This window comes from Bubalus bubalis, chromosome 12, assembly GCF_019923935.1.
Source record: "Bubalus bubalis isolate 160015118507 breed Murrah chromosome 12, NDDB_SH_1, whole genome shotgun sequence".
Lineage (NCBI taxonomy): Eukaryota > Metazoa > Chordata > Mammalia > Artiodactyla > Bovidae > Bubalus > Bubalus bubalis.
The window spans coordinates 43,213,728-43,353,096 of NC_059168.1; the positions used below are offsets into that span (position 1 = coordinate 43,213,728).

At 38.1% G+C, this 139,369-nt stretch overlaps 2 protein-coding genes, 1 long non-coding RNA gene and 1 pseudogene across 8 annotated transcripts; 2 read left to right on the forward strand and 2 right to left on the reverse strand.

The window, feature by feature from the left end:
* Window positions 1–2,060: 2,060 nt before the first annotated feature.
* PUS10 (pseudouridine synthase 10) lies at window positions 2,061–86,750 on the reverse strand. Of its 5 annotated transcripts, none has more exons than XM_025261079.3 (18): window positions 86,477–86,750; window positions 81,995–82,135; window positions 79,210–79,473; window positions 78,402–78,488; window positions 28,764–28,798; window positions 25,447–25,558; window positions 23,234–23,295; window positions 22,894–22,939; window positions 20,770–20,834; window positions 19,161–19,246; window positions 17,982–18,107; window positions 13,938–13,994; window positions 13,006–13,082; window positions 12,858–12,913; window positions 11,716–11,833; window positions 6,960–7,102; window positions 4,273–4,372; window positions 2,061–2,193 (listed from the first exon to the last, which is right to left on the reverse strand). In XM_025261079.3, the coding sequence occupies exons 2-18, from the start codon at window positions 82,118–82,120 to the stop codon at window positions 2,155–2,157; spliced, it is 1,599 nt and encodes a 532-aa protein (XP_025116864.2). In that variant the 5' UTR covers window positions 82,121–82,135; window positions 86,477–86,750; the 3' UTR covers window positions 2,061–2,154. The 5 variants fall into 5 exon arrangements, with proteins under 5 accessions (XP_025116864.2, XP_025116863.2, XP_006073931.1 ...); XM_025261078.2 differs by having other exon boundaries at window positions 86,398–86,490; XM_006073869.3 differs by lacking the exon at window positions 86,477–86,750 and adding an exon at window positions 86,378–86,463.
* Window positions 7,098–21,240, forward strand: LOC112578064. Of its 2 annotated transcripts, XR_006543373.1 has the most exons (3): window positions 7,098–8,114; window positions 9,938–9,990; window positions 20,021–21,240. It is a non-coding gene; the product is annotated as an uncharacterized LOC112578064 (long non-coding RNA). The 2 variants fall into 2 exon arrangements; XR_003102271.2 differs by lacking the exon at window positions 20,021–21,240 and adding an exon at window positions 12,761–13,754 and having other exon boundaries at window positions 7,098–9,990.
* LOC102397280 lies at window positions 38,987–40,120 on the reverse strand (annotated as a pseudogene).
* A 121-nt stretch (window positions 86,751–86,871) lies between the features above and the next one.
* PEX13 (peroxisomal biogenesis factor 13) lies at window positions 86,872–120,037 on the forward strand. The gene is made up of 4 exons (XM_006073868.4): window positions 86,872–87,093; window positions 110,148–110,842; window positions 114,768–114,893; window positions 117,275–120,037. Exons 1-4 carry the CDS (start codon window positions 87,002–87,004, stop codon window positions 117,571–117,573), a joined length of 1,212 nt encoding a protein of 403 aa, XP_006073930.1. The 5' UTR covers window positions 86,872–87,001; the 3' UTR covers window positions 117,574–120,037.
* Window positions 120,038–139,369: the final 19,332 nt, after the last annotated feature.

The window sequence follows — 139,369 nt, forward strand, 5'->3', positions numbered from 1 at the left end:
GTATATACAGCTGTTTCCTCTTGAAATTTTATATAATCCCAGTATAGTAAGTATAATAAGTCTTCTAATAATTGCTAAGGAGGTTCTTAATTCTTTCATTTGCAGATCTACTAAATGCAAAACTGAGCCAAGAAGAAACCTACAAAAGACTATTTCTCAAATTATTTAAATCTCTCTTGTAACAAAATTTCCCAAGAAATTAAGAAACATTGACACAATTACGTTTTTACCACAAGTTTATTTCTATTATCCCTTTCTCATTTTCTGGCACTGAGAACAATGAAAAAGTTATTTGCTGTTACCAGGTGGCTCAGTGGTAAAGAATCTGCCTGCCAAGCAGGGGACTTGGATTCAATCCCTGGGTTGTGAAGATCCCCTGGAGAAGGGACCGGCTACCCATTCCAGTATTCTGGCCTGGAGAATTCCATGGACAGTCCATGGGGTCGCAAAGAGTCGGACATGACTGAGTGACTTTCATTCACATATGAAATTTTTTCATGTCAGTTAAAGCATTTTCCTGATTCCTAAGGTTAATGATACAACTCAGTATCTCTGAAGCATGTTTTTCTGTTTTTTTTATTTGTCTTTGTTGCTGTGAGTGGTCCTTCTCTAGTTGCAGTGAGCAGGGGCTACTGTTCATTGCAGTGCATGGGCTTCTCATAGCGGTGCCATCTCTTGTTGCAGAGCACAGGTTCTAGGCTCTCGGGCTTCAGTAGTTGTGGCTTACAGGCTCAGCAGTTGTGGCATATGGGCTAGTTGTTCCATGACATGTGGGATCTTCCCGGACCAGGGGTTGAACCCATGTCTCCTGCATTGGCAAGAGGATTCTTATCCACTGTACCACCAGAGTAGTTCTAAAGCATGTTTAATGGAGAGATGGGAAACTGAGTATTCCATACTATCCAGGTCACATGTGTTCCAAAATAAGTTCAGAAAGTTGAAATATGGTGATGGAAATTGCACTTATATCTGAAATTTTAACGAGACTCCTTTCTGAAACTTTTCTCTTAATGATCCATCCATTTTCTTTAGGTTGTGCTTATTTAATGATTTTCCTTTTCAGAGTACCAACTGATGATTAATTAACAAATGGTAATCATATGAGCTCACATGAAATTTACTTGGGCTATTTTTTTGTAAGCTTGATTTGGTATCTAAATTCCAAAAGTCAGTTCTCATGGTTATGTGCATTAAAATGACATTCTAGGTGCATGCTTCATGTAGGAGGTGCTCAATAATAAGGTTTTTTAGAAAGGACCCTAGAGACCAGGAAACTTCAGTCTTAGTCCCAGAAATGGAACTTTAGATGAATTTTAGATAAATCAATTAACTTCTATTCTTTGGTTTTCATATTTATAAAGTGGAGATGATAATACTCTTATCTACCTGATGAAGATGTTTGCAATTAGATAATATATTGAAGCACTCTGGAATAATATCAGCTTACTTTTGTTTAGCAAGTCAGTTTTTCAGAATCTTATCCCTGGGATTAAAGTCATTGAAGGCACTTGTGTCTCCTCATTTAAAAGTCTCTTACCATGGTATGCCTCAATTCCTAAGGTGTTACTTCCTCTCCCCCAGGAAACATACTGACAATTCTAGATTGTCAGAATAGTAACTTGGAGTCATTAAGATTTTGACAAATCATACCAAAACAGTACTTCTATTGGTAATCACTTGCTTGAAGCTTACTGGGAAAAATACGAATGATGTCAGATTTTCATTTGATATCCTAGAATATTATAAGGATACTGTGCTGCATAAATCTAGAGGTAACTTTTATCAAGATCATTTAAAAAATTTAAAATATGATTTTAACTATCTTATGGAGGGAAATTTTGCTGAAAGAAATTAGAGCTTCTCAGATTATCAGAGAATGTATCCTGTTTTTGTAACTCTGAATGGTTTCATTATTCATAATTTTTTGGGGATTGGAGAAAAATCATAAGACATACTTAGAATAATTCAACACAAATTATACACATAGATAGATCCTGAGATGTTACAACAAATTTAAAAATATACAGATCAACATGATCCAAATGATTTCCAAGACACCGTTGTGGTGGGTAAAAACAACCATTTTACAGTGTATGCTGGATGGACGTCCATGCTGAGCTGGAAAAGCCTACTCTTTGTTTCCAAATCTGAAAGCTAGTCATTCAGAGCAGGGGGCCAGTCAACATCTACAGACTAGAAGGAAGAAAACAAGTCATTAACACATTATTGTTCTAGTAAGCATTTACTGGTAATGCTATATATATTTAATAGTTTTAATATAATGCAACAGAGGAAACTGCATTGGAAGAAAACAGCCATAGAACATCTCAATTTAACACTCTAAAATCCACTCAAGGACTTGGGGTTCTTGGACCTGAGGTCTCTTCCTGAATTCACTGAGTATTTGGTTACTCAGCCAGTTATTTAATTGTACTTTTTGATCAAAACAAGTTTAGACTATATTTATAAACAAGTCAAGAGTATATTTAAATTTTTTAAATGTTATTTATGGGAAAATGAATGAATGCAGGGGGCAATACCAACTTTCCCTCAAAAGTCTCAGCAACTTTTAGTCTTCATTTTCCCATCCTGCATTTAACAGTACTACATTTAAAGTAGTCTTTATACTTAAAATGTTAAACAATGTTAAATAAATGTTAATAAAGTAGTACATTTAAAGTAGTCTTTATACTTACAATGTTGTTTGTAACTTAGCAACTAAATGTGAAATAAATCATTATGAAAGATCACCTGAAACTAGAAAAGGATTAGAAATTTTTGCATTCACATTAATATAATTTTTGTTGCTTTTAAAATTGAATTTATCTATCTCTACTCATCCTGGTTTGGCTCTTCTGGAACAAAACCTTTATCTTTAAGTTATAATGGAATTACAGTAGCAGACTATTGGTCTCCACATAAAACATCATGTCCCAGGCATTAGAAGTATGAAATTGCACTTTGCCTTAACTACCTAGAGGGCCTAATTTAGAAGTTAAAACAAACAAAAACAAACTACAAAAAGCAAACAACAAAACTACCAGGCCCACATTGTTTTTTAATACCTAAAGTGTAAAACCTGAAATGACTTACAAAAATCATTTTTTTAAGTTAATCTATGAGTCAATACAAGACTTGGGAATTTTTATTAGAAAAGCCCAAATAAGTATTGTGTGTATCTGTATCTTTTACAAATGCCAAGAAATACTTTGGTTTCATTTCAGAGAATAGCCATAAACCAAACACCTATATATAAATTTATGGGTGGTTTTGCAAGCCTGAAAACCAAAATTACTGACCACAGTATCTAGTATGCGTTGAGGGCAGGGGAAAGTAGGCATATTTATTGGGTTTTTAAAGTTGTACAGGTGATTGTAGTGGACAGTCAAGGCTGAGAAGCTCTGGCCTTTGGCTGTTCGACACTCCTAAGCTATCCTAAGAATTAAGGTCAAAGAAGATGAATGCATTTGGAATTTTATTTAGGAGAAGATTGTCTTCCTGAAAATGACAGTCTTACTAAGAAGATTCCCTACAACCCTAAAGGTGCTATCACTGGTTGTCCCGCAGGAGGTGTATAAAGTCTAACCCAAAAGAACTCAAGGGAAGTGCTGGTAAGCTAATAATGCTCTAGTGATCATTTGATTACCATGGCTGTTTTCACACCAGGTAATTATACCCACTTCTTTTCATTTATACTGAGATGATTCCCAAGTGCAAAAATTCACCACCCACCTTTTTTTGTGGGCTGGGGGGCTGTTTTTAATCAGATATTTACCAAAGTGTACAACTTGTGACTCAATACCTATTGGTGCTCAAATGAGGAAAATATTTATGGAGCATTTCCTGAAAGATCCATTCATTCCATCCTTCTAATTAAGAATGTAATCTGATTTCTATTCATACGATATGAATGGAGAATTTCTTTTATACTGTATCATAGAAGCCTTATGGGACTGCTTTTATTTATAAACATTGACTCATCCCATTTTCTATCCCTACTTGTTTCTGAGTAGGCTGTCTTGAATTCTCTACAAAAGAGTCCAAAGGATATGTGAGGGGCACTTAAAACTTTCTTTCCTTGCATGGTTCAAGGGTCTCATGTCATATGTTAAGCACAGTTAGTCAATTAGCTATATATTTGTAAGAATCATAAACAAGACCAATTTCAAATATCTATTAAAGTGAACAGTACTATTTGGCTTAGTGCTGCAAGAGCATAATGTTGGCTGAATTCAGTGTGTAAACAGGCATTTCCACAATAAAATGGTTTACCTCAACATCCAGCTCAAGAATGTCTGCAGTCACATCCATCAGAGAGCCAATGTTTGGCTTGGTTCTTCCAAAGTCTCCATGTACAAACTCTTTAATGTAGCTGAGGTTTGTTTAAGGATAAAATGAAGATAGTCATGTAATACCAACTGTTAGGTGAGATTTGACAGGTTGGAGGGGAAATGACAAAAGCAGAAATGCAACAGAAGGGAGTTTATTTCTGAGCCGTGATTGGGACGTATATCTTAGAAAATATAGCTATGGCAATAAATAAGCTATGGCAAACTGATTCCTACCAGTCTGGGAGCCAACACTGGGGCCTAGAGCCTATGTTTACACCAAACTTAACCAAGAGTCATGACTTTTCTTTTGGCTCATCTCCAAGCGCCAAAGTTTGAATATGGATTTTTAAAATTAACTGTAGTTCAATGCTTTTTAAAAAAGAACTTCAGCTGTTTTCTTTTTTGTCACAAATTCTATTTTGCCATCTTTTTGGTCTCATCATTTTTTAGTAATGACAGCAGATACCTGCCAAATGGTAGGTTTTCACAGGGTCACTCATGGTGACATTATTGATGGCTTCTCTTGTAACATGACGCAGTGACACAATAACAATAGGATGGGAGACAATGTACATATTTAGACTTAATGAAGGTCCTTCAGAAGGATTCTAAATTCTAGTTGTTTGCAATTCTTGCATGGTTAGCAATAGAACTAATTCTTTTGTGTGTGTATTTTTCTTATAGATTTTCAAATTTCAAAGTCAATGATTAATCCTAGAATTATTCAGATTACCTTAATACTCCTTACACAGAACTCTACTACAATCTTAACTGTATTTTACCTGAGAGATATGTTTTTGCCAGCATTCAGTAAACACTCATTTAGCCTATGTTATCTATAAACCAGTACTTAGTATAAAAATGTAATATAATTTGAATATAAAAGTTTATTCTGAGATGATAAATATAAAGTTAAAACCATAATGATGATATTAAGTCTTCCTCACTTTCTGATAATTTGTTCACTGTACTTTCACCAAATATTTTGACTCAAACATAAGGTATATAGTTATCTAGTTAACTGTCTTCTTTGCTGAACTCATAATTGCTCAACCATCCCTTTTCCCTCACCTCTTTAGAGAGTGCTACTTCTGAATAGCAATGATGAGGGAGCATGAGAAAAAGTCCCAGAATAACCAATTAAAAGGTCCATAATGGTTTTTATTCATAGCCAGAGGGATGAAGTATAAGTCAAATGAACTAGTTCGGTATACTGAGCAATATATGAGAAAAATTCACATAATTCTGTGAATTATGGACTCTAAAGTTTTACGATGTAATAGTCTTCCTTGGTTAATGCCTTAGACTTGTTCTAAAAGTATGTTAGTGAGATTGAAAAGACATTGGCTTCTCCATAAGACCACTGCATTCTTCTTAGCACATCAAAACAAATGCTAAAATTAGATGAAAATGTATGTCTTTTATATCTGTGATTTCTCTGAAATTCCACCCACTGTCCATCTACAATAAGCAAATGTGCTCCATGTCCCCTGGTCTAAATAGGTCATCACTTGATTGAAACTACAAAAATTTAGGAGATTTTCAGAGTAAATAACCTGTACCTATTTTAGCTTGGTCAGTCCTGGGGTGGAGTAGGTAAAGAGAAGAGGAGAGAAGATTGATGGAAAGGAGAGGCAGACTAGTAACAGAAAGACAGTAAGAATGCTATTTGGTAATTAAAACTTGACTTATTTCTCCCCTGTTATTATATCCAATAAGTTGTCATGAGTTTTATACCAATTAGAAGGTTTCATACTTCATATTATTCAATCACAAAATAGCATCAAACCAAGAAACAAATAAAAACTTGGGGGCACTTTTGAAAAATAAACTAAAACTAAGACAAAGGCAGTTCCCTGATATATTTTAACCCAGCAACTAAGATCTGATACAAGGATTTCCCTGGTGGCTCAGATGGTAAAGTGTCTGCCTATAATGCGGGAGACCTGGGTTCAATCCCTGGGTTGGGAAGATCCCCTGAAGAAGGCAATGGCACCCCACTCCAGTACTCCTGCCTGGAAAATCCCATGGATGGAGGAGCCTGGCAGGCTACATCCATGGGGTTGCAAAGAGACACGACTGAGCAACTTCACTCACTCACTCACTCAAGATCTGATACAAAACCACACAAAGCAGGGTAGGTTACAAACAAATGATTTAAACTGGGACCATTCTTTTGTTCTGGGCCAGTGGCCGGATAACGTGAAGGTCTGCATGTGAAGTGGGGCCACTCCCATCCATCACCCCTGTTTAATCATCTGGGGCAGAATGCTGAAAGGACCTAAATGTGGTTGTCAGTATGTGGCCTGCAAAATGTGTTAAGGCATGAATCAATCAAATGTGTTCCCTGAGCCCTTACTATGCCCTCAGTACCTCAGCATTGTGTAAGACACTACATATTTTAAGGCTCACATTGAATTGGCTGCTGCCTCGTGATTTACAATGTCATTTTGAAAAACACAAATTTAATAGGTCAAAATACCTCAGATAGAAAAAAAAAATTCTTCTACAACCCAAACCTTTCCTGAACAGTTTCTCAAGATAAGGTTGAACCTCTTTCTCAGGGTGGCATGAATTCTCCCAATAGGATTCTGGAAGACTTAGTGCTACACAAGGGTGAAAGGATACGTTCCAGCTTGAGTCTTCAGGTAGAGGCGGAAATGGTGCTCGTCCACATAGCGTGTCTCCATGGAGTGAATGATGCGAGTTCTCACAGCCAGGGGCCTCCGGTGAAGGACCCGTAAAGGTGTTTTCTGGTCAATCTTTAAGTCCTAGAGAAGGATATGAAACCATGTTTCAGCTTTCCTGCCCAGTGAAGCCTGTCTTAGCATCTCCTTTGTCATCCATGGCTCACTATAGATGTTTTCTTAAGGATCCCATCTATTACTATCAGGATAAAAACTAATACTATAATAAATTGTATTCTCTAAGGTTCAAACTTTGTGGGACTTCCTATAATCTAGTCCACAATTACTTATCTTCTGGGCCCCAGTACACCATATAAAAACAAACAAAGTATCATTGATTTGAAGTAAATGATACCCAAGGTCTCTTTTGCTCTAGCACTGACAAATTGATTGGACCCTGGAGTGTTATCCTGCCCATTAAACAAAGATCTTCTAGAAGATAATGTTCTTACTTTTTTTCCCCCTAACCCAGCAGAGTGACCTAATAGTGAGGAATTCATACTGAGGTGAAAAATGGTGTTTATAGAAGATGGACATCAGTATCACTTGTGTGCCTGGGCAGTGTCCATGTTGTAGGGATAATAATATACCTATTCACAGGGTTATTTCTTTTTGTTCTACAAAAGGAAATATCTGGGAAATTAAGAGCTGCATCATTGTCTAGGGTGGTATTTCAGAATAACAATTACAAGTAAACCAGAACCTCTCAATATTTGTCAGCCCAGTTCAAGTTACTTGAGAATTACATTGCATGTTTTTTTTTTACAGCTCAGCTTTTTAGGGACAAAGGCTTGGTTTTCTCACAATTAGAGATGTCCTTTTATGTCACAAGATATAAAGAAATACAGGTTAATATTGTAAAAGGCCAACTAATTCCCAGTTTTAAGAATAGATACTGGGTATAACCAGCAATGTAGGTTCACAAGAACTTTGAATCCTTTGCAATTTCTTGTTGGAACAACTCCTTCCTGATTTATGTGATTAGTAAGTGCCTGAAGCCATGCTGAGAAAAGAAGGATTTCTGTCTGGGCTCTCCTCTATCAAGTTCTCCACCAAGAAAGAAGAGCAGGTTCTGACAAAGACTACACTTGAAATGGTATGACTGCTTTCTTTTATCAGAGCAGTGAGTCAATGGCTCCTCCTAACTTGTGGGTTTTACGATTCTATAATTCTTTGATTTTAGAAGCACTTTGTTCGGATGAGATAACTTGTCTCTATAAGGTCTAACATTACTCTGGTCAAAAAGACCAAAAAGAAAAAAAGGACAAGGCTGAATTATTATAGAATCTATAAAGATATGGTCTCCACTTTAGGGCATAGAAGCAGCTGGGCTTTAACAGTGTGACTAGGTGCAGGGCGCCCTTCCCCTGTTTCCAGAGTCATTCCTGGGACTCTGACCCAGGAGCAGGCAATGGAGTTAAAGCTGAGCCATAAGACACACCACCGCTTCTGACACAACACTCAGACGGACACACACTCGTCTGTCTTTTTGGTCTCTTGGTTTTTTAGTAAACAAAATGAAACCACTTCATTTACTCCAACACTGCTTTGCTTTCCCACACTGCTGAATTTTTCAGAAACACATATAAAGATACACAGTGATTTCTTCCTTACAACTAGGTTGCCCTGGACTTCCCTGGTGGTCCAGTGGTTGAGAATCTGCCTGCCAGTGCAGGGGACATGGGTTTGATACCTGGTCTGGGAAGATTCCACATGCCACGGGGCAGCTGGGCCTGTGACACAACTACTGAGCCCAAGCTCTAGAGCCTGTGCTCCACAACAGAAGCAGCCACCACAATGAGAAACCTGTGTAGCGCAACTAGAGAGAGAGCCCGTTTTCATCATGAAGGTCCAGCACGGCCAACACACACACACACACAAACTAGATTGCCCTTCAAAAAAGAGGAGACAAAGAGTAAATCTGACTTTTTTTCAGAATGGGGCAGTAATCCGTTTTTATACTTTTGATGCCAATAGGAATATCTGAAAAACGTTTTAACCCTAGCACTTTAAGAAAATGATTAGATGTCAGTTATCATCAGTCCACTTGGGCTGTGGTCCATTAAAACAGACCTGTTCACTACTTAGGGTATACCTATAACAATCATCTCAGCATTATTTCTGAATTAGCTCTATGGCTACTCCCAAACCGTCAATCTATTGTTAAAGTGGGTTTCTATTTTCCCCACAGCATTCTAAATGATATGTACGCATGTCATGGGGTAGAGGCTTAGAAATTTGTTTCACAATCTTAAAGAAATTTGTCTTAGTATAACTATCATTCTAAAGACTCTCAACAATAGAGCCAAAAGCCAAAGGGCCTTAGATATGGAATCACAGAAGCCAAGAAGTGGAGGGCCCACTGGGGATCATCTAGTCCACCCGTCATTTTATAGATGAACTTCTCTCAGTAGGTGACATGTATGTTTTCACCAAAATACTCATTATTAAAATGAACACTATCTTGCACCTTGCTTCCCCCGCCCACCCCCCCAACCCCACCAATGTTATGGATGTTCCTACAAGTCACAGATGTAGACCTACCTCTATCTTTTTTCCCCAACAGTTTTAGACATATATACATACAGCAACACAAATGGGATCACATGTTTTAGTTTTTTCAAAACAGCTGCATAATATTCCAACATGTTCTACCATTTCCTTATCAAAGGAAATTTACTTTGTTTACAGTTTTGTTGATTTTCTCACTCTGAACAATAAGTCAACAAACATCTTTGTGCACATATCCTTATACACTGAAGTTTTATTTCTTCAGGACAGATTGCCAACAGGGGAAGTACTGGGTAGACCATTAAATTTTTATTTTCACAGTCACCGCCACATTGTTTTCCAAAAGGCTAAAACACTTATATTTCTATTGAAAATATAGCTAACTAGCCTTCTCCCTCCAACCAACAGGCATTCTTAGCCTCAGAAGAATAAAGTGATGTCATTGTTACTTCAGTCTAGAGGTAAAGTATCTTTTCAAATGATTCTTGGCCATTTGGAGTTGCCATTTTTTCAGCAGTCTGTTCAAATAATTTGTCCAATTTTCTCTATTGGGTATTTATGTTTTTCATAAGTATAAATCCTATTTATGGTATTTCTTTTGCCATACATTTTTTTTGTCCAGTCATACATATGTGTATATATAACCACACACTGTATCATCCTCTATATATTCTTTTATTATTATTATTGTTATTTCTTTTTGGCTGTGCTGGGTTTCGTTGCCACACACGGGCTTTCTCTAGTTGTGGCGAGCAGGGGCTACTCTCTAGTTGTGGTGTGCAGGCTTCTCTTTACTGTGGCTCCTCTTGTTTTAGACCACGGCTGTAGAGTGCATGGGCTCAGTAGTTGTAGCACATAGGCATAGTTGCCCGTGGCATATGGGAACTTCCCAGGCCAGGGATCAAACCCGTGCCCATGCATTGACAGGCAGATTCCCAACCACTGGACCACCACAGAAGTCCTTTATAGTCTTATAGCTTGTTTTTTTTCCCCCACCTTTAGTATTCATCAGGAACATTTCCCTTTGTCAATGAATATTCATCTTCCATAAAATTTCTAACATCTGGCTAGTAACAGTCCATCATACCAGATAAGCCATAAGACTAAACCAGTCCCCTCTAGATTTTTACAAAATATTGCCCATTTAAACAATGTTATGATAACTACATATTTGTGCCCATTTTTGCTCATTCCTTGCATGTGAAAATGAGTTATCTTTACAGGAAAAGGTGGGGACAGGTGGAAAGAAATACTCAAATGATTGTGTAGATCCTCAAGAGCAATGTCCTCATGTGAAGGAAAATCTAGCATGTGCCAAAACATTTGTGCCCTACATATATCACCCTGACATATTGATTTACAATATGTTTTATCTGTGCGGTTAATCTGAGCACCAATTCTATTAGATAAATTCTGTTTTCTATTTCCTTTCTACAGATGGTCAAATATAATAATAGCATTGTTGAGTGTTTTCTATATGCCAGATCCTATCATAAGGGCTTTATATGACTAAACCTGTTTAATTCTTCTAACTAATTTTATCGATGAAGAAACTGAAAAACAAGGAAGCTAAGCAACTCATCCAAAGTCATACAACCAAGAAATGCAGAACCAAGATTTGTACCCAGGTTATCTGTTCTTGGAAAAGGAAATGGCAACCCACTCCAGTATCCTTACCTGGAAAATCTCATGGACAGAGGAGCCTGGTGGGCTGTAGTCCATGGGGTCGCAGAGTCGGACACGACCGAGCGACTAATGCTAATGCTATCTGTTCTTGGAGTCAGACTCCTAATCAATAGCAACACTGCCTCTCAGACAGGTTAGATGGATTACTCACTCATTTAAGGAGTAAATGGCAGAGCCAGAATTTAGAACCAGGTTTCACAGCCCCTGGTGGCTCAGTGGTAAAGAACCCGCCTGCCAATCCATCCCTGGGTTGGGAAGATCCCCTGGAGAAGGAAACAGCAACCCTCTCCAGTATTCTTGCCTGGGAAATGCAATGGACAGAGGAGCCTGGCAGGCTACAGTTCAAGGGGTTGCAAAAGAGTTGGACATGATTTAGCAACTAAACAACAGCAACAATTCAAGAGTCCCCAAAGCCAGTGTGCCATGACTTGGTAATAAATGAGAAGACAAAAGACTTTCATAGTCAGTAGAAAAATAAAAGAATTAGAGCACTGAAGTACCTTTATGTCATCTAGGAATTCAATGTCCTTCCTCTGTATTGCTTTATTTGTCCATATTAAGGCACTGTAGGTCTTGGTCTTCTCTTCTTCACCTTCTTTCATATGTCCTATTGCCTCTCTAAACAAAAACAATAAAAGTCTGTCTGAGTTTATAAAATACAGATAAGCCTTGCCCCAAACTTCTCTTTCTTTAAAAATAGCTTTAGTGAGATATAATTTACATACAATTCCTCTGTTTAACTGAACGATTCAGTGATTTTTAGTACGTTTACAGAGCTGTGCAGCAACTACCTCAATCTAGTTTTAGAACGCTTTAATCACCCCAAAAGAGAAACTCCACACCCAATTGCAGTCACTTCTCATTCCCCATTTCCCCCAGCCGTTGGCAACCACTAGTTGACTTTATATCTCTATAGACATCTCTACTCTGAACATTTTACATAAATATGAATACTGTAAAATGTACAATATGTGGTATTTGATGTCTGGATTCTTCATAATGTTTTTAAGGTTCATCCACGTTGCCACATGTATCAGTATTTCAAAGTAAAGTACTGATATTTTACCACTGATTTTCCATTGTATGGATATACCATTTTGTTTATCCATAGACATTTTGGTGGTTTCTACTTTTTGCTATTGTGAGTAATGTGACTAAAAGCATTCATGCAGAAGTCTCTGTGTGGATGTACATTTTCACTTCTCGTTGGTATATAGCTAGAAGTGGAACTACTGGGTCAGATGGTTACTATATATTTAACCCTTTGAGAAACTGCCAAATTGTTTTCCCAAGTGGTACTAGTTACAATCCCACAGGAATGTATAAGGGATCCAATTTCTCCACATTTTGCCAATACTTGCTGTTTTCTGTCTTTTTTGTTAAGTGGGATCTCGCCGTGGTTTTGATGTGCATTTTCCTAATGACTAATGATGCTGAACACTTTTTCATGTATTCACTGGCTATTTGTATATCCTCTTTGGAGAAATGTGCACTTAACATTCTCTCCATTTTTAATCAAGTTGTTTTCTTATTATTGAGTTGCAGGAGTTCTTTATATATTCTGGATACAAATCCCTTATCAGATAAATGATCTGCAACCAAAACTCCCCTCTTGAGACATCACCAGTGAGCCTACCCTTACCTTGTGACAAGCTGCAAGTCACGGACTTGGATTTTGTTAGATGAGTTATTAATTTTCTGTAGTATTAGAAAAAGAAAAACAATTAGCAACTCTAGTTCAGTCACAGAGTTGCAGAAACATGACAATTTTCATGTCATGAGTGGTTTACCTGCTGAAGTTCCTTAATTTCTTGTGAAGTGAAATGTACTCTATGAGGATTCACCAGCTCAATTGCAAAGGGCCTTCCTGGCAGCACACACCCCGTCATGAAACAGAAACGTGTTGATGGAGTTAACATTTGGGCTAATGCAAGAGGGTTGGGAGGTGTGAAAAAACGAGTTGAGCTCTACAGGACGGAAAGTTCAGTGACATGACTACATCTGGTGGAGGGAAGAATGTGTGAAAAGAATCAAGGGGCTTTTGGGGGGCTGCTAAACCCCAGTACAGGCAATATGTGAAAATGACTGCTTTCCCAAAAGTCCATGAACAAGCCTGTATTAATTTACAAAATCATGTCCAAACAGCCACTAATTGACTTGGTTACACTAATGTAACGTTGTCACGTGCAGCAATGCCCAGGTATACCAAGTTGAAATACATTCTCCTAGCCTAGTGAAATGAAAAGCTGAGATTCCATGAGAAGAAGGGACTATAAATCTAGAATAGTTCAGGATTACTCTCATCATCTTTCTTGTAATGCAATAATATAAAATGAGAAAAATGAAGGCTAAGAGAGCAGGAACATCTTTTCAGTGAAGATGTGCACTTTGAAAACTGTACTGGTACTGAAATGTTATTAAAAGGAACAATGAATAATCAGACTTTTGGAAAAAATCAAGTACCTGTTTGTTAATGCACAACTGTAAAAGTCCCTTATAACCTATAGGTATGCAATAAAGATGGCTTCTGAAGAAATGATCCCTGTTAAAATATAATCATATAATTTACAAGTGTAGCTCCAAAATCTACAAGGCTTCCTCTCATGGAGAATCTCTGGGCTCTGCCAACTTTGATTCTGATTAAGTGACTACAGAAAACCTACTGCCTGAAAAGGGTGATAATCTGAAAGTTAGTTCTAGTCAAGTGATGTCGCAATCTTACCATTTCCTAATGTTCTCACATCTACATCTTCTCTTCCAGAGGAAGAAAAATTAAAGCCTTTGGAAAGCAGATAAAGAAAAAAAAAAAATCAGCAACGTAATAGTCCTAGACTTACATTCCCACCCTGGGTAGAAACCCAATTTGTCTTAATCTACAGGAGAATCCAAAGGAATAGTCATCATCACGACTCTAGTCCTAATGTCTACTGAAAATAACAATGATAATAATAAATACTATTTATTGAGTACTTATTACATGTTAGACACTGAGCTAAAATTCTGCATACATTATTTCATTTATTCCTTACTGTAACCTTATGAGGTAAGTATTAAATGAAAGAACACTAAGCTTCTGAAAGGTTAAGTACTTTCCCCAAGGTAACACAATTAAAGGGCAGAGGTAAAAGCCAGATCTTTCTTATCATCCCATGCCACCAATCCCATGGGAAAGCCAAAGGCAGAGCACTGTTTGGAGAAAAGCCCTGCTACCAAACTGGCTACAAACTTATGGTGAAAAATCTTTCTTCTTTTTCTTAAAATAAAATCCAAACAGTATTTGAGAATTAAACTCCATGAAAGGAAGGGACAAGAAAAAGTTTGACTCTAAAAGCAAATTCATTATATAAGCAAACTTAAGCTGGGGCCACAATAAAACTAGTATATATTTTAAGATAGATGGATCATCACAGACTAAAAGCTACAAATCCTGGGGTGGGAAAGTGGAAATATGGAGTGGAGCAGAGGGTGGGGGAGTGGTTCCATGACAACTTTCTTAGATACAGAACCAACGGATGATTTTACCAGAGCCAACATTACCACGAGCAGGCTGTAGTTTGTCTTACACGTGCGCACCTCCATCCCCAATCCAACCACAGGGAACTAGGGCCCTACAGTGACTGAGCCATAACCTGTGGCTGATGGGGTGGAGGGAATGAACAGGACACAAAGAGGAAGATCTCCCTGTGACTCTTCAATCAGATCAGAAACCTCAAATGCATAAATTAGCCCATAAAGCTTCCCCAAAATTCCAGCCCCTCAACAAGAAAGTACAGAAAAATAGGCTCTTGAGAAGCCCAAAGGAACAATAAATCCAGACTAAGGGATAAAGGGTATTTATTACATCTTTTAGAAAAAATGTTGCAAGTTTGGACCCTACACTGAGAAATACTTTGGGGGGCAAACTTTAGAACTTTATTTGTATGCAATTATGAATAACAGAAATTTAGGGGGGTTCACGGAGAGGGCAATGGCACCCCTCTCCAGTACTCTTGCCTAGAAAATCCCATGGATGGAGGAGCTTGGTAGGCTGCAGTCCATGGGATTGCTAAGAGTCGGACATGACTGAGTGACTTCACTTTCACTTTTCACTTTCATGCATTGGAGAAGGAAATGGCAACCCACTCCAGTGTATCTTGCCTGGAGAATCCCAGGGATGGGGGAGCCTGGTGGGCTGCCATCTATGGGGTCGCACAGAGTTGGACATGACTGAAGCGACTTAGCAGCAGCAGCAGGGGAGTTCAGGATGGGGAACACGTGTACCCATGGCTGATTCATGTCAATGTATGGCAAAACCCACTACAATATTGTAAAATAACTAGCCTCCAATTTAAATAAATTTAAAAAAATATTCATATTATGTCTTGCCTTATCCCCCAAATCCTGTGAGTTCTACAAACTTCTCAATGGAACAGATATTTCAAACAACAACAAAACCAAGAACAAGAATGATCAGGAACAATGATCAGGAAAAACAGGGTCAAGAAAGATAAGGGGTTCAGTAGTCTGTAGTGACCCTTATACTTGGGGACAGACAGCCAATGGGACTGAAGGAAGGGCAGAGGTCAGATGATGGATGGCCTCAGAATATCAAGTTATATAGTTTGGACTTTACCCTGTAGCTGAAACATTGACCAGTTTTCAGCAGGCAACTGACATGACAAATATTTATTCAATAAGTGAAGTAATAAATGTATTGGGAAAACATTTCTTAGACACATTGGTTTTGAGAGTGTGTCAAAGTTTCACTTGTTAACTAGAGAACTGGCAAGTAGAGACTATGACGTGCCAGTTTGAAGTGACTGAAAAACAAGTCTGTATCTCCCACTGAGGGGAAGGACCCTTTATAGAAGTAGTTAAGCTGCTTCATGCAATACTGGTTTATTTTCATAGAGCTGTAAAGTGTAGAGGTACAACAGTCAGAACCATCTTCCCAGAGCTGTCAGATGTGAATCACAGAAGTGACAAGTAATATATCTGAGAAGCACAAGTTTAGCAAACTGATGCTACTAATCAGGGATTTCAGACAACAAGGTTTTATTTCATGACAGGCAATTAGCACAGAGGCCCAGAGGTCTGCTTTTTCTCAAGTGGCTCTTTATAAATTTCCTAAACATACAATTACAGTTTGCTTTCTTTTCAGTTTGGGGACGATTTTTTTTCCTTCTCAAGTGGACTATAACAAGGAATTACCTCATGAAAGATTGCAAGGGGGAAATATACAGGTGTTCCAGAACCCCTCTATAGCCCTCTTGGTAATGGGGGATTCCTTGGAACCCAAAAAATCAGAACTAAATCTTGTATCTTCTGGGAAATAAGGTGGCCCCAAAAAAGAGTTTGAAAGAGACTTTTCATGATAATGCTTTATTTTCACTTCTTTGTAACCTGAATAAGTCTTATGAGATAACCAGTGTGTAAATATTAAATTAAGTAGGTAAAAGTTCATGGCAATAGCCCTGAGTCTTTACTGTTAAGATTTTGGAAAATGTTAGGTTGCTAGGTTACTTTCTTTTCCATTCAGTAAACAGTTCCTAAAGGCCTTTTTAAAAAGGGCCCACCTACCTGACAGGCAACAAATTATAAAAGGGATACGGCTTTGAAGTGCTTCTCTTTCCTTCTGACAAGCAGAGAGCTGGAAGGGACAGGGCATCTCATTTCGATCACTTGTCTGCCTTTACTGAAGCACGTTTGTCTAAGGTTTGCCAGAGAGAAAGAAGGATGTCTAGCTGGTCTTTCAAAAAAGATGTTCTAATTATGCTAGGAGACCTACTCCAAAGAGTATGATATACTTGCTGCTGCTGCTGCTAAGTCGTTTCAGTCGTGTCTGACTCTGTGCGACCCCATAGACGGCAGCCCACCAGGCTTCCCCGTCCCTGGGATTCTCCAGGCAAGAACACTGTAGTGGGTTGCCATTTCCTTCTCCAATGCATGAAAGTGAAAAGTGAAAGTGAAGTTGCTCAGTCCTATCTGACTCTAGTGACCCCATGGACTGCAGCCTACCAGGCTCCTCTGTCCATGGGATTTTCTAGGCAAGAGTACTGGAGTGGGGTGCCATCGCCTTCTCTGATGATATACTTACTCATTGACTATGTTTTTTCCTGATATACAACATGATTTCCTCTGATTGAAATCTTAGTCCCTTTCCTCTAAGTCTAATCCTGGGTGAAATCACAAGGTTTTTTGCTCCTTTGACCTGACAGGCCTACTGAGACAAAGAAAGCATATTCCTGACAGGGTCTGACTCAGCTCACAAACCTGGGCTTGTTAATACCTAAGAAATTAAAACAACAACACTACTATTAACTCTTTGTGAAATGGTTGCTGTTGATCTATCTTCTCTAGGTCTGAACTCTATTCTAGGACATTTTAGCTGTTAAGATGGAAGCCAGTCATTTGCCAGTGGTTACTCTTGAATAAGCAATGGATATGGAAGCTGTGTTTTAATTTCCTCATATTCCCAATAAGAGGCTGAAGCTAAGGTGTCCCAAGGTCAGAACTTAAGTGCATTCATTTAAAGTAGTTTCAGTTGTTTTGAATTTGCCCAGGAAAAGCCAGTTGTCTTGAGAAAACAGAGAAATCTTAGGGCAGCTTGGCTCAAATCCAGCCCTGGGCAGACGCGCTCAGGACATGGCAATCCCTGTTCACAGGAAGCTGCTAGGCAAGGGGCCCAGACTTGGTGGTGGTTTACAAAATACAGAAATCTTTCCTGCCACCTCCAAGAAGTCTATTTGTGAACAAGTATTTAAAATATGAATATTATAACACTTACTTTCTGCTTTGAACACTTTCAAAAGATGGTCTGAAATTAATTCTTCTACTGAAGATTCCAGCTTCCTTTCTCCATCAATTATCCAAGGAGTTTGTGGTAGATTCCTGGAGTATTTATTGTATCTCCCTGGCAAAGAAATATAAAGGTTACCTGGCTGGGATGGTGTGATTAACACAGCAGAATAAAAAGGAAAGTAACAACTATCCACTAAGTGCCAATATTCTAGGGGCTATGATACAAAACAAGGCTTAGCCTTTGACTAATTTATAATGTAATTTAGTGACTTAGCACGTACACATAATTCAGTGAAAAAATTTAAGGTAGCAATAGAAGAGATGGCTAAAGACACGGTATGAATCATCAGTGAGTTCTAAAGGAATGCTCAGTATACTTATTAACCTGACTGACTGACTGAACAAGTTACAATATTATGGAACACACCAAGGATCACTTAAAAAAAGAGCAACTAACTGCTTTTATGCCTGATTGATAATACTCTCAGTGTAAGAGTCATTGGTATTCCAAAGAGTTCAAATACAGGAAATTTTGAAGTTTTTATAAGTTAAAAAAAAAAGAAAACACCCTAACAGAATATGACTCACTGTTTTATGAATAAAGCTATGCTGAGGCAGGTAGGTTTTATTACCCCAGGGCAGGGTATTATAGTCAAGACTAAAGAGCGATTTCATTTCAGCTATTACTATGAAACAGCTATAGCTTTCAAAACAAAAACTGTCTAACCAGATTTACCTCTTAGGAAAGTCAATGCAACAATTTCTTTTTCGAATCAGAAGCAAAGTGTTTAGCCACTTTGCAGATAAAAAAATTTTTTTTCCCCTGGATTGACTTCATGTTGTAAAACATCCTCTCTGTTCTCTTGATTAGTTTTTGGTCTGTACATCTACCCATATTTCTACTTGGCCATCTCTGATGAAAACTGTTAAAATCTGGGCTGTATCATTTCCTTTTGGCATGGCATTTTAAATATCAAATCTCTTTAGTGATCCATAAGAATACTTATAAAACCTAAATAAACTTGACTATCAGGTCTAGTGCTTAAAAGAGTTAACTAATCAGAAACTAATAACAATAAGAAGGAAACAGAGAAGAAGTCAATTGAGTTTTTCAGAAAGGAGAGACAATTGACAGTGTAAGTATATTCTAGACTAAGTATTTTACCAGCCACAAAAACAGCACCATGAGCACATTCAATTTCAAGAACAGTGCATACAGCCTTTGGTGAGTTTGGAGGACAAGGAAACTGCCTGCAAAACAAAATAAATTTTACAGCTACTATTTTCCAGACATGATATTGAATCACATAACTAAGATGAATCAGCACTGCCTGAGATGCACAGAGCCTGCGTTTCTCAAGGACTAAGCCTCCCCCGAATTTTAAATTTGGGAACTGTTAGGGTCTTCTGGGACTCTGGAGGACCACTTTTAATACATGAGAACTGCACTAAGTAAATCAGGGCTCTGCTAATAACATTCAGACTCAGGAGGCCTCATGTTCCCAGATGATAGTTTTCAACATCAGCCTTGAGATTTGCGGGGAAAAAATCCACACATATGTAGTAGAAGCCTCTCTGGGCTCATTTTAGTATCCATGAACACTTGCTGCTGCTTACAAAATCCTCAATCATTTGGGTAAAGCTGGTGTGCAGTCAGAGATTGGTCATGTGAGTATGGCACACCTGTGGGGAGGGTAGTCCACCATTTTTCTCTCTTCATTTCAACTATGATCTTGGAAATCAGACCAGAGCCAGAATAAGTGAAATGTGGCTGACTTTAGCTAAGAAACTTCAATCCAGCTGAGGACAGACAGGAGAAAGCAATGTATGACTTTATTCTCTGTCCATCATCTGGGAACTTCCAAGAACTGGAGTCTCTCTATAAATGACTAAATGTGGATTTAATCCAAAATGCTTGTGTTGAAATTTTCAGTTTCCCAAGATGTCTTAACAAAGAAATCACTTAGAAACTCAGGCACTACTGCTTGTAGAGAGTAACTGTCTTTTGTTTCTAAAATTTAACAGGGACTTCCTTGGCGGTGCAGTGGTGAGGGCTCCACACTTCAACTGCAAGGGGCACAAGTTCGATTCCTGGTGGGGGAACTAAGATCCCACACAGCATGGTCAAAACAACAACAACAAAAACTTAATAAAAATATTTCTATTCTGAGATATGTTTAGTCAGCAAAATATATGAAACCTTCCTCATAACTTCCTTGTTTGAAATTTATTCAAGGCTATTCTGGAAGGATAACTATGATAATATCTTATCTTAAATGAAACGAACACACTGAGTATTAAAATGTAAGATTTATTGTAGTTCAGCATACTTTAGCAAGAAAGGAAACTCATGAGCCTTTTCCTCTCTCTTCTGGAGATGTACAATAACAGGAAATCCAGGATGAGGGATGTAATGGGGCTAGTACTAGCCTGGAGAATCAGGAAACCTGGCTCAACATCCAACACTCAATCTTAGGCAAGTCAACCTCCACTTTGGACCTCAGTGTTGTTGTAAAGTCGCTAAGTCATCCTCTTCTAAAAGATAAACAAGTTGGACATGATTCATAAATCTAAATATTAATTTGAGAAACACTTATTGAACACCACTACATGCCAGATACTGAGCCAGGAAGTAGGGATATAATGGAGATTAAGACACAATGCTGGTCCCAAAAATACATCCAGTCTAGTTTCAGAGATAATCCAGATTATTTCTAACATTCCCTTTATTCTAAAATTCCATGATTATTTCTTGTTTCTATACTTCTACTTACTTGCAGAAGTCCTCTTCTTTTATCTTATTCAAAGCTTTCATAACTGCCATTCTAGTGAATACTGACTACATAGGGTAAAATGAAAAGAAAAAAAAAATACATATTATCACCTATATAAGAAAACATCAGAGTTGAAACAGAACATGGTTGGAGAAATTATAATCATTTTAAACCATACTTAAAAGGGAGAAATACTTAATAGCTTCAAGAAAATAAAGAAAATACAGCACAAGTGTCCATACTGTCAGTTCTGTGACTGGATGCTTCTCTTCAATTTAGGCTATGTCTATAATATCAGGTGGATCTAGCGGAATATGTCTTCTTCACTGCACTATCCCACTCCCCTCAAAATATGGTATTTTTCAAATACAAAAAAATGATGACATGGCAGGAAATGTGCTTCAAATATTTTTTCTGAGACCTCAAAAGAAATTTAGATGGACCCATCTCTCTTTTCTTCTCTACATCCCTTCAGGGGTCACAGTACATAATTTAGGAGTTGGCTGCCAGGATAAGGGGTAAAACAGAGCCAACTAGCATGTCTTGACAACCAGTAATTCAGTATCACTCACTAACCACAGACAAAGTAAACAAAATCCACTATACTGAATAGAAGGGCTACTACAAATGTCCCACTTTGGGTTTTTTAAAACAAGAAAAGCCAAACTTCATGGTAGACATACTAGAACTAATTAGTGCATACTCATGTGGTCACTATGATAAGTTACAATTATTTCTTCTGTTATGAAAAACTACACTTGACTGAAAATAGGAACAATGTAGATATCTAAATAGTTCAGCAACAAAAGAAATGATTTTCTAAACCATACTATGTCATAGGATTAGAATTAAAAATTAAGTGCCTCTTTGTTAAGATACGAAACCTTAACCCTGAAAGAATCTCAAAAGGTCATTCAACTTATTCCCAGCCATAATGCAGGAAAACTACACTTAAGACTAAACAACACCTACTGGCCAAATGGCATGATGTCTGTGATGGTTTGACAAAAATTTCCTTACTCTATTATTTGATGCTGGCACTTACATACTTGCTCAAAGATGACAAAAAATAAAACTAGACCTTTATATAAACATGGCTCACAGGTCATTTGGGCAGAACTTCCCAGTTGGTATGGCAAAGCAGTGAACTACAGCTGTACCCGGGTCCTTCTAGGTCCTGAGGGTTGAGGGGAAGGGCCTGGAACAACGAGAACCCCTAGGCCTACTGCTCACAACTTAGAGCAACTTCACCTGTTAACCTCAGGGTGCTGGCCAAACATGGAAATGTTCTAGATGTACCATGATGTGAGAAAAGGAGGGAAGCAGGGTTTTAGGCTTGATCTGCATTTCTGATTACTTCTGTACAAGGCATTTGGCAAATGTTACACACTCCCCAAGCCTCCAATCTCCCCCAGGTACTAAAAGATCCAGCAATTAGTCAAAGTAAGAGCAAAGACCAAAAGATGTATTTTTGGCAATAAACTTATATTCTTTTTAGCAACCACAACAGCAAAACATCAGTTATGTTTAACAACCACAACATCGGTCAGTAACACTAGAATGTCTGAGCCTGTACAAAACCAGCTAAGTAACTGGGCTGTGAAAACCTGTCAGTAACATGCCAGACATTCCACCTTGGCATGACAGAAACTAAAAATACAAGCTAACTATTTTTTCTCATTAACATGAAGGCCAGCTCACATCAGACAGTAAAGGAGAGTTTAAATAAAAAACCCTTTTTCAAATGTAGCCTGAAATAGGTTCTATTAATTCAGGACTGTCCTAAATAAAACAATTTATTTGGATTATATTTTCAAAATACCAATTTCTAGAAAACAAATATTAGACAGAAGTTTGGAATTGTGATGATACTGAAAACATACTTTCCCAGATGATGTAGTTTTGGGGAAACAATTCATGATGTTTGTGTGTCACGACTTCTGAGTCACACACAAAGGTGTTGAGAGTTTAAAAAAAAAATGAATGTAGCAAATGGAAATAGTTTGAAATTGATTCTTAGTATAATAGATTGCCAATATTTCTAACGCATATCCTTTTTGTTGTTAATTTGAATATTCAGCTCAGAAAAAAACTCAATAAAGAATAAGAAGCAGGAATCCTTACCTGTTTGTTTTTGGCTGGCTTGAAACAATCTGGGCATATTGCACGTCTAAGCAAAATTCAAGTTAATATAAAAGATTAATGAGTTTATTTGAGGGTGGATAAAATTCAAATATTTTATACAACATAGAGCTGCTAAACTCAGGATATCAGAAGCGGACAAAATGAATCCCTATATGAGCCACATGGGTTTGTCTAGACTCATATCAGAGAGCACACTTTAAATCTTCAGAGACATGACAAGTTCTGATAGGTCCCTTAGAAAGAAGAACAAAACTATTTTCATGAAAATCAAAAGGTATTAACAATGTTGCACAATTGGCAATGTTAAGTTGTAACTTACAGGAAGTGGCAATCCTCAACTGTTTCTGGGTGAGCAAAGACCACACTCACTTCAAATAAGCTCTAAAAATTATAAAGACAGTTTAAAAATGAGCAAAAAGAAACTAACATCTAACAACTTATCAATGGAAACAGAATTAACTCTCAAAGATTGGCTCAGAAAAAGTGACAAGGAAAACTGGAAATACTACTGTTTTCAAATCAGCTTGGTCACAGGGCAGCTGTAAAGGAAATAGTCTTTTTTCTTTTTAACTCCTAGAACTCATCACTAGTGATCCTACAAAAAACAAGTTTAAAACAAATTAAAGTTGTATGACTTTTTTGTAAAGTATATAAATTAGATACGAAGATAAATGAGAACTCAGGGAATTGGAAAGGGGTAACTGAAACAAACGAAGATATACTCCTGTCAGTACTATGACTAGAATTAGCAACTATAATTTACGCACATGCCTAACAACTCTGTATGAGGTTTCTTAATATTAAGTTCTCCAAGTTTTTAATAGATGTGACTTTTAAAAGAAAGATCTTAATTTTTTGTTTCATTAAAAATATAATACATAATAATATTATAAAATAATGGGTTTTCAATCCCACTCCACTGAGGTAGAACTAGTAACAGTTTGACATGGTCCCTTCCAGCCATTTTCATGAATATAAACATAAATATATGTACTTCTTGGTATATTAGATAGACATTTAGAAAACTGCTTAATTCAGTTAATATTACGTCATGAACATCTTTTCAACTCTAAGGACTGCTGGACATTTAAGCTGTAGTTAAGTTTTACCATTTTTAAAAAATGGTACAGTGTTGCTATATGGCAAACCAATACAACATTGTAGAGCAATTATCCTTCAATTAAAAATAAATTTTAAAAAACATTTTTTAAAATGCTAAAATAAATATCCTTGTACACACAAAGAAACACAATTTCATACTCTATATACATTTACCTCCATGGAGATTATACAAAATTTCACACTGAAAAAAAGATATATCATATAATAATTCTTCCTTTTTATTGAATTTTATATTTATCGATTGCATTGGATCGTCAGCAGGCCTATTAGCAACTCTTAATCACAATAGTGAAGGACTAATTTTTTTTTGTTTTACTCAAATCAACAAAATAAAATTAAAATTACAACATATTCCTTTTACTTAAGAAAACTTCATTCATGCTGAACCTATTAGAACATTACTGCATCTTTTGTTTTCTATTTTCTGTTCTCACTGATTCAACATGTAAAATTATCTGTGCTTCAAACTGAAATCTGAGGTAAAAATATTTTGCATCAATGACTTCTCTAATTTCCAAAGTACTTTCATCACCTCATTTCCTCTTCATACTATCTGTGAAGTGGTTTTATTCTCTATTCTTTCAGTATTCAGTTTAAAGGACAGAGTTTATTCTTACTAACAGAGGGAAACAGAGCTATATAATGTCAGAATGAGGAAAATTTTTTAATTGTTTAGCTTTGAAAGATGGTTTTGTGATTTTATTTGAATAGGGGTGTGTCTGATACCCAGGGAATTTCCTTCAAGCAAAATGATGAAGCAATGAGGCCATACTATTAAAATCTAATTTAAGATGAGCTAGGAATATGTCCTGTTTCCACGTCTGGAAATCTACTGAGCTCTTCCCTAAAATTCAATCCATTTCAAAGGCTGAAGCAAGGTCTACCCTGGAATAGAGGGGATGGGAAGTGTACTGGTTTCAAAGGCAGTCTGCTTTAAATTAAAGGGATCTGAGATACCACAAGGTGGGATAGGTTGAGCCCATGCTCCCTATAGTTGAACAGGTTCTGTCTACATATTCGAAAACAAGACTAGCCACAGACAACCAAAATTAAATAGTCTAGAGTTGACTCCACACTTGTTCATAGTTATTTATGTATAGCTTTATATCAGTAAATCTGTCTAATTAAACTATAAATATACTTCAAGGCACGAATTCATTTCTAACCTTTTAAGGTCAATTAGGGTACACTGCACCTGTTATAAGTGTCTTGATTACAAAGAAATTTAAAAAAGAAAAAGAAAAACTTTAATCTCAATTTTAACCTCAATTTAAAAACTGTAAAAGCTTAAAAACCTTTTATTGGATTATTGAAAGAGAAGATTCTTTTGGGTAACCAAAAATCTGCCATATAATGAAGTAAAACTAGTAAAACCAGAGAATAAAATTAACAATGCTGATGACCCAATACCTTTCCATCAATGGGAACACCCAGTTCCTCTGAAAACAGGGGGTGAGTTATCCATTTGTAGGCTTCTTTTAGCTGAACTATATCATTTCTTCCCAGCGACAGACTCTGCTTTCTGAATAACATAAAAATTAATTCACTGATATGAAAAACATCATTTTTATGAAGGCAAGAATTTATGCTATTATTAAAATGTAGAGTGCCTACTATGTGAAGGCACTATTTTACACATTAGATAGAAAGCAGAGACCAAAGCAGACAGTTTCCTCAGTTCATGGACCTATATTCTAGTAGAATCAAGAAACTACTTTTTTTTTTTTAAGTGGCGTATAGGACAAATTTTGAAGTTTCAAAGACAAAGGCATACAAATGAGTTTTTCTGAGATAGAATTGCCAGATTCCAGGATTATATATATCAGAAGATGGAAAGATGGAATAGAGAAGATTGTTTATTGCTCAGAAATTACAAACTGTCTATTACAATAATTTCACCCAGACCAAAAATGTTTACATCTACTTTCTTCCTGATAATGGGGACTTACTTTTGGGAAATCAATGTAAAAGCTGTACTTCTCTTTACTGGTAAAGAAGATTAAATCCTAAAGCATCAGTGCTCTAAAATGTTCATTAATTTAACAACATATACATGTCTTAATAAACATTTTACATTCCCCCAAATCTACTCATAGCCAATAAATAGGTTTGGGGAAGTCCCAATTATGATTTCTAGCTTTTAGTTTGTAACCTAAAATTGAGATAGAAAGGAACTGAAGTGAAAGAAAAGAAAAACATGATATGGTAATATTTAAACAGCTCTACTCTGAAATATCACTAATAAACAGGCCCATGTCATTCAAATAATTAAAATTTTAAATCAGTTACAGCTATTTATAGGACTGCTTTTTAACAAAAGAGGTGTTTAGGCCAACTTGTGAATCATTTCTTCTAATATCCAATTTTCACTAAAAAAAAAAAGACAATATAGTCAATATCCACTGTATTTAATTCTTCAACACCAAAAGACACTATGAACTATGAGTAGAAAATAAAAATAATTTAGTTAATTGCTATATTTAATTGATCTAAAAATATAATTATATACACACAATATAAAGACCACTGTTACTCTAAAAATGTAAATTAAGAAATAGCTGACCTACCCATTTTAATCCAGCTGAGATAACTGGTTAAACTGAATGCTTTCATATGCTTTGGGTTTGTGGTTTAACAATGAAGGACTCTGATAAGCCCTACATCTGACAAAAAATTAGATTACTTCTCTACACACTATGTTTAAGCTGCATAAACTGTTCCTAGTTCTCTGAGTATCAGAAACATCTTAGGAATTTTCAAAGACTATCTTGACATTGCATCAAACTGTTTAACTAATGATATCTGCATAAAACAGCATCACAGTTGAAAGTAAATAATTAAGGTATGACCACACATTTTAAAGAATAAAAAGGTGAAAACAGAAAACACAAGAATGGAAAACCCTTTAAAACTGTTTAGACTCTAGAGAGTCTAAAGTACAAAGGATTGTAGCCAAAGCCAATCCTAAAAACAGATTAAAACATTACTCATTATGTGTTTAAGAAAATTGATATTTTAGGTCCTTCATGGTTTTTGAAATACATTTCAATTTAAAGCACCTTACTCCAGTTTAAAAACTTCAACTACAGGTATTTTTTTCCTTCCAGATTAATGAACTATAGGAAAGGGTTAACAGACATTTTGGAAACCTTAGCCTCACCTTTAAGGCAAAAATACAGTACTTAAAATGCCAGATTTTCAATCCTGCAAGCTGAATGTGGCTAATAGCTTTTCTAATATAATTTAGGGTGAATGTTTTCACAGAGGTCCTTAGCTTATGACTGATGGTCCTTTAGAGGAATCAGTAGTCATTAAGGTAAATTCAGTACCAATTTAATACTTAGAAACTGCATTTCCCTCTCCTCTGTTAGATAACTAATGATGAGGATATCAATTACAATCACTTTTTCTATACATACAACAGAATAACCATTCTTAAGCAAAGATGAACCAAAATATCCAGTACACTTTTTTCCTAAATTCCTTGAATCAATTCTTTAATGGCAATCCCTCTACAGCCTATTGACATTATTATTATAGAATGAACTAGGGATATTAAGAGAAAAGAGTAGCATTCTGCCTTTTTTTCCTGTTTTAGTATCCCTATATTGATCAGGATCTTTTGGAAGAGCTAACCTTGGTTTAAAATCATTCAATAAGAAATAACCACAATAAGCAAGGAGGATGGAAACATTTGAAAAATAGCATGCTCTGACTATGCTATTAATAAGAAACTTCTCAAACACAGGATCAAATTTTATTATGCCAGAATCGCAAGCATTTGAGACTAATTTAACATAACCTAACAGAACCCCCAAACCTTTGATAAATATGTGGTTACTACCCTTTTAAAAATGCAGATGTGAAATACAACACACACAAAAATGCCAGATGAATTAATTTTCTATAAAATACCAAGTATGAGATTCTGATACAGAAATTTGTACTTCTCTCTGTGGTTTTCTTTCAGGAGTACACAGGAACCTCCAAGAGTCACATGGCCCTTTTCATACTGGTATAAAATTTTTAGTTTCAAAATCCAGAAAGCTCTGGGAAATTAAAGAGCTTTTTCCTTAACTCAGTTGGCAACCAAACTCTGACTTGAACAGGTAAGCCTTTGTTTATCAAATCGGTGTGAATATTGGTATGCTTCACTGCAGAAATATTAATGCTTGATAATACAGTACTACCCCAGAGGAGAGAGGTATATCATATATGGTATTTACGCTGTATTACATTGCCAAAGTCTAAAAAATTCTAAATTCCAAGACACATTTGCCACCAAGGGTTTCAGATAAAGGACTGTGAACCTATGTTTTCTGTGTCTTATCTATATATAAACTTACTGTTGTTCTGCCTTAACTAGAACTTTACTACATATCCTTTACAGCATAATTAGGTTTATAATTTTGCTTCTAAGACCAGCATAAAATGTGTTCCTTTAAAATAAGCTGCCAAACTACATTATATAAATGCATAATGATTCTAAAATATACATTTATGTTCATGATAAATCTACCAAAAAAGTGAGAGTACTAATATGCTGTGCAATAAACCAGTTAAACAAGGTTAACACCTAAATATATAAAATAAAAATTTTTCTTTGTGCCAATTTCTCTAGTAGCTAGTGAACTCACTCTTAAAAAAAGAGTAATAGTAAAAGTACTTTAAGAATCAAGTAGCTTAAATTTAAACGGTAGTAAAAATTCCCTATGTAAATTACTTACCCCATTTCCTGTTTTACCAGCAACCAAGCAGCATGCTGTAGGCAATTTAGTCACACCCAGAAAGAAGAGAAAAGGGAAAAATGTTCATTGAAATTTGGTTCCAATATCATTACTAAGGTGCTTAAGTAATTTGCTAATCAAACTCTCCCCTGTAGAAGAGGACTTACTGTTCAGAAATGTGGCAATGACCTCAATCTCATTTAAAATCAGAAATGAGGTAAGATGCCTCATTTGCAGTGCTGGCTTGCTGTGGCCTAGGAATTCAACAGGGGTATCCCCCTCCTCCCCACAGATTTCTATTTCTCATTAATAAGTTACAAGTGTTTTTTAATATGGGTGGCTCACATTTTTCTCTTAAAATATCTTACTGTTTCATGGGGGAAAGCCCAAACTGAATGAGTATATTCTATGTCCCCAAAACATAGATTTGAAGGACTCAGTTTTTTGTTTTTGTTTTTTTAATAGGACTAACATTTTTAACTCAAATTAATGATATCCACGTATAAGTGTTTAGGAGTATTATGTACTAATGTCTATAACTCACTTTGAAATATAATAAAAACTAAGATAAATGTATAGGTGTATTAAAAAAAGCAAATATACAAAAATAAGTGTAGAATCTAAGTGGGTATATGAGTGTTCACTGTACAATTCTTTCAATTTAATATAGGTTTGAAATTTTTCATAATAAAATGCTAGGGGAAATGTTCTGGGAAGGATTAAAAAAACTGAAAAAGTTGCCTAAACAAAAACAATAACATTTACAATCACAATTGTTATGAGGATTTAGTGAAATTCATGTAAAATGCTTTGTATACTAAGTGTGTGACACCAAGATTTCTCAGTTTGCCATTAGACTTCCATAGTTTTCACCTTAAAGAAAGATAATATATGGCCTGCCTCATATATACGGCATTTGGTGAACGTGACAGAAGCATAAATGTGTAAGTCAATAAAATACCACATGTAGTCTCTGCTTCTACATGTCGCAAAAATGGCCAGTCACACCCATTTTAAGACCTGGAGAGACAGCTTTTGTTGTTCATATGTCCTTTTAAACTTCAAATGGCTGGTAGGGCACCAGAGACATCTAAAGACTTAGTATCATTTAGAAACATTAGGTGCATCAATTTGATCAGATATTAGCTAAGCAGAATAAATTAATCACTAATTAGGTAAGAATTATAACTGTTCGAAGTGCCTAAATGTCTCATCAGTACCTTCCAATCTATTAGTTTGTTTACTTCGCTACCTCAAACTAATATCATTTATAGTGCTGCAAGACCCCTTCCCTCCTGCCTTCCATTTACTCAAGCCTTTTTTGAAAGTGTATGGTCATGGTGGAATACACAAATTAAGGAGTTGGAAGACCTGGCTTTAGGGTTTACCAGATGTCTGGCACTCAATTTCCTAGTGTGTAAAATAAGAGAGTTAGACAAAGATGCCAACAAATTTGGAAAACTCAGCAGTGGCCACAGGACTGAAAAGGTAAGTTTTCACTGCAATTCCAAAGAAGGGCAATTCCAAAGAACGCTCAAATTACTGCACAATTGCACTCATTTCACATGCCAGCAAGGTCATGCTCAAAATCCTCCAAGCGAGGCTTTAACAATACATGAACTGAGAACTTACAGATGTACAAACTGGATTTAGAAAAGGTAGAGGAACCAAAGATCAAATCACCAACATCTGCTGGATCATAGACAAAGCAAGAGAATTCCAGAAAAACATCTACTTCTGCCTCATTGACTACACTAAAGCCTTTGACTGTGTGGATCACAACAAACTATGGAAAATTCTTCAAGAGATGGAAATACCAGACCACCTTACCTGCCTCCCACGAAACTTGTATGCAGGTCCATACAATTAGAACCAAACATGGAACAACAGACTGGTTCAAAGTTGGGAAAGGAGGGCATTAAGGCTATATATTGTCACCCTGTTTATTTAACTTCTATGCAGGGCTGGATGAATCACAGGCTGGAATCAAGGAATCAAGATTGCCAGGAGAAATATCAACAACCTCAGATATGCAGATGACACCATCCTTATGGTAAAAAGCGAAGAGGAACTAAAGAGCTTTTTGATGAAGGTGAAAGAGGAGAGTGAAAAAGCTGGGTTAGAACTCAACATTCAAAAAACTAATCCAGTCCCATCACTTCATGGCATATAGATGGGGAAACAACGGCAACAGTGAGAGACTTTATTTTCTCGGGCTCCAAAATCACTGCAGACAATGTCTGTAGCCATGAAATTAAAAGACACTTGCTCCTTGGAAGAAAAGCTATGACAAACCTAGACAGCATATTAAAAAGCAGAGACATTACTTTGCTGACAAATGTTCATCTAGTCAAAGCTATGGTTTTTCCAGTAGTCATGTACAGATGTGAGAGCTGGACCATAAAGAAGACTGAGCACCAAAGATGAGTTTGAACCTGTGGTGTTGGAGAAGACTCTTGAGAACCCCTTGAACTGCAAGCAGATAATACCAGTCAATCCTAAAGGAAATAAATCCTGAATATTCATTGGAAGGACTGAAGCTAAAGCTCCAATACTTTGGCCACCCGATGTGAAGAACCGACTCATTGGAAAAGAACCTGATGCTGGAGAGATAGAAGGTGGGAGAAGGGGATGCCAGAGGATGAAATGGTTGGATGGCAGACTCAACAGACATGAGTTTGAGCAAGCTCCGGGACATGGTGAAGGATAGGGAAGCCTGGCGTGCTGCAGTCCATGGGGTTGCAAAGAGTTGGACATGACTAAGCAACTGAACAACAACAAGACTAAAGATGACTGTAATTTAAACTTTTCTGGATGGCTAAAGGTCACCATTAATGGACATTAGTGGATATACTGCTCTGTAACAGGGGCTATTAAGACTTCTAGGACTCTAAGATCATAGAAAAAATAAATAATGGTCTCCTAAAGTTGAAACCTTGGAGTCAATGTTACCCCACCTTTCTTCAGTCTCCATACTTTAAGAGATCAATAAATACTTGTTTCTTCATCTATAAAGGGATATTAATATTCCCCTTGCAGAGATATGATAAGGATTTAATGAAATTATGTATACAACGAACCAAGTAAGATTTCTGGCATGTACTTAATAAATGGTACCTATTATTGTCATTTTTAAATTAAAACCTTATCTATAATTCACAAATAATAAAATTATTATCCCTTTAATGTGTTGTTGGATTCTGATTGCTAGAATTTTGTTAAGGATTTTTGCATCTATGTTCATCAGTGATATTGGCCTGTAGTTTTCTTTTTTTGTGGGATCTTTGTCAGGTTTTGGTATTAGGGTGAAGATTTACGAGATTTGATCCCTTTCCTTCACATCTCAGACTACTCTGCTGTAGGCAGTCCTGGAGTCTCCCTCATCAATGAAACCCTCCTGGGTACCTGCACTATAGAGAACTATCTGTCCTTTTTGTCAGAGGACTCAGACTCTTCTGTCCTCTTTTAGTGACCTTTTCATTTCCTCTTTTGACATCTGTTCTCTATGGTCCATTCCAGATGATGCCATCTAGTCTGTAATTTACCCTGCCATCCTCTGATTATAAAGTAGTGTAGGGTAGAGGTTGCCAAGGGAAACCAGATTACCATGTGTAACATGTTAAATTAAATCAAATGTCTTTAGTACCTGAGATTTGTTAAAGGGTTTTCCCTTTCTAATCCCCTGCAGGCTCCCTGCTCAAGCATGCCAGCAGGGTTGGACTGAACTAATCACACAGCAGGGGCTGGAAGGCTGAATCCCAAAGTAGTCAGTGTTGCTCAATTATTCAATTTTACCATGTGCTAATAATGCCATGGACTGACTTCTGCTGAGGTAAAAGAAGTACATTCCTCTCCTTCAGGTCACCAAGATACTTTTAATAAACGTTCCATTCCTTAGTCAGTGGAAAAAATTCTTTCTCTGGAGTAAGAAATTTAATTCTTCCTCCCCAATAGAACCACTTAAAGTTATCAAGTTTAATCAAATTTGATACCAAAGGTAGCATGTCACCTCCTGAAAACTCAGGACCCACAGAATTTAATCCTGGACTCAGCGTTGCTAAATGGAGTAGTTGAATAACGTGCTTACTAAAGTGCTTGTGCACTTTGGCAACACAGAGACACACAGACAGACACACACATACATAAGCATATACCCATATACATATCACGGAAACTCTATGCCTGGGAATGGCTTTTAATCTTAGAGTTCTGAGCTGGGGGCTCATTCACCAGCAAACAATGAAAGTGGGTTATAGTAAGGCCAGGAATTGAGGCTGTTCAAGCAGAGGAGGCAGGAAGGAAGGAAGGAGAGATGGGCGGAAGCATTAAAAATGGCACTTGTCACATGCAGATTAATGGAGAGCCCAGAATAAAAGCCCACACACCTACAGTCAATTAATCTTCAACAAAGGAAGAAAGAATATAAACTGGGAAAAAGCCTCTTCAACAAGTGTTGCTGGGAAAGTTGGACTGCTGCATGTAAATCAATGAAGTTAGAACACATCCTCACATCATGCATAAAAATAAACTCAAAATGGCTTAAAGACTTCAACATAAGACATCACAATATAAAATTCCAAGAAGAAAGAATAGGCAAAACGTGCTCTGACATAAATTATTCAATGTTTTCTTAGGTCAGTCTCCCAAAGCAATAGAAATAAAAACAAAAATAAACAAATGGAACCCAATCAAACCTATAAGCTTTCACACAGAAAAGGAAACCATAAACAAAATGAAAAGACTGGTAGAAAATATTTGCAAATAATGCAACCAATGAGAGCTTAATCTCCAAAATATACAAACACCTCATACAACTCAACAACAACAAAAAACCCAAACAACTCAATTAAAAAATGGGCAATAGGCCTTAACAGACATTTCTCCAAAGAAAACATACAGATGGCCAGTAGGCACATGAAAAGGTGCTCAACACCACTAATTATAAGAGAAATGCAAGTCAAAACTACGATGAGGTACCACCTCACACTGGTTAGAATGGCCATCATTAAAAAGGAAATTCATTTTTTGAGACAAACTCAAACTTGTTTGTCTACAAGTAACAAACACTGGGAGAGGATGTGGAGAAAAAGGAACTCTCCTACACTGTTGATGGAAATGTAAATTAAGTATAGTCACTATGGAGAATAGAATAGAGGTTCCTCAGAAAACTAAAAATAGAATTACCATGTGATCCAGCAATCCCACTTTTGGGCATATATCTGGACAAAACTATCATTCAAAAGGGTACATGCATCCCTATGTTCATAGCATCACTATTCACAATAGCCAACTCTTTGGGGTTGGCAAAGTGTTGGACATGACTGAGCAACTTTCTTTACCAAATGAGCTATCAGGGAAGCCCCAAAATGGTAATGTAACAATAATAATGATTAATAAGATTAATAAAAATAGAAACACAGAGTGGTAGGGGCTGTGACAGGGAAATATTTTGAGGGGACATTTAAGGCATCCTCAGTTCAGTCTTGTTATTAAAACTATCAAGAAGTAACATCTAATCTGAATTCTGAAGAATCAGTTATTGAGAATTACCTGGGTGAAGAGTGGAGAAAATACAATCCAAACAGGGAAAAACTGTTGTGCAAAGGCCACAGAGCATCAGGAAGCTCCTTGGAACTATAGGTTATTGGTCCCTAAAGAGCTGAGGATGTGTGGCTGCAAAGTACAAAGGAGGAAACAGGATTAAAATGATAGAACTAGTGAACCCATGGTAAGGGGTTTAGATTTTACACTTAAGGCAAAATGGAGCCACAGAAGGATTTTAAGCAAGGGAGTAGCATGATCATATTTGTCTTCAGGAATTCTCACTCAGGTTGCAGTGTGAGTTAGAGGAAGAAGATGGTAACTAAGGGAAATGAAGACATTTGGTAAACTAAAGCAGAATTCAAGTGAGAAATCATATATATGGCAGTGGTAGTAGGCCTGGAGAGGAGGAGGCAGCTTTAAGAGATAATGAAGACACAGACCAGCAGGACTTGGTGATCAACACCGATGTCGGGGTTTCTAAATTACCACCAATGCCCTTAAAACTCTAAGGTCTTTTGAATTCTACATATCTCTTGGGCTCATTTGTGACAGCAAGGATAATGCAAATATAGACTTGTACCTACAGGGAAATGACAATAGCAGTGTGGGCAGCTAGAGGCATGACCCTCTGCTCTTCTCCACCCAGCACACACACACATGCCTCTCTCTCTCTCCCACTTACCTACTTCCAAGTCTCCTCACCACCATCACCTCCCTGCCACTCTTTTGTTCCCCCAGAATCTCTGATGTCAGACCTGTGATGTAATGACTAACACAGAGTCTGACTGTCTCTTTTGATAAATAAAAGATTTGTCTTTAGCCATGTTTGAAATCCCACCCCAATCCTCTACATTATCTTTCTCTACAGGGTTGAGAAAAAAGAAAATGAAGCCAGACATATGACCTTCTCAATCCAAATTTTCCTACTATTGTTGGCAAAAAAAAAAAAAAAAAAAAAAAAACCAAAAAACTTTAGATAACATTAAAAACGTTGAACATTCTATTTGTGACAAAGCAAGAGGAAAAAAGCAAGGACAAATCAGCAAAGATAGACTGAATCTACAGAGTCAAATTAGATACAGCTCTGTGCTCTGTGCTGTGCTTAGTCTCTCAGTCGTATCTGACTCTGCAACCCCATGGATTGTAGCCCTCCAGGCTCCTCTTCCATGGGGATTCTCCAGGCAAGAATGCTAGAGAGGGTTGCCATGCCCTCCTCCAGGGGATCTTCCCAACCCAGGGACTGAATCCAGGTCTCCTGCATTGCAGGCAGATTCTTTACCATCTGAGCCACCAGGGTACAGCTCGACTGATAGTTTCCAAGAGCATTAATACTTCTGTTTTGTGAGTTTTAAGGAAAATCTGAGGGGAACTGGGGAAGAAAAAGGAGAATTTCCATTGCTTTTTCCAATACTCTAGATAATTTTTGCCTACCTCTGAAGGATTTGATTGGAAATAATTACAAGAAAAAATTCTATAGAGGTGGGAAGGTGGAATAGAAGTAGAGGAGGAGAGAAGGAACCGGAAAACAGAGCAGCTGCAATGAATGAAGGCTCTGGGACAGATATAAATAAAAACAGGGTTCAGTCTTGTCCTTTGGTGTCATATGCTAATGACAAGATAACCTGGCAACTGAATTTCAGGTAACTCTAGAGTTAAAGACATCAGTCAAATGGAGATAACGACAAATATCTGTTAGTAATTGGCTGAGGCTGAGGGTGTAAAGGTGTTTCCTCTTAAAATTTGATTTTAGAGAATTAGCATCCACTGCCACCCAGTTAGCATATGACACTGAAGGACACGGCTGAACCTTATTTGCCTTTATTTTTATCTGTCCCCAAGCCTTCATTCATTGCAGCTGCTCTGTCTTTTCGGTTCCTTCTCTCCACCTCTACTTAGGCTGGTTAATGTGAGGTGAACCTGCGGATTCAAGAGGCTTCATCAACTAGCTCAATTTCAATAGCCATAAATACAATTTTACTTCAAAACAACTACCAAGAAAAACAGCTTTTTAAAAGTAAGTTTTAAGTTTTGGAATATTAAGGACTAAACTAACTTGCTGATAACCTATTAATTGTTGAAAAAGGTCTTCAATAAATAACTCAAGAACTCTATAAAGAGAATTATTTTAAAATTATTCCAGGGTCTTCCCTGGTGGTCTAGTGGTTGGGAGTGTGGGCTTTCACTTCGAAGGGCCTAGGTTCAATCCCTGGTCTGAGAACTAAGATCCTACAAGTCGAGCAGTACATCTAAAAAAAAAAAAAAAATTTTAAATTAGGAAAATTATAAGACTGGAATCATTCCATATTTTGAACTTGATTTGCACTAAATGTATTAGTATTCTTAGGGATAAAGATTTCTTTACTGCATTTTAAAAATTAACTTTTAGATATTACTTTTTAAATGAAAAGAATATTATCAAAATAATCAGACTTCTGGCTTCAAGATAGTGGAAAAAGGCCCTTTCTGCTCACTTCTCTGGAAAATCACTGTAAAATAAGAGAATGAGAAACAGAAAAAGACACTCCATCTACAATGAGACAAGAAGATTCATCACCACAACTCTCAATGTACAAAAGAAAAGGAATGCAGGAGTGGAAAGCAGCAGAGCCCAGGAAGCTGATCCCTCAGTCCTGGCAAAGAGAGATACTAGCTCCTCCAAGCCAAGCAAAGCTGAGGACTGGAAACCTAAGACAATAGAGGGTGAAACATGGGCTAAAAAGAAGAGGAATCGTTGAAGGCCTGTATAAAGAACAAACGGACCCCCACGTCCCTCCCTGACACCAAGCAATAGGAGACTTATACTCTGGGAAACCAAACTAGAGGTGTCTACACTAAGGAGCCTCTGGCAAGAGAACAGCTGGAGTGAAGCCCTGCAAGGAAAATAGGAGGGGTCCATAAGAGCTTACAGTCTGAACAGAGAGAACGGAAGACCCCTTTCCTACCCTGCTCTGGCACTCAGGCTGCTGAGCTTATACCTTTCTTGACGGGAGACTAGAGGATTCTTCTCTGGACAAACTGGATGGTTTTTGAGGGAAATTTTTCAGATAATGTGATTGGTCCTTTCATATAAAAAGTCAATTTACTACCTGTTCTCTTCTAATAAAACTCAGTCAACAGGCACCACCATCCCACACATAACTTTCAATTACCTTTTAATGTTCTGTACTTAAATGAATGCACAGAGACCATAAGTCATTTGAAGAAAATCTTTAACATGAAAGGAAGAAACCAAAACACAAACACAAGTGGAAAGAATAGTGACAAATTTCCATGTGCCCTTCAAGCCAGCCTCAAGTTATCAACATTTTGCTGAACATATTTTACCTATCTCTATTACCTTTTTCATTTAAGAGGGAGGTGGGCTGGAGTTACCATAAGAAAATCTCAAATAATTTCACCTGTGAACAATTCCGAATGGAAACATTTTTAAAAGCAATATTCTTTGTTATTTAAACTTACATTGAAACATTTCTGATGTCAATTTAAACATACTTCATGGGAAATAGATGGGGGAACAGTGGAAACAGTGTCAGACTTTATTTTGGGGGGCTCCAAAATCACTGCAGATGGTGATTGCAGCCATGAAATTAAAAGACGCTTACTCCTTGGAAGGAAAGTTATGACCAACCTAGCTGCTAAGCTGCTAAGTCACTTCAGTCGTGTCTGACTCTGTGTGACTCCACAGACGGCAGCCCACCAGGCTCCCCCGTCCCTGGGATTCTCCAGGCAAGAACACTGGAGTGGGTTGCCGTTTCCTTCTCCAATCCATGAAAGTGAAAAGTGAAAGGGAAGTTGCTCAGGCATGTCCAACTCTTCGCGACCCCATGGACTGCAGCCCACGAGGCTCCTCCATCCATGGGATTTTCCAGGCAAGAGTACTGGAGTGGGGTGCCATCGCCTTCTCCTGAGCAACCTAGATAGCATATTAAAAAGCAGAGACATTGCTTTGCCAACAAAGGTCCGTCTAGTCAAGGCTATGGTTTTTCCTGTGGTCATGTATGGATGTGAGAGTTGGACTGTGAAGAAAGCTGAGAGCCAAAGAATTGATGCTTTTGAACTGTGGTGTTGGAGAAGACTCTTGAGAGTCCCTTGGACTGTAAGGAGGTCCAACCAGTCCATCCTAAAGGAGATCAGTCCTGGGTGTTCATTGGAAGGACTGATGCTAAAAGCTGAAACTCCAATACTTTGGCCACCTCATGCAAAGAATTGACTCATTGGAAAAGACCCTGATGCTGGGAGGGGTTGGGGGCAGGAGGAGAAGGAGATGACAGAGGATGAGATGGCTGGATGGCATCACCAACTCGATGGATGTGAGTCTGAGTGAACTCCGGGAGTTGGTGATGGACAGGGAGGCCTGGCGTGCTGTGATTCATGGGGTCACAAAGAGTTGGACATGACTGAGTGAATGAACTGAACTGAACTGAAGGGAGCACATGGTTTCTGAAACTTCTTTTGGGGCTGGAGAAGGGTACATAAGTAAAAATGTTTGAAAAGCATTTACTGAACCTTAGCATAGACAAAAATCATTTGAAATGAAAAAGGGACACATAGAATCACGTACATGGAGAAGGGTTTTATTTTTTTTTTTCTCATTTTTTGTTTTTCCTCTCAGATAACATGTAAAACGCACAGAATATACTGGTTTTATTTATTTATTTTTTCATTTTAACAGTTTCTAATGAAAGCTGTAGACAAGATGACTTTATTCTTGCATCTTCTCAATTGTTTCTTCCTTATATTTGCCCTTTTCCTTTCCTACTTGGCGAGATTTGGCTTTACGTTTGAGGATCTTTTTGCGGTCTTTGTCCAGTTTTAGTCTGGTGATAACCACCTTGCTGGGGTGAATGCCCACATGGACAGTTGTGCCATTAGCCTTCTCCCGCTGCACTCGTTCAATGTAGACGACATATTTCTTCCTGTAAACCTGGACTACTTTGCCAATTTGCTGCCTTTTGTAGTGCCCTCGTACAACCTGAATTTCATCATCCTTTCAGATGGGCATGGATCGAACGTTGTACTTCTGTTTTAGCTCTTTAGAAAGAGGAGAAGACATAATTTTCCTGCGAATGTGGGAAGGCACATTGAAATGCCTTTTTCGATTCTTGCTTCGGTCAGAAGTCACAAAGGGATTGAACTTCATTTTGGCTGCTAGCGCTTCAGCGATGGCCACAGAAGGGAAGAGCAATATACTGGTTTTAAAAAATATTTATTTATTTGACTGCTTTGGGTCTTAGTTGCCCTGTGGCATGTCGGAGCTTAGTTCCAGAACCAGGGATCAAACCTGTGTCCCCTGAATTGGAAGGTAGATTCTTAACCACTGGACCACCAGGGAAGTCCCTGGAATACACTGTTATTTATTGTGGAACATAATTTTCTCTCTCACTTTCTCTGTGTATATTATCTCAACCTCAAAGGTTTTTTGTTTTTCAGCAAAGAAAAGAAGTATGAGGACCCCTGGGGAGTGGAGGAGAAAGAAAGACCTCCTTCCTCCCTTTCCCCATTTCTTCCTCTTACTCTGATCACTGAATAGACATGAATTTCCGTGGCTTCTGCTGGGAACCTGGGTAAGATATGCTGGATACGGTCCAGAGTGGCCATAGTCAATGACAAATGTCTTGTGTCCAAGTGTGGTAGGCATATATTAGTAGACAAAATAGATACAAATCCTGACCTTGTGAAATTTATAGTCAAGAAACAGATAACAAGCAAAATAAATAAATGAATCACATGCTATTTCATGTGATAAATGCAATGAGAAACGATCCATTTATTGGTTCAGTTCAGTTCAGCCACTCAGTAAGGTCCGATTTTTTGCAACCCATGGACTGTGTCATGCCAGGTCTCCCTGTCCATCACCAACTCTCAGAGCTTGCTCAAACTTATGTCTATCGAGTTGGTGATGCCATCCAATCCTCTCATCCTCTGTCATCCCCTTTTCCTCCTGCCTTCAATCTTTCCCAGCATCTGGGTCTTTTCCAATTAGTCAGTTCTTTGCATCAGGTGGCCAAAGTATTGGAGCTTCAGCTTCAGCATCAGTCCTTCTAATGAATATTCAGGACTGCTTTCCTTTAGGATTGACTGGTTTCCTTTAGGATAGACTGGTTTGATCTCCTTGTAGTCCAAGGGACTCTCAAGAGTCTTCTCCAACACCACAGTTCAAAAGCATAAATTCTTCAGTGCTCAGCTTTCTTTATGGTCCAACTCTCACATCCACACATGACTACTGGAGAAACCATAGCTTTGACTAGATGGACTTTTGTCAGCAAAATAATGTCTCTGCTTTTTAATATGCTGTCTAGGTTGGTCATAGCTTTTCTTCCAAGGAGCAAGTATCTTTTCATTTCATGGGTCCAGTGACCGTGTGCAGTGATTTTGGAGCCGAAGAAAATAAAGCCTGTCAGTTTCCATTGTTTCCCCATCTATTTGCCATGAAGTGATGGAACTGGATTCCATGATCTTAGTTTTTTGAATGTTGAGTTCTAAGCCAGCTTTTCTACTCTTTTACTTTCATCAAGAGGCTCTATAATTCCTCTTCACTTTCTGCCATAAGGGTGGTATAATCTGCATATCTGAGGTTGAAATTTATCAGTTACTGTGGAGAAAACTAAAACAAGAGGAATGGAAGAAGAACAATTTGCAAGTTTAAAAAGGGTAGTAAGGGAAGGCAATTGAAGAAGGTGAGGGAATAAGCCATACATATATCTGAGGGAGAAGTATTTCAGGCAGAGAGAACAGCAATGCAAAGACCTGGAGGCAGAAGTGCACCTGTTGTGTTCAATGTGGCTAGACCAGTCCGGGAAGAGAGCAAGTATCTAGTGATGAAGTCAAAGAACTAAGGTGCAGTGGTAGGGCAGGGCCAGTGTAGGCCCTTGCAGGCAATTAGAGGACTCTTGTTTCGCTCTGAGCCAGATGGGGAGCAATGGAGGGTAAACTAAGGAAGGACATGAACTGATTTACTTTTTAAAGTGGTAAGGGACAAGCATGGAAGCAGGGACAGTTTTTAGGAGGCCACTATAAAAATCCAAGCAATTGCTTAACCTGCCTCTGGATAAGGGAAATTATCTTGACAGGTACAGCAAGGAGAAAGACTAGGGTTGTTTCTAGGATCTCAATGCCTTCAAATTAACCAGTTTGTTAATGGGTCAACAGTCCGTGGCCCATTTGCTGGAAGTGTAAGTTGGGGCTTTACCAGCTAAAACTCTGTCCTAGGTCTTGGCCTGTAATCCTCTGCTTCACACTGTGCTGGATTATTCTCTTCCAAGAAGGAGCTCCCCATGCATAGTGGGCAGGCAGGAGGTACCAGACCCAGGCATCTCACCTGTGCCCTGCAGTATGTCTCCACAGGCACTAGCCTTCAGAGCCAGAGACTTCTGGTCATCATGGATAAGAAGATGAAATAGTCCAGCTTGGTGGAAGTTGGGGAGAGGGTACACTCAGGACAGTTGACATGCATAGACTGCAGACCCCAGAAAACTACTGACCATGGGATTCATAGTGGCCAAGACACTGTACATAGCAGCCTCAATCTAGGGGCTTTTCTGAATCCCTACCTTGGACACAAGATGGGTTTCAAGAAGTCCAATGCAACCGTCAGAGGATGGGGCTGACCTATGATAGCAACTTCCCTGGGGGAGCCTCCCATTCTCCCTGCTATGGCCCGGAACTCTATGCCTTTCATCCAGGCCTAATCAGAAGTTGGCCACTTCATGTACCTAAATCAATTCTGTAAACTTGGCCTGTGGACCAAATCAGCCACAAAAAAGACCCAAAATATCAAGGGGGCCAGTTCTTCCATCTACATTGGGGTTCTGCTCACAAGCACACATAAATACACAATGAATACATAAAAAACAAAGATGCATGCACATACATATGTGTACTTACAGATGCAAACATATATACAAACTCACACACACACATCTATACAGCAGAATATTCTATTCAAAGAAGATGTCAAGAAAGAGTTGATGAGTATGTGTATTTTCAAAAAAAATTGTTAAATCTAGATCAGTGACTCTCAAATAGTTTGGTTTCAGAGCTTTTTACAGTTTAAAAATTCTTTGAGAACCCAATATAGCTGCTTTTGTTTATGCTGGTTATATCTATGAATATTTATCATATTAGCAATTAACTATAGTTAAAATGTATACATTTTAAAAATATTAATCCCACAAAGAGTCAGACACGACTGAGTGACTGAACTGAACTGATTGAATTCATCTAAAATTGATAAGAAAGTGATAAATCTACTACGTGCTAACACAAATAACACTTTAAAAATACTATATTGTTCAAACAAAATAATTCAGTGAGAATAGTGGCAATGCAGTACATGTTTGCAATTTCTTTAGTATACATCTTAAAAAAGACATCTGGATTTTCATATCTGCTTTTATGTTCAATTTGCTACAATAGTATGTATCATGTAGCCTCTGGAAAACTCCACTGTATACTTTTGAGAGGATGAGAATGAAAATGGCAAAAAATAATATATTACTATGAAAATACTTTTGACTTCATGAACCTCTTACAAGGACCCTGAGTAGTCCCTACACCACACTCTGAGAACTATTGATGTGACTGAAACGGACAATTTTGAAGGAACATACAAATAATTAAAATCTGACTCAAGATGAATGAACAAAATCATATAGACCAATAACCTTTAACAGAATAAATTGAAAAAGTAATAAAGCTATCCCCTTAGTACTCCCTAAAATAGTTTGTTAAGTATAGTCTATCAGAACTTCAAGAAACAGAAACAAATTACTTTTTTTGCTAAAATTTTCCAAACACAAAAGAAAGCCTGATAATTAAAACCACAAGGATTACACAATCTAATATCCAAACCATAATCTAATATGTAATATATTTGCATAATTTAATACCCAAACCAAAGATAGCATTAAAATAGTAGATAAGAGGCTATTTTATTTACATACATATACATACAGACTTCCCAGGTGGCGCTAGGGGTAAAGAACCCACCTGCCAATGCAGGAGACTTGGGTTTGATCCCTAGGTTGGGAAGATTCCTGGAGGAAGGATCCTACTCTAATATTCTTGCCTGGAGAATCCCACGGACTGAGGAGTCTCTTGGGCTAGAGTCCATAGCATCACAAAGAGTCAGACATGACTGATGTGACTGAGCATGCAATTGCACATATTATAAAAATCCTAAATAAAATATTAATAAGTCAAATTTTTACTTAAATAAAATCAGGCTAAAAAATGTTATTTAGGAAAACAACAAAAGTTCAACATAAGAAAACCAATTCATTTACTTGACTACAATAATAGTTAAAAAGAAAAATATAATGACTGTAAATACTCATTTTTCATTAAAACACTTACTAAACTTGAAATAGAAGCAAATTGCCTTAAATAGAGAAAGAATATGTATAAGAAAAGAGTTAACGATGCAATTACTACTAAAACTTCAGAAACATTCCTATTACTGAAGAGCAAGACAAGAGTCACTACTAGTATTACCATTATGTAACATGTTTTGGAGGTCCGAATCAAGTCTATGAGATATGTACATACACAAACATATATATCATATATATATGTATATAGTGAAAAAGAGTAGAAAAGTGATCACTATTTGCAAATAAAGTAATGGTATATTTAGATAATCAACCAAAAAAAAAAAACCACTAGAATTTTTAATCAGTCAGTTCAGTTCAGTTGCAGAGTCGTGTCGGACTCTTTGCGACCCCATGAATCGCAGCACGCCAGGCCTCCCTGTCCATCACCAACTCCCGGAGTTCACTCAGACTCACATCCATCGAGTCGGTGATGCCATCCAGTCATCTCATCCTCTGTCGTCCCCTTCTCCTCCTGCCCCCAACCCCTCCCAGCATCAGGGTCTTTTCTAATGAGTCAACTCTTTGCATGAGGTGACCAAAGTATTGGAGTTTCAGCTTTTAGCATCAGTCCTTCCAATGAACACCCAGGACTTATCTCCTTTAGGATGGACTGGTTGGATCTCCTTGCAGTCCAAGGGACTCTCAAGAGTCTTCTCCAACACCACAGTTCAAAAGCATCAATTCTTTGGCTCTCAGCTTTCTTCACAGTCCAACTCTCACATCCATACATGACCACAGGAAAAACCATAGCCTTGACTAGATGGACCTTTGTTGGCAAAGTAATGTCTGCTTTTCAGTAAGCTATCTAGGTTGGTCATAACTTTCCTTCCAAGGAGTAAGTGTCTTTTAATTTCATGGCTGCAGTCACCATCTGCAGTGATTTTGGAGCCCCCCAAAATAAAGTCTGACACTGTTTCCCCATCTATTTCCCATGAAATGATGGGACCAGATGCCATGATCTTAGTTTTCTGAATGTTGAGCTTTAAGCCAAATTTTTCACTCTCCTCTTTCACTGTCATCAAGAGGATTTTAATAGAGACTAGAAAATTGGGCAATTACAAGATAAATATCAAGACATACAAACATACACATATTGCTTTCCTAGTAACCAAACAGAAAATCTTATGAAAAAAAGAAACCCTACTCAGATTGCCTTTAAATAAAAAATGAAAACATGTTTAAAAAAACCAAAACACATAGGAATAAATTTATGAAATGTGAGATGAAAATGATAAAATAATTGTAAGCCCAAATGAAGAGCTGAAACACTGTAGAGACATTTGCTCCTCGTTGAAAAGTTCCATAAAAACTAGAAACTTAAGTTTTCTGAATGACTATACACAAAGGTAAATAATAAATGACAGACTGGAAGAAAAACTGTATAAAGGATCAATACCCATATGTCCAAAGAGATCTCCCAAATCAGTTTTAAACAGCCAAATAACCAGATAAAAAGGAACCCCAATGATTAACATACATGCAAAAGAATTGTGAAACCGCACTTTAAAATCAAATAAGCGTAAATTAAAACAAGATAATTTTTGCATATAGTTTAGAATGTGAAAGAATATGATATACCCAGTTTGGGTGAGGGTACAAGGGTGGAAGACACTGTTGTAAACTGGTAACATCTTGAGGGAGGGCAACTTAGAAATACTTATCAAAATTTCAATTAATTCAGCGACAAGAGCTGCCTATTTTGAATGTAAACCTCATTTCCCATAAATATAATAGCTCATTTTAGAGGTGCTGTGATGACAGGATGAATGATTTGTAAACTGTAAAATGTACACATGACACATGCACCCCCTCCCACCCCATATACCATGATCCTGTTTTTGTTAATGAATTTTATTATAATTTGGAAAATAGATTATCTGTCAAGGTATTAACATTGAAGGTTTTCTAAATGTGTTAAAGCAATGTATCAAAAACTTCAAACAAAATCTTTTCAAATACATGATAAACTCCTCTGATCTGGTAAGGTTTAGTGTGCCTACCACTTTTTCTCCCCAGGGACTTGCCTAAGTAGTATCAGAAGCAGGATAGGAAAGAGGTCAAAAAGTATCCTACAAGATGGGACTGACATACATACACTACTGTGCATAAAACATAATTAGTGAGAACCTACTGTGCAGCACAGAGAACTCTACTCAGTGATCTGTGGTGACCTAAATGGGAAGGAAATCTAAAAGAACAGATAGACGTATATGTATAACTGATTCACTCTGCTGTACAGCAGAAACTAACACAACATTGTAAAGCAACTATACTCCAATAAAAAAATTTTTTTAAGTATCCTAGAAAAAGCATGGGATTCTGAAATAGAACTAGGTTCAAGTTCTCTTTCTACTTAGCAGCAAGTCATTTGGGGCAATTATATGCTCTTTAGTTGCTTGTTTCCTCATCTGTAAAACAGTCAGAATGCTGTTTCTCGTATAAATGAAAATTTAAATGAGATATTCTACCAAAATGTTAATTGTTGTTTTTATAATGCAGGTCTCCTAATTCAGTTTAGTAGTGCACATTAAACAAAAAAGGGGATTTCCTCAAGCCTTGCCCCTTCCAAACTTTCAGTTCTAGTCTAAAAGTTTAAGGAAGGTCATTTGTTGTGAATTTGAGTATAGAACGGCATCTGCACTGGGCCAGTTTCTAGCTCTGAATGCTGGTTAACAGGTATGCAAACCATAAAGGCAAATGACCAAGGCAGATCAAATCATACACCCAAAAACAAAATGCAGTAAGTCCCTGGGGAAAGGAGAAAGGCAGGGGCCCTGGGACCTTAAATCCTGTCCAGTTTAAATCCTGTCAAAATCTTTATTAGGTGACCTTGTGTAGTATTTTGAAGGAGAGGGAGGGAGGCAGTGAGGGAGGGGAGGAGAGTAAGAGAGACAGAAAGGGGGAGAAAGATGGAGACGATGAGAGAAAAAAGAGGGAAAAGGAACCACAGATTCCTAAGAATAATTTGGGGAAGCCTATCTAATGGCAAGATCTAATGCTAAAGCTTTGGCATTTTGGCTGGGAAATTTCAAGTGCATTTCTAGAATATGGCAGAGTGATGAGCTATTCATCAGTTCAGTTCAGTTCAGTCGCTCACTCGTGTCCGACTCTTTGTAACCCCATGAATCGCAGCACACCAGGCCTCCCTGTCCATCACCAACTCCTGGAGTTCACCCAAACTCATGTGCCTAGAGTTGGTGATGCCATCCAGCCACCTCATCCTCTGTTGTCCCTTTCTCCTCCTGCCCCCAATCCCTCCCAGCATCAGGGTCTTTTCCAATGAGTCAACTCTTCGCATCAGGTGGCCAAAGTATTGGAGTTTCAGCTTTAGCATCAGTCCTTCCAATGAACACCCAGGACTGATCTCCTTTACAATGGACTGGCTGGATCTCCTTGCAGTCCAAGGGACTCTCAAGAGTCTTCTCCAACACCACAGTTCAAAAGCATCAATTCTTCAGTGATATAAAAATAGAAGCTACAATAACTGAAAAATTAAAAAGGCATAAGTTCATGAGCTGTCAAAAATGATTATTAAATACACTCATGAGTCTAACTGGTAATGAATTTTCTTCTACCCTTTACTTCCATCTACCACTCCTCCATTATAGAAACTTAAAATATGCAAACATTGTAAGGATCACTATTGGGTATGAGTCCTACTATTAACTCTCAAAAAAGAATATAAACTCTACCACAAATAATTTTTTTTGTGTATTTCTCTAAACTTAATTGATAGATTTTCATTAGGGTTGTTATTGTATAAAAAAAAGTAATTCTAACCTCACAGATGAAACAAACAGGACAGTATGCTCTGATCTTAGTGATTTGTTTAATGTTATAAATAAAAATAATGTGCGCAGGCGCAGGAGGGCCTAGAGGAGCTAACCCATGTTGAAGGTCAGGAAGGGCAGTGGTGAGGAGATACCCCTAGTCCAAGGTAAGGAGCAGTGGCTGCGCTTTGCTGGAGCAGCCGTGAAGAGATACCCCACGCCCAAGGTAAGAGAAACCCAAGTAAGATGGTAGGTGTTGAAAGAGGGCATCATAGGGCAGACACACTGAAACCATACTCACAGAAAACTAGTCAATCTAATCACACTAAGACCACAGCCTTGTCTAACTCAATGAAACTAAGCCATAACCATGGGGCAACCCAATGGGCGGGTCATGGTGGAGAGGTCTGACAGAATGTGCTCCACTGGAGAAGGGAATGGCAAACCACTTCAGTATTCTTGCCTTGAGAACCCCATGAACAGTATGAAAAGGCAAAATGATAGGATACTGAAAGAGAAACTCCCCAGGTCAGTAGGTGCCCAATATGCTACTGGAGATCAGTGGAGAAATAACTCCAGAAAGAATGAAGGCATGGAGCCAAAGCAAAAAGAATACCCAGCTGTGGATGTGACTGGTGGTAGAAGCAAGGTCCGATGCTGTAAAGAGCAATATTGCATAGGAACCTGGAATGTCAGGTCCATGAATCAAGGCAAATTGGAAGTGGTCAAACAAGAGATGGCAAGAGTGAATGTAGACATTCTAGGAATCAGCGAACTGAAATGGACTGGAATGGGTGAATTTAACTCAGATGACCATTATATCTGCTACTGCGGGCAGGAATCCCTCAGAAGAAATGGAGTAGCCATCATGGTCAACAAAAGAGTCCAAAATGCAGTACTTGGATGCAATCTCAAAAATGACAGAATGATCTCTGTTCGTTTCCAAGGCAAACCATTCAATATCACAGTAATCCAAGTCTATGCCCCAACCAGTAATGCTGAAGAAGCTGAAGTTGAACCGTTCTATGAAGACCTACAAGACCTTTTAGAACTAACACCCAAAAAAGATGTCCTTTTCATTATAGGGGACTGGAATGCAAAAGGAGGAAGTCAAGAAACACCTGGAGTAACAGGTAAATTTGGCCTTGGATTACGGAATGAAGTAGGGCAAAGACTATGGAGTTTTGCCAAGAAAATGCACTGGTCATAGCAAACACCCTCTTCCAACAACACAAGAGAAGACTCTACACATGGACATCACCAAATGGTCAACACTGAAATCAGATTGATTATATTCTTTGCAGCCAAAGATGGAGAAGCTCTATACAGTCAACCAAAACAAGACCAGGAGCTGACTGTGGCTCAGATCATGAACTCCTTATTGCCAAATTCAGACTTAAACTGAAGGAAGTAGGGAAAGCCACTAGACCATTCAGGTATGACCAAAATCAAATCCCTTATGATTATACAGTGGAAGTGAGAAATAGATTTAAGGGACTAGATCTGAGGATAGAATGCCTGATGAACTATGGAATGAGGTCCGTGACACTGTACAGGAGAAAGGGATCAAGACAATCCCCATGGAAAAGAAATGCAAAAAAGCAAAATGGCTGTCTCGGGAGGCCTTACAAATAGCTGTGAAAAGAAGAGAAGTGAAAAGCAAAGGAGAAAAGGAAAGATATAAGCATCTGAATGCAGAGTTCCAAAGAATAGCAAGAAGAGATAAGAAAGCCTTCTTCAGTGATCAATGCAAAGAAATAGAGGAAAACAACAGAATGGGAAAGACTAGAGATCACTTCAAGAAAATTAGAGATACCATGGGAACATTTCATGCAAAGATGGGCTCGATAAAGGACAGAAATGGTATGGGCCTAACAGAAGCAGAAGATATTAAGAAGAGGTGGCAAGAATACACAGAAGAACTGTACAAAAAAGATCTTCACGACCCAGATAATCACGATGGTGTGATCACTCATCTAGAGCCAGACATCCTGGAATGTGAAGTCAAGTGGGCCTTAGAAAGCATCACTACGAATAAAGCTAGTGGAGGTGATGGAATTCCAGTTGAGCTATTTCAGATCCTGAAAGATGATGCTGTGAAAGTGCTGCACTCAATATGCCAGCAAATTTGGAACACTCAGCAGTGGCCACAGGACTGGAAAAGGTCAGTTTTCATTCCAATCCCAAAGAAAGGCAATGCCAAAGAATGCTCAAACTACCGCACAATTGCACTCATCTCACACACTAGTAAAGTAATGCTCAAAATTCTCCAAGCCAGGCTTCAGCAATACATGAACTGTGAACTTCCTGATATTCAAGCTGGTTTTAGAAAAGGCAGAGGAACTAGAGATCAAATTGCCAACATCCACTGGATCATGGAAAAAGCAAGAGAGTTCCAGAAAAACATCTATTTCTGCTTTACTGACTATGCCAAAGCCTTTGACTGTGTGAATCACAATAAACTGTGGAAAATTCTGAAAGAGATGGGAATACCAGACCTGATCTGCCTCTTGAGAAATCTGTATGCAGGTCAGGAAGCAACAGTTAGAACTGGACGTGGAACAACAGACCGGTTCCAAATAGGAAAAGGAGTACATCAAGGCTGTATATTGTCACCCTGGTTATTTAACTTATATGCAGAGTACATCATGAGAAATGCTGGGCTGGAAGAAACACAAACTGGAATCAAGATTGCTGGGAGAAATATCAATAACCTCAGATATGCAGATGATACCACCCTTATGGCAGAAAGGGAAGAGGAACTAAAAAGCCTCTTGATGAAGGTGAGTGTGGAGAGTGAAAAAGTTGGCTTAAAGCTCAACATTCAGAAAACGAAGATCATGGCATCCAGTCCCATCACTTCATGGGAAATAGATAGGGAAAGAGTGGAAACAGTGTCAGACTTTATTTTTTGGGGCTCCAGAATCACTGCAGATGGTGACTGCAGCCATGAAATTAAAAGACGCTTACTCCTTGGAAGGAAAGTTATGATCAACCTAGATAGCATATTCAAAAGCAGAGACATTACTTTGCCAACAAAGATCCATCTAGTCAAGGCTATGGTTTTTCCTGTGGTCATGTATGGATGTGAGAGTTGGACTATGAAGAAGGCTGAGCGCCGAAGAATTGATGCTTTTGAACTGTGGTGTTGGAGAAGACTCTTGAGAGTCCCTTGGACTGCAAGGAGATCCAACCAGTCCATTCTGAAGGAGATCAGCCCTGGGATTTCTTTGGAGGGAATGATGCTGAAGCTGAAACTCCAGTCCTTTGGCCACCTCATGCAAAGAGTTGACTTATTGGAAAAGACTCTGATGCTGGGAGGGATTGAGGGCAGGAGGAGAAGGGGACGACAGAAGATGAGATGGCTGGATGGCATCTCTGACTTGATGGACGTGTGTCTCAGTCAACTCCGGGAGTTTGTGATGGACAGGGAGGCCTGGTGTGTTGTGATTCATGAGGTCGCGAAGAGTCGGACACGACTGAGCGACTGATCTGACTGAACATAATAATAATTAAAATGAAACAAATGCAAAAATTACATTTTAAAAGTAAGCAAAAATATTTGTATTTCTCAGTAAAGAAGAACAAATTCAGGTATATATTTTTGCTAATTCTATAAAACAACAAGTAATGAGATTTGTACCCAGAATGGGGACAGTGGCATGTAGTTGGAAATCTGGAAGTTGGAAAGCAGAGGAGTGGTAAAGGACAAACACACATATACACACAAAAAAAGCTAAATCCTAAACTGAAAGAATGGGAAGCTGATACTCTGTGACTAACAGAAGTTTTAGGAGTAAATACCACCACGGAATTCTTGAAGTTGGGATAGAAGGAAGAAAAAGGAAGATTGACTAAAAATCTGTTTGAAAAAGACGTAGGCTCTCAAATCTCCCATACCACTCCATTCAGTCAGGTGAATGACCCTCAAAAGGCTAGTCATTTTTCCTGTAGAAGGTAAAATGAAGATCTTTTCAAGGTGGGTTATGAGTCAAATGAAGGGAAATGACACCAGATGGCAACTTGGATCTCCAGGGAATGAGGAGCACTAGAAACGGTAAATTTGTGGTAAATACAATAGGTAGGTGTCAGGCTTCCCAGGTGGCTCTGTGGTAAAGAATCTACCTGCTAATGCAGAAGACGCAAGCTGGATCCCTGGGTTGGGAAGATCCCTGGAGGAGGAAATGGCAACCCACTCCAGTATTCTTGCCTGAGAAATTCCATGGACAGAGGAGCCTGGGAGGCTACAGTCCATGGGGTCACAAAGAGTCAGACACGACTGAGCCACGGAGCACATTGTTTTCATCTCTTTTAAAGACACATTTTCAGGGCAAAAATTATAACACAGTATTGTAGGGTTAAAACGTATATGGACATAACAAATATACAATAATAGCACTAAGAACAGTAAATAGAAATATAATGTTGTAAGATTACAATATTTACCTGGTAGAACTAGGATAAAGATGCTTATTACAGTCCCTAGAGCAAAGGCTGGAAAATTTTTACATAAAAGAGCAGAAAGCATATATCTCAGGCTTTGCAAAACATAGCATCTAGCCCTAATCAACTCTGCTGTTTTTTAGTTACTCTGCTGTTTTTTAGTTGCTCAGTCGTGTCTGACTCTTTGCAACCTCTTGGACTATCGCCCACCAGACTCCTCTGTCCATGGGATTTCCCAGGCAAGAATGCTAAAGTGGGTTGCCATTTCCTTCTTCAGGGGATCTTCCCCACCCAGGGATAGAACCTGCATCTCCTGTATTCGCAGGTAGTTTCTTTACCCCTAAGCCACCAGGGAAGCCCACAATCAACTCTGCTATTATAGCACAAAAGAAGATAATAGCAAATGAAGGAACTGACAAACAACTAATCTCGAGAATATACAAGCAACTCCTACAGCTCAACTCCAGAAAAATAAATGACCCAATCAAAAAATGGGCCAAAGAACTAAATAGACATTTCTCCAAAGAAGACATACAGATGGCTAACAAACACATGAAAAGATGCTCAACATCACTCATTATCAGAGAAATGCAAATCAAAACCACTATGAGGTACCATTTCACACCAGTCAGAATGGCTGCAATCCAAAAGTCTACGAGTAATAAATGCTGGAGAGGGTGTGGAGAAAAGGGAACCCTCTTACACTGTTGGTGGGAATGCAAACTAGTACAGCCACTATGGAGAACAGTGTGTAGATTCCTTAAAAAACTGGAAATAGAACTGCTTTATGATCCAGCAATCCCACTGCTGGGCATACACACTGAGGAAACCAGAAGGGAAAGAGACACGTGTACCCCAATGTTCATCGCAGCACTGTTTATAATAGCCAGGCCATGGAAGCAACCTAGATGTCCATCAGCAGATGAATGGATAAGAAAGCTGTGGTACATATACACAATGGAGTATTACTCAGCCATTAAAAAGAACACATTTGAATCAGTTCTAATGAGGTGGATGAAACTGGAGCCTATTATACAGAGTGAAGTAAGCCAGAAAGAAAAACACCAATACAGTATACTAACGCATATATATGGAATTTAGAAAGATGGTAACAATAACCCTGTGTACAAGACAGCAAAAGAGACACTGATGTATAGAACAGTCTTATGGACTCTGAGAGAGAGGGAGAGGGTGGGAAGATTTGGGAGAATGGCATTGAAACATGTAAAATATCATGTATGAAACGAGCTGCCAGTCCAGGTTCGATGCACGATACTGGATGCTTGGGGCTGGTGCACTGGGACGACCCAGAGGGATGGAATGGGGAAGGAGGAGGGAGGGGGGTTCAGGATGGGGAACACATGTATACCTGTGGCGGATTCATTTTGATATTTGGCAAAACTAATACAATTATGTAAAGTTTAAAAAATAAAATAAAATAAAATAAAAAAAAAGCCTAAAATAAATTATCTAAGCTCCCAATTTTAGGAAACAGAAAATGAAGAACAATTAAAGGCAAAATAAGTAGAAGGAAGAAAACAATAGAGAACAGAAATCAATGAAATATAAACATATATAGAGTATATCAATGAAATCAAATGCTGGTTCTTTGAACAAATCTATCACATTCATTGGTAAATCTCCAGCTTAACAGATCACAGAGGAAAAAAAGGGAAGACACAAATTACACTGTCATGGAATAAAACATTAAGTGATAAGAAGAGAATATTATGAAAAACTTTGACAGTAAATCTGACACTTTTGATGAAACGAATTCCTCAAAAGATACAAATAAACAAAATTGACACATGATGCAATAGGAAATTTGAATAACCCAATATCAACTAAAGAAACTGAATTTGTAATTTAAAAAAAGGGTCAAATATCCTAAGGAATCTACAACATAACTATTAGAGCTATTTTTAAAAGTTTAGCAAGATTCCAAGTTACAAGTCTGCAAAAACCAATTATATTTCTACAGATCAGCAATGAAAAATTGGAAAATGCAATAAAACTCTAATTCCACTTATAAGAGCACCCAAAACAATGAAATTCTTAGGGACAAGTTATTTAAAATATATGTGAAATCTGCACAACTAAAAACTATATACCATTGTTGAAAGAAATTAAAGATCAAAATACATGAAAAAATACACTACATTTATGGATTAAAAAAATTCAATATTGTTAAGAAGTCAGTTCTTGTCAAATTTATCTATGCTGCTGCTGCTGCTGCTAAGTCGCTTCAGTCGTGTCCGACTCTGTGCGACCCCTGAGATGGCAGCCTACCAGGCTCCCCTGTCCCTGGGATTCTCCAGGCAAGAACACTGGAGTGGGTTGCCATTTCCTTCTCCAATGCATGAAAGTGAAAAGTGAAAGTGAAGTCACTCAGTCGTGTCCGACTCTGAGCGAGCCCATAGACTGCAGCCTACCAGGCTCCTCCATCCATGGGATTTTTCCAGGCAAGAGTACTGGAGTGGGGTGCCATTGCCTTCTCCAAAATTTATCTATAAATTCAAGCAATTCCAGTGAAAATTTAAGCAAGCTTTTTTTTTTTTAAAGAAATTAACAAGCTGATTCTAAAATTAGTATGGAAATGGAAAGTACCTAGAATAGTCAAAGCAAAGCAAATGTTAAAATGGACAAAGTTCAAAGACTTATGCTATATGTTTTTAAGACATACTAACAGACTGGTTCCAAATAGGAAAAGGAGTACATCAAGGCTGTATATTGTTACCCTGCTTATTTAACTTATATGCAGAGTACATCATGAGAAACGCTGGGCTGGAAGAAACACAAGCTGGAATCAAGATTGCCGGGAGAAATATCAATAACCTCAGATATGCAGATGACACCACCCTTATGGCAGAAAGGGAAGAGGAACTAAAAAGCCTCTTGATGAAGGTGAAAGAGGAGAGTGAAAAAGTTGGCTTAAAACTCAACATTCAGAAAACGAAGATCATGGCATCTGGTCCCATCACTTCATGGCAAATAGATGGGGAAACAGTGGAAACAGTGTCAGAGTTCATTTTGGGGGCTCCAAAATCACTGCAGATGGTGACTGCAGCCATGAAATTAAAAGACGCTTGCTCCTTGGAAGGAAAGTTATGACCAACCTAGATAGCATATTCAAAAGCAGAGACATTACTTTGCCAACAAAGGTCCATCTAGTCAAGGCTATGGTTTTTCCTGTGGTCATGTATGGATGTGAGAGTTGGACTGTGAAGAAAGCTGAGTGCCAAAGAATTGATGCTTTTGAACTATGGTGTTGGAGAAGACTCTTGAGAGTTCCCTTGGACTGCAAGGAGATCCAACCAGTCCATTCTGAAGGAGATCAGCCCTGGGATTTCTCTGGAAGGAATGATGCTAAAGCTGAAACTCCAGTACTTTGGCCACCTCGTGCGAAGAGTTGACTCATTGGAAAAGATTCTGATGCTGGGAGGGATTGGGGGCAGGAGGAGAAGGGGATAACAGAGGATGAGATGGCTGGATGGCATCACTGACTCGATAGACATGAGTTTGGGTCAACTTCAGGAGTTGGTGATGGACAGGGAGGCCTGGCGTGCTGCGATTCATGGGGTCGCAAAGAGTCGAACACAACTGAGCAACTGAACTGAACTCAACTGACAATGCCACAGTAATCAAGACAGTGTAGAACTGACATAAGAATGGGCCAATGTCAATGGAAGAGAATAGGGAACAAATACATTTATATACACATTTAAGCACACTGTCAGTTTATTTTTGACAAAGGTAGGAACAAAATCAATAAGAAAAGAAACATGAGCTGGTACTGGGGGAAAAAAACTCATCAACCTTTACCTCACAATACAATAAAATTTAATTTGGAATGGATCATACATCTAAATATAAAAGCTAAATGTAACAAACTTTTAGATAAAACACAGGAGAAAAATCTTTGCAACCTTACAGCATACAAAGATTTGTTAGCCAAGACACACATAACATGAACCAGAAAAATGAAAAGCTGGTGAACTGGACTTCATCAAAAGTAAAAACTTCTCCTCTTTGACAGATACCATTAAGAAAACTAAAGAGCAAGCCACAATATGGGAGAAAATATTGGCAACATATTTATAATACAAATTTGTACATGAAACATATTAAGAACTCTTACAATTCAATGAAAAGAAGAAAACCCATCTTTTTTAGATGCACAAAATATCTGTCAAGAAAGCCAAATATGAAGAGTCTTTACAAAGATATATGATTGGCAAGTAAGCACATGAAAAGATGCCCAATATAATTCAGTTCAGTTCAGTTCAGTCACTCAGTTGTGTTTGCCTCTTTGCGACCCTGTGAATCGCAGCACGCCAGGCCTCCCTGTCCATCACCAACTCCCAGAGTTTACCCAAACTCATGTCCATCGAGTCGGTGATGCCATCCAGCCATCTCATCCTCTGTCGTCCCCTTCTCTTCCTGCCTCCAATCCCTCCCAGCATCAGGGTCTTTTCCAATGAGTCAACTCTTCGCATAAGGTGGCCAAAGTCATTAGTCATTATGAAAACAAATACACAACCTCTACACAATCACTAGAATGACTCAAATGAAAGGGAAGGACAGCAACAAGTATGGACAAGGATGTGAAGCAAGTGGAATGCTTATACACTGATAGTGGAATATAAACTTAAACTGATAAATCCATTTAGAAAAATCATTCAGCAGTTTCTCATTAGGTTAAGCACAAAGCCACCCTATGATCCAGATATTTCACTTCAAGGTAGAAACATGAAGACATATAGCCACACAAAGAATTGTCCATAAAAGTCATAATAGCATTATTCAAAATAACCAAATACTGGGACAACTGATATATCTGTCAAATGGTGAATAGATAAACAAATGGTATTATATTCATACAATGGAACCATGCTAAGCAGGGAAAAGGAATTAATTAATTAAAAAAAAAAACACAGATGGGTCTCAAAATCATTATGCTATACCAAAGAAGCCAGATGGAAAAGAATAATGTATTATTCCATTTACATGAAATTCTAAAAAAACACAAAGCAAACTAAATCTATAAGATCTGAAAGTAGATCAGTAGTTGGCTACAGTTGGGAGTGGAAGCACTGTAACAGGCACAAGAAAACTTTCCATGGGTTGGAAATGTTTTATATCTTGATTTTGGTGATGGTTACTTGGATATATGCATTGATCAAAATGCAGTAAACTATTTTTTAACTAGGTACGGTTTACTGTTCATAGTTATAACTCATAAGTTGAAACACATACATGCAAGGAGATACCATTAACACTCACTGAAATACCAAAATTAAAAAAACTCAATTCTGGGACTTCCATGGTGGTGGTCCAGTGCCTAACACTCTGTGCTGTCAATGCAGAGGGCCTGGGGTTGATCCCGGGGCTCAGGGAAATAGATCCCACATGCCACAACAAAGATCAAAGATTTTAGGTACGACAACTGAGACATGGTGCAACCAAATAAATAAATACTTTTTAAAAAGACGCAATACTAAGAGTCAATGATGATACAACATAACCGCAACTCTCATTCACCGTTGATGGGAATGGAAACAAGTAGAACCTCTTTGAAAATTGTTTGGCATAATATGGTAAGCTCAAAGAAATGCATTCCTTATGACTTAGCAACTTTAGTCACAGGCATATATCATAGATGAACTCCTGCATGTGTGTAAGATAAGCTATGAGAATGCTGATGGTTTCACTGTTGAAAGTAGCAAGAAACTAGAAATGCCCTCAATATCCATTAATAGTAGTATGAATAAACTGTAGTATATACATGCAACTGAATACTGTACAGCCATGAAAACACAGTACAGTTTCACATAGCAGTATGAATGAATCTCTTCAAAAATAACATCAAATGAAAGAAGCCAGACAAAAGATTTATCATGTTATGATTCCATTTTATATAAAGTTCAAGATCACACCCATTTCAATTCTAGCTTGAGGTGTAAAGACAATGGTTACCTGTGAGAAGAAGGAAGGGGTTAAATGCTGATGAGTACAAAAACAATAAATTACTAAAAAGAAAATGAAAATATTTAACCTCTGTGTTTTCTATGAGGCAATTACTTAAAATGTGAGAAATATGAAAGATAAACTAGAAAAAGACTATCTAAGATATCCAACAAGCTATCCAATATACCTACTATATCACAAGCTCAGGGAAAGAAATCTCTATGCTAATTGATATTATTTATCTGAACACTCACTCTGACTCATTACACTATACCTGTAGTGAGTGTGATTAAAAGCTCTTCAGAAGACATGTGTGGTGCATCTTAATCTTATTTACAAAATAACTCAGGTTGCATCATGAATAAACATGTGATCCAACAGAAGTGCCCTGATTATATGTCTGCATTTTAAAAAATCTTTTGAAATACCAATTTAGCATTCATTCCTAGTTACTGATTTACTCATTAGGACTTGAGTGTACATGCCCACTTTCTTCATCAGGAAAGAATTTCACCTTGATAGGCAATGCTTTCAGAAATATGATCCAAAGTCTCCCTAAAATCACTCTCCCATGGTTTCTAATAGAAATTTATAGTGATAATACCAAATGAATATTATATTATTAAAACACATAACACCAGCTTCACAGAAAGTTTAAATCCTAAATGGGAACTGAAATCTAAATGGAAACTATTTTATGATTCTTTTTTAATTGCAATAAATTGGTATATAACATTATATAAGTTTCAGGTGTACAACATTATAATTTGACATCTGTATATACCAGAATGATCACTACCGAAAGCCTAGTCACCATCCATCACCACAGTTTGGCCCCTTCACTCATTTCACCCGCCCTGCAACCCTCTTTGCCTCTGATAACAACCTATCTGTTCTCTGTATCTGTGAATGTGTTTTTGTTTCGCTTTATTTGTTCATTTGTTTTTCTTAAGTTCCACAAAAGTGAAATCATACAGTTTTATCTTTCTCTTATTTATCATAATATCCTCAAGGTTTGTTCAGTTGTTGTAAGTGGCAATACTTCCTTCTTTTTATGGCTGAGTAATATTCCATTGTGTATTTATACCACATCTTCTTTATCCATTCATCCTTTAGTGAACATCTTAGTTGTTTCCATATCTTGGTTATTGTGAATAATACTGAATGAATATAGTCAATAGTGAAGCTGGATTTTTCTGACTTCAGGGGCCACCAGGTCCCTCTTCTTGGACATTTGGATATACACATGACAAAAGAACATCATTGAAAAGCCTAACTGACATGTCCAATTAATAACTCTAATTATTAAGGGAATAACATGATAATTCACTATCACACAGGCTGAACAACTGTCGTAAGATCAAAGGAAAATCAGAAGTAGCTCCTCACAAAAATGACTGGAAATTCCTCTATTTTAAAGATATCTGCTGTGATAAAACATTTTATTCAAAACCTCTTATGTACAGTCATCTGATAAGAAAACTTGAATACAAGCATGGTGAGGAAGTGCTAAAAATATATAATGTTAATTTTACTTTCAAAGTTGTAGTCTTAGAGAATCACCAAATAAACTGTTGGTTTATCATCATGCTTGTTAAATTATATATATATATATTTTTTTTTTTTAAATCAAGAATCCTTTCCCTAAGTTTGAAGATAATGGCCCTCTTGAGTGTGAAGATCAAAACCTAGACTAGGTCTCTCCTGTAAACATAGATATACAATAACCCACTTCTGATATCTAACTGACCAAATCACATTATAGGCCGTAAGTAGGGCATAGAGTATGCATGCTCAGTCGTGTCCAACTCTTGGCAATCCCATGGACTGTAGCTCACCAGGCTCCTCTGTCCATGGAATTTTCCAGGCAAGAAATACTGAAATGGGTTGCCATTTCCTTTTCCAGCAGATCTTCCTGACCCAGGGATCAAACCAGAGTCTCTCGAGTCTCCTGCATCAGCAGGTGGATTCTTTACCACTTGTACCACCAGGCATAGCAATAATCAAAAGCATATACCTTGGAGTTGGATACATGAGTATTAAATCCTAGCTCTGTTATTTATTAGCAGTGTAACCTTGAGTTTCAATTTCATCATCTATAAAATAGAGATAATAACCCCACCTACTTCAAGGGGCTATTACAATTAAATGAGAGAGCACAGGCAGCACGCCATCCTACAAATACGAAATGGTGGCAGCTACTGCCCCCTGTGTGCCCAAGAAAGGGGTGGTATCTTGCTGCTCCTAAAACATCAGCACACGTTGTGGTGTGGCTGTTTCACAAATAAACTATCACTGTATATACATATATATTATACATATAAATTATTATGAATGATTTTTCAGGAATAATAATTTAATAGCTGAGAAGTACTAAGTCTAAAACATGGAGCTCATCTCAGCAAAAAGAGTAACTGAGGTGACTTCTCTATGTAACAAGAGAAACTCCAATCTGAAAAAGGCAGAGTCTAATTTAGAAGTTCCCTTTTTTCTGAAACTTAGTCCATTCAGCCACACAGTCCTAAAACTGAATGAAAAGAAAATGTTTGACAAGGAAATAGTTGGTATGCAGCAATGTGCTAAGTAGCAACAGCATTCGATGGGGAAATAGAAAAAAGATTTGCTTTATATCTTGTATTCCTATTAATTCTTTTATATAACCATTTCTCACTATAAAATTTAAAGATGCAAAATGTGACAATTCATGAGAATAAGACCATACAAATTAGAACAATAAATTTCAAAATTTCAAGGCTGCCTAATGCTCTTAACACCCTCCACTCCCTCTCAACCACCCAAACTGGTGGATTGTCCACAGCAACCTTTTCTTTCCGATTGCCTCCTCTACCAGTGCTTAGCTGGGTCAGGCCAAGAAAAAAGCAAAGCTTAGAAGTAACCATATGCATCTTCAAGTATTTAAACATACATCTGAATACTCTGCCAATGGCATTCCTGAATCCAATATGCATTCTATTTTTGTGGTGGTTTTTAGAATTAGTCTTGCTCCTAGTTCTATTTCACCATGCCATCTCATAGCCGGGAATGTGATTTGTTCTTCCTTGCTACAAGCCTCAGTGACCTTAGGAAAGGGTTTTTGCTTTATTTGTTGGCCTCCCTACACCTTACCCTCCAACTGGGAGTTATTAAACCATTCAATACCTACTCTGACTCCCTGACAGCTAGACTCCTGACTGCTCACCCTAACCAGAACTTGGGTTCTGTACAAACCTTGACTAACCACATGTCACTCATCCTTCCTCCCTGGGAACACACGTCCCACTTGTAGATCAAGTAACAGAATCCTAAACCTGCTCCCATGTCCAGTCCCATGGCCCTCAATGCAACACCTCTGCCTGGATTGTATCATTCTTGTGTCCCCTGACCTTTTTTGAGTGCATGATTTAACAAGGGCAGTAGTTAGGAAAAGGCAATGCCCATAAAGCCAAGGTAGTTAAGTAAATACAACACACCTAAATATAAAAGATGGAGAGACAACATAGATTAAAAACAAAAAAGAGCATGAATCAGGGAGACACATCCAACTTCCAATAAATGTGACACATTGGGCAAGCTTTGGTTTTTCCCTCTTCACATGAGATGAGATGATTAGTGAGGTAATCCCAATCACCCAAACATATCCTCTTTCCAATTCACAGACACTGGGGATCTGTTAAACTTTCAGATTGAAAAGTTAGGAACTGCTGGCTCTCCATTAGAGATTTTCCACTACAGATTTTAATGCATTTACACCTGGGGTGGTGGCATAACCAGACTTTCATATACTGATGTGCTCACAGAGGCATGCTATTGGGGTTACCTTTTATAAGGAAGATGGGTTTCAGTTGCTGCCAGTCCTCTAAATGGTTTAAAATGCTGCAACCTATGTATGCAAAACATTACCAAGGTTACTTCCCCCCAACCCATCCATAAAGAGTACTGAAAAATCTTTAAGAGGCAGAGACAGTGATTGCTATAATTTTGCATGTTTTTCAGTGCCTCAATCAGCAACCTTGTAAAAATGCGTTGCATGGATAAATGGATCATATAGAGATCGCAGCATGTCCTACCTAACTATTCTAACCAAATAATAAAGCTACAAATTCTGGAAACTCCTTAGTAAACCTAGAAAATTTGTCAATTGAAATGAACCTTAAATTGGTGTTATACTAAATGGCAGTAAGAAAGAACAAAAAGTGATTTAGGCATTGTGTTTGTCATACAAATAAAAATTAAGAAGTCATGAAAAATGAACAAAAAGTAGAAAATATGCATGTTAAATTAGAGAGTTGGGTTGATGAATGGAGAGAGCCAGCTTAGGCCTGTACATACAACATGAACTTGAAAGTGTATCTCTCTGTACTTGAAGTCAAAGAGATATCATTAAATTCTGTTCTATGAGCTTAACATAATTAGAAAAAGCACTGCCCTTTAGAAAAAGTAAGCTCACGAGTCAATCATAGAGGGTAAAATTACTGGAGTGTCTAGTTAAGAAAGATCCTAGGTTAATGATTGGGAGTTTAAGAAGCTTAAAGCTCAACATTCAGAAAACTAAGATCATGGCATCTGGACCCATCACTAAATGGCAAATAGATGGGGAAACAGTGGAAACAGTGTCAGACTTTATTTTTTGGGGCTCCAAAATCACTGCAGATGGTGATTGCAGCCATGAAATTAAAAGACACTTACTCCTTGGAAGCAAAGTTATGACCAACCTAGATAGCATATTCAAAAGCAGAGACATTACTTTGCCAACAAAGGTTCGTCAGGTCAAGGCTGTGGTTTTTCCAGTGGTCATGTATGGATGTGAAAGTTGGACTATGAAGAAAGCTGAGCACCGAAGAATTGATGCTTTTGAACTGTGGTGTTGGAGAAGACTCTTGAACGTCCCTTAGATTGCAAGGAGACCCAACCAGTCCATTCTAAAGGAGATCAGTCCTGGGTGTTCATTGGAAGGACTGATGCTAAAGCTGAAACTCCAATACTTTGGCCACCTCATGCAAAGAGTTGACTCATTGGGAAAGACCCTGATGCTGGGAGGGATTGGGGGCAGGAGGAGAAGGGGATGACAGAGGATGAGATGGCTGGATGGCATCACCAACCTGATGCACATGAGTTTGGGTGAACTCCGGGAATTGGTGATGGACAGGGAGGCCTGGCGTGCTGTGATTCATGGGGTCGCAGAGAGTCAGACACGACTGAGTGACTGAACTGAACTGAACTGATAAATACACCCAAATTTTTGAATATGTGCAGTTTTAGGACAAGGAAGTCATTACTTTCTTTAGATTCTTAATGAGATAACATTACAAAATGGTTAAGAACCCACAAGTTTAAAATTCAAAGTCTTTTGCATACCCATTTGTCAGAATTTAAGGGAAAAAAAAAAAAACAATTTTGTACTGCTTTTAATTTTGGCTAATTTCCCAGGGCTATGTATAATATACAGTACTTAGTGCAAAGCCTGGGGCTATTACAAAGTATAACAAATGAAAGGGAAGGGAAAAGGTTTTGATTTGACAAATAAAATCCAAACTATATCAAGTTGCGTATAGAGAAGTAGCTGTTTCGTACAACCAAAGTAACATTTAAGGGACACTAAATCCATTCAAAGTCAACAGTAATAAGGACCTACTGTATAGCATAGCACAGGGAACTCTACTCAACACTCTGTAATGACCTGTGTGAGAAAAGCATCTAAAAAAGAGTGGATATATGTGTATGTATAACTGACTCATTTGGCTGCACAGCAGCAACTAACACAATACTGTAAATCAACTCTACACCAATAAAAATGAAAAACAAAGCAAAGTCAATAGTAAACAACTGTTTCCCACATGCCGCTCCTCTGATGGGGCCACTGTGCCAAAATGATAGTACCATATTGCCCCCTACTGGACTAGACTGGGAAAGATAAACCTAAACAGGACTTTTATATTAAAGCAGTTACTTTTTTTTTTTAAGTGTTTACTTTTAAAAGGACTCAATTGGCATGCTCTTTTCCTACGATTCAAGTTTAGTCTAATATTAGCATAAGTCTAGGTTATTCATTCTATTGTAATTTTATTGGCAATAATTAAATGTGATGGAGACGTTTAGAGGAATCAATCACTAACATAAGGTAACACTTAACCGGCGCGCTAAGCGCAGGCGGCTGCGACCTGCGCGCTAAGCGCGGCCGGGAGGAGCCACCACACGTCGGAGGTCAGCGGCAGAAGCCAGGAGGACCCCCATGCCAGAGGGCGGCGGCCAAGAGGAGTTACCCAGCGTCGGAGGCCAGGGGCGGTGGCCCAGAGGACCAACACCACGTCCAAGCAGCCGTGGCTGCACAGGCACAGGAGGGCCTAGAGGAGCTATCCCACTTTGAATCAGGAAGGGCGGTGGTGAGGAGATACCCCTCGTCCAAGGTAAGGAGCAATGGCTGAGCTTTGCTGGAGCAGCCCTGAAGAGATACCCCACGCCCAAGGTAAGAGAAACCCAAGTAAGACGGTAGGTGTTGAAAGAGGGCATCAGAGGGCAAACACACTGAAACCATACTCACAGAAAACTAGTCAATCTAATCACACTAGGACCACAGCCTTGTCTAACTCAATGAAACTAAGCCATGCCCGTGGGGCAACCCAAGACGGGCGGGTCATGGTGGAGAGGTCTGACAGAATGTGGTCCACTGGAGAAGGGAATGGCAAACCACTTCAGTATTCTTGCCTTGAGAACCCCATTAACAGTATGAAAAGGCAAAATGATAGGATACTGAAAGAGAAACTCCCCAGGTCAGTAGGTGCCCAATATGCTACTGGAGATCAGTAGAGAAATAACTCCAGAAAGAATGAAGGCATGGAGCCAAAGCAAAAAGAATACCCAGCTGTGGATGTGACTGGTGGTAGAAGCAAGGTCTGATGCTGTAAAGAGCAATATTACATAGGAACCTGGAATGTCAGGTCCATGAATCAAGGCAAATTAGAAGTGGTCAAACAAGAGATGGCAAGAGTGAATGTAGACATTCTAGGAATCAGCGAACTGAAATGGACTGGAATGGGTGAATTTAACTCAGATGACCATTATATCTACTACTGCGGGCAGGAATCCCTCAGAAGAAATGGAGTAGCCATCATGGTCAACAAAAGAGTCCAAAATGCAGTACTTGGATGCAATCTCAAAAATGACAGAATGATCTCTGTTCGTTTCCAAGGCAAACCATTCAATATCACAGTAATCCAAGTCTATGCCCCAACCAGTAACGCTGAAGAAGCTGAAGTTGAACCGTTCTATGAAGACCTACAAGACCTTTTAGAACTAACACCCAAAAAAGATGTCCTTTTCATTATAGGGGACTGGAATGCAAAAGTAAGAAGTCAAGACACACCAGGAGTAACAGGCAAATTTGGCCTTAGAATACGGAATGAAGCAGGGCAAAGACTAAGAGAGTTTTGCCTAGAAAATGCACTGGTCATAACAAACACTCTTCCAACAACACAAGAGAAGACTCTACACATGGACATCACCAGATGGTCAACATCAAAATCAGATTGATTATATTCTTTGCAGCCAAAGATGGAGAAGCTCTATACAGTCAGCAAAAACAAGACCAGGAGCTGACTGTGGCTCAGACCATGAACTCCTTATTGCCAAATTCGGACTGAAATTGAAGAAAGTGGGGAAAACCACTAGACCATTCAGGTATGACCTAAATCAAATCCCTTATGATTATACAGTGGAAGTGAGAAATAGATTTAAGGGACTAGATCTGATAGAATGCCTGATGAACTATGGAATGAGGTCCGTGACATTGTACAGGAGACAGGGATCAAGACCATCCCCATGGAAAAGAAATGCAAAAAAGCAAAATGGCTGTCTGGGGAGGCCTTACAAATAGCTGTGAAAAGAAGAGAAGTGAAAAGCAAAGGAGAAAAGGAAAGATATAAACATCTGAATGCAGAGTTCCAAAGAATAGCAAGAAGAAATAAGAAAGCCTTCTTCAGTGATCAATGCAAAGAAATAGAGGAAAACAACAGAATGGGAAAGACTAGAGATCTCTTCAAGAAAATCAGAGATACCAAAGGAACATTTCATGCAAAGATGGGCTCGATAAAGGACAGAAATGGTATGGCCTTAACAGAAGCAGAAGATATTAAGAAGAGATGGCAAGAATACACAAAAGAACTGTACAAAAAAGATCTTCACGACCCAGATAATCACGATGGTGTGATCACTGACCTAGAGCCAGACATTCTGGAATGTGAAGTCAAGTGGGCCTTAGAAAGCATCACTATGAACAAAGCTAGTGGAGGTGATGGCATTCCAGTTGAACTATTCCAAATCCTGAAAGATGATGCTGTGAAAGTGCTGCACTCAATATGCCAGCAAATTTGGAAAACTCAGCAGTGGCCACAGGACTGGAAAAGGTCAGTTTTCATTCCAATCCCAAAGAAAGGCAATGCCAAAGAATGCTCAAACTACCACACAATTGCACTCATCTCACACGCTAGTAAAGTAATGCTCAAAATTCTCCAAGCCAGGCTTCAGCAATATGTGAACCGTGAACTTCCTGATGCTCAAGCTGGTTTTAGAAAAGGCAGAGGAACCAGAGATCAAATTGCCAACATCCGCTGGATCATGGAAAAAGCAAGAGAGTTCCAGAAAAACGTCTATTTCTGCTTTACTGACTATGCCAAAGCCTTTGACTGTGTGGATCACAATAAACTGTGGAAAATTCTGAAAGAGATGGGAATACCAGACCACCTGATCTGCCTCTTGAAAAATTCGTATGCAGGTCAGGAAGCAACAGTTAGAACTGGACATGGAAAAACAGACTGGTTCCAAATAGGAAAAGGAGTATGTCAAGGCTGTATATTGTCACCCTCGTTATTTAACTTATATGCAGAGTACATCATGAGAAACGCTGGGCTGAAAGAAACAAGCTGGAATCAAGATTGCTGGGAGAAATATCAATAACCTCAGATATGCAGATGACACCACCCTTATGGCAGAAAGTGAAGAGGAACTAAAAAGCCTCTTGATGAAAGTGAAAGTGGAGAATGAAAAAGTTGGCTTAAAGCTCAACATTCAGAAAATGAAGATCATGGCATCCGGTCCCATCACTTCATGGGAAATAGATGGGGAAACAGTGGAAACGATGTCAGACTTTATTTTTCTGGGCTCCAAAATCACTGCAGATGGTGACTGCAGCCATGAAATTAAAAGACGCTTACTCCTTGGAAGGAAAGTTATGACCAACCTAGATAGCATATTCAAAAGCAGAGACATTACTTTGCCAACAAAGGTCCATCTAGTCAAGGCTATGGTTTTTCCTGTGGTCATGAATGGATGTGAGAGTTGGACTGTGAAGAAGGCTGAGCGCCGAAGAATTGATGCTTTTGAACTGTGGTGTTGGAGAAGATTCTTGCGAGTCCCTTGGACTGCAAGGAGATCCAACCAGTCCATTCTGAAAGAGATCAGCCCTGGGATTTCTTTGGAAGGACTGATGCTAAAGCTGAAACTCCAGTACTTTGGCCACCTCATGCGAAGAGTTGACTCATTGGAAAAGACTCTGATGCTGGGAGGGATTGGGGGCAAGAGGAGAAGGGGATGACAGAGGATGAGATGGCTTGATGGCATCACTGACTCGATGGACGTGAGTCTCAGTGAACTCCGGGAGTTGGTGATGGACAGGGAGGCCTGGCATGCTGCGATTCATGGGGTCACAAAGAGTCGGACACAACTGAGCGACTGATCTGATCTGATCTGATATTTTTCTAAAAACTATATAGGATCTTATTGTTTAAAAAGGCTGAACAAAGTCTCTAGTCTAACCAACTATATGGTGCACATCTCTGCCAAATAGTTGCCCAGCGTTGGTTTACACATTCTGGTGACAGAAAACTCACCGTACCTGAAAATAGGATAATCCCACTTAGGGCTGAAAATTACTCTCTCTCTCCAGGAGAAAACCCCTCAAATATTCAAGCAGAGCAAATTCATCCCCCTAATCATCTATTCTCCAAACTAATTAACGCAAGTTCCTTTGGCAGCAGATCCTGGAACCAGGGGTCAGATGTCTCCACCATTCCAAATACACTCATCTAAATGTGTTTTTGTTTCCACTGCTGCTATTATAACAAATTCCTGCAAATTTCGTGATTTAAAACCTACATTTAGTATCTTAGTGTTCTTTAGGTCAGAATCCTGACACTGGTCTCACTGTGTCAACAGGGCCACATTCTTTTCTGGAGGCTTTAGGCTAGGAGGACCTGTTTTCTTTCCTTTTCTAGCTTGTAGAAACCACTCATTTTCTTTGGCTCATGACTCCCTCTCACTATCTTTAAAGGGAGCAACAGTGCATCTCTCTGACCATTCTTCCACAATCACCTTTTCCTCTTACCACCATCTCAGCCAGGAAGGGTACTTTTAAGGACTCACATGATTAGGTTGAGCCCCACTAGACAATTCCTGGATGGCTCAGCAGTAAAGAATCTGTTTGCCAATACAGGAGACTGTGGTTGAATCCCTGGGTTGGGAATATCCTCCGGAGGAGGAAATGGCAACCCATTCCAGCATTCTTGCCTGGATAAGACCATGGGCAGAGGAGCCTGGTGGGCTATAGTCCAAAGGGTGGCAAGGAGTTGGACACAACTGAATGAGCACACTCAGTCGTGTCCGACTCTTTGTGATTCAAGAGTCAATCCAAGAATTCTCCAAGCCAGAACACTGGAGTGGGTAGCCTTTCTCTTCTCCAGGGGATCTTCCCAACCCAAGGATCGAACCCAGGACTCCCGCATTGCAGGCACATTCTTTACCAGGTGAGCCACAAGGGAAGCCCATAATTAAGGATAATTTCTGTTATCTCTGCATCCTTAATCTTAATGACATCTGCCAAGTCCCTTCTTTTAAGGTATGGATACATATTCACAAGTTTGGGGGGATTAGTATATGGACTACTACAAAATGCATTCCCATCTGTATTTGTTCCTCATAAAGTAGAACATTCCATCTGAATGCGGGACTCCAGGAATGACCAGCACTGAGTGAAAAAAGGACTGTCATTTTAACCTTTGCAAATTCACTTAGTTCAGTCACTAAGTCATGTCCAACTCTTTTCAACCCATGGACTGTAGACTGCCAGGCTCCTCTGTTCTCCACTATCTCCCAGAGTTTGCTCAAATTCACATACATTGAGTCAATGATGCTACCAAACCATGTCATCCTCTGCCACCCCCTTCTCCTTTTTCCTTCAGTCTTCCCCAGCATCACGGTCTTTTCCAGTGAGTCAGCCCTTCTCATCAGGTGACCAAAGTATTAGAGCTTCAGCTTTAGCAAGTCTTTCCAATGAATATTCAGGATTGATTTCCTCTAGGATTGACTGGTTTGTTTGCCTTGCAGTCCAAGGGACTCTCAAGAGTCTTCTCCAACACTACAATTCAAAAGCATCAGTTCTTCAGCATTCAGTCTTCTTTAGGGTTCAACTCTCATATCCATTACTCGAAAAAAAACACAGCTTTGACCATACTGTCCTTCGTTGGCAAAGTAATGACTCTGCTTTTTAATATACTGTTGAGGTGTGTCATAGCTTTCCTTCCAAAGAGCATCTTTTAATTTTATGGCTGCAGTCACCATTTGCAATGATTTTGGAGCCCAAGAAAATAAAGTCTGTCACTGTTTCCACTTTTCCCCCTTCTATTTGCCATGAAGTGATGGGACCAGATGCCATGATCTTAGTTTTTTGAATGCTGAGTTTCAACCCAGCTTTTCACTCTCTTTCACTTTCATCAAGAGGCTCTTTAGTTTCCTCTTCACTTTCTACCATTAGAGTGGTATCATCTGCATATCTGAGGTTGTTGCTATTTTTCCTGGCAATTTTGATTCCTGCTTATGATTTATCCAGTCCAGCATCTCACATGATGTACTCTGAATATAAGTTAACATGACAATATACAGCCTTGCCATACTCCTTTCCCAATTTGGAAGAAGTCAGTTGTTACAAATCCGGTTCTGTTGCTTCTTGACCCACATATAGATTGCTCAGGAGACAGGTAAGGTGGTCTGGTATTCCCTTCTCTTTAAGAATTTCCCACAGTTTGTTGTGATCCACACAGTCAAAGGCTTTAGCATAGTCAATGAAGGAGAAGTAGATGTTTTTCTGGAACTCCCTTTCTCCATGATTCAGTGAATGTTGGCAATTTGATTTTGGTTCCTCCACCTTTTCTAAATCAGCTGTACATCTGGAAGTTCTCAGTTCACGTACTGTTGAAATCTGGTTGAAGGAATTTCAGCATAACATTGATAGCATGTGAAATGAGTACAACTGTGCAGTAGTTTGAACATTCTTTGGCACTGGCCTTCTTTACAATTAGAACGAAAAGTGACCTTTTCCAGTCCTGTGGCCACTGCTGGGTTTTCCAAATTTGCTGACATATTGTGTACAGCACTTTAACAGCATCATCTTTTAGGATTTGAATAGCTCAACTAGAATTCTGTAGATTTGTTAGTAGTAATGCTTCTTAAGGCCCACTGGACTTCACACTCCAGGATGTCTGGCTCTAGGTAAGTGACCACACCATCACAATTATCTGGGTCATTAACCCCTTTTTTTGTAGAGGTCTTTTGTGTATTCTTGCCACCTTTTCTTAATCCCTTCTGCTTCTGTTAGGTCCTTACCATTTTCTGTCCTTTATCATGCCCATCCTTGTATGAAATCTTCCCTTGATAGCTCTAATTTTCTTAAAGAAATCTCTAGTCTTTCCCATTCTGTTGTTTTCCTCTATTTCTTTCCATTTTTCATTTAAGAAGTCTTTCTTATTTCTCTTTGCTATACTGCTAATATCTGGACTGAAATCCAAAGAGCTTACCTAATCACATCCATAATTCACATTGGGCTACTAACTAAAACCCCTAAGCCTTGCTATAAACAGAGCTCTGAAGCTACTCCTGCCTCATCCTTTACTTGGCAGTTATTTTTCTAAACACAAGTATAAAAATATATGTTTAATTCTATTAAATTTTATCTTGTTAGATTTTCCCTATTCTTGAGATCTTTTTGAATCTCAGTTCTAACAGTTAACCTGTCTGTTATACTCTCAAGTCTCTGTCATGCACAACTACAGTAAGTGTTCCTATCATCACATGTTCCATCATCACTGATAGAAATCATGAACAGGACAAGGTATGAAAAGAGTCTTACAGCACACCATAAATCTCCCTGAAGTTTGGTGATTCTTGAATTCTAACATGTACCTAACTTGTGGAGGGGTTTCTCTGACCCCACTCTAGAGATCATGATTTAGGAGGTCTGAGACAAGGCCTACAATGTTTTGAAATCTTTCCTAAAGTGAGTTTCAAGTGGTTGATCTGCAGAGCACCTTTGGAAAAACATCATCCAGTCTGATACCAGTCGTTAATCAGCTCCTTCTGGGTATGACCAAAATCCACCCAACTGTTTTCACATCCTGGTCACATATCCTGTCACTTTTTAGGAAGTTACCATGGGAAAGAAACCTGATCAAATGACTAGCTGAGTCCCAGTCATACAGGTGCTACTGCATTTCCCTGTTCTACCAGTCCTGGTTCGGGAAGATCCCCTGGAGAAGGAAATGGCAACCCATTCCAATATTCTTGTCTGGGAAATCCCATGGACAGAGAACCCTGGCAGGCTACAGCCCAGGGGGTTGCAAAGAGTTGGACGCGACTGAGCACACACAGACAAACCAGTCCTACTAGACTGTAAGTGCAAGAAATAATGCAGATGTGATTCGACTTTAATGAATTTCTTCAACTAAGTTTTCCTTATCCTCACTGTCCACAATTTACTCTTTAGTTTCTGATCTAGAATCTTGCCAGGCTTTTAGATTCAAGGTCACCAGTTGGTAGGTAACAAAACCAACTTTCCTCAGCTTTGGAAAGTTACAACTGCCTTCATCTGTCTCTAGATGTTTGGAAAATCTGCTTTTAAAACCTCTCAATGATCATGGAGGCTGCAAGTTTCTTCTCAATCTATTCTGGAATGTAATTCACCCAGATCTGAACACCTGAACCCATTTGGAAATGCTTAACAATCTGGACTGGGGACTGGGGAAACAGACTCTTGGAAGGCAAAAACAAAACTCTGTGCACACCAGGAGCCAGGAGAAACGAGCAGAGTCCCCACAAGAGACTGAGCCAGACTTGCCTATGAGTGTCCAGGAGTCTCTGACAGAGGTGTGGGTCAACAGTGGCCTGCTGAGGGGTCAGGGGAACTGAAAACAGCAGTGCGTGCACAAGTCCTTTTGAAGGAGGCCGCCATTACAATTCTCACAGCTACCATAGTTTGGCCTGGGCCAAATTAACAGGGAGGGAACATAGCCCTGCCCATCAACAGAAAATTGGATTAAGATTTACTGAGCATGGCCCCGCCCAGTTTCCCGCACAGTCAGTCTCTCCCATCAGGAAGCTTTCATAAATCTCTTATCCTTATCTATCAGAGGGAAGAGAGAAACTAATCAAACTGATCACATGGACCACAGACTTGTCCAACTCAATGAAACTATGAGACATGCCCTGTAGGGCCAACCAAGACAGATGTCATGGTAGAGAGGTCTAACAAAATGAGGTCCACTGGAGAAGGGAATGGCAAACCATTTCAGTATTCTTGCCTTGAGAACCCCCAAAACACTATGAAAGGCAAAAAGATAAGATACTGAAAGATGAACTCTAGGTGTCCAATATGCTACTGTAGAAGAGTGGAGAAATAACTCCAGAAAGAATGAAGAGGCAGAGCCAAAGTGAAAACAATGCCCAGTTGTAGATGTGACTGGTGATGGAAATAAAATCCAATACTATAAAAAACAATATTGCATAGGAACCTGGAATGTTAGGTCCATGAAGCAAGGCAAATTGGAAGTGGTCAAACAGGAGATGAAAAGAGTGAATGTAGACATTTTAGAAATCACTGAACTAAAATGGACTGGAATGGGTGAATTTAATTCAGATGACCATTATATCTACTACGGTGGGCAAGAATCCCTTAGAAGCAATGAAGTAGCCATCATAGTCAACAGAAGAGTCTGAAATGCAGTACTTTGGTGCAATCTCAAAAATGACAGAATGATCTCTGTTTGTTTCCAAGGTAAACCATTCAATATCACAGTAATCCAAGTCTATGCCCCAACCAGTAATGCCAAAGAAGCTCAAGTTGAATAGTGCTATGATGACCTACAAGACCTTCTAGAACTAACACCCATCATGGGGGGCTGGAATGCAAAAGTAGGAAGTCAAGAAACACTTGGAGTAACAGGCAAGTTTGGCCTTGGAGTACAAAATGAAGTAAGGCAGTCTAACAGAGTTTTGCCAAGGGAACACACAGGTCACAGCAAACACCCTCTTTCAACAGCACAAGAGACAACTCTATACATGGACATCACCAGATGGTCAATACCAAAATCAGACTGATTATATTCTTTGCGGCCAAAGATGGAGAAGCTCTATACAGTCAGCAAAAACAAGACCAGGAGCTGACTGTGGCTCAGATCATGTACTCCTTATTGCAAAATTCACACTGAAATTGAAGAAAGTAGGGAAAAACCACATAACCATTCAGGTATGACCTAAATCAAATCCCTTATGATTATACAGTGGAAGTTACAAATAGATTCAAGGGATTAGACCTGATAGAGTGCCTGAAGAACTATGGACGGAGGTTCATGACATTGTACAGGAGGCAGTGATCAAGACCATCCCCAAGAAAAAGAAATGCAAAAAGGCAAAAATGGTTGTCTGAGGAGGCCTTACAAATAGCTGAGAAAAGAAGAGAAGTGAAAGGCAAAGGAGAAAAGGAAAGGTATACCCATCTGAATGCAGAGTTCCAAAGAATAGCAAGGAGAGATAAGAAAGACTTCCTCGGTAATCAATGCAAAGAAATAGAAGAAAACAACAGAATGGGAAAGACTAGAGATCTCTTCAACAAAATTAGAGACACCAAGGGAACATTTCATGCAAAGATGGGCACAATAAAGGACAGAAATGGTATGAACCTAACAGAAGCAGAAGATATTAAGAAGAGATGGCAAAAATACACAGAAGAACTATATATACAAAAAAGATCTTCATGACCCAAATAAGCACAATGGTGTGATCATTCACCTATAGCCAGACATCCTGGAGTGAGAAGTCAAATGGACCTTAGAAAGCATCACTATGAACAAAGCTAGTGGAGGTGATGGAATTCCAGTTGAGCTATTTCAAATCCTAAAAGATGATGCTGTGAAAGTGCTGCACTGAATATGCCAGCAAATTTGGAAAACTCGGCAGTGGCCACAGGACTGGAAAAGGTCAGTTTTCATCCCTAGGAAAGGCAATGCCAAAGAATGTTCAAACTACTGCACAACTGCACTCATCTCACACACTGGCAAAGTATTGCTCAAAATTCTCCAACTTAGGCTTCAACAGTACATGAACTGAGAACTTCCAGATGTTCAAGCTGGATTTAGAAAAGGCAGAGGAACCACAGATAAAATTGCCAACATCCGCTGGATCATTGAAAAAGCAAGCGAGTTACAGAAAAACATCTATTTCTGCTTTATTGACTATTATGTCAAAGCCTTTGACTGTGTGGATCACACAAACTGTGGAAAGTTCCTCAGGAGATGGGAATACCAGACCACCTTATCTGCCTCCTGAGAAATCTGTATGCAGGTCAAGAAGCAACAGTTAGAACTGGACTTGGAACAACGGACTGGTTCCAAACTGGGAAAGGAGTACATCAAGGCTGTATATTGTCACCCTGCTTGTTTAACTTATATGCAGGTCGAGTCATGTGAAATGCTGGGCTTGATGAAGCACAGGTCAGAACCAAGATTGCTGGGAGAAATATCAATAACCTCAGATATGCAGATGACACCACCTTTATGGCAGAAAGTGAAGAAGAACTAAAGAGCCTCTTGATGAAAGTGAAAGAGGAGAGTGAAAATCTGGCTTAAAACTCAGCATTCAAAAAACTAAGATCATGGCATCCAGTCCCATCACTTCATGGCAAATAGATGGGGAATCAATGTAAACAGTGAGAGACTTTATTTTCTTGGGCTCTAACATCACCTCAGATGGTGACTGCAGCCATGAAATAAAGAGACACTTATCCTTGGAAGAAAAGCTATGACCAACCTAGACAGCATATTAAAAAGCAGAGATATTACTTTGCCAACAAAGGTCTGTCTAGTCAAAGCTATGGTTTTTCCAGTAGTCATGTATGGAGTGAGAGTTGGCCCATAAAGAAAGTTGAGCACTGCAGAATTGATGCTTTGAACTGAGGTTTTGAAGAAGACTCTTGAGAGTCCCCTGGACTGCAAGGAGATCAAATCAGTCAATCCTAAAGGAAATCAGTCCTGAATATTCACTGGAAGAACTGATACTGAAGCTGAAACTCCAATACTTTGGCCTCCTGATGCGAAGAACTGACTCACTGGAAAAGACCTTGATGCTGGTAAAGATTGAAGGCAGGAGAATGGATGACAGAGGATGAGATGGTTTGATGGCATCACCAACTTGATGGACATGCTCAAACGCAAGCTCTGGGAGTCGGTGATGGACAGGGAAGCCTGGCGTGCTGCAGTCCATGGGGTTCCAGACACAACTGAGCATTTGAACTGAACTGACCATGTGGAGCTTTCATTCTCTTAGCAGTGACCATTTGACCCTTTTCATTTGCAAGTCATTTTCCTTGGAGAAGGAAATGGCAACCTACTCCAGTATCCTTGCCTGGAAAATTCCATGGATGGAGGAGCCTGACAGGCTACAGTCCATGGGGTTGCAGAGTCAGACATGACTAAGTGACTTCACTTTCACTTTCCTTGACAAACAAAACAGGATCTTCAGGGTACTGCTTTCTTTATATCATGCATCAGCAGTATACCTTCAGTATCAAAAAGCAGATCTATCCCCTTTTCATCTCTGTTGATCTAAATATAACTTTAAGCACCCTGAGTCTTCCTTAGCAATTCTTGCAAGTCTGTGCTCATTTTTCCATTTGCTATTATTATAGATCTAAGCCTCCTTCTACATTTGCCTTAATTTGACTTCACCTTTCCTATATTTTTAAAAAATTGATCTCAGGCTGGTAAAATAAAAAAATTTAACTGTTGGAGTTGGATGATACATACATAGGGTTCACTAGGCTAGTCTTATTACTTTTGAAACTTATCAAAGAAAAAGTCAAACAAATATATAAATACAAATGTTTATACACACACACACAGAAAGTGAGAGAAGATAGCCCCCATTTCTTCTTCATTGGGATATATTTTTCTCCCTAAACATTATTTTATTGGTTGGGGTAATTTGCTTTTTTTTTTTGGTCATGCCGCATGGCTTGCAGAATCTTAGTTCCCCAACCAGGAACTGAACCCAGGCCATGGTAGTGAAAGCACAAATCCTAATCCCTGGACTGCCAGGGAACTCACACAGATAATCTGGCTTTAATGAAAGTCTGAATTGCACTTTCTCTGAATTTCCCAATCCTTTTATTTTCCAGCCCAGATTCCTATGCCATTTTTTCTTTGACTGCCTTTTCCTCTAAACTGTTTGAAGTCTACATATCAAAAGTCTAGTATATATTCTAATTATGCCTACTTCTCCCATCCTATCAGGAATACAAATTTTTAAAGGTTTTTTCACTTAGGAGTAGATTAGTTCCCCCATTATCCTTTAGGGCAGTGTATCAAAACATAATAATAAAAGAAAATGACAAAGTGAACCATAAACATGATTTGCTGAAAATATCTGGGTTGCAAAAACAGTATACTGCAAACTTGTAAATAGTTATTATTCTTAAGAATATAATGGGTAAAAATATATTACCCATTAATACAAAGGAAAAACTTTATACACTAAACTGTGGAAATGTATTAATATATTAAATGTATTAATGTATTAATTCCCCAATAATTGGACTAATTATATATTTCTGCTAATAGTTTAATGATTAAAAATCAATTATAAAAAGCAAGAAGAGTTTATGAAGAATAATTCTATTTTTTATTTAAAGAAGCATCTTCTATTTCTAATATGGAATATAAATACTTCATAAGTATTCAACAAATACTAAGTTAAGAGTGTTAAAAAATCACATATGTGGTAAAAACGGACACTACAAATTTTAATGTAAAAATATAAACATTCAGATGAAGAGGTTGGTAGCAAGATATATAACCACACTTAGAAAATATATTTCTTTTCCTATCTCTGTTACTCAAATACTGAAACTTTTTGTGAGTCAGTTAGCTTTTCAAAGTCTGTTTTTCTCTACCAGAATTGGACCTATCAGTGAGAAATGCATTGATGACTGACTAGAAAATTACTTTGTGTTCATGAACCTTGGTATCGCATCATCATCCCCTTTACTCTTTCATTTGCTCTGTTATCTTGTCATCAACAGAGACACTACTGAAAATCACTCTACTCTTTTTCACATCCCACCTCTTCTTTTTCATTTATTCAGCTTCAACAAGTTTTAAGTCAACATTTAGCCTTTTAGGGGCTAATAAACATACTCACCCAAAGAAAGTGATGGTACAGATAAAAGGTGAAGTTTTGGGATTCTTGGGGAAAAGATACCTCATACATACAAATGGATGTGTTTACAACTCGTTATAAGTTAAGATTATAGAGGTCATTCTCTCTATGCTACATTTAACAGTTTTAGCAAAGACAGCTTTGTTTTCACATCAGTTTCTACACACAGGAATGTTATGATAATGCCTGCTATTTTTTTTTCACTTACTAAAGAAAAAAAGTTAAAATAAAGTACTTTCTCTCCATTTTTCCATTGACTAAAAGAGGTGTCACCTTTTTATATTTTACTTTGGAAAAGAAAGGCTCATCAAAATTAAAATGACCTTAGCCTAGGACCATTATAAAACACATACATTTGCCCCCAAAGATCTCTGAGTAGTAGTAGTAGTAATGAAAGTCACTCAGTCATGTCAGACTCTTTGCGACCCCATGGACTATACAGTCCATGGAATTCTCCAGGCCAGAATACTGGGTAGCCTTTCCCTTCTTCAGGGGATCTTTCCAACCCAGGGATTAAACCCAGGTCTCCCACATTTCAGGCAGATTCCTCACCAGCTGAGCCACAAGAAAAGCGTAAAAATACTGGAGTGGGTAGCCTATCCCTTATCCAGAGGATCTTCCCAACCCAGGAATTGAACTGGGGTGTCCTACATTGCAGGCAGATTCTTTACCAACTGAGAGGGAAGCCCCAAAGATCTCTGAAGTCCTGGTTAAATCTCTTTCTCTGACCAGCATGTCTCACACGGAGCTAATGCTCAATGAATGTCGCTACTGAATAAGGGCCTTTAAAAAAGATGGCAGTCCTGCGAGGGATAGACGAACTTGAACCAATAATTCCTTTTTTCATTCATTCACTCAACATTATTAAACATTTATAATAATATAATGCTTTCAGACATTCAATAAATACACAAACTGTGAAAACATAATATGGTAAGGAATATTTATACTTCCCTATTTTTTAGGAATTCTATTGCACACTTCACATATAGTTTTATGAATGTAAATGACCTTACCTCTCTTACAGATAGCTGCGGTGGGAAGGAGACTGACAATACCAAGTTGGTGAATTCAAACCCAGAGGTCTCAACCTTTTGGCACACCTAAAAATGTATTACATAGAAAGTATTTTTTATTTCATAAAAAAAGTGTTATACAGATTTCTAGGAATTGCTGAAAATTTTACAGGAATCTTCATAACTTGAATTTTTGGTCCAAGAGACAGCACTGAAAAACTTCTAAACTTTTATCTTTGAGTAGGAAACTCTCACAAACATCCTGAAATCAAATATTTGATATCACGAGGCACCAAAAGAGCCAGGACTCACCTGCAGAATAACCTATTGAATGTCAAAATACTGTTCTATTAAGTCACCTGATAATTCAGAAAAGATTTTAAACAAAATAAAGCCAAATAGGCACTCTTAACACGTGGCAACAAAAAGCAATCTCACCTTCAATCATGTACCTTTCACAAAGCTATAATACTCATCTTTTCTAGACACTGAGAGGTCTCAAAAAGAACTGTTTCTCTAACTCCTTAGCTATGTTAAACAGCAAAAGGGAAACTGCCATATTTTGTTCAATTGAACAGCACTCATAACAGAAATACATGAATACATACTTCATTGATTTTTTTCATACATGTTGATAAAAAGGTAATTTGAGAATAGTAGACTTTGTTTTTTAAAAAATTTAAGAAAATACTCCAATGATCCATTTGTGTGAAACAAGTTAAAATGAATGGCATTCTTCCTTTGGATACAGGCCTTAGAACTGAAAATCTTTATATATTACACATTAATTTAAAAAAAACCAGTGTACCTTTTTAATGAACTCTTTTTCACAGAAATCTTGAAGAATTCCTAGGCATACATTGCATACATTTAAATTTGAGTTCTTGGAAGAACTGCTTCCATCTTCAGTCACTGAGAGCTTTTCCTCTCCATTTTGACTCAGACTATCCATCCCATCAATCTGATCTTCTGGTTCTTGGAGTCGAATTTTCTTGGGAGGAGGGTTTGGAACCTCAGAAACTAATTCATCTTCTTCAGCTTCCAGAAATTTTTGTAGTTCATGGAGCAACTCCTGAAAAGTTAATTAAAAAGAAAAAATAATGACTCTTTGACGATATCCTTAACAGGAATGAAAATTATGATATTTCATAGACTTATACAATGCTGCTTTACATCAATTCTGGAGCAACAAATTTGTTTTATATAACCAGCACTGGCTTTAGGGAGAATTTAGAAGAGATTTACCTAGTTCCTATAATATGTGTGTGAATATTTTTTTAAAAGGGTTTCATACATCAGAGGAGCTAAATTCTTAAATCTGAGATGGAAAAGCTCCATTAACAAATTTACTGATTTGATTTGTAGTTCTGTTTTGATGATCATTCACTTGTTAATTTCAGCAACACAAACAAAACAAAAAACTTCAATTCTAATTATTAACAAGTAGAAATGCAAACTGAATTTCCATTCATGTTAGGTTATTTAATAATCTCACAACCACGAAAATCTCATATGTACAATGTTTAATATAAAATCTAAAAAATTAGATTAAAAGTCTACTAAGTAAAAATAATTTCAAGGCAATCAACTACACAAAGGTAAATAGATGCTGGCAATGCTGAAATTTGGCATCATAATTACATACCACTAACAGGCAATTATTGAAAAAAGCTCTTTGCTACATTCTGATTTCCCTAATTTCTGTCACTCTTAGTATTGGAATGTAAATTGTGGCACTGCTTTCAAACATTCTCATATTTCAGACATTCCACTCATCTAAATATTCAGAGGACTTTTCTTCTGTTTTGTCTAAATTAGGCAGATATTGTTCAGTTGCTGAATAAATATCCCTTTGAAATTCAGTCACATTACAATTTACTGACTCCAAAGGAAAAAATCTTTCACTCAAACAAATTTAATTCATTTTATTAAGACATTAGTTTTCCTATTAACTCTTTAACAGAGAAATATGTACTCATACCTATATACACATACAGGTATATTATGGCCCACACAAACATGTTTATTATTACATAAGATCAATAATGTCAATAAACATTGTACAGATATATTAATATGTATGTGCACATATATGACATGATTAGAAAATACCAAAATATAAGTATATTTACCCAATAAAGTCCTCAGATATTTTCATGTTTATTTACATAAAATGATATATTAGTTGGTAACACTAAGTCTCTATACAAAACTTACAACATATGTATAAAACAATGTATTTGAAAATAATTGAAGAGAGTTACATAAACTCAATCTTACTACTTTGTAGTTATTATGCATATAAATGATACAGATATATTTATTCGTTATCATAGCATATGTACCATTTTCAGTTTTCAAAGTGTTTTCACATACGTTATTAGATATTGTCCCTTAAAATCCTGTGAGGTGGATGTTATCATCAATCCCATTTACAGAGGAGAAAACTGAAGCTGGAAAGTGGTGGAACTGGGGTTCAAATCCATGTCTTCTAGCTCCAAATTCTAGGCTTTGGATTCAGACAGACAGTTCATATCCTAGCTTGCTCACTTAATAGCTGTGTAACTTTGGGCAGGTTGCTTAACCTCTCTGTGTCTCAGTTTCGTCATCTGAAAATAGAGATAATCATAGTATGTACTTACCTGATAGGTTATTATGAGGATTATATGAGCACTTGACATATAAAAATGTATATGAATACCGGACATAATTACTAATTTCCAAGATAATAGAAACGATTAATACATAGAAGGAATGACTGCTGTTGCTAACTCCTGGGAAATTTTTTTTCTGTCTGTGACATGTGCAGCATGTGGGATCTTAGTTCCCCAACCAGGGATTGAACCCATGCCCCCTGAAATGGAAGCACAGATTCTTAACCACTAGACAGCCAGGGAAGTCTCTGGGAAATTTTTTTTTAATTATAGGAAACTGAGCGTGCAGGCATGCATGTGTGTGAATTTGTACTGCTTATATAAGTACATATTTATATACATATATAATTACTATCTGCCTCTTAAATGAACATCACTATTAGAGTAAAATATATTTCACAAAATGTTATATATCTTATATGAAACATTCTATAAAATGTCAAAGCTCTCTGTATATTACCATAAATGTCAAAGACCTCAGTATATTACTTTTTTGTTATGAATAGCAGCAAGTGATGATAGATGATAAACATTTACTTCTAGAAAGTTACAAGTACCCCTATTTAAATACAAGTGGTAAAACAGAAAAAGAAAAAAAAGCAACCAAACTCATAATGCTTCCACCCCCTTCTGTTATGTTTTACTAAAATCTGGTGAGAAACACTATTTTGTGATATTCTGTCTAGATAGTCTTTAGGGAAGGTCTATGCAAACATTAAATGTACCAGGAAATTGCTCCACAAAGATCCTACTATATTAAATGCTAAATATAATCACTTAAGAAGGAACTTACATTTATATGGTAATGGAAATTCTAAAATTATCATTATCAGTAATTATTTCATTACAGTTTTTTAATGAAGATACTTGCTCTCAAATACACAGGTACTGACTTTAAAAATAGAGACCCTTTCTTAACTTTAGAAAGAAAGAAAATACCTTGTAGGGAAGTTTGTATGGTGCATGAAAATCCACACCACAGAATCTGAAGATACATCTTGGACAGGTACCAGTACTGAGCAACGACAGGGCCACATGCTTGTTTTCCACAGTCAGAGGAAACATATTCAGTAATTGCAACTAGAAAAGAAGAATAAGTAAAACTAATGAGCATCTTTTGTGCTTTACTTTCACAGACAAATATACGGTCACCTTTAAGGATAAGACTCTTCAAGGATAAAAAGTTCATATTTGGAAATCACTATTTGGTACTCTCCAATAACGTTGCTTTCATTACATCCATATTGAAACATAAACTCGAAGGCAATTTATTAGATGGATCAGGTAAAAGTTTCTAGTTGTCGAGGATTCAACATTCTAGATTACGATAAGTGCATCAACATAAGTAAATCAATCAAAAGAAATAAAAATAAAACAAATAAAATATGGTTGTATCTGAGGAGGATAATGAAAACAAGAATAAAGACTGTAATTCTGCTTTTTATTTTGTACCATTCAGTATTGTTTGAGAACACAGAGTAGTAAATTCGATCAACTTTCCTCTTAGAAATCAAAAATGAGTCTGCTAGCAGTTTCCCTGGTGGTTCAATGGTAAAGAATCTGCCTGCCAATGCAGGAGAAACAGTTTTGATTCCTGATTCAGGAAGGTTCACCATGCTGCAAAGCAACTAAGCCGTGTGCCACAAGAGAGTAGTCCCCACTTGCCACAACCAGAGAAAAGCAGGTGCAGCAATGAAGACCCATACAGCCAAGAATAAATTTTATATTTTTGCTAGAAAAAATAATCAGATCATTCTATGTTATGTAATACTTGACTGACCTTAATGATAGCTAAGCAGACAAGTATTCAAAATAAAATGATCAGTAGATTCAAAAATGTCAATTTTACTTTGATGAAATAACTAAAAAACAACCAACTACTGGCAAAGTGAGAACAATCTATTCTTTCCATACACAAGTAAAAATTCCAACAAAAACAAATTAAATGCAAAATATTTCAGAGTAATTGTTGTCTAAAACAACTTACTACTTTTCAATTTGAAAAAACTCATTTAGAAGTAAATACTCCATAGAGAATAGGCTCTTGTTGCCTTGAAGGAGGGGTAATAAAAATTAAATTATGAAATCATTCTTTTTGGGGGCAGGGTCTTCTGATTAAAGAATCAGCTCACATTAATTTAAAATGAGGAACTAGTGATGTTTTATAAAGCCATAATTGCAAGGTAATGGTACTGCTGCTGCTGCTGCTAAGTCACTTCAGTCATGTCCGACTCTGTGTGACCCCATAGATAGCAGCCCACCAGGCTCCCCCGTCCCTGGGATTCTCCAGGCAAGAACACTGGAGTGGGTTGCCATTTCCTTCTCCAATGCATGAAAATGAAAAGTGAAAGGGAAGTTGCTCAGTCGTGTCCAACTCTTAGCAACCCCATGGACTGCAGCCCACCAGGCTCCTCCGCCCATGGGATTCTCCAGGCAAGAGTACTGGAGTGGGGTGCCATTGCCTTCTCCCGGTAATGGTACTGAGGTACTGATAAACTACTGGTACCTTTAATTTGTGCAATGTCATAATGCAAACGAACTTGCTTAATATTAGTGGGAGAGTGAAGCTCTTACCAACTGCTTACTATGAAGATGTGACTCTTAGAATCAGTTTATGTTTTCTAACCTTTTAAACCCACTACTAAATGCAAGTTTCTAAATGTTTGTGGCCACTTATCAAGAGTAGATCCTTAACAGAAAATAATGAAGACAGGTAGATAGTTCTATGGAATTCTTCACCATAAAAATCAGTTGAGCAGGCAAGACTACAAACAACAGATTGCCTGTGGCTGGGTTCTAATTCAGTTAAATATGTGCAGTTGGGAGGGAGAGGCAGGGAAGGAAATCAGGTCTGTCTGGACACACCAGTGAAAACTTTCAGACACCCAGATTGGGAAACACTGATTTAGGGTTGCCCAAGTAAATTGGAGCTTGGAAAGTAAATAATTGGGCTGGAAGAAGCACAAGCTGGAAATCAAGATTGCCGGGAGAAATATCAATAACCTCAGATATGCAGATGACACCACCCTTATGGCAGAAAGGGAAGAGGAACTAAAAAGCCTCTTGATAAAAGTGAAAGAGGAGAGTTAAAAAGTTGGCTTAAAGCTCAACATTCAGAAAATGAAGATCGTGGCATCTGGTCCTATCACTTCATGGGAAATAGATGGGGAAACAGTGGAAACAGTGTCAGACTTTATTTTTTGTGGCTCCAAAATCACTGCAGATGGTGATTGCAGCCATGAAATTAAAAGACACTCCTTGGAAGGAAAGTTATGACCAACCTAGATAGCATATTCAAAAGCAGAGACATTACTTTGCCAACAAAGGTCTGTCTAGTCAAGGCTATGGTTTTTCCAGTAGTCATGTATGGATGTGAGAGTTGGACTGTGAAGAAAGCTGAGTGCCAAAAAATTGATGCTTTTGAACTATGGTGTTGGAGAAGACTCTTGAGAGTCCCTTGGACTGCAAGGAGGTCCAACCAGTCCATTCTAAAGGAGATAAGCCCTGGGTGTTCTTTGGAAGGAATGATGCTAAAGCTGAAACTCCAGTACTTTGGCCACCTCATGTGAAGAGTTGACTCATTGGAAAAGACTCTGATGCTGGGAGGGATTGGAGGCAGGAGGAGAAGGGGACGACAAAGGATGAGATGGCTGGATGGCATCACCGACTTGATGGACTTGAGTCTGAATGAACTCCGGGAGTTGGTGATGGACAGGGAGGCCTGGTGTGCTGCAATTCATGGGGTCGCAAAGAGTTGGACACCACTGAGCGACTGAACTTAACTGAAGTAAAGAATATGTGGAGAACACTCTTTACAAAATGAAGCTCTGTGTGACCATTATTTACAAAAGATCTGAATCTCTTCCCCCAGCCCATTTAATCTAACAGTTTGGTGCTGTTAGAGAAGGGGTTGGCATTCTTTAAGAAGCTGATTGTCAGCATTTAAAGTGTATCCTTAATGCACTGGCCTCACAGAGAAACTGTCTCTATCTTGCCCCTTTATCTTTTCTCCTCCTTTCCATTAGCTAGGTTAAGGATTTCATTTAATTGAGAATTAAGCTTTAATTAGAAAGAGAAACAAATAAACCCTCCTGACCAAAAAAAAAAAATCCATGAGTGATGTTTAAAAAGGACACTTTGTACCGAAGGTTTCACTGGAGACTTTACTCTTTGTTAAAATGTATGTTTTACCTTTCCTTTGGCTTAAAGACAATGTTTGTTCCTCTAGTGGGTTGACTAGAATGAAAGTATCAGGCAAGTCAATAAATGACACATCATAATCTCTTAGCTCTAAAAAATTCTCAAACCTGTTTAGAATTAGGAAAACTCCCGACTTGAGTAATTTGAAGAGGTCTTAAAAAGCAGAACAAAACGCTCTTCTGTAATTATGTTAGTGGATTTAGAAACTTCTCAAGATCATTTACGGCAACCCACTCCAGTGTTCTTGCCTGGAGAATCCCAGGGACGGGGAAGCCTGGTGGGCTGCCCTCTATGGGGTCGCACAGAGTCGGACACGACTGAAGCGACTTAGCAGCAGCAGCAGCAGCAGCAAGATCATTTTTATCTGGCAACCATCTAGCGACTTCCCAAGCATGTTAACACTGTTGGGAGAAAATAGGCTGTGTCTTAAATTTGGTTTCAAACGTACAGCGCTGAAATGATAGGATTTCATAAAACATGAGAAATCAGTTATTGCATATTAGATTTCTTATCTTTGAAGGCAAGCCTTGAGAAATACATCCCGTGCTGTAAGGTTTTCATTGTTGGTTGCCTTCAAGATAGTTGCTTTTAGTTTACATGTGTACACAAACAACTGGAACATATTGCAACAGAACCTCTTCCCAGGTGTCAGGATCCCTAGAGTCTCTTCTCCATAAACCAGCGGTAACTCGCCCGGTCCCTGGTTTACTAGAGGAGAGGATGAATTTTCTCTTCACATCTCCGACGATTACAGAAATTATTTATGGCAAAGGAGCAGGCAAAATACCCAGGCTGAGTCTCACATCCTGGGAACTTTTAAAACTCATTTTCATACAGAAGGGGGTCAATTCGTTTTGTGGGGTGGGGTGTGGATTTTTTAAATAAGGAGATGCTCGTAACTTCATCGCGCTACCGATACGCTCTGCAGTGGAATCTAATTTCTGGAAAGTTCATCCCCAGGTCTAACCTCGAGTCTTCGGCCAACCAAGCAAGCCCTTCTCCCCTTCACTCAGATCCAAAAAACTTCCCACGCACCCCTCCTTGCTATCAAAGCCTCTCCAGAAGGAAGGCAACAATCCCCTCCAGCCACACCTCTCCGGCACCCAGTCCGCAACCCCTCACCTCAGACATCCTAGCCTCACCTTCTCCCAGGACGCCAGTGCCTGAAATTTAACCCCTTCCAGCCCTCAGAGAGAACGGGGAAGACTAAAGACAACGCACCTATTGCGTCTAGCAATTCTGTTCCCCGAGGAAACAAGAGCTTTAGAACGAAAGTACCAGGTCTCTCACGCGAGGACTGAGAGAACTCTCTCTCCCCTGTATGTTGGCAAGGAAATCAGTCAAGATGCCTGGCAAGTCGCAACACACCCTGCCTCCTCCGCGGGGGGAGAAGTGCGTGGAGCATTACTCCAGGAGGGTGCGGGACTTGTCCCAAAGAAGCCTCCGTGGGACTCCGACGTCTGGGGCACTGTAGCCGCTGCCGGAAATATCGATGAACTCTTATCCTCGGTTTAGAATGGAAATTCTTTCTAGGACAAATAAAAAGAGATCATTTCTTCCCATGGATTAGTGGTATAGACCTAGACTGTAATCCCAAGCAGCAAAACACCACGAGCCACATCCTGACTTCAGGGGCGGTCCGGGTGGAGGGCTCGGCGCTCTGCAAGTTGTGCCTGGCGTTCAAGCGGCCGGTGTCCAGGGGCCTGGAGAGTCCCAGTTCCGAGCGGGAGCTGAGAGGAGGCGGAGATGGCGTCCCAGCCGCCGCCTCCCCCGAAACCCTGGGAGACCCGCCGGATTCCGGGGACCGGGCCGGGACCAGGACCTGGCCCCACTTTCCAGTGAGTGTGTGATTCTTCAGGCCGCGAGTTTTGTGGGCCGCAGCGCGGACTTGGCAGGAGGCGGTTGAGGCCGTTGTTGGTGCTCAGGTGTCCCCTCCCCCTCTCCACCAGCTCCCACCCGCACCCTTTCGGGGGTCGAGGTGCAGCCGGGGCGTCTGCAGGGGTAGTTTCGGTGTCAGACAGCTGTTTCTGATTCGGCAGCTCTCGATAGCGACGTTTTCCAGGGGGTGCCTGTGCGCCTGTGTGGGTGTGGGTGCTCGGAAGCAAGGGGCAGGTACCTTTCTCTTTTCAGTGTCCCTTCTCTTTGAGGGACACTGAACTGCTTGATTCTTTTAACTCCGCCATCTCCACCTTAAAAAGACTTTCGGTCCGTTGTAGGTGAGAGAGACATTTGCCCAGCCTCTCTCATTAGGGAGCAAAGTCTCTGAAGCCTTATAACCATCTTTCTACAAGTTGGTGAAAGCCCAAAAGGTCAGTTTTACGCAACTACAACTCAAGCCTGTGCTCTGCGTTCTTTTCCAGCATAACCCAGCCTTGTTTCGTATAGAGATTGGTGAAAGCAACTTGAAAGCGGGAGTTCAAAACTGAGGCCTAACGGTGGCCTTTGTGTGCTACATAGCGAGTGATTTTTTTTTCTAAGGCCTAAGGTTTTTTTATTTTAATCAGTGTTAAATGAATCTACAACTCAAAAAAGGTTAAAATAGAATTAAAGAGAATTTCACGGCCTGTGTGATATGTGTTGGGTGGATCTGGACTTTTTAATTTTTTAAAATTCTATATTATAGTTTTATTTTATATTGGAACATAACAACAGTGTTGTGTTAGTTTCAGGTGTACAGCAAAGTGATTCAATCATACATATACATGTGTCCTTTTTCACATTCTTTTCCCATTTAGGTTATTTCAGAATATTAAGCAGCTTTCTCTGTGCTGTACAGTAGATCCTTGTTGATTATCTAAATACAGCAGTGTGTACATATCAGTCCCAGACTCCCAATCTATTCCTCCCCCACACCCTTGGCCCCTGGTAACCATAAGTTCGTTCTCTAAGTCTGTGAATCTGGACATCTTAATTCAGATGGTGAGACTGGAATGTCAGATCACCTACTATGGTATGTTTCTTTACACAGAAATCGTGAACATACTGGAATGAATTTCTGCTATCTTCTGAAATCTAGTTATCTTTTATTAAGATGTTTGAGCACAATTGCTACTTTATTTAATAATGATAGGCACATAAGTAATAAGGTTTAATTATGCTGTTAAGCTGGGTGACACTTTCTGCTACCTCTTTTTATGAGTGGTTGACTCACTTTAAAAATTTGGACTGCTGTTGGGAAGAGCAAACTTTTATTCTTGCTTCTGGTTAAGTTCTGTTTATGTAAAATTAACCATTTTCCCACTTTTTAAGAAAATGTGAATTGTAATATGTTAAACACCTTGAGACTGGTAGAGACTAAGATGATAAATACTCATGTATTAACTCCCAGCTTTAAGCAGTTAGTAACATTTTGCCAGATTTGCCACAGGTCTTTTACAAAATGAAAAGTAGAGCAACAGTTAAACCCTCCCGTTCTTCTTTCCTACAGTAACTACTGTCCCTATTTGGTGTTTACTGTGCATAATGTTTTTGTTAGAGGAGGAAATGGCAACCCACTCCAGTATTCTTGCCCAGGAAGTCCCGTGGACAGAGAAGCCTGGTGGGCTACAGTCCATGGTGGTCGCAAGAGTTGAACACAACTTAGGAACTAAACCACCACCACCAATGTTTTTATACTTTAGTATTTGGGTTTGTGTGTACATTACATATGTATGTATGTATTATTTAGTATATTTTTAAACTTTAAATAAATATTATCAAACTGTATGTTATCATTTGCATAGTGTTTTTCCACTAAGTATTATTTGAAATTTATCTTTTTCATTCATATAAGCTGTACAGGCAGATATTGTAGATTGGGAGATATTGTAGATTGGGCTCCAGACCACTGCAATTAGTGGAATATTGCAGTAAAGCAAGTCGCATGAGTTTTTTGGTTTCCCAGTGCATATAAAAGTTATGTTTACACTCTATTGAAGTCTGTGCAGTAGCATTTTGTCTAAAGAAATAATGTACATACCTTAAAGATACTTTATTACTAAAAAAAAATTGCAAACTATCATCTGAGCCTTCAACCAGTTGTAATCTTTTTGTTGGTAGAGAGTCTTATCCCCATTGCTGAAGGCTGGAGTGGTTGTGGCAGTTTTTAAAAATAAGACAATGATGAAGTTTGACACATTGGTTGACTCTTCCTTTCTCAAATATTTCTCTGTAGCATGCAATCCTATTTGATAGCATCTTACCCACAGTAGAACTTCTTTCAAAATTGGAGTAAATCCTCTCAAACTCTGATGCTGCTTTATCAACTAGATTTACATAATAGACTATATCCTTTGTTGTCATTTCAACAGTCTTCATGTCCTCACCAGGAGTGGATGCCATCTGAAGAAGCCACTTTCTCTGCTTATCCATAAGAAGCAGCTTTTCACACATTGAAGTCTAATCATGAGGTTACAGCAATAAAGTTACATCTTTAGGCTCCACTTTAGTTCTCTTGCTATTTCCAACATATCTGCAGTTACTTTTTTCTCTGAAGTTTTGGGGCTGCTCAAAGACATCCATGAAGATTGGAATCATCTGCTTCCAAACTCCTGTTAAAATTGATATTTTGAACTTGTCCCAGGTATCACAGATGTTTTTAATGGCATCTAAAAAGTGCCGTTAAGAAAACTTTTCAGAAAGGTTTTCAATTTACTTTGCCCAAGTCCATCATGGAAATCACTATCTATGGCAGCTATAGCCTTATGAAATTTATTTCTTAGATAATCGGACTTAAAAGTTGAAATGCCTCTTTGATCCATGGGCTGCAGAATGGATATTTATTAGCAGGCATGAAAACAACATTAATCTTGTTGTACACCTCTGTCAGCTCTTGGGTAACCACTTGAGTTGTCAGTGAGCAGTAATATGAAAGGAATCTTTTTTTCTGAGCACGAGGTCTCCACAGTGGTCTTAAAAATTTTTAGTAAACCATATTGTTAACAGTTATGCTGTAGTGCAGACTTTGTTGTTCCACTGATAACAGCATAGGCAGAGTAGATTTAGCATAATTCTTAAAGGTCTTAGGATTTTCAGAATGGTAAATGAGCATTGGTTTCACCTTCAAGTCACCAGCTGTATTAGCCCCTAACAGATCGTTCTTTGAGGCTTTGAAGCCTGATATTGACTTCCCTCTGATTATGAAAGTCCTAAATGGCATCTTCTTCCCATAAAAGGCTGTTTTTTTGTCTGCATTGAAAATCTATTATTTAGCATTGCCACGTTCATTAATGGATAACTTGCTAGAGTGTTTGCATTAGCATTTGCAGCTTTATCTTCTACTCCCTTGTTATAGAGACAGCTTCTTTCCTTAAACCTTGTGAACCAACCTCTGCTAGCTTCAGAAGTTTCTTCGGCAGCTTCCTCACCTTTCTCATCCTTCACAGCACTGAAGAGTTAGGGCCTTGCTTTGAATTAGGTTTTGGCTTAAGGGAATATTAATGGCTGATTTGAGGTAGCCAGACTACTAAAACTTTTGTCATATCAGCAATAAGGTTGTTTCACTTTCTTATTCACATGTTCACTGGAGTAGCATTTTTAATATCCTCCAAGAACTTTTCCTTTGTATTCACAACTTGACTAACTGGTGTAAGAGGCCTAGCCTTTGGCTTGTCTTGGCTTTTGGCATGCCTTCCTCACTAAGCTTATTCATTTCTAACTTTTTTCTTTTCTAGAAAAATATTTATCTATTTATGTTAGCCATATTAGGTCTTAGTTGTGTGGCAGCACACAAGATCTTCACTGTGGCACACAGATGTGTGGGCTTAGTTGCCTCTCAGCATGTGAGATCTTAGTTCCCCAACCAGGGATTGAACCCATGTCCCCTGCTTTGCAAGGCCAATTGTTATCCACTGTACCACCAGGGAAGCCCTCATTGCTAGCTTTTGATTTAAAGTTAGAGATTTGTGACTCTTCCTTTGACTTGAACACTTAGAGGCCATTGTAGGGTTGTGGATTAGCCTAATTTCAACATTTTTATGTCTCAGAGAATAAGAGGATCCTGCAAAGAGAGAGACTTTGGAGGAAAGGCTGGTCAGTGGAGCAGTCACACACAACATATATTTTGACAGTTTGCTGTCTTATGAGTGCAGTTCTTGGTGTCCTAAAACAAGTAGAGTAGTAACATTAAAGATCACTGATTTCCATAACAAATATAATAATAACAAAAAAGTTTGAAATATTGTGAGAGTTACCAAAATGTTACTCAGAGACACAAAGTGAGCAAATGCTGTTAAAAAAAAAAAAAAATTGGCGCAGACAGCCTGGGTGGAAGGGGTGTTTAGGGGAAAATGGATGCATGTATATGTATGGCTGAGTCCCTTTGCTCTTCACCTGACACTACCACAACATTGTTAATTATACCCCAATACAAAATTTTTAAAAGTTTGGGGGGAAAATGGTGCAGATACCTAGTCTTGACGCGGGATTGCAACAAATCTTCAATTTGTAAAACACTATATGCAAAGCATGATAAAGCAAGGCTTTATAAAGTGATGTATTCTTCTAGTATGTTTTAATTGCCATAGAATATTCTGTTATATAGGGGCTTCCCAGGTGACTCAGTGGTAAAGAATCTGTCTGCTAGTGCAGGAAATGCAAGTTTGATCACTGGGTTGGGAAGATCCCCTGGAGGAAGAAATGGCAACCTGCTCCTTGCCTGAAAATTCCACAGACAGAGGAACCTGGCGGGCTACAGTCCATGGAGTGACAAGAGAGTCAGGCACGACTGAGCATACATATTCTGTTATATAGAAGTAAATTGTGTATATATTACAGAATTAGTTGTTTAAAGCTACTACTACTTTCAGTAAGCATTCTGTGTCTTTCTCCTTGTTCACATTTCCATGAGGTTTTCTGAGAGGTGAGTTACTTAGTTGGAAGAGTATGCTTATCTTCCACTATTGACTATTACCATGACACTCCTCAAAGTGGTTGTATACCAATTTTTACATTTTCACTAGCAGGGTATTCTGTTTCTCTATATTTTTTCCAACACTTGATGTTATTTTATAGTACTGTATTTCTGAATCTAATGCGTGTGAAATTATATTTAATTTGCACTTCTCTGATGATAATAAAATTTAGGATCTGTTTTATATTTCTGGCTTTTCTGGTGGATCAGACAGTAAAGAATCTGTCTGCAATGCAGGAGACCCCAATTTGATCCCTGGGTCAGGAAGATCTCTGGAGGAGGAAGTGGCAACCCATGCCAGTACTCTTGCCTGGAGAATTCCATGAACAGAGAAGCCTGGTGGGCTACAGTCCATGGGGTCACAAAGAGTCAGACACAACTGAAGTGACTTAGCACACAGCACATGATATGTTCTGTTGTGCTATTTATCTATACTTATGCTAACACCGGAGAAGGCAATGGCACCCCACTCCAGTACTCTTGCCTGGAAAATCCCATGGACGGAGGAGCCTGGAAGGCTGCAGTCCATGGGGTTGCTAAGAGTCGGGCATGACAGAGCGACTTCACTTTCACTTTTCACTTTCATGCATTGGAGAAAGAAATGGCAACCCACTCCAGTGTTCTTGCCTGGAGAATCCCAGGGACAGAGGAGCCTGGTGGGCTGCCGTCTGTGGGGTTGCACAGAGTCGGACACGACTGAAGCGATTTAGCAGCAGCAGCAGCAGCATGCTAACACCACACTGTCTTTATAATAAGTTTTTATATTTGGTTTGTCAGGATCCTTCATGCATTGCTGTACTTCATAATTGCTTTTGTTACATTTAGCATTTATAAAAAGACTTACTGGGATTTTTTTATTTGAACTTTATATTTTATTGGAAATTCCATTTATAGATAAGTAAGTCTTTTCATCCATGATTATTGTGTAAGGTGAAATTGGTGAAAATTTTATCCTTTTTTTACCTTATGTAATGTTTTATTGTAGTTCCCATGAAGTTCTTCCCTATCCTTTATAACATACAGATATTATATCCAGCTTAATGTCAGACTCTTAATTTGCCCTGATGATTTGGTTCAAGTTTTTTAAATCCCATATTGACAATCCTGTCATTTATAAATAAGCCAGCATAAATAGCCAACATCCTTGTATTGGTCCATAGACCTAACATTCCAGTTTCCTACGCAATGTTGTTCTTTACAGCATTGGACTTTACTTCCATCATCAGTCATATGGGAAATAGATGGGGAAACAGTGTCAGACTTTATTTTTATGGGCTCCAAAATCACTGCAGATGGTGACTGCAGCCATGAAATTAAAAGACACTTAATCCTTGGAAGGAAAGTTATGACCAACCTAGATAGCATATTCAAAAGCAGAGACATTCCTTTGCCAACAAAGGTCTGTCTAGTCAAGGCTGTGGTTTTTCCTGTGGTCATGTATGGATGTGAGAGTTGGACTGTGAAGAAGGCTGAGCACCGAAGAATTGATGCTTTTGAACTGTGGTGTTGGAGAAGACTCTTGAGAGTCCCTTGGACTGCAAGGAGATCCAACCAGTCCATTCTGAAGATTAGCCCTGGGATTTCTTTGGAAGGAATGATGCTAAAGCTGAAACTCCAGTACTTTGGCCACCTCATATGAAGAGTTGACTCATTGGAAAAGACTCTGATGCTGGGAGGGATTGGGGGTAAGAGGAGAAGGGGATGACAGAGGATGAGATGGCTGGATGGCATCACTGACTCGATGGACGTGAGTCTGAGTGAACTCTGGGAGTTGGTGATGGACAGGGAGGCCTGGCGTGCTGCGATTCATGGGGTTGCAAAGAGTTGGACACAGCTGAGCGACTGATCTGATCTGATTGTTTTTGCTTTGGCTCAGTCTCTTCATTCTTTCCTGAGCTATTTCTTCACTCTTCTCCAGTAGCATATTGGGTAACTATCAATCTGGAGAGTTCATCTTTCAGTGTTATATCTTTTTGCCTTTTCATGCTGTTCATGGGGTTCTCAAGGCAAGAATACTAAGGTGGCTTGCCATTCCCTTCTCCAGTGGACCATGTTTTGTCAGAACTCTCTGCCGTGACCTCTCTCGGGTGGCCCTACATGACATGGTTCAGTTTCATTGAGTTAGACAAGGCTGTGCTCCATGTGATCAGTTTAGTTTTCTGTGCTTGTGGTTTTCATTCTGTCTGATAGACAAAGTGCCCGAAGAACTCTGGTTGGAGGTTCATAAAATTGTACAGGAGGCAGTGATCAAAACCATCTCCAAGAAGCAGAAATGCAAAAAGGTAAAATGGTTGTCTGAGGAGGCTTTACAAATAGCTGAGAAAAGAAGAGAAGCAAAAGGTAAAGGAGAAAAAGATATATATCCGTCTGAATGCAGAGTTCAAAAGAATAGCAAGGAGAAATAAGAAAGCCTTCCTCAGTGATCAATGCAAAGAAATAGAGGAAAACAATAGAATGGAAAAGATTAGCGATCTCTTCAAGAAAATTAGAGACACCAAGGGAACATTTCATGCAAAGATGGGCACAATAAAGGACAGAAACGATATGGACCTAACAGAAGCAGAAGATACTAAGGAGAGGTGGCAAGAATACACAGAAGAACTATACAGAAAAGATCTTCATGACCCAGATAACCATGATGGTGTGATCACTCACCTACAGTCAGACATCCTGGAGTGGATCTCAAGTGGGCCTTAGAAAACATCACTACGAACAAAGCTAATGAGGTGATGAAATTCCAGCTTAATCTATTTAAAATCCTAAAAGGTGATGCTGTGAAAGTGGTGCACTGAATATGCCAGCAAATTTGGAAGACTCACCAGTTGCCACAGGACTGGAAAAGGTCAGTTTTCATCCCAGTCCCAAACAAAGGCAGTGCCCCAAAATGTTCAAACTACCACACAATTGCACTTATCTCACACTCTAGCAAAGTAATGCTGAAAATTCTCCAAGCTGGTCTTCAACAGTGCATGAACCAAGAACTTCCAGATGTTCAAGCTGGATTTAGAAAAGGCAGAAGAAAGGCAGAGATCAAATTGCCAACATCTGTTGAAACTTCGAAAAAGCAAGAGAATTCCAGAAGAACATCTATTTCTGCTTTATTGACTATGCTAAAGCCTTTGACTGTGTAGATCACAACAAACTGGAAAATTCCTCAAGAGATGGAAATAACAACCACCTTGCCTGCCTCCTGAGAAACCTGTATGAAGGTCAAGAGGCAACAGCTAGAACTGGACATGGAACAATGAACTGGTTCCAAATTGGGGAAGGAGTATGTCAAGGCTGTATATTGTCATGCTGCTTATTTAACTTCTATTTAGACTACATTATGCAAAATTCTGGGCTAACTGAAGCACAAGCTGGAGTCAGGATTGCCAGGAGAAATATCAATAATCTCACACATGCAGATGACACCACCCTTATGGCAGAAAGTGAAGAAGAACTAAAGAGCCTCTTGATGAAAGTGAAAGAGGAGAATGAAAAAGTTGGGTTAAAACTCAACATTCAGAAAACTAAGATCATGGTATCTGGTCCCATCACTTTATGGCAAATAGATGGGGAAACAATGGAAATAGCAAGAGACTATTTTCTTGGACTCCAAAATCACTGCAGATAGTGACTTCATGAAATTAAAAGACACTTGCTCCTTGGAAGAAAAGCTGTGATCAACCTTGCCAACATATTACAAAGCAGAGACAGTACTTTGCCAACAAAGGTCTGTATAATCAAAGCTCTGGTTTTTCCACTAGTCATGTATGGATGTGAGAGTTGGACTGCGAAGAAAGCTGAGCGCTGAAGAATTGATGCTTTTGAACTGTGGTGTTGGAGAAGACTCTTGAGAGTCCCTTGGACTGCAAGGAGATCCAATCAGTCCATCCTAAAGGAAATCAGTCCTGAATATTCGTTGGAAAGACTGATACTGAAGCTCCCAAAACTTTGGCCACCTGATGGGAAGAACTGACTCATTGGAAAAGACCTTTGATGTTGGGAAAGATTGAAGGCAGGAGGTGAAGGGGATGACAGAGGATGAGATGGTTGGATGGTATCACCGACTCAGTGAACATGAGTTTGAGCATTCTCTGGGAGTTGATGATGGACAGGGAAGCCTGGCATGCTGCAGTCCATGGGGTTGCAAAGAGTTGGACATGAAAGAGCAACTGAACTGAACTTCTATTGGTCCAGGCTTTCATTGGAATTATTCTCAAGTCTTGCTGTCAATTATGATGTTTGCTTTTTGTTTTTGATAGATAGCCAGCAAACTTCTATTTCGTTACCTTGCTTGGATTTTTATTATGATGAGTAAATTTTATAAATTATTTTTATCTGTTGGGATATTTTGTGCTTTTATTTTATTATAACTGTTTGTTTTCTTGCATCACGTAATGGTCCAATGTTGAATCATCCTTGCATTTCTGGATGAACTCTGCTTAATTTTGATTTAAAAAAAATACAGTGTTGAAATATAATATTTTAAGATTTTGCATATATGTTCCTAGGTGAATTTGGCCTCTAATTTACTTTCTTTGTATCTTTCTGGTTTGGTATCAGAGTTTTAAAGCTACAGAAATTTTTCTTTGGAGTCTAGTTTTTATTTCTTTACAGACTTTTCCTTAGCATTTTTCAAAATTTTACCTGATACCTTCGTTCTCTGCGGCTTTATTAGACTCTTTGTTGTTCAGTCACTAAGTCATGTCTGACTCTTTGTGACCCTATGAAGTACAGCATGCCAGTTTCCCGTGTCCTTCACTATCTCCTGGAGTTTGCTCAGATTCATGTTTATTGAGTCAGTGATGCTATCTAACCATCTCATCCTCTGCTCCCCTCTTCTCCTCTTGCCTTCAGTCTTTCCTGACATCAGGGTCTTTTTCAATGAGTTGGCTCTTTGCATCAGGTGGCCAAAGTAGTGGAGCTTCAGCTTCAGCATCAGTCCTTCCAATGAATATTCAGGACTGATTTCCTTTAGGATTGACTGGTGTGATCTCCTTGCAGTCCAGGGTTCTCTCAAAAGTCTTCTCCAGCACTACAATGCAAAAGCATGTATTCTTCGGTCTTCAGCCTTCTTTATGGTCCAGCTCTTACCTACGTACATGACTACTGGGAAAACTATAAGTTTAACTATATGGACCTTTGTCAGCAAAGTGATGTCTCTGCTTTTTAATATGATGTTTAGGTTGGTCATAGCCTTCCTTCCAAGGAGTAAGTGTCTTTTAATTTCATGGGTGCAGTCACCATCCACAGTGATTTTGGAGCCCAAGAAAAGAAAATCTATCACTGTTTCCACTTTTTCCCCATCTATTTGCCATGAAATGTTGGGACCAGATGCCATGATCTTAATTTTCTGAATGTTGAGCTTTAAGCCAACTTTTTCACTCTCCTCTTTCATTTCTATCAAGAGGCTCTTTAGTTTCTCTTCACTTTCTGCCATTAGAGTGGTATCATCTGCATATCTGAGGTTATTGATATTTCACCCAGCATTCTTGATTCCAGCTTGTGCTTCAGTCAGCCCTGCATTTCGCATGATGTACTCTGCATAGAAGTTAAATAAGCAGGGTGACAATATATAGCCTTGACATATTTCTTTCCCAATTTGGAACCAGTCCATTGTTCCATGTCTGGTTCTAACTTCTTGGCTTACATACAGATTTCTCAGAAGACAGGTGAGGTGGTCTGATATTCCAGTGTCTTTAAGAGTTTTCCACAGTTTGTTGTGATCCACACAGCCAAAAGCTTTAGCATAGTTATTGAAGCAGAAGTAGATGTTTTTCTGGAATTCCTTTGCTTTCTCCACGATCCAACAAATGTTTGCAATTTGATCTCTGGTTCCTCTGAATTTTCTAAACCCACCTTGAACATCTGAAAGTTCTCGGTTCACATACTACTGAAGCCTGGTTTGAAGGATTTGGAGCGGAATCTTACTAGCATGTGAAATGAGTGCATTTGTACAGTCGTTTGAACATTCTTTGGCATTGCCCTTCTTTGGGATTGAATCTGGGTTCAAATGTTCAGATTAATGTATGTATATGTATTCTGTTCAGCAGCTACAGTGTTTGTGCTTGGTACCCACAGTGTCCAATCTGAGGATTCATGTCTTTATTTCAGGAAAACTCTCACCAATCCTGTTTTTAAATATTGTGTGAGCACTATTCTTTCCCATCTCTTCTAGAATTCCTATTAAACATATCAGGGGTAGTTCTGCTATAAGGAAAGGTATCTGATTTTCTGTGCTTTGGACTATAGACACAGCTATTCTTTAGTTGACAGGAAGTCTAGAGATATGCTAACTCAACATTGTCATCAGGGGACCTACATTTTTTTTGGCTTCCTTTTTGTGTCAGCTTTCTGACAGTTTCAGTCATCCCTCTCTTACTCTTGCTCCCTCAAAAGGAATCTCTTTTTTTGCTTTGGCTGCTTTCAAGATTACCCCCCTCCTTTTTTTTTTCCAGCAGTTATACTTTATTGGGCTTTAATGTATTTTTAATTATATTATTTTTGATGGGATTCATAGATAACTTGAATCTGCCTTGATGTCTCTCATTGATTTTAGGAAAGGCTCAAGCATTACCTCTTTAAATATCACTTCTGCTCATCATCTTTTCACTTCTCTGGCTCTAATTATATATATACGCTCTATTTTTCACTATACTCTCCATGTCTTACACCCTTTTCTATATGTGTCCTTTTGTTACTCATGCTTCATTCTGAGTATTTTCTTCTGAGCACTCTTCTAGTCCACTGCTATTTTTCTTTCAGTCATCTAATCTGATATTAAATGAGTCAGTCATTGAGTTCATAGTTTTAGGTACTTTATTTTTTTTAGGTTTAGAATTTTCATTTGATCCAGCTTTAGAGTTTCTATTCCCTGCTGAAATTCCCAGTCTTGCCTTTTTTTTTTTTCTTGAGTATTTGTAGCATAGTTGTTTAAAGTCTCTGCCTCATAATTCCATTATCTGAATATATATCATTTTTATTGTCTAACATCACTCTTTTTTTTTTAACATGTAGTTTTGTCATATTAGAGGCTCAATTATTTTTCAGTGAGAGCTGGACATTATATATAGACAATGTAAGGCGACTTGAGGCCTAGGATGGTCTCTTCCCACAGAGGGTTTTACTTTTGACAGGCCCCTTGGGCCACTAGCAGTCCAGGGTCATTTTAATAATTTCAAATTTGAACTAATTTGAAATTGTGGTTTTTCAGTTTCTGCTTGGGCTAGTCTATTTCTTGTTAACCTTTTCCCCCTTACTCCTAGCATATGACCTTTTAAGGTCCCAGTCTGAAGTGTGGGCATTACCTTGTCCCTCCTCTTTGGGCTTCTGAACTCTAGTTTCTGTCTCCTTAGCTCAGAGAAGCTTTAAAAAGCTCTGCTCAGCTTCTCATACTGTCAGCCATCTCTGGAACTGGCCCCCATCCCTTGAGAAACATCTAAAATGGGCTCTCTAGCTTTTTAATTGTTTTCTGTGGAAGGGTTGATCTGGTTACTTAGAATGCCATTACTTGAAGTAGAATTCCCCAAGTTCTATATTTCTCCTTTGTTCCTTATTGTACAACAACTAATTTTCTTTTTGCCTCATAATTACAAGATTCCTTGTGTCTGTGGGCATTGTGTATAAGAGTTCTAATGAAATTTTTCATACTTACATGTTTTTTTCACTTTTTATTTTACAGATGTTATAACTTCATTTATGTCTTTAACTTTTTTAATCAATTCAATCTCTAATTCTTATTCTCATCTCTGACCATTCTAAACATATTTAAAATCTTTGTCATTATATAAACTTAGTTTTTCCTTGAATGACCTTTAATTCTTATTGTTGATTTTTGTTACTTTGGTGTCCTAGTGTTTTTATTTCTTCTTGTGTATAGTTTTGAATATTTTTAATGTGACCATTTTGAGTAGGTATTTGTGAGTTCTGTTGTCTCACCTTTCCCTTCTACATTCAGTACTCTGTGTCTGGTAAGTTTCTTTGCTGCTTCTACCTCCCTCTCAACACCCACTCCCCATGTAAGAATTTGGTATAAAAATGGTAGCTTACATTAAGGATATCACAGATTAAGTCACTGAGTCAGTTTTTAACTTGTTTCATTTCCTGGGTTTGAGGCTTTATCAGAATCTCCCCTTGCAATGCTTTATCAGAGTCTCTCTACCTGCAATGCAGGAGACCCTGGTTCAATTCCTGGGTTGGGAAGATCTGCTGGGGAAGGAATAGGCTACCCACTCCAGTATTCTTGGGCTTCCCTTGTGGCTCGGTTGGTAAAGAATCCGCCTGCAATGCGGGAGACCTGGATTTCAGTCCCTGGGTTGGGAAAATCCCCTGGAGAAAGGAAAGGCTACCCACTCCAATATTCTAGCCTAGAGAATGGGTCACAAAGAGTCAGACACGACTGAGCGACTTTCACTTTCTTTCCCCCTTCTTAGCTCCGTAACGTTCTAAAACTTGTAATCTGTTGTTAGCAAATTTTCTAATCATTTTTACCACTGTAAGCAAATTTTTATGAACCAAGGTGGCTCTTCCTAGTGCCTAGCTTCAATGAAGTAGTTTCATTTCAGTGGAACAGTTACACACTGAGCTGCTTCATCCAAACCTGGATGTACTACACTATTTGGTAGTCCACTGACCCTTTTTAGTTTTGTTTCTTTTTTTTATGATGTGATTCAGTCTGAGGTAAACAACTTCCCTGATGATTTATGCTTGCCAAAACCTTTAGATCAGACCTTTAGATGCATACTTTAGTTTGAATGGAAATACAGAAGATGGGGTACAAGTTAAACAACATTTAGGGGAAACAAAGTTCAGAATGTGGGACATTCATTGAGGAAACTGGCTGGATTCTTCTGAAAGTCCAAGACATTGTTTTCTTTAGATGAGAATAAGGACACAACCAACCAAATGCAATGTGTGAGACATAATTGAATTTTTGTCTCCCCCGCCCCCCAAAAAATAAACAAGACATTTTGACTTTTACAACTCAGTGATAAAGACTAATGACCTATTTTTTTTTTTTAATGGGCACAGTATGTGAATAGACATTTCTCCAAGGAAGATATAAAACTGGTCAGTAAGCATATGAAAAGAGACTCTATCATTAACCATTAGGGAAATGCAAATCAAATACACAGTGACATACCATTTCACACTCACTAGGATGGCTTTAGTAAAAAATGGCAGGTAATGACAGGTGTTGACAGAATGTAGAGAAATTGAAACCCTCATGCACCGCTGGTGAGCATGTAAAATGGTACAGTTGCCTTGGAAAATAATTTGGCAGTTCTCAGAAAGGTTAAACACAGTGTTACCATATGACCCAGGAATATCATTCTAGTTATAATAGCCCCAAGGTGGAAACAACCAATCTATGGATAAATGTAATTCAGTAATAAAAAGGAATCATGAAATTAAAAGATACTCCTTGGAAGGAAAGTTATGACCAACCTAGATAGCATATTAAAAAGCAGAGACATTACTTTGCCAGCAAAGGTCTGTCTAGTCAAGGCTATGGTTTTTCCAGTGGTCATGTATGGATGTGAGAGTTGGACTGTGAAGAAGGCTGAGCACCGAAGAATTGATGCTTTTGAACTGTGGTGTTGGAGAAAACTCTTGAGAGTCCCTTGGACTGCAAGGAGATCCAACCAACCTATCCTAAAGGAGATCAGCCCTGGGTGTTCACTGGAAGGACTGATGTTGAAGCTGAAACTCCAGTACTTTGGCAACCTGATGTGAAGAGCTGACTGGTTGGAAAAGACCTTGCTGCTGGGAAAGATTGAGGGCAGGAGGAGAAAAGGACGGTAGAGGATGAGATGGTTGGATGGCATCAGTGACTCAATGGATATGAGTTTGGGTAAACTGTGGGAGTTAGTGATGGACAGGGAGGCTTGGCGTGCTGCAGTCCGTGGGGTCGGACACTACTGAGCTGAACTGAAGGTGCTAATACATTCTATAGCATGGATGAACCTTCAAAACATTAAGTGAAAGAAGCCAGTCACAAAATGGTAGATATTGTATGTTTCATTTACAGTAGATCCTCCTTATTTGCAGATTCCCTATTTACAAACTCTCCTCACTGAAATTTATTTGTAAGTCTAAAATCAGTACTTGAGACATTTTCATAATCTTTTCAGACACACAGAGCAGTGAAATATCTGAGTCATCTGTTTGCTGAGGCTAAACAGAACACAACACTCTGGCTTCTTGTTTCAGCTCACATACTGTAAACAGGTGTCTTTCAAAATCTATTAAGTGCCAGCCACATTTTTCACATTTTTGTTGATTTCACAGTCTTAAACTGACCCATAAGCATAGTACCAAAGTGCTATCTAGTATTCTTAGGAAGCTTTTATGGAAAAAATATTAGTATTAGATAAACTTTGTTCAGACTTGAGTTGTTGTGCTTTAGGCCAGGAGTTCATTATTAATGAGTCAACAATAAAAGTAGTTATATAACAGAAATGTACAAGTATAAAGCAAGTATCTGTGTTGATCAGATGAAATATTTTGACCAGAAGCTTGAAGGAACCTAACTTGTTGTTTCCTTCTTGAGCAGTGTTTGGTACTTGCTAATTCAGTCTTTTCAGCTTTATGGGAACACAAGTATGACAGATAACAAGGATCAACTATATAGGAAATGTTCAAAGAAAGCAAACCTATAGCTACAGACAGTAGATTAGTGATTACCCAGGATTAGAGGAGAGTAAGAAACAGGGAGTGACTGCTAATGAATATGGGATTTCTATTTGGGATGATGAAAATTTTCTGAAATTGCATATAGTGATAGTTGTACACCTCTGTGAATATATGAAAAATCTTGCTTTTTACACTTTAAATGAGTGAATTTTATGGTATAAGAATTATATATCAATAAAGCTATTTAGACAAAGATAATTGAGAGTAATGGATATATTTTGAATTATCAATTGAGTAATGGAGAATATGGATTTGTTAATTTTCAAAGATGGGAAAACAGTATTACTGTTTTGTATGAAATATCTTTGTTGTTAGGAAATGCCCGCAGAGATATTTGGGAGTAATTTATTCGGTTTGCAAGTTAATTTCAAATAGTTCAAGAATTTTTAAAAGACTGTAGAGTGAGAAAGAGAAAGCAAATGTGGCAAAATGATAGCAGTTATTGAATCTAGATAGAAGGTATGTGGATATTCATTGTACTTTTCTTTCGTGCTCTTTTTTTTTTTTTTCTTTCCTGTTTGAAACTTTTCAAGATAAAAAACTGGGTGGGGGAGACTTTTTGCACTTTCAGCACTATGGAAAAATCTTTTGTTCTTCTAACCATAGGCTTCTTTAGTTATGCTTGTTGTAACATAAAGCAAAACCATATATACCCACTGAATGTATCTGTGTATGCCAGAAACAGAGACCATTAAAACCAAAGAAGAGGGAATTCCCTGATGGTCCAGTGGTCAGGACTCTAAACGCTCACTGCTGAGGGCCCAGTTTCAGTCCCTGATTGGGGAACTAAAATCCCACAATCCAAGTAGGGCAGCCAAAAACAACAAAGAGGAGTAAGAGGAATATACTACATTTCATATGTAGTATATGAAATCTTTTTATTATCAAATGTCTAAATTTAATTCCCTATGTTTTTTTAAGTTAGATAGTCATCACAATTTATGAAACAATACAAGGATATATAAAGAAAATCTATATTAATAGTCTGTGTGATACATGTGTATTAAATACTTATTAATGAAAGACTCCACATAGAGTTTGTGTGTGTGCACATGTACTCAGTTTGGTTTTAACACAGGCAGATTCTTTACCACTGAGCCACCTGGTAAACCCTATAAGTGTTTGTATCAGTACCTATTTATATGCTAAGCTCTATAGTAGGTGATGGAGAAGCAAGGAGAACTCCTGTGCCTTGGAGGAGCTCACTGTTTACAGGAAGAGTCAGATGCATAAATAAATGTAAGATACTGTAGAATCCACCTGCCAATGCAGAAGATGCAGGTTTGATCCCTGGGTTGGGAAGATCCCCTGGAAAAGGAAATGGCAATCCACTCTAATATATTCTTGCCTGGGAAGTCCCATGGACAGAGGAGCCTGTCCGTGGGGGTTGCGAAAGAGTCATACGCAACTTAGTGACTAAACAGCAACAACTGTATAAAATATGGATAAAGAATTATAGGAAGAAGTTTTGATGATGGCAGAATAAGTAATTTAGGGAAAAAAAGTAATTGAGGACAAGTTGAAAGGTAAGCAGAATACAAAAACATCTGCTAGAAGGCATTTTAGAGCAAAAAAGAAAATAAAGATTTATGGAGCTCAGATTCAGGAAAGCTGAAAATTCATAAAGTTGAACATGGCCTTTGGATGCAGTTTTTCCATATAAGCTTCTGCTGATTTCAGAAATAGTAGCTTAGATAATGAAGCTAGTTGAATAGCACTTTTTTGAAGCATGGTTGGAGTTCAGATGCCCTGCAAGAGGAGATATTGATAAATTACCCATGCATTTATGTTAGACCCTGAAAAGATAACATCTAGCTATAAGGATATAAAAGAAGTAGACAGGCCCTTATAGAAACAGAAGCCCAGCTTCAAATCATCAATCCCTGAAATTAAATTAAGGACGTTATGAATTGATAGTAGCCTTAGAAGCATGCCTGAACCAAACTAAAGGATAGTTCAGAAAACACTATCCAGGTATATACTACTGTATATTACATAGATAAACAACAACAAGGAACTACTGTATAGCACAGGGAACTACATTCACTATCTTATAATAACCTATAATAGAAAAAAATCTGGAAAAGAATGTATATGTTCAGTTACGTATATGTATATGCACTTATTTTGTTGTTGTTCAGTCACTCAGTCGTGTCTGACTCTAGTGACTCCATGAACTGCAGCACACCAGACTTCCCTGTCCTTATTATCTTTCAGAGTTTGCTCAAACTCATGTGCATTGAGTTGGTGATGTAATCCAACCATCTCATCCTCTGTCATCCCCTTCTCCTCTTGCCGTCAATCTTTCCCAGCATCAGGGTCTTTTCCAGTGAGTCAGCTCTTCCCATCAGGTGGCCATAGTATTGGGGCTTCATTTTCAGCATCAGTCCTTCCAATGAATATTCAGGGTTGATTTCCTTTAGGATTTGACTGATTTGATCTCCTTGCTATCCAAGGGACTTTGAAGAGTCTTCTCCAGCACCACAGTTCGAAAGCATCGATTCTTCAGTGCTCAGCCTTCTTTATGGCCCAACTGTCACATCCATACATGACTACTGGAAAAACCATAGCTTTGACTGTACATGTATATATATAGCTGAATCACTTTGCTGTATACCTGCAACTAACAAAACATTGTAAATCAACTACATTTCAATTTTTAAAAAGAATATCTAGAATGAAACATATGTGGAGAAAGAGAACATCATCCAGAATCGCAAATTACTGCTACAATAATGATTGCTGATGCACAGAAAAATCACATAGACCTGGAGAACATTATACAACATAAATGTTAGCTAAGTAAACAGCTAGGGGAAAAAAAGATTCATAGGGACTCTAGATATTGGCATTATCAAAGAGACTCTATATTTTTAATTATAAATTTATTTTAATTGGAGGCTAATTACTTTGCAATATTGTATTGGTTTTCCCATACATTGACATGAATCTGCCATGGGTGTACATGTGTTCCCCATCCAGAACCCCCCTCCCACCTCCCTCCCCATCCCATCCCTCTGGGTCATCCCAGTGCACCAGCCCTGAGCACCCTGTATCATGCATTGAACCTGGACTGGCAGTTCATTTCACATATGATAATATACATGTTTCAGTGCCATTCTCCCAAGTCATCCCACCCTCTCCCTCTCCCACAGAATCCAAAAGACTGTTCTATACATCTGTGTCTCAAAGAGACTTTAAATTATGTTTAATATGTTGACGTCAATAAAAGAAGAATTTTGACAGAGAATTGGAAACTATTAAAAAAGGAAAGGAATTTCTAGAACAAAAATAATAATCAAGACTGAGAACTTGTTGGGTTAGAAACTGATTAGACACCACAGGTATGTTCTGTAGCTACTGAGAATTTATGGGCTGGATGCTATTTTTCAAACTATGTAGTAGCAGTCCACAGCAAGATAGGAAATTTGTACCAGCATGTAGAACACATTGACCCTAAACACATCATTTAGTTCAACTGGCATTTAAAAAAAATTTTATTGGAGTATAATTGATTTACAATGTCATGTTAGTTTCAAATGTACAGGAAGTGAATCAATTATACATATACAAGTATCCACTGTTTTAGATTCTTTTCCCATATAGGCCATTACAGGGTACTGAGTAGAGTTCGCTGTGCTATACAGTAGGTTCTTATTAGTTATCGATTTTATATATATTAGGTTGGTGCGAAAGTAATTCTGGTTTTTGCATTGTTGAAATTTGCCATTTGATATTGGAACCACCAGGCTTCCCAGGTGGTGCCAGTGGTAAAAAATCCACTTGCCAGTTCAGGAGACGTTAGAGATGCGGGTTTGATCCCTGGGTCAGGAATATCCACCACTTGGAACCACTACTGCACTGTACATTCCTTAAAAATAGAAAAGGAACTACTAGATCTATAACCTATAGCAAACATGATAATTGGCAGTGCCATCTTAAAAATTTTCCCTTTGAGACTGGGAATGAGACTAGGATGCCTTCTATCATTCCATTTATTCAAGATTGTACTGCAAGTCCTAGATGCAATGCCTTAGTAATCAAAGCTATAAGAATTGAAAAAAGGAAGAAATAACCTATTGTTATTCACATACAATATGACCACAGATATTTAAGATTCTAGAAAATACAAAAGAATCCAAAATAAGGCTGCTAGATATAAGGATTATATTTTTTAATCAATTATTTCTATATAACAGCAACAAAGTGAAATTTTAGAAAGACACCATTTACAATAACATCAAAACCCCCCAAATGTATAGAAGGAAATCTAAAGAAAGACCTCCACACAGTAAACTATAAGACACTGAGACTTGGTGGTTATTTAAAAAAAATTATTGAGAAAAATCTTTAAAACATAAGTAAATGGAGCATATGTTATAATCTTAAGTTTAAACTCAGTATTTTGGAGATGTTGACTACCTCAAATTAATCTATAATTTAGTGTAATCCCAAATCAGAATCTCAATAGGGCTTTTGCAGGGAGATCAATATAGTACTTCAAGCTCTGATTCTAAAATATATCTGGATATTCAGTGGGTCAGCTAGCCAAGACACTGCTGAAGATGAAGAATATTGTGGGAAGATTTGTTTTATTGGCTATTAAGAACTATTATAAAACCACTGTAGTTAAGATAGTGCCATTTTAGGTGTAAGGATAGATAGATAACAAGTTGTAACTAACTCTGAGAAATGGACATATGTCTTTAAAAGAAACCCCAGGTTGAAGATACTACTGCTAATCCAAGCACAAGTAAACAAGAAAAAGAGTTTTTAGTCAGCCATTTTATCTTACCCAGTTTCTTCTTAACACAGATTCTAAGCATTTGGATATTACAGATTATTCCTTACTCTTGAAACTCTTTAGAGGAACCTATTTACTAGATTTAATAGGCTCAGATCATGAACTCCTTATTGCCAAATTCGGACTGAAATTGAAGAAAGTGGAGAAAACCACTAGACCATTCAAGTATGACCTAAACCAAATCCCTTATGACTACAGTGGAAGTGAGAAATAGATTTAAGGGACTAGATCTGATAGAGTGCCTGATGAACTATGGATGGAGGTTCATGACATTGTATAGGAGATAGGAATCAAGACCATCCCCAAGAAAAAGAAATGCAAAAAAGCAAAATGGCTGTCTGAGGAGGCCTTACAAATAGCTGTGAAAAGAAGGGAAGTGAAAAGCAGAGGGGAAAAGGAAAGATATACCCATTTGAATGCAGAGTTCCAAAGAATAGCAAGGAGAGATAAGAAAGCCTTCCTCAGCAATCAATTCAAAGAAATAGAGGGAAACAATAGAATGGCAAAGACTAGAGATCTCTTCAAGAAAATTAGAGATAATCAAGGAAATATTTCATGCAAAGATGGGCTCAATAAAGGACAGAAATGGTAGGGACCTAACAGAAAAGGAAAGTGAAGTCGCTCAGTCATGTCCAACTCTTTTGCGACCCCATGGGCTGTAGCCTACCAGGCTCTTCAGTCCATGGAATTTTCCAGGCAAAAGTACTGGAATGGGTCACAGTTTCTTTCTCCAGGGGATCTTCCCAAACCAGGGATTGAACCCAGGTCTCCCGCATTGTAGGCAGATGCTTTACCGTCTGAGCCACCAGGGAAGCAGAAGATATTAAGAAGAGGTGGCAAGAAGACATAGAAGAACTGTACAAAAAAGATCTTCATGACCCAGATAATCATGATGGTGTGATCACTCAGACATCCTGGAATGTGAAGTCAAGTGGGCCTTAGGAGGCATCACTACAAACAAAGCTAGTGGAGGTGATGGAATTCCAGTTGAGCTATTTCAAATCCTGAAAGATGATGCTGTGAAAGTGCTGCACTCAATAGGCCAGCAAATTTGGAAAACTCAGCAGTGGCCACAGGACTGGAAAAGGTCAGTTTTCATTCCAATCCCAAAGAAAAGCAATGCCAAAGAATGCTCAAACTATCGCACAGTTGCACTCATCTCACATGTTAGTAAAGTAGTGCTTAAAATTCTCCAAGCCAGGCTTCAGCAATACGTGAACCATGAACTTCCAGATGTTCAAGCTGGTTTTAGAAAAGGCAGAGGAACCAGAGATCAAATTGCCAACATCCACTGGATCATGGAAAAAGCAAGAGAGTTCCAGAAAAACATCTATTTCTGCTTTATTGACTATGCCAAAGTCTTTGACTGTGTGGATCAAAATAAACTGTGGAAAATTCTGAAAGACATGGGAATACCAGACCACCTGACCTGCCTCCTGAGAAATCTGTATGCAAGTCAGGAAGCAACAGTTAGAACTGGATATGGAACAACAGACTGGTTCCAAGTAGGAAAAGGAGTACATCAAGGCTGTATATTGTCACCCTACTTATCTAACTTACATGCAGAGTACATCATGAGAAACGCTAGGCTAGAGGAAGCACAAGCTGGAATCAAGATTGCCAGGAGAAATATCAATCTCAGATATGCAGATGACACCACCCTTATAGCAGAAAGTGAAGAAGAACTAAAGAGCCTCTTGATGAAAGTAAAAGAGGAGAGTAAAAAAGCTGGGTTAAAGCTCAACATTCAGAAAACTGAGATCATGGCGTCTGGTCCCATCACTTCATGGAAAATAGATGGAGAAACAGTGGAAAGAGTGACTGACTATTTTTCTGGGCTCCAAAATCACTGCAGATGGTGATTGCAGCCATGAAATTAAAAGATGCTTACTCCTTGGAAGGGAAGTTATGACCAACCTAGATAGCATATTCAAAAGCAGAGACATTACTTTGCCAACAAAGGTCCATCTAGTCAAGGCTATGGTTTTTCCAGTGGTCATGTATGGATGTGAGAGTTGGAGTATAAAGAAAGGTGAGCACAGAAGAATTGATGCTTTTGAACTGTGGTGTTGGAGAAGACTCTTGAGAGTCCCTTAGACTGCGAGGAGATCCAACCAGTCTATCCTAAAGGAGATTAGTCCTGCATGTTCACTGGAAGGACTGATGTTGAAGCTGAAACTCCAGTACTTTGGCTACCTGATGTGAACAGCTGACTCATTGGAAAAGACACTGGGAAAGATAAAGGGCAGGAGGGGAAGGGGACGACAGAGGATGAGATGGTTGGATGGCATCACCGACTCAATGGACATGGGTTTGGGTGGACTCCGGGAGTTGGGGATGGACAGGGAGGCCTGGCGTGCTGTGGTTCATGGGGTTGCAAAGGGTCGGACGTGACTGAGTGACTGAACTGAACTGAACTCAATAGAATCATAATACTGTTTATATAGCAAGTTTAGTAGTTACTTTGAATGAATTTATTGTGTGCTTAAGTTACAATTTTGAATCTTTTTTGGTTTTAGATCTGCTGATTTGGGTCCTACTTTATTGACAAGACCTGGACAACCAACACTTACCAGAGTGCCACCACCCATTCTTCCAAGGCCATCACAGCAGACAGGAAGCAGCAATTTGAACACTTTCAGACCTGCTTACAGTTCATTTTCTTCTGGATATGGTGCCTATGGAAATTCATTTTATGGAAGCTATAGCCCTTATAGTTATGGATATAATGGGCTGGGCTATAACCGCCTTCGTATAGATGATCTTCCACCTAGTAGATTCGTTCAGCAAGCTGAAGAAAGCAGCAGAGGTGCATTTCAGTCCATTGAAAGTATTGTGCATGCATTTGCCTCTGTCAGCATGATGATGGATGCTACTTTTTCAGCTGTCTATAACAGTTTCAGAGCTGTATTGGATGTAGCAAACCACTTTTCCCGATTAAAAATACACTTCACAAAGGTTTTTTCAGCTTTTGCATTAGTTAGGACTATAAGGTATCTTTATAGAAGGTTACAGTGGATGATAGGTTTAAGAAGAGGCTTGGAGAATGAGGACCTATGGGCAGAAAGTGAAGGAACTGTGGCTTGCCTTGGTGCTGAGGACAGAGCAGCTAACTCAGCAAAATCTTGGCCAATATTCTTATTCTTTGCTGTTATCCTTGGTGGTCCTTACCTCATCTGGAAACTGCTATCTACTCACAGTGATGAAGTAACAGGTAAGAATAATAGAATGGGTTTAACAACCATGTAACAAGGATTTCCCTGGTGGTCCAGCAGTTAAGACTTCATCTTCCAACGTAGAGGGTGTGGGTTCAATCCCTGGTCAGAGAGTTATGATCCCACATACCTCACAGCCAGAAAACCAAAACATCCAAACAGAAGTAATGCTAAATTCAATAAAGACTTGTAAAAAATGGTATACATCAAAACAAAAAATACTATATATATGTATAAGTCTTAAATTTCAATAATAGATTAGTTAGCTTTTTTATATTCATTTGTATTTAATCTTTTGATTGAGTAATTTTTTTTTTTCAGTTAAGAACTTCAAAACTGGAAGAGGAACATACAGCAAAAACAGACTTGTTGATTTATTCTTTGTTAGTTCAGTTTAACAGCACACATTACTTAACTACTGTTCACAAAGTACTAAACTTGATGCTGTAGAAGATACAGAGATAACATAGGGAATTAAACCCCTTATCCTTTTTAAAACATACTGAGAGAGAAGTGAGACACATATATAGGTAATTGTAGTGAGGCATAAAGAGTGTAAGGAGTATGACAGTTGGTGAGAAATATAAGATTTATGGAACCTTTTTTATATGCAAGACACTGTGCTAAGTATTTTGAGTATTTTACTCAATTTAATTCTTAAAACAATCCTAAGAGAAATTATCCTCATTTTATAAGTGATAGAACTGAAGTTCAAAGAAGTTACTTGCTCAGGGTCACATCTTTAATAAGCCAGAACCAAAATCAAAATGAGGCATCTTTGACTGTTAAGCCCCTACTCTGTCAACTGATACAGAATATTATCTCAATTTAGAATTGAAGCTGACTTTTTTTGACTATTTGTATCTAGAAAGAAGTAGCATCTGAGTTAGATTTTGGAAAGACAGATACTGTTCCATCAGTTATGTAGGAAAAAAACAAGACTGTGAAGCAGATGGAAAAGCTTGAACAAAAGTATATAAGCAGGAACTATAAGAATTGTTCATCAACTGTCCTATAATACTGGATAGAAGGATACTGGGAAGTAAGGCTGAGAAATTATATTGGAACCTAGAAATGGACGATCGTAATTTCCACGGAGAGGAGTCAAAAGATGAAGCCTCCTGTAAGAGAGTAGGAGAGGATACGATCCAAGACAGGTGAAAAGGAGAGGTGATTTTTTAATCTGAGGCCAGAGAGGGAGCATGTGTCCATTAGTAAAGTTTTATTAGAACACAGCCACATTCATTCATGTGCATTTTATTATGGCTGCTTATGTACTGAAAGACCAGAGTTGAGTAGTTTATAACAGAGACCCTATCTTTGTTGGCACTCTTGTTGCCTTGCACTTGTTCTACACACTGCATATCTCAGTATTATAACTTGACAATGTATTGAGTGCGACATGTATTGTTAAACTGCAGTACATATTTTTTATTATGAGTACAGACATACCTCATGAGAAAAGAACAGTGAAGTATACCTTGAATGTCACACTTTGAAGGTACAGTATTGTCTGGATTATTCTAGTATTAGGTGGCAAAGCATTGCATTTGTTATGCAGTGACAACATAGCTATGTTAAAGTGATACAATATACATCACCATTCCCAGACTGAGCACTCATCACAGTATTCCCAACTGACAGGAAGTCAACAGTCAGAAAAATCAGAAAATTCAAAATGGGATATCTCATCAGAGCAGAATTCCCTCACCTGTAAACAGGGTGGGGGAGAAGGAGCAAACAAAGAAAAAATAAGCCTTCAAAGTAAGTTTATGAGAGCCTTCTTTGTCAGATTAGCAAGGAAATCTGTTTACCATTGGTTATTGCAACAACCAAGGAAATATGTTCAGAGAAAGTAAATTTGTTTGAGACTATTAACATTTCAGGGAGAACAGTTTCTGGAAGAGTATTTGAAACAACAGCAATAGTCATTTTAAAACTAGGCAAATGGATTTACTTGGCTTGAATGGATTTACCTGGCTCATGAGGACCCAATAGATACTGGTACTGTTCGGTAGTTTATTGGAAGAGTCCTGTTGAATACGAAGTGATTGAAGGTGTTGCCTCTGTGAATAGACTGCAGGGAACAACTACAGATGAGTATTTTCAAAGCAGTTGGAAAACACACTAATCCAACCCAACTTGAAGTTACATCTATAGAGATGTGTTGTAACTAATGGTAAAAATTTGTGTGTAACAGAAGACTGGGCAGGACAAAATTTACAGAATTTTGAAAATATAGTTTTTAAAGCCTATAGTTATTTATAGTATTCTTCATCAGTAGGTACACTGCGTAAAATATTTGAATTTATCATATCTTACTGAACTAGTAATGTCAAAGATGAACTTCAGTCACTCTTGTGGACATAACTGTTATCAGTTCTGTGAATTTTTATTAGAAGACACTGAAGATACTGACTTGCCCTACCATACAGCAGTGAGATGACTGAGCAGTCAGTGGTTAAATTTTATTACTGTTTTGGGAGGATCAAGGCCAAGATTGAAATTTTTCTGAAAAACAAGAATCACCATGAGCCACTATTAGAAAACACTAAGTGGCTTTGGAAATCAGTCTTTGCTGCAGACTTGGTAATCTTCTTAATGAGTTCAACCTAAAACTGTAAGGCAAAATAGCATTGGAATAAAGTCACTTTGACAACAACTAATATTGTTTGAATCACAAGTAATGTCACGTTGCTTTTATACCTTATAGATTGTCAAAAGTTAATGAAACAAGATTTCCATTCCTACATAAATTTGCAGCAGTTATACTTTTCTGTGTCATTCTGCAATTCAGAGGTGTTTTTGGACCTCCATACAAGAGAAGGCAATGGCACCCTACTCCAGTACTCTTGCCTGGAAAATCCCATGGATGGAGGAGTCTGGTAGGCTGCAGTCCATGGGGTCGCTAAGAGTCGGACACGACTGAGCGACTTCACTTTCACTTTTCACTTTCATGTATTGGAGAAGGAAATGGCAACCCACTCCAGTGTTCTTGCCTGGAGAATCCCAGGGACAGGGAAGCCTGGTGGGCTGCTGTCTCTGGGGTTGCACAGAGTAAGACACGACTGAAGCGACTTAGCAGCAGCAGCATGCAAGTGTGTAGGAAATGTCCATATATCAGAACCCATTTAACTGCCATTGAAGACCTTCCATTTAATCTTCATTTGAAAGTGATTAGTTTCTAATGAAAGGACATGTTAAAAGGTTAATATCAGAATTTAACTATTCCATGTGATTCACCTTCTTAGGAGAATATGCTTATTAAAATCCCATATTCAGTGGATTGGTATTAGAATTTGGCAATACATATCTTTGTGAAAAAACATTTTCAAAATGAAATACCTTAAATCTCATTACAAATTAGTGTCAACAGATGTATATTTGCAATTGATAATAGATGATAGAAAATATTATCTTTGAACCCCAAATTAAATGAAATATTATCCTACCCCAAAAAGATTCCACTCTTTACAATAGACCTATATTACAAAAAAAGAACTCAACTATTTTGAATTTTTTATAAAATTTATGGAAAAAATTTTATGTCATTATATAAGAAACTACACAACACGTTCAATTTTGCCTCATGGCCTACAAAGCTTAAAATATTCCCTATCAAAATTATTTTACTCTATAAAAAAGAATTGCCTACCCCTGGCTTAAAATAAGGAAACTAGAATTTGGAACTTAAAAGGAAAAAGTTTATAAAAGATATTGAACATATTGTTGATCTTACATAGTGTTAATTGTGGAAATTACTTTGTGGGACAGCTTTTCTCTTAGCAAATAAGTTTATATAGTTTGCAAACCACAGCCACTGGAGTATCTTTTTTTTTAACTTCCATTCATGGGGTCACAAAGAGTCGGACATGACTGAGCGACTGAACTGAACCTAATCTTAATTCTTAATTTGTTTTATAGACAATACCAACTGGGCAAGTGGTGAGGATGACCATGTAGTTGCTAGAGCAGAATATGATTTTGTTGCTGTATCTGAAGAAGAAATTTCTTTCCGTGCTGGTGATATGCTGAACTTAGCTCTCAAAGGTAAGAAAACATGAATAAATGGGAATTATCTGTGCACTTTTAGAATTTGTAAATGTATTGAAAACTGCATTAAAGCATCATGGGGGACAAAAAGGATCTTGGTCACTGTTAGTTAACTCAGAGGTAGTTACTAGAATTTCTTTTTGTCAGTGTAAACCTTTGAAATCTGGGGGAATGGGAGAGAAATGTCCCAGCAAAGTTGTTCCTGTATTTCACTGAGATAAGGAAAGATTTTGTTTATATGATATCTTCTAAACTTAAAACATTTGAATTCCAAGTTAATTACCAACCCAAAAACATGAGGTAAGCACTAAATGTAATGAACCTAATAAACCAAAGTAATTGCCTGGCATCATCTAAAACATCCCTGTTGGTCTTTTGTTGCTGATACTAGTGTTGTTTTTTTACTTGAATCATGTTTGCCTTAGCGACTTCAACATGAATATTTAGGAATTACTGTCATAAAGTATTAAAGAACCTCAGCAAGAAATTTATAGACATTGAGGTTAATTTTCAGACCAGGTTGCTAATAATTTTTAATGGCTCTAAACAAAATGGCCTTTTCCTTCACTTTTCCCCAGTAACTATGATCAGAAGTTTTGTAGATTTACCAAAAAAAAAAAAAAAAATGATTTTTTTGTATGTGTGTGTTTGTACGGATTCAGTTTTGCTATGAAAAGTTACATTTTGTTGGTAAAGATGCTAGTAACAATAATAAGAATGGTCATTTATAGACTGCTTAGTATTTACTAGGGGGAATTCCCTGGCAGTCCAGTGGTTAGAACTCAGTGCTCTAAACTGCCTAGAGCCCGGGTCCAACCCCTGGTTGAGAAACTAAGATTCTGCTAACTGCAGAGTGGTCAAAAAAAGAAAAAAATAAATGTACTAGACACTGTACATATTTCATTTAAACTTTATAATAATGCTGGGAAGTAAGTACTGTAATTATTCTGTTCCTGGCTTACACATGAGAAAACTGAAGCTCAGAATGAGTGAGTTGTCCAGTGTTACCTAAAATGTAATGGAGATGGACTGTGAACCTAGATTTATCTGACTTCAGAACCTGTATTTTAATCACTTTGGCTGTTTTCCATGTGATCTATTAATGGAAACTGCCATTTTATTGGTGTCAGTCACTCTTTACATAAGGAAGAAATATCTTCGGTGTTCAAATCATTAGTTTAATTCGGTAACTAGTTGAAAATCTTGGATCAAATTTGCTAAATCTCTGCCTCATCTCTTCACACACAAAACCCAGGCTTCCAAGAAAAAATTTTAAATAATAAAATGTAAATTTAAGAAAAATTCTGGCTATTAAGTATTATATTCATGTTTTTCTTCTAGTCAAAATAGTGATTTACTTAGATTTCAAAAGAATTCTTTCTTTTTAAGATTTATTGTTAGAGGAAAATACAGATAATTAGTTTTAATAAATTAAATTAAAAGTAAAGATCAAATGTGGATTCTTCCAATATAATATTCCAGAAAATTTTTATATCTCAGATTATTCTTCAACTAATAGTGCCTTTTAACACTTTGGCTTTGCTTCTTTACTTTATTCATTGCTAACATAGATATGTTAGGGCATTTAGAACAAAATCAGTCACAGACATGGTTAATTTAACTTTTTTTCTGTTTTATTATACAGAAACATGAAAATGTCATATTATGCCAGATTTACAGTTTTGAACTAAAACTTAAACAGCTTTTTAAAGACGTAAATAAAAATAGCACAACATTGTAAAGCAACTATACTTCAATAAATTTTCTTTTTAAATAGGTGAGAGTATTTATATAATCTTTTCTACTTTAAGCTTAGAGTATTAACTTTTTGTTATGTGGCTGTAAGTAACTGAGGTCTTCAATTTTTGCCCACCTTGGATTAAAATTAACATTCATTGTCCTTCAGGATTGTGAATTGCAATCACATAGAATGGATTTTTTTTAATTTCAGCCAAAAATATATAAAGAAAGCTGGCTTATATAAATGAATGTATCTATTTTCTATACTCACTCTAACTTATCAAGAAGTAGTGAGATACTCATTCCTTAAATTTCAATTTAAAATATGAAAGACATTGATGTTAATTTTCAGCTGTTGAGAGAACTGAATTTTTTTTCTTTATGAATGCACCAACTGACATAAACTTTATGTTCTTCAAGGCTGAAAAAATTTTTCATAAATGGAAAATTTAAAATGTTATAAGAAGGGATCCTAGAATTGAGCATAGTCATCTTGATTTTAAATATTCATATGCACTATTTATTTATGAGTATACTATATTATGTAAGTATAACACAGATTTTAACATTTTACTATCAATATTCTGTTGGACCCTCAAAGTATGTTATAATTACAAGGCTGTCTTTTCTTCCATCAGAGCAACAACCCAGAGTACGTGGTTGGCTTCTGGCCAGTCTTGATGGTCAAACAACAGGACTTATACCTGCTAATTATGTCAAAATTCTTGGTAAAAGAAGAGGTAGAAAAACAGTGGAATCCAGTAAAATTTCCAAGCAGCAACAGTCTTTTACCAACACAACACTAATTAAAGGAGCCACAGCTGCTGATTCTTTGGATGACCAGGAAGCTGCCTTTGAATCTGTTTTTGTTGAAACTAATAAGGTTCCGGTTGCATCTGATTCCACTGGGAAAAATGGAGATAAACAAGATCTTTGATAACTTTCATTGTTTGCCTGAAGTTGAACTATAGAGTACTTTTTAAAAATTTCTTCTTCTTTTTTTTTTTTTTTTTAAATTTCTTCTTACAAAGAAATTAATCTACAATCCAATGAAAACATTTGTTAATGACTATTTAAGATGTTTTGCTGCTAGAAATTATTAAAGTTGTACACTAGTATGTTGGTCTAGTGACCTGGTTATGTTTTACGAGTTATTGGACCATGAGGATATTTGTTTAGCCTAGATTATAAGATTATGGAGACTATCATTTTCATCTTATTTGAAACCCTGTGTTTCTCTTGAAAGAGATTGATGAACTGTAGAATACACAGTTTGCTATAGTAGGGATCACTAATACATTTTAAAATTCTAGTTTAATTGACTTGGAATCCTCAGGAATTGAGTGACAGCATGAGAACAGGCTAATTTTTCTACAACTTTAAATAAACTGAATAATAAAAATTTTCTGATGTGTATTACATCCAGTATTGGGTTTGCTTTAGGCAGTAGTAAAATGTTTTCACCCAACAACAATTAATGCTATTATGTTTTATTGTATTTTTGAAAATTTTATCTTAGAAAGCTTGCTAAAAGCATTGTGAAGGAAATGGTTCCAGGGTGATAGTTAGCCCGAATAGTTTTCCTTGCTAGTGAAAAGGCTATAATTTATCTTTCTTACAGATTGCTTCCTTTTCTTCAGAGGGTCATATGACTTTTTATATGTATGACTAGTTTTCATCCTGGGTGAATTAGAATTCTTAATCTGAAAGATTTACTTTGTTTTTCTCCAGCCTAGACTCAAGTTCTTTAAGTTTGCAACTCAATTCTAGCAGTAATGGTTTTAAATCTTTTCACAGATTCTCTGCTTCTACCTATTAAAATTATTTTTTAAATTCCATATTCGGGCTGTTCTTTAAACATTGAGAGTGTGTTACATTGGGTACATATTTCTTTTAGGTTCAGTTTTTACTACTGAGACTATAAATAAAATGCTGAATTGCCATTTAGAATATGATAATATTATTTGACTTGTTTAGGAATGATTTTAGGTACAGTTAAATTTCAGTACACTGAATATTTCCCCACAAAATTGGAAAATTCATATACTTGCTATTATCATATTACAAAAATAATATCAGTTATACAGAGTATGAAAATACATTACAGATATTGTTGAAAACTTGAAATTATTTGATAAAGACTTGATCTTTTTCTTATAGAGTTTATGTTCAACAACTAAGTAATTCTGGAATAGTTCAAACTAAAACATTAGGAACCAAGTATATGTATAATCAACATAGAATTTTACTAAATACTTCTTGGGAACCTCTCTTTTGTGACAATATAGTAAGTAATGTATCATTTAAAATACAATGTTGACCCCATGCAGAAAAAAGTAATAAAATAGTAAAATTGTTATCTAGATGTATTTTTCTAACACCTAGTTCTTCAAACCTTCAAGTTGAGGAGATTAAGTTACTTATATACTATTTTCCATTTGTATTCTACAGTTAGAGGTTCTGCTTTGCTTTGTTAGAAAGTCATTTATGGAAATTTTGTTCTTGAAACAAAGTTTTTATAAGACAAATTATTAAATTTGATGTTGAGACATCTAAATTGAATGCAAGTAGAGGTGAAATTTTGAGTTGGTGCTATTTAGATTAGAAAAGGGGTCTTTATGATTGCCATTAAAGATGTATAGGGACAAGAGTATAGCACAAAATAAATGAAAAAAACAATTTGACTTTTCTTATGGTTTTGTTTTTTTTTTTTTTTTTGGTTAAGAATGCTAAATTGCAACATACATTTTATGTACATTATTTGTGTCTAAAAATTCCTTTTATAATAAGAATCTAGAAAAGGAATTTAGGAATAAGCAGAGAAATTTTGTAACCTTTCTTATCATGACAGTTTTAGGTTTCAATATTGTTATTTTTAGAAACTTATTTAAGGACTGCTGCTTTCTAGAAATTACAAACTGAAACAAAAACATTTTCAATTAAATACAATAATCACAAGTTACAACAATAAAACAGGTTTCATTTAAATTTTTTTCTGATTGTAGTTTATCAGTATAGAAAGGAAAAAGGTAAGCTTTATAAATTTTCATGTTTTAACATTTTATTTAGGTATTTGATTTAGTCTATCAGTGTGTCATATATTTACTTGAATACTGATGTCCTTTATCTTGTGCTAAGAACAAATGTTAAATGCAGTTAACATTTTATTTTTAATAGATTGTGAAGTTATTTTATTGGACAAATAAAAATATATTAAACTTGATTGACATTTTCTGAAGACAAACTGTTAACTCTTTACGGGATTGCAATTAATGTAAAAGTCTGTTTTTCTTCATATCATTGTGTATATTAGCTACTGCAGATCCATGTGTCTTTTCTATTGTGATTAAAGAAAATATTGAATTTACACTTATATAAAACTTACCTTTAAGATGAGTTAACTCATTATCGACCGGGGAATTTTTGAAGAAACTAACGCCTATGGCCAGCAGTTTTTATTTTGGCCACCCAAAAGTTAATTCTGTTATTTCACTAGCACTCTTTGGGTTATTACACTCAGTAGTTATACCTGACATACCTGTAAAGTCTCCAGCCCAGTGAGTTTCATTTTCACTTTCCATATCAGAATCCATCACTCAGGTTTTTCGTCTTTTTTTTTCTTTTTTGTCTTTTTTCTGTCAGAATCAGAACTGTATTCTGAAGAACTATCATCTTCTGAGACACTAGTATATATGTCCCTTACACAATCAGAGAAAGTATCTACATAAAATTCACTGAAAAATGCTTCTTCCACAAAATTTCATGATGCATCATTTTTGAAAATTTTATGAAATAAACTTGCATTTAAAATATACACAAGGTTGGAACAAAAACCCAACAGAGCAAAATGGGAATGATAATGACAATCATAAGTTGTATAATGAGCCGTTGATCAATTTTAAGCTCTAACAACTTTGCACAGCGATGCTGATTATATCACTTTGATACATCTCCAGTCAATAATGTATTAAAATAAGACCTCATAAAATAAATTTCTATTAAAAAAAAAAAAAAGACCTCAGATCTAGGTTTTGGGAGACCTAGATTCTAGTCTGGACAATACTTACTGTGAGATTTACTCACTGTAAGATTATTTTTCAGTTTCCTCATTGATAACATTGGTGATAGCTGGTATATCTACCTCACATAAGAGTGCTTTTTTTAAAAAATATAAATCAAAAGAGATTATGGCAGCTATATATTTTGTGATTTTTTCCATGTTTATTTAAACTTTTCACATCCTGTTAAAATGGCACAAGGTATTTATATCAATCTCACATTTCACATTCACACATAATTAAAAGTTGAAATTAGTTCACTAGTACTTATAACTTTGCCCGAAATGTAATTTTAAATTATTTTGCTGAATACCTGAACAGCCCAGAAAAATGCAGTGGAATATTTATTCAACACAAAGAAATTTTGTTTTTTAAGCATTGCCTTAAAGTTGTTTTTATGTAGGTTATCTCATTTGGGAGATGGAACTGTTTCTTTTAAATTAAGACAGCTAAGTCATGAATCCTCTGGAGTACTTACTATATTATGCCCTATGAGTAGTTTTTCACATTTAAAGAGGTAATGTTTTAAGTATTCTAACCTAACAGTGTTTCTCTCCTCATATAAATTGTCTTGTTTTCTAAGAATTTCACATGCTCAGAATTGACTCAGTTATTGATTACACTCTAATAATGACACCAGTATCATTGGTCTAGAAAATCTATAGTTTTGTTCTGCTTCATTTTACCCTAATACTTTTTTTCATCTGCTGCCTGCAATTCCATACTCTCCACTCTCTTCTGTATTTAATGTTTATCCTTCCAAGCCATCTTCTAAATCTTTCACATATTTCTTTAAAAAACTGTATGATAACATTTATTTTGTATAACTTTTCAATTTTATATAAGTGATATTATGGTATAAAACTCATTTTACTTCTAACTTCCATAAAATATTTGGATTTTAGGAACTATTCGTCTTACTGTATATAACATGGTTTCTGATGCATATTATTCTGTTATATTCACATACTGTAGCTTATCTTTTCCTCTAGTCATAGATACTCAGGTTATTTCCAGCTGTTCACACTTATACAAACTTGTACGTTTCTTCTTATGACTCTGCCCTTTAGTTTCTTTGGTATATATGTCCTAGAGTAGATGGCTGGTGTTTTGAGTATATGCATATTTAATTTCAGTTAGTAATGCTGGATTGTTCTCATGAATGGTTGTACAGTTTGCACTTACACCAGCAAGACACGAGAATATCGTTTCCTCTACATCTTCAGCAGCATTTGATATTTTCTGATTTTTTATAATCTGCTATATATGAAATTGTATGTTGTCTTAATCTGCATTATCTGATTACTAATAAGCCCACACATACACTTTTTTTTTTTTAATGACTGCACCGGGTCTTCATTGCTGCATGCATACTTTCTCTGGTTGTGGCAGTTGGGGGCTACTCTCCAGTTGTGATGCACCAGCTTCTCATTGTGCTGGTTTCTCATGTTGTGAAGCATGGGCTGTAGACACGCAAGCTTCAGTAGTTGTGGCATGTGGACTCGGTAGTTGCGGCTCACAGGCTCCAGAGCACAGGCTCAGTAGTTGTGGCACATGGGCCCAGCTGTCCCATGGCATCTGGGATCTTCTTGGACCAGGGATCAAACACATGTCTCCTGGGTTGACAAGTGGATTCTTGACCACCAAGCCACAAGGGAAGCCCTGAGTATATACTTTTTAGTCATTCTGGTTTCCATTCTATGGATTGCCTATACTTATAGACAATGGATGGCCTGTACTTATGTCCATTTTTCTATTGATTTTTCTCTTTCTTGTTGATTATAGTGTAAGAAATTCTGTATTCTATGTAATGTTTCCTTGTTAGGTGCACATGTTACAAATAACTTGGGCTTGTCATTTATTAATAATTCTTGTCTTTGGTGTCATTGATGGAATAGAAATTTTGCTTCCAGTTACATTTTTTAGGTCTTTATCAGTGTTATAGTTTTATATTTACATTTAATTTAGCTGGAGTTTAGTTTTGGATATAATCAGTCAGTTCAGTCACTCAGTTGTTTCCAACTTTTTGTGAGCCCATGGAATGCAGCATGCCAGGGTTGTCCATCACCAACTCCAATAGCTTGCTCAAACTCATGTCCATCAAATTGGTAATGCCAACCAACCATCGCATCCTCTGTCATCCCCATCTCCTCTTGCCTTCAGTCTTTCCCAGCATCAGGTCTTTTTCAATGAGTTGGCTCCTTGCATCAGGTGGCTAAAGTACTGGAGCTTCAGCTTCAGCATCAGTCCTTCCAATGAATATTCAGGACTGATTTCCTTTAGGATGGAGTGGTTGGATCTCCTTGCAGTCCAAGGGACTCTCAAGAGTCTTCTCCAACACCACAGTTCAAAAGCATCAATTCTTTGGCACTCAGCTTTCTTTATGGTCCGACTCTCACATGCATACTTGACTACAGGAAAAATCACAGCTTTTACTAGGCAGACCATTGTTGGCAAAGTAATGTCTCTGCTTTTTAATATGATGTCTAGATTGGTGATAGCTTTTCTTCCAAGGAACAAGTGTCTTTTAATTTCATGGCTGCAATCACCATCTGCAATGATTTTGGAGCCGAAAAATTAAACTGTCACTATTTCCATTGTTTTCCCATCTATTTGCATGAAGTGATGGGACCGGATGCCATGATCTTAGTTTTCTGAATGTAGAGTTTTAAGCCAGCTTTTCCGCTTTCCTCTTTCACTTTCATCAAGAGGGTCCTTAGTTCTTTGCTTTCTGCCATAAGGGTGGTATCATCTGCATATCTGAGGTTATTGATATTTCTCCTGGCAATCTTGATTCCAGCTTGTGCTTCATCCAGCCCAGCATTTCGCATGATGTACTCTGCATATAAATTAAATAAGCAGGGTGACAATATAGAGCCTTGATGTACTCCTTTCCCAACTTTGAACCAGTCGGTTGTTCCATGTCCGGTTCTAACTGTTGCTTCTTGACCTGCATATAGATTTCTCAGGAGGCAAGTAAGGTGGTGTGGTATTCCCATCTCTTTAAGAATTTTCCACAGTTTGTTGTGATCCACACAGTCAAAGGCTTTGGCATAGTCAATAAAGCAGAAGTAGATGTTTTTCTGGAACTGTCACTTCTTCATTGATCCAGTGGATGTTGGCAATTTGATCTCTGCTTCCTCTGCCTTTTCTAAATCCAGCTTGAACATCTGGGAGTTCACAGTTCATGTACTGTTGAAGCCTGGCTTGGAGAATTTTGAGCATTACTTTGCTAGTGTGTGAGATGAGTGCAGTTGTGTCATAGTTTGAGCATTCTTTGGCATTGCCCTTCTTTGGGACTGAAATGAAAACTGACCTTTTCCAGTCCTGTGGCCACTGCTGAGTTTTCCAAATTTGCTGGCATATTGAGTGACACGCTTTCACAGCATCATGTTTTAGGATTTGAAATAGCTCAACTGGAGTTCCATCACCTCCACTAGCTTTTTTCATAGTGATGCTTCCTAAGGCCCATTTGACTTCGAATTCCAGGATGTCTGGCTATAGGTGAATGATCACACCATCGTGGTTATCTGGGTTATGAAGATCTTTTTTGTATAGTTCTTCTGTGTATTCTTGCCCACCTCTTCTTAATATCTTCTGCTTCTGTTAGGTCCATACCATTTCTGTCCTTTATTGTGTTCATCTTTGCATGAAGTTTTCCCTTGGTGTCTCTGATTTTCTTGAAGAGATCTCTAGTCCTTCCCTTTCTATTGTTTTCCTCTATTTCTTTGTATTGATCGCTGAGGAAGACTTTTCTTATCTGTCCTTGCTATTCTTTGGAACTCTGCATTCAGATGCTTATACCTTTCCTTTTCTCCTTTGCCTTTCACTTCTCTTCTTTTCTCAGCTATTTGTAAGGCCTCCTCTGACAACCATTTTTGCCTTTTTGCATTTCTTTTTCTTGGGGATGGTCTTGATCACTGCCTCCTGTACAATGTCACAAACCTCCATCCATAGTTCTTCAGGCACTCTATCATTTCTAATCCCTTGAATCTATTTGTCACTTCCATTGTATAATCGTAAGGGATTTGATTTAGGTCATATCTGAATGGTCTAGTGGTTTTCCCTACTTTCTTCAATTTAAGTCTGAATTTGGCAATAAGGAGTTCATTCTCTGAGCCGCAGTCAGCTCCTGGTCTTGTTTTTGCTGACTTGTATAGAGCTTCTCCATCTCGGCTGCAAAGAATATAATCAAAGAATGTAATATACTTCAAGAGCAGACGTCAGCCTGGCTCATGGACTCCAGGATCCAAAACTTAGATATAGTATGAGATATGAATTCAACTTATTCTCCAGCTAATCATTAAAATGGTTATTAATAAAACCACTTCTCTCTCTCTCTAGAGGAAAATTATCTTGGATTTACTTTCTTAGCACTATTTCCTTGAAATTGTGGGTTAAGAAACACAAGGAATGCCAGCTGTTCATCCAGCAGCATATATTTAGTTGCAAAAAGCACAGGCTTTGACATTTCTCTGAGTAAGATAGAACTGGTAACCAAGCTTGCGAGGAACCCGCCCTCAGGGATTTTTACACCGTAGTGGTTCCTGTGGCATATGAGGCTTGCCTAAGGTGGAGGCCAGGTTTATTGTACTGTGCCCTTTCCGGCAAGCTAAGTGACCTTAGTACCAAATTATATCCTTTTGAGTCTTGTGAGTATGAATATCTGCTGGGCACGCAGAGTAGAATTGTAAGTTTTTTCTAACACCATCTGTTAAATCCATTTTTCACCCATTTCACTATATACCAATTTGTCATAAACATGAAACTTGGGGCTCTCCATTCTGTTATTGATGTCAGTTCCTTTCCCAGTATAACATTGTCTTAATATAACTTTGTAATATGTCTAAATAGCTGAATCTTTTTGTTCTACTTTGATAGAATTAACTTTTGTCGATTTTTTTTTTTTTTTACTATCCTTTTAGTCAAGTTCCCAAAAATAAGGTGCTGAAATTTTTATTGAATTTGCAGGTTACTTTAGAATTAACATTTTTATAAGGTCAAATCAGGGTATGTTGATCTTGTATTTGTAGCTTTGATGAATGCTTTTTAGTTCTAAAGTTAGTGAATCTCTTTGGTTGTCTGTGAAATACAAATAATGAATTTTATTTCTTCCTGAAAGGCCTTATACCTTTCTTTCATTTTGACTGTTTCAGCCAGGTTGCCAGTCTCTATTTGACAGAGCTGTGGTAGCAGGCATTTTTATCAAATTTCTACTTCAGATTCTAAACTTGCTCTGTTAAATGCTATGTTTGCTGTGAGTTTTATGCTAGATAGTCTTTTTCAAAAGAAGTTCCTGTTTATTGATATTTTATATATGCCTTTGTTCAGGTGTTTTTTTGTTTTGTTTCCACCTTTAGTTATAGTAATATAGAGAATAACATTGATTTCTGATATTGAACTGTTCTTGCATTCCTACTTGATGTTATTTTTTAATGAAATGATTTATGAAAAATACACATATAAATGAGTATGGTGGTTTAGTTGCTAAGTTGTGTCTGACTCTTGGGACTCCATGGCCCGGGAACCTACCAGGCTCCTCTGTCCATGGGATTCTCCAGGCTACTAGAGTGGGTTGCCATTTCCTTCTCCAGGGGATCTTCCCAACCCAGGAATCAAACCCTGTCTCCTGCATTGCAAGGAGATTCTTTACTGACTGAACTACAAGGGAAGCCCATGAATGAGTATAGAAGATGATTAAAAGTGGGGTATTATGCAGAAATGTAACTGTGTGTTCAGAAGGCAGAATTGCCACTATTTGATGAGGTGTCCTGGAAGAAGATAAGCTGAAAATGGGTTCTGGGTCATGGTCTGGCCTCATTTTCTCTGATATTTTACAAAAGCCTTTTCTGGAGAAAGTCATTCACCTAATACTGGGAAACCTAGGGTTATCCACATTTTATGTACTGGGTTGGTGGGAAAGATCGTTTGATTTTTCCATACAATAGTACAGAAAAACCCAAACCAACTTTCTGGCCAACCCAATATTTGAAAGATGTGCCAGCACCTAGAACTAGATACCTGCCTGTAACACAATCAGGAGGATTGGGCTGCTTAGGCTTTTCCACTTTTAACTTCTGGTGGCTATCCTTCAGCACTCAGGAGTAGGTCAAAGCAGAACATTTGTGTGTTCTTAAAAGATCCAGGGAGCAGAAGGAAAGAGCTAGACCATCAGCAAGCCAACTTAGGTCAGGCTCACCCAGGCATTGTCAGATTTTTTTTAAAATATGGTACCACATAAGAAAGCATTATGTTGAAGTCTCGAGTCATTCTGCACAAATCTGAACTGGCCACTCTCTTTGCCTGGTACAGTTATCCTGGATTTTGTTTTTATTTTCCTGAAGAGTCCTATGATCTTTCTATTTCTATACCCTACTCTTATGTCTCTTGGTTTACTCTCTTTGATGTAAAGCACATTTAGCAGCTTCCTGAGAAAGGCTCTATGGGAGATAAAGTATGGCTCCTTGAATGTCTGGAAATTGTCTTTAATTCTGCTCTTGGTTTAAATAATACTATGATATAAAATTCCAAGCTGGCTGTTGTTTTCCATTAAAAATTTGAAGGGATTTCTCTGTTGTCTCCAGCTTCCATTGTGACCACTGAGAAGGCTTGAAGCTGTTTTGATTCTTGTTCCTTTATATGTGCCCTATTTTGTTTTTGTTTTCCCCTCTAGAAGCTTGTAGGATCCATCTGAGGATAGTAATGATTGTAAGTTACTTTGTTTTCAGGTTTCTATTTTGTTACGTAGTCTTTTCCCCCCTGTATTACTGTGTATGTATTTATGTTTTATCTCTATCACAATAAAGATGTTCTCTCAGGTTTCTGCTGAACTTTGGTTGTCGGCTTATGTTTAAGAATAAGAGGCTGAACAGCTGATTGAAGGCTTTGAGCAGACAGGCAGGGCTTGTTGTCGGTGAACTTTGTGATAAAGCCAATTCAGGGGGCATGACATAGGATTTGCTAATATTTACCTGATTTAAACATTCTATCCAGTCTCAGGCACAGTGACCCACCAAACTTACAGAATGGTCAGGGAAACAGACCAGAAAGCTCTTCAACTTTAGGCAAGTAGGCAGCTCCAATGAGAGAGTGGAAAGCTGCATGTGTATGGTTTCTCCTTCCAAACTCACCATTCAGCTAAATCATTCCTCAACTGAGAAGCTGCTGGTAAGAGAGAGGGAAGGAGAAAGAGACACCAGTGTTATTACAGAGAAATACTGCTATGTGAAAACAGAGAGTAGGGAATTGTGGTAAATTGAACAGTGTGTTAAAAGTGAATGTATATTTTAAATTTATATTTGCTTGGGGGAGGTCTCTGCTGTTTCTAAGAGAAATACATGTAAAAATCTCCAATTGTTGATATAGTCTCATGGTTTTGTCAGTTATTTTATTTACTTTTGCTACCTTATAAGTTTTGTACTTAGCATGCTTTCTGTTTTTGTATTTGCTTTTTAATAGATCAGATTTTCTTCTGCAGGTTTGGAAGCTATACATTCTATTTTTATTCTCCTTGTGGTTATTTCTAACCCATATTTATGATTACCTTTCTCTACCAGTATTTAAAGTTATCAACATGGAGTCTTACAGTAACACAGAAGTATTGACACGCTGTCATTCTCCCTCCTTCCCCCATACACGTTACCTGTTGTCTCTCTGCTCCTCTTCACCCACGTTGATATCACTTAGAGTGTTTATCCCAGTTAATTTTTCATTTTGAATATTTGCTAATTGAACAAATAACTTTTCTGAGGTTGCTATGTATTTCCTGTATAGATTTTATCCATTCATTTATGTGTTTAATCATCAAATTAGTATAATCACCTGGTTTTAAAAACACATAAGGAAATAAGAGCAGTGACTTGCCTCTCTCCAAAGTCCAGATCCCAGAATCAACTCCATACTATTGTTTTTACCTTCTTACTTGTAAGTAATGTGCTCACCTTGCTGTTTTGACTTACCAATGTTAGAGGTTATCTATTACCCTCTCCTTCCCACCCTCCATGGAGGATTTGACTGCCTTTACTACTATCCCACTCTTCCTCTCACCCCTCTTCCTAATATTATTTTAATTTTTAGTCAGTTCCGTTCAGTCACTCAGTCATGTCCCACTCTTTGCAACCCTGTGGAATGTAGCACGCTAGGCTTCCCTGTCCATCACCAGCTCCTGGAGCTTGCTCAAACTCATGTCCATCAAGTCGGTGATGCCATCCAACCATCGCATTCTCTCTCGTCCCCTTCTCCTCCCACCTTCAATCTTTCCCAGCATCAGGGTCTTTTCCAGTGAGTCAGTTCTTCGCATTAGGTGACCAAAGTATTGAAGCTTCAGCTTCAGTGTCAGTCCTTCCAGTGAATATTCAGGACTGGTTTCCTTTAGGATTAACTGGCTTGATCTCCTTTTGATCTCCTTGCGCTCTAATTTTTAGTCAAGTCACTAAAAATGTTTGCATTATTGTGACCGTGTAAATATTGTTTCTTTCTTCCCTGTTGTTCATTTCATACATTACTTTCTGGTTTTCCTGGTATTGCCATTGCCTTGCTTGTTTATTTGCCTCGTTTCTGTGTACCGTGCCTGGCTACAAGTTGTGGTGCCTAATGCTTTCGTGCTGGGCCTTTCAAGAGTTCTGCAGTGTAAACAGCTGTCAGAATCCCAGTCTCAGGTATAATTTCATCACCTCTGCTAAGTCAGTTACCTCACATTCATTGGCTTTTTTACTGCTTCTGAAAGTCTCATTGTTGTCTTCTCTTTTATGCTTTGACTTGGTTTAATACCTCTCATTCTTTTATTGTCGTTTTGGGGGAGATTTTGAAGGGAAAAGAGAATAAGGTGAATAGTTAATCTCTTGTATTTAACTAGAAAACAAACTAGTTTTCTCTAATCATGTTTTATATACCCTTGAGAGACTTATCCATAGTGCTGTCCACGCCACCTACCTCCCCCTGTTCTGTGTTGAACTCAATTCATTAAGAGGTTTTCCCACCACCACCACTGCCATCAAAGCAACTCTTGTTGAGGTCACTAGTGACATTACACTGCTTTCCAGTGACCAGTTCTGTGTCTTTGTTCTACCTGACTTACAGGGGCACAGTTGATTACTTCCTTGTGTTTGAAAATCTTTTTTCCCCCCCTTGGCTTCCTGGACACCATACTCTTCTGCTTTCCCTGCAATATCATTAATCTCTTCTTTTTCAATCTTCATTGCTGATGTCTCTTCATATCCCCTACCTCTAAATATTGAACGGCCTCAGGGTTTAGATTTTGGACCACTATTGTAAACTTACTCACTTCCCTGATGAGCTTAACCAATTAACCAGTCTAGTGATTTATGATGCCATATGTTTTGATTCTAGAGTTTGTATCTCTTCTTTTATCTGAATTCCAAAATCATGTATCTACCTGCCACTTCACTATCTCCACTTGGTATCTTCTAGGCATCTTAGGTTTAGCATCCTTAAAAATCCTGATTTTTCTTTCAAAACCTATTTCTCCTCCATTCTGTGTCAGTAAACGACAACTCCGTCTTTCTTTTTGTTTAGGCCAAAAATTTTGGAATTCTTTGTTTCTCTTTTTTGTTCATACCCCGTATTTGTCAGGAAATCCCATTCATATTAACTTGAAAATAGATTTTGCATTCAGGTACTCCATGCTCCACTGCCTGCTGTCTGGTCTAAGCTGCATCATCACTTGCCTAGATTATTGTGATAGCCTTTTGGCTCTGCTCCTGCCTTTACCTCACCAGACCTATAGTCTGTTTTCAAGAGTGGAACAAAGTGATCCTTTTTTTAAACAAATCTTAATCATTACACTCCTCTGCTGAAAACCCTTCAATGGCTTCATATTTGACTCAGTAAAAACTCAAAAGTCCTTATATTAGTCTACACGGTGTTAGGCTGTCTGACCCTCTAGTCTTTGCCTTCTGCTTCCCTCGCAAGAGTCACATTGGCCACACTTGTAGTTATTTGAATATTTCAGGCATGCTTCCCATAGGAGCTTTGAACATTGTTTTTCTCATGTCTGGAGCACTTTTCTCCTGGATATCCTCAGGGCCCTCTGCACCTTTCTGGTCATTGCCCAAAAGTCGTCTTCTCAGGGAGCCTATCCATGTCACCTATTTTAACCTGCAACCCTTTCTGTCTCCCTCTGCATTCCCTTATCCTCCTTTTTTTTGTTTTCTTTTGCAGCACATATGTATCCTCCTGCATCCCCATACTTGAAAACAGTACCTGGCAAATGTAGGCTCTCAATTATATTGAAAGAGTGAGTGGATAAATTGTAGTAGTAATTGCCTGTTCCTAATTGGGGAGGCCTGGCGTGCTGCGATTCATGGGGTCGCAAAGAGTCGGACATGACTGAGTGACTGAACTGAACTGAATACTCTCATTAATGGCAAAAAGTTTCACTCTGAAAAGAGCATAACTGACTTATGAAATTAACAGTAATGTTAATAGTGAAAAACAAAATTAATTCAAGGTAAATTAATGGCTTAAATTCATAACAGCAGCCCCTAGATACTTATAGTTCATCAATGTTTTGTTCTTTATACTACTAATAGAATGCTCAAACTACCGCACAATTGCACTCATCTCACACGCTAGTAAAGTAATGCTCAAAATTCTCCAAGCCAGGCTTCAGCAATATGTGAACCATGAACTTCCTGATGTTCAAGCTGGTTTTAGAAAAGGCAGAGGAACCAGAGATCAAATTGCCAACATCCTCTGGATCATGGAAAAAGCAAGAGAGTTCCAGAAAAACATCTATTTCTGCTTTATTGACTATGCCAAAGCCTTTGACTGTGAGGAACACAATAAACTGTGGAAAATTCTGAAAGAGATGGGAATACCAGATCACCTGATCTGCCTCTTGAGAAATTTGTATGCAGGTCAGGAAGCAACAGTTAGGACTGGACATGGAACAATGGACTGGTTCCAAATAGGAAAAGGAGTACGTCAAGGCTGTATATTGTCACCCTGGTTATTTAACTTATATGCAGAGTACATCATGAGAAGCGCTGGGCTGGAAGAAACACAGCTGGAATCAAGATTGCTGGGAGAAATATCAATAACCTCAGATATGCAGATGACACCACCCTTATGGCAGAAAGGGAAGGGGAACTAAAAAGCCTCTTGATGAAAGTGAAAGAGGAGAGTGAAAAAGTTGGCTTAAAGCTCAACATTCAGAAAATGAAGATCAGTCCCATCACTTCATGGGAAATAGATGGGGAAACAGTGGAAACAGTGTCAGACTTTATTTTTTGGGGCTCCAAAATCACTGCAGATGGTGACTGCAGCCATGAAATTAAAAGACGCTTACTCCTTGGAAGGAAAGTTATGACCAACCTAGATAGCATATTCAAAAGCAGAGACATTACTTTGCCAACAAAGGTTAGTCTAGTCAAGGCTATGGTTTTTCCAGTGGTCACGTATGGATGTGAGAGTTGGACTGTGAAGAAGGCTGAGCGCCGAAGAATTGATGCTTTTGAACTGTGGTGTTGGAGAAGATTCTTGAGAGTCCCTTGGACTGCAAGGAGATCCAACCAGTCCATTCTGAAGGAGATCAGCCCTGGGATTTCTTTGGAAGGAATGATGCTAAAGCTGAAACTCCAGTACTTTGACCACCTCATGCGAAGAGTTGACTCATTGGGAAAGACCCTGATGCTGGGAGGGATTGGGGGCAGGAGGAGAAGGGGACGACAGAGGATGAGATGGCTGGATGGCATCACTGACTCGATGACGTGAGTCTGAGTGAACTCCGGGAGTTGGTGATGGACAGGGAGGCCTGGCGTGCTGCGATTCATGGGGTCGCAAAGAATTGGACACGACTGAGAGACTGAACTGAACTGAATAGTAATAAAGATTTAAATACATAGAAACATCAAACTATATGCCCTTTATTATTTAAATTTTGTGTAGTTTAAATTTGGTTGATTTTTAAACACCAATAATACATTCATAACCTAGCATACTTAAGGAAATCTTAGTTTAAAGCCAGCTGTATTAAGCTTCAGTTGGAAACTAAACCACAGAGAAAAGACTCCAATTGTTTAGATAACATATACTTTTTAGATGGCATAATTAGAATTGATACTGTAATTGCCCCCAGCAATTTCATTTTATGTATTGTATTCAGCATACATTTGATTTTAGGATCTGTGGATCTTTGGATGCATCTTTAATCAATTCTGGAAATTTTATAACAATTATCTTCTGTCTGTAGAATTCATATTAAACACATGTTTAGTCCTCATCCTACCCTTCATATCTTTGTGTTTCATATTTTTCACTTCTGTCTTTGTGCTGCAATCTGGTTAATTTTTCATGTATGTAGTATTTGCATGTTCAAGTATGCTATGTTAAGGTCGACAAGAACTCCAGATCCTGCAATCCTTCGAAGTTAAAATGCTTGTTGTTTGTGCTGACTCTCATGCATAGCATCTGGCCTCTTCACATTTATGGTAACCTTTATTAATTCATTCCTTGTTAATCTGTAAATTCCGCAGGCCAAATCTGGTCAAGGCTTAATTGTAAAGAATTCACTTCTGCTGCTGCTGGTATAGAGGCATCATTATTTGGGGGCCATTTCAGCCCTTTCTTGAAGGTCTTGAGTGAGAGTAGTTCATTTCCCCTCACCCTTACTCTACTTCTGAGCCCAAAGCTCAGAATCCTCACAGCTAAGTTTCTCTGGGCAGGGGCGCTCATACCCCTCGCTTCTGCCTGGAGTTTCCCGCCCATTTTGATTGATTTTGCCTCTCCCCCCACTTCATATGAGATCAGTACTGCTTTCTTGTGTGTGTCCGAGCCAGAATCTGTCTTGTTGAAAGTCTCATGTGTAGGCCACCGTAGTGCCAAAAGTAGAAGCCCCCTACAATTTCCAGACTCTTGTAGACAGTTATTCCAAATGTTACATTGTGAAATATCAGATATATCTATGTTTTTGTTTTCTTTGAGACTTTTTCATAAAACGAATATTTTACTTTATGAAAATGAATCTTTACATTGAAATTAACTGGGACACTCAATATCCTCAGTGGAACATGAGGAGAAACAAGAATGAAGAAAAGATATTAATACTGGAAAGTAAACAAAGCATAATTTCTATTGTAAACTTAATAAACCAGCAAGCATGTATATTTCATCTTATTTTTCCCATGTGCTGCAGATCGTCACATCCTTAAATTAAGACAAACATTCAGGGGCATTCCTGGTGGCTCGGTGGTAAAGAATCTGCTTGGCAATATAGGAGACACAGGTTTGATCCCTGATCCAGGAAGATCTCACGTGCTGCGGAGCAACTAAGCTCAATAGTGTGCTACAGCTATTGAACCTGTGCTTTAGAGCCGAGAAGACACAACTGCTGGGCCTGCACGTCACAACTGCTGAAGCCTGTGTACCCTGGAGCCCGTGGTCCCCCACACGAGAAGCCCATGTGCTGCAACTAGAGAGTAGCCCCCGATCACTGCAACTAGAGAAAAGCCTGAGCAGCAATGAAGACCCAGCACAGTCAGAAATAAAAAGAATTTTTAAAAGCAAACATCTGGAGAATTTAAGATTTAGGAAGATTCTTAAATGCCTTCTGACTAATTAAAGGAAAAATCAGATACCTCTTTAATAGTGAAGTTTAATGTATTTTTTGTAGTCTATGGCAATGTTCTCTGAAATTCTTTGAAAATTGTTCATCCCTATATGATAAGGCAACTGAATTCAAATTGATTGGAAAAACCCACTTCTTAACCATTGTATTAAGGATTAAACATTTAATCCTTTACTCAGTTTCCATTTGTATGTGAAAGAACAATTTTTTTAAATCCAGCAAAAATTACTTTCTTAGTATGAATGGTTAATGCACTTTTCAATCTGAAGCTCAGTAATAGTAAGTTCAAAATAATATTTAGTTGCTGAGAGGTCCAAAGGATATTCTGCATTAAGCAAAGTACCTGGCATATAATAAGGTCTCTGGCTAAAGTGATAAGTACTTCTTAATAACAATGTTATCAAAATGCAGTTTTGAATCAGGAGCTATCTTTAAGGACTGAAGATCTGCTAGGAGATCTGGTAAAATGGTGCCCTATAGGAACAGAGATGTTCTATAAAAAAAGTGGAAGTGGTGATTACTCAGTCATGTCCAACTCTGCGATCCCATGGGCTGTAGCTGATCAGGCTCCTCTGTCCATGGAATTCTCCAGGCAAGAATACTGGAGTGGGTAGCCATTCCCTTCTCCAGGGGATCTTCCTGACCCAGGTCTCCTGCATTGGCAGGTGGATTCTTAACCCATTAGAAGAGGGGGAAATTATCTTTACCTGTTACTAGCACAGATACTGAGGGACAAGTGGAAAAGTTACTGTTCAGGAGTAAGCAGTCAAGATTTTGACAATGTTGAACACTGAGATGCCCACACTTACCACATGTGTGTGGACTATGTATGTATATGTACACAGATGGAGGGCTTGCAGGCTGAGCATTTGACATATCAATTTAAGTCGTTATTGTGAACAGGGACCTCTACTTCATGGTAGTTTTTTTCTTTTTAAAGCTCTATGCTGGGATATGGGACATTTTGGGGAAGTAAATATAGCCCCCAATGCACCCTTTTTCTTTCAGACCTTAAAGCAGATGAAGGAAACATGCTTTTATGGATAACTTTCACTTTACCACATTAATTTTGTTTTTATTGTTGTTTTATACAACCCTTTGCCTTGTCATAAAGAGAGTTATGTTTAATTTTTTTTAAGAATAGTTCTTTTTTTAAAAAAATATAATTTGGCTGCATCGGGTCTTACTTGTGGAATGTGGGACCTTCGTTGTGGCATTTGGGCTTAGTTGCCCTACAGCCTGTGGGTTCCTAGTTCCTCGACCAGGGGTCAAGCCCACATCGCCTGCATTGTAGGGTGGATTCTTAACCACTGGACCACTAGGGACGTCCCTGTTTAATTTTAAATTATGTTCTCCAGTAATATTTGATGGTAGCTGAAGTCTGAAAGGTATTTGCATTTTTTATTGCCTTTTATCCATAAACGTTTTTCCATGTTATGTTTTTTGCAGTGCTAATGAAGTCCCTTTTCAGTTCATATTTCACTGTAGTTAAAAATATTTCAGGGAATTCCCTGATGATCCAGTGGTGAGAACTCAGTGCTTCCACTGCAGGGGGCACAGGTTTGATCCCTGGTCAGGAATTAAGATCCCTGCAAGTTGGTAGCACAGCAAAAAAAAGATAAATGATTCTAGTGAAGTGAGTAATTGAGTATGATATAATCCTAGAAACTAGGCTGTTGGGTAGAGACTAGTCACTGGCCACCAGTGTTTACTCTCCTGTAATTCAAAAATAGAACTCCCACCTTTTAGTTGGCCATGTAGCTGATTACATGGTTTCTACCTTTTCTAGCCTCCTCCTTTGTGGTTACATTGTAGCCACTGGGATAGAAGTGGAAGTGATGCATGTGACTTCTGGATCCTGCCTTTAACAGTACTGGGCATGCATTCTTTATCCTGTCTCCTATTCCCTCTGCGGGGTGTGCAAGTAAGAATGAGTCATCTATAGCCATTTCAGAGGCCTGTATCAGTGATTGTATTTTGGGTCTCTTTGTATTTTGGGTCTCTTTGTTAAAGCAATCTGTGTGTATGTGCTCAATCGTATCAGACTCGTTGTGAACCCCATGGACTGTAGCCCATCAGGCTCCTCTGTCCATGGAATTTGCCAGGTGAGAATACTGGAGTGGGTTGCAATTCCCTACTCCAGGGAATCTTCCCAACCCAGGGATCAAACCTGTGTCTTAAATTTCCTTCATTGGCAAGTGGATTCTTAACTACTCTGCTACCTAGGAAGCTCCTAGATCAATTTGCTGCTGCTGCTAAGTCGCTTCAGTCGTGTCCGACTCTGTGCGACCCCATAGACGGCAGCCCACCAGGCTCCCCCGTCCCTGGGATTCTCCAGGCAAGAACACTGGAGTGGGTTGCCATTTCCTTCTCCAAATGCATGAAAGTGAAAAGTGCAAGTGAAGTCGCTCAGTCGAGTCTGACTGTTCGCGACCCCATGGACTGCAGCCCACCAGGCTCCTCCGTCCATGGGATTTTCCAGGCAAGAGTACTGGAGTGTGGTGCCATTGCCTTCTCCAATTTAGTCTGTACTAAAACTAATAGAGGGATAGCTATCTTATGAACACAAAAGGGGTAGACTGGAGAAGGATAGAAAGTGGATGAAAGTCTTTAAGTGAGAGTGCCTAGTCCACATAAAAGGGCTCAGGACGAAACATCTGCACAATGCCAAAGATTCTTCCTTGGGCAAAGATTGTTGAACCTAATGAGGTGGCTATTTGACTTTGGACAAGTCACTTAAACTTTCTCTGTTTGATCTTAAAATGGAAAGATTGAAGAAGTTCTCTCAAGGATCCTTTCTAGCTCTGTCATTCTGTAGATGTATATTGTTCTAGAAAAGACAGGAGAGTAGTGAGGAAAAACTTCAGACGTTATTAATAAGTATCTAAGTTGATCCCTCAGAGAAGGACAATAGTATATGCATCAGCAGCAGGAGTGGTTATGGATGGAGTCCAGTAGTAGAGCTCTATTCTCTTCTATCTCTGCTTGCAATTGGTTCATTCTTAACTGACTTCATTTCTTTAGGTCAAAACTTGCTAAAACCAAGGAGTGGCAGACAACAACAAACTCACATTCTGACCTTTTCTAAACCACTTCCCTCAGAGCCATGGGCTTGATAATGAGTCTTTAAAGTTAGTGCGGGTGAAAATACTTTGGGAAAAGTCACAGCCTGCAATTTGTTTCTACCTATCAGTGTCCTATGTATCTTAGATCTTTGTTATTGCAGTGCACTACTTTCAGTGCTCTTGCCTGGAAAATCCCATGGACGGAGGAGCCTGGTAGGCTGCAGTCCATGGGGTCGCTGAGTGTCGGAGACGACTGAGCGACTTCACTTTCACTTTCATACATTGGAAAAGGAAATGGCAACCCACTCCAGTGTTCTTGCCTGGAGAATCCCAGGGACGGAGGAGCCTGGTGGGCTGCCGTCTCTGGGGTCGCACAGAATCAGACACGACTGAAGCGACTTAGCAGCAGCAGCAGCACTTTCAGGAACCTTATCTTTTAGAGAATACACCAAGCTTCTGTAACAAATAGACACACACCAAAAAATAAACAAAATACAGTAGCTAAAGGAAGCAAACATTTTCCTCATGTAACAGTCCAGAGGTAGGCAGGCAATCTAGGGTCTGTTAGGCAGCTTTGCTTCACAAGGTAAACTTCAAAACACAGGTTCTTTCTGTTACTGCTCTGCAGTCAGTCCTGTGTGGGTTCTTGTCTTCATAGTTTAAGCTGGCTCATCACCATTATAACTGAGTTTCAGCTTGTGTGAAAGTGTTACTCGAAAACTGGGTTGCGATAAGGAGAACACGGGATCTTTACCAAAGCGATGTCTCCCTGAACAGCAAATAGGTAAATTTTAAGCTAAGGATATATGCATACTCATGAAGGGGTTTGAGCAGAGAGAATTCAGCATAAAATTGGGGCAAAGGTCAACAGAGTTCGAGTCTTACTTGATTGAAGTCAGGAGGGTCAACATCATCGTTCCATCCTTCACCTGAATGGGGGGCCTTAATTCCTGCAGAACTCAAAGATATAATTTTATTATATATATCCCTTGAGGAGGAACTAAAATTGCTTTACCACTGCACTATTTCTTGACTGCCTTTTCTCTATTTCTGCTTTCCCTTTGTTCCCTTAAGATCATTAATTACTGAGACCTGTTTTAAGGGCAAACATTGCAGCCAGTCTTGGATTATGAAATGGCTTAGGCCCAAATGGCTTCTTTTATGTTCATAGCAGCGCTATTTACAATAGACAAGACATGGAAATAACCTGTCCATCAACATATGAATGAATAGAGATGTGGGGTGTGTGTGTGTGTGGGTGTGGGTGTGTGTGTGTGGGTGTGGGTGTGTGTGTGTGTGATGGAATACTAATTAGCCATAAAAAGAATGAAATAATGCCATTTGCAGCAACATGGATGGACCTAGAGATTATCAAGCTAAATGAAGTAAGTTGGAGAGAGAAAGATAAACACTATATGGTATCACTTATATGTGGAATCTGAAAAAAATACTGTAAATGAACTTATCAATGAAACAGTCTCACAGAACAGATTTGTGGTTGCCAAGGGTGGAAGAGTGTGGAGGAGAGCTAGATTGAGTTTGGGATTAGCAGATGCAAGCTATTGTATATGAAATGGATAAACAACAAAGTCCTACTGCATAGCACAGGAAACTATATTCAACATCTTGTAATAAACTATAATGGAAAATAATATGGAAAAAAATGTAACTAAATTGTTTTGCTGTACAGCAGAAGCTAACAACATTGTAAATCAACTAAAATAAACAAAATTTTAAAAGAGAGAAGATACTGACATGTAGCATTTACTCTACAAGATTGGGCCTTACACATCTGACTAGGCTCCCAGTAGTAGTCACCAGAGTAAGGTCCTTCCTGAACCTATTAATGTACGAAACCTCAAGGAGTAACCCAAAGCTATTTACATTTTTCAAGAGACGCCTCCTGATGAAGACCACGCTTCACCCAAGATATTTCTTGCATCCACAGATCATGCAGTTTTCCTATTCTACCTGACCTAAGCGGGTATATCAAAGCCACCAACAACTTCATTCTTTATGAGTTCT

Bases quoted from the DNA above. Each gene is read 5' to 3' on its own strand.
- PEX13 (XM_006073868.4), top strand. From the start codon at position 87,002: ATGGCGTCCCAGCCGCCGCCTCCCCCGAAACCCTGGGAGACCCGCCGG. The intron at 87,094-110,147 runs GTGAGTGTGTGA...TTTTGGTTTTAG, and splicing joins GGACCTGGCCCCACTTTCCA to ATCTGCTGATTTGGGTCCTA. The intron at 110,843-114,767 runs GTAAGAATAATA...TTTGTTTTATAG, and splicing joins TCACAGTGATGAAGTAACAG to ACAATACCAACTGGGCAAGT.
- PUS10 (XM_006073869.3), bottom strand. The intron at 25,559-28,763 runs GTAAGTAATTTA...TATGTTATTCAG, and splicing joins CTGGTAAAACAGGAAATGGG to AAAGCAGAGTCTGTCGCTGG. The intron at 11,834-12,857 runs GTAAGGGTAGGC...GTTTTTGTTTAG, and splicing joins GACTTGCAGCTTGTCACAAG to AGAGGCAATAGGACATATGA.